The 144,179-nt window shown below is 41.0% G+C and overlaps 1 protein-coding gene across 2 annotated transcripts; it reads right to left on the bottom strand.

Annotated features, from left to right (window-relative positions):
• Window positions 1-28,429: 28,429 nt before the first annotated feature.
• LOC120058285 (contactin-associated protein-like 5) lies at window positions 28,430-110,044 on the bottom strand. 2 transcript variants are annotated; one of them, XM_039006835.1, is made up of 22 exons: window positions 109,904-110,044; window positions 100,996-101,143; window positions 93,754-93,957; window positions 81,309-81,493; window positions 80,936-81,076; window positions 79,609-79,876; window positions 69,142-69,285; window positions 58,401-58,575; window positions 55,777-55,883; window positions 52,909-53,028; window positions 52,188-52,388; window positions 48,367-48,523; window positions 47,998-48,125; window positions 47,621-47,791; window positions 45,567-45,785; window positions 44,433-44,672; window positions 40,965-41,189; window positions 37,327-37,460; window positions 37,033-37,120; window positions 34,589-34,786; window positions 28,931-29,005; window positions 28,430-28,765 (listed from the first exon to the last, which is right to left on the bottom strand). In XM_039006835.1, exons 1-22 carry the CDS (start codon window positions 110,027-110,029, stop codon window positions 28,512-28,514), a joined length of 3,708 nt encoding a protein of 1,235 aa, XP_038862763.1. In that variant the 5' UTR covers window positions 110,030-110,044; the 3' UTR covers window positions 28,430-28,511. The 2 variants fall into 2 exon arrangements, with proteins under 2 accessions (XP_038862763.1, XP_038862762.1); XM_039006834.1 differs by having other exon boundaries at window positions 80,933-81,076.
• Between the last annotated feature and the right edge of the window lie 34,135 nt (window positions 110,045-144,179).

A 144,179-nucleotide genomic window follows, 5' to 3' on the forward strand; every position in this document is an offset into this window, starting at 1 on the left:
TGGTACTGGTACTCAAGGGGTCCAGTCGTCCTACCGATTTATTCTGAAATGTTATCCTACAGGAATACATGATTAGAGCATTTTACTAGTTGTCTTGTAGTGACTACTACACATGGCAAGGAATGATTATTGTTGCCATTTGTTTTGGAGGTGGACAAGTCCACTGGACTTCCTTTACGACCAGTGTGGTACACCTCAGTAATATCTTAGATGTGTTCTAAGATAATCCCCGTCTAGGGGCCTGTCTGCTCCTCACTGTTCTCAAATGGGAGTTTACAACTAGATTTGATTTATGCTCTGGCGGCCTCGTACGGTGTTGTCCGTAGTCTCGACCCCCCCACCGGCCTCGATAAGGCTCATCATGGGTCTGGGCTACTATTCCCCCCCTTTGTGTCTCGGGACCCCCCCACCAGCATGTGGTGTTGGTATCCGAGGCGCAAACGAAAGGTTCGGACCCTATGTACGAGTTGTCAGTGGCCGCGTTATTATGAGAATGGCTGCAACCTTTCAACCAAATCTCCTGGTGTTTGTGCTTCAACACCCTCAGTGGCTGTCGAGGTCTGTCAGTCACCACCGCGTCCGCTTGTGGCAACCTCTTCAGTACCTGCGAACTGAGACGAGGATATCGGTCTGTGATATCGCAAAGTGTTTCACCAGTGGGAGTCATCGGGTCAGTTGCTGGACTGACGCCATTAGTGTCATTGTAAGGGTTGACAGTCCCCCACAAAGCGGAAGGTGTGTCATCGGAAGCAGAGTATACTCTGCGCATCAATGTTTTTCTTGCTGAGACGGCCGCAGTGCTTGCGGAAGTGTCCGAAGGGCAAGAGGAGTTCATCTCAACTACCGTATTGCATGACTGCAAGGAGGAGGGAAGTAGCTCATTCACAGAGACAGCTGGCTCGAAAACATGAAAATAATTGTCAATCAGATTGGCTGATGGAATGTGTTGAGATATCGTAATATCTCCTTGGATCGGATTCTGTGTTTTTTAAACGTATTTTTCCCAAGGGGTGCTTTCGACAGATACCCCTCGTGAATGACTGCGTTGCAGCTAGCGTTAGGGAAAGACAGTGTGGTCGGTGGAGAAGGCACGGTAGCCTGTGACCATACCTGGTTGGTTTTCCAATCCATCAATGGGAGTAACCGATCCATCAAGTCTGCTCCAAGTAGCAGGGGTACAGTTTCGAGGCTAGTGACATACACAGGGTGGACGAGCGATATGTCCTTGAAGTGTAGTTTCAGCATGACTCTCAATGTGAGAGGCGAGGTAGTCTGAGTGACCCCTCGAAGTGTAGTATCGCATCGTTCCACTTTTAACCAACGTTTAGTTGGCTTCAAAGCCCTTTTTAGATCATCAAACAATGTTTGAGAGATGAGTGATATTGTCGCACCCGAATCAATTAGCGCATGACAAGTTAAGCAGTCCTCCAGGACTGTTTCCAGGTATGGTCGTTTCGATTCGTGTTTAGTGGACATATTCCCCACAAAGTGGAGTGGTCTTTCGCAACAACGTGATGTGTCAATTCTGTTCAAGGTGGAAGCAGATTGACTTTTACGATTTTGAGTGGGCTTGGCTTTAACGAAGCGTTTGACCTTTTTCTTCGCAACCTTTGTATCAGAGTTTATAGACGAAGCCCGTGGGCTTGTTTCTTGGTCAATCGGGCCCTGGATAGGGTCTCGAGTGAAAGCAGGAGGGATTTGAATTTTAACGTCCTTGCTATGGGTGTTAATTCCTGCGGACCTGGAGTCCGGTAATTCCCTGTCTAGTCCTTGTGACTTATCTTTTACCCTTTTCTCAAATGTTTCTCGCTTTAGTTCTTCACCTAGTGGAACTTCTGGAGAACATTGGTCTACGTTTTGATCATACTTCAACCCTTTGTTACCCTTGTGCTCTGACACTTTGTGTGGGTTGGGTGCAGGAACGTAGTGAACAGGTCGATTGTAGCGGTAGTCGTTTTGATGGCGACGTGCTTTACAGTTATTTCGACCGCGGAGGTTATTGGAATCATGGTTTCGTGGTAGAAACTGTTGTTGTGCGTCATCTCTTAACGCTCCAATACCTGATAATGCACCCTCTGACTGGAGTGAGTGCTCCTGGTCAAACTTCAAAACCGAGTGGTCAGGGCTCTTGGCGTTGCGAGCTTTTGATGCCTCAAAAGCTGTGCTTGCAAGCTCTCTGAGTTGTAAGATAGGCAAGCCAATGTGGGCTGCAGTGCCCAAGTAGGTAATGAAGGTGGGATACATGTTCGACAGGAACATTTGTTTAAATGGTAACAGGTCTTCCATGCCTGTTTCAGTGAGTAGGCCAAAGTAAGCTGAACGAAGCCTATGATAGTAAGCTTGTGGGTGTTCATTTCGAGCTTGTTTGACCGTGTTAGCCAGTGAGCTATCGTGTTTGCGAGTTGCAGAACCACTGAATTCTAATTTCAAAGCTGTGGCAAGTTTAGCGTAGTCATTTAGCACGTGTTGCTCTTGTAGGCGAATGAACCTTGTCACGTGTCTATTCGACGTTCACTTCAACAGGTAAACCCTGTCAGAACCCGTAGCGTTCGGGTAGCCATCCAACGCGTCCTCTATGTCAGCTAGGAACGTCTCAGTATCGTTTGGCTGACCTGGAACGGGGTCAAAGGTGGGGAAATACTTGACGAGTTTGTCAAGGTATTCCGCGTCAAGCGGGCGGAGAGGGTGGGCTTTATCCTGTGGGGAAAGTGGGGCCAAAAGGCCAAGAGGAGAAGCCAAGCTTTGGCTTTGTTGGCCAAGAGGCGCCATATTACTCAGTGCCGAATGGCCAAACGGAGAAGACTGGGGGACACCTGACGGAGGCAATGTCTGAAACCTATCGTCTTCACTCCTTTGAGTACCGGGCTCCGGTTGCTTGGATGGATAGTCACGCTGTAGAGCGTGACCCTTCTGGACTTCCTCCAGATGGTACCTAAGGGTGGTATTCTGCTGCATTGCAGAGTCCACTTGAGCGCTTAGAGTACTGATTTTGGACACGTGAGTGTCACACTTGCTCCTTTCGGTCTCAAACTTATCTGTCATGGTTTGCAAATAGAGGTCTTGAGTACGGAGCTAGAGATTCAGTGATGAGATTTCTTCCGCTTGCTTAGAAATCAAGATTTCCATCTTCATCACCCGAGTTCTCTCATCATTCATTTGTTCAGCGACTTCAATGAGTTCTGCTGATTTGTCATCCAACTTCGTCATTGTGTTCATCAACTGATCGTCTTTGGTCTGCAGAATTTTGAGTAGAACCGTGTTACTCTAAGTAACGTTCAATAAAACTGCCTGCATGTTATCAAATTGCGCGCTCCTATTTGTAGATAACGCAACAGATTTATCTAGTTTGGAGTGGACCACCTCGTATTTAGTTTTGGCTAAATTGAGTTGTTCCTGGAGACAACGATTGTGTTGAAGAGTTTGTGCTCGTTCATCGTCATAAGTATTTGCAATTACTTTCAATTGTTCAGATTTCAAACGCAGTTCCTCGACTAGCAGAATGTTTTCATTTCCTGCTTTTGTCAATAGTTGCTCAGTTCTCTCCACCTGTACCCTAATGCTAGCCATGACTGGCACGTGCTTCAGCTGTGCACGGTGGTATTGAACCGATGCCACATTTTTATGGCGATACATCAGTGCAAAAGTGGGGAGAACCGTCACAAAGCCTGTGTTTGATTGTTGATTTTGGAGAGCGTTCGCAATTTCGGCTGTTTTTTCACTAATGGCATAATTAGGGTTGGTATCGCTGCTGAGGTCAGAGATCAATCCTTTTATGGGTGGAGGTTCACTACTTAGCGGAGGAGTGGTGATCACCTCCTTTGATAGCTTGCACATTATTAGAAAAGTTTAGAGGAAAAATGTTCCCTAAATTTATTCAAAATTTGGGTTTGGAATTAATTGGAAGCTGCAAAGACAAGTTTAATCTATTTATAGATGTTGACGAACTACCAGTACTGTACCAGTAATGTGGAAGTTGGACGTGAATGAATTTACAAAAGCAAATTGAATTAATTAATCAATGCCAATGATTAACTTCTTATGGCTGCAAGGGGCAGTATTGAGTAGCCAGTTAAATGGTGCCCATTTCAAACGGCCTCGTACTCAATTCTTGCTCGTACAATATGCATATTATTATTACTATTGGATAGAAAACACTCTCTAGTTTCTAAAACCGTTTGAATTATTTCTCTGAGTGAAACAGAACTCATTCTGCAGCACATTTCCTGACCAGGAAGTGGAATGTCAGAAATCGATGCTCTGTTCAACTTCCTGCCTATACATGGGCATGATACGTAAGAGTCTACGTACACTTCATACACCTTCCCCTGGTTGTCAAGAGGCGGTGAGAGAAGAAATTTCGTGTTTATCTTGGTCTGAGGTGGAATTAAAGCTCTTTGTATGACGTGACCGTCCATTTCCTGTTTCTGGAGCGCGCGAAAGGGGACATGGATTTGCCTTCTGTTTAGCTGTCGTTATGGACGACTAACATCTCCGGTTTAGATTATATTTGATACATGTGACCATATCATCGTAAAGTATGTTTTTTCAATATAGTTTAATCAGATTATTGACATTTTTTCGGGAGTTTTGCCGTGTTCCGTTCTCTGACTTTGTTGACGTTGGAGAGATCCGTGCCACTTGGCAAGTGCCCATGCTAAATGATGAGGGAAATTTGCCGTTCCAGATCTGGACAAAGGACACCTTGTCCAACATTCTGACGGAAGATCACCAAAAGTAAGAAACATTTTATGATGCTATTTCTAATATCTGTCGTGCATGTGAACTGGTCGTCGGCGCCCAAGTGTTTCTGGCTATTGTGGCTACGCTAATATAACGCTACATTTTGTAAAACATTTAATAAATCGGAAATATTGTCTGGAATCACAAGATGCCTGTCTTTCAATTGCTGTACACTATGTATTTTTCAGAAATGTTTTATGATGAGTAATTAGGTATTTGACGTTGGTGTCTGTAAATATTATGGCTGCTTTCGGTGCAATTTCTGATTGTAGCTGAAATGTAAACTATGATTTATACCTGAAATATGCACATTTTTCGAACAAAACATATGCTATACAATAAATATGTTATCAGACTGTCATCTGATGAAGTTGTTTCTTGGTTAGTGGCTATTTATATCTTTATTTGGTCGAATTTGTGATAGCTACTGATGGAGTAAAAAACTGGTGGAGTAAGAAAAGTGGTGTCTTTTGCTAACGTGGTTAGCTAATAGATTTACATATTGTGTCTTCCCTGTAAAACATTTTAAAAATCGGACATGTTGGCTTGATTCACAAGATGTGTACCTTTCATATACTGTATTGGACTTGTTAATGTGTTAAAGTTAAATATTTAAAAAATATATCTTTTGAATTTCGCGCCCTGCACTTTGAGCTGGCTGTTGTCATAAGTGTACCGACGTCGGGCTAGTAGCGTTTCAATCAGTTACGTCACTTGCTCTGAAACCTAGATGTAGTGTTGCCCCTTGCTCTGCAAGGGCCGCGGCTTTTGTGGAGCGATGGGTAACAACGCTTCGTGGGTGACTGTTGTTGATGTGTGCAGAGGGTCCCTGGTTCGCGCCCGTGTCGGGGCGAGGGGACGGTTTAAAGTTATACTGTTACATTGATGCTGTTGACCCGGATCACTGGTTGCTGCGGAAAAGGAGGAGGTTGAAAGGGGGGTGAGTGTAACGGATGTGAAATGGCTAGCTAGTTAGCGGGTACGCGCTAGTAGCATTTCAATCAGTTACGTCACTTGCTCTGAAACCTATTAGTAGTGTTACCCCTTGCTCTGCAAGGGCCGTGGCCTTTGTGGAGCGATGGGTAACGATGTTTCGTGGGTGTCAGTTGTTGATGTGTCCAGAGGGTCCCTGGTTCGCGCCCGTGTCGGGGCGAGGGGACGGTTTAAAGTTATACTGTTACATTGGTAACAGAGAACAGAGAAATAATTCAAACGGGTTTAGAAACTAGAGAGTGTTTTCTATCCAATAGTAATAATAATATGCATATTGTACGAGCAAGAATTGAGTACGAGGCCGTTTGAAATGGGCACCTTTTATCTGGCTACTCAATACTGCCCCTTGCAGCCCAAACAGGTTAACTGACCTCCAGGCGAACTTCAATGCCATACAACTCTCCTTCTGTGGCCTCCAACTGCTCTTAAATGCAAGTCAAACTAAATGCATGCTCTTCAACCGATCGCTGCCCACACCTGCCCGCTGTCTAGCATCACTACTCTGGACGGTTCTGACTTAGAATATGTGGACAACTACAAATACCTAGATGTCTGGTTAGACTGTAAACTCTCCTTCCAGACTCACATTATGCATCTCCTATCCAAAATTACATCTAGAATCGGCTTCCTTTTTCGCAACGAAGCATCCTTCACTCATGCCGCCAAACATACCCACATAAAACGGACTATCCTACCGATCCTTGACTTCGGCGATGTCATTTACAAAATAGCCTCCAACACTCTACTCAGCAAATTGGATGCAGTCTATCACAGTGCCATCCGTTTTGTCACCAAAGCCCCATATACTACCCACCACTGCGGCCTGTGTGCTCTCGTTGGCTGGCCCTCGCTTCATATTCGTCGCCAAACCCACTGGCTCCAGGTCATCTATAAGTCTTTGCTAGGTAAAGCCCCGCCTTATCTCAGCTCACTGGTCACCATAGCAGCACCCACCCGTAGCACGCTCTTCAGCAGGTACAGTATATCTCACTGGTCACCCCCAAAGCCAATTCCTCCTTTGGCCGCCTTTCCTTCCAGTTCTCTGCTGCCAATGACTGGAACGAACTGCAAAAATCCCTGAAGCTGGAGACTCATATCTCCCTCACTAGCTTTAAGCACCAGCTGTCAGAGCACCTCACAGATCACCTCACCTGTACATAGCCCCTCTTTAAATAGCCCATCCAACTACCTCATCCCCATACTGTTATTTATTTGATTATTTTGCTCCTTTGCACCCCAGTATCTCTACTTGCACACTCATCTTCTGCACATCTATCACTCCAGTGTTTAATTGCTATATTGTAATTATTTTGCCACTATGGCCTATTTATTGCCTTACCTCCCTTATCCTACCTCATTTGCACACAATGTATACAGACTTTTTCTATTGTATTTTTGACTACATGTTTGTTTATTCCATGTGTAACTCTGTTGTTTGTGTCGCACTGCTTTGCTTTATCTTGGCCAGGTCACAGTTGTAAATGAGAACTTGTTGCAACTAGCCTACCTGGTTAAATAAAGGTGAAATAATTTTTTTTTTTAAATACAATTCTGGCTGCAGAAATCATGACTGCAGTTGCCGTAGCCACTTGACTAACTAGCATGCAAGGGATAAGAACGTTGCCATCAAGCATGGCAATGGAACATACAGTACAGAACAAACAACTGGGTCGCGTCCTTAAATATAGGACTAACAGAACGAACGACTGGCTCGCGTCTCCAGGAACCAAATAATGAGAAAGTATGAATTAGATTTTTTCATAAAAATAAAAACAATTATACTGGTAAATGTGTGCTTAAGTATTGCTTTCTTTTGTAACTATGGTATAAGAGGGATACATGCCACCGTTCTGTACATTACTGTACCTTGGAAAAATGAACTCCGCTGTGTCGTCGATTATTGCCAAGATAATGTACAGAACTTAAGTGTTGATTCTTTACATATAATTTTGGTCTTTGATATGGATTGAAAGCCTGTATTGTGGGGCTTTAATATTTCATTTAGTAAAGCTGTCAAGATGTTTATGCATTTGAGCCTATCCAAAGACGATTCCGTTGAGCTGAGACATTTTTCTTAACTTTTTGAAAACATTGAAATAAATGCAATTAACTTGGGCCTAATGTAGTCTCAGGCTGGTCACTATATCACCCAGCAGTGGACGTAGACTCATGAGACTCAGTACTGGAGCGCGCTGCTTAGATCACTGTGTTACAGCATATCGCGATGCTCGATCACGCACTAAGAATACTGTTAATACACAGCCTTGTCGTTATTTATTATTTTGTTTTAAGCCTTCCCCAAACCATAGCCCTAACCTTAACCACTCGGAATTAATGCCTAAACTGTTACCCTTTGAGTTGTTTCTGTTTTAACCCTGAAACCATGCAGAAGTAACACATAAAAAATAGATATTTATCCATGGGCAGTGGGACAGATTTGAACACATTCCGCCTCTGGCATATGTGTGCTAAGGTCAGTGGCTATAACCGCTGGACCACACAGTCAGGCCCTGAGTAAATTAATAATTTATTTTGCATATTGCTTGTCTTTAACATACAGTACCAGTCAAACGTTTGGACACCTACTCATTGAATGGTTTTTCTTTATTTTTACATTGTAGAATAATAGTGAAGACACCAAAACTATGAAATAACACATATGGAATCATCTAGTAACCAAAAAAGTGTTAAACAAATCAAAACATATTTGAGATTTAAGATTCTTCAAAGTAGCCACCCTTTGCCTTGATGACAGCTTTGCACACTCTTGGCATTCTCACCTGTAATGCATTTCAATTAACAGGTGTGCCTTGTTAAAAGTTCATTTCTGGAATTTCTTTCTTTCTTAATGCGTTTGAGCCAATCAGTTGTGTTGTGACAAGGTAGAGGTGATATACAGAAAATATACCTATTTGGTAAAAGACCAAGTCCATATTATGTCCTTCGGTCTGATGAGTCCAAATTTGAGATTCTTGGTTCCAACTGCCGTGTCTTTGTGAGTTGCAGAGTATGTAAACAGATGATATCCGCATGTGTGGTTCCCACCGTGAAGCATGGAGGAGGAGGTGTGATGGTGTGGGGGTGCAAGGCACACTCAACCAGCATGGCTACCACAGAATTCTGCAGTGATATGCCATCCCATCTGGTTTGTGCTTAGTGGGACTATCATTTGTTTTCAATAGGACAATGACCCAACACATCTCCAGGCTGTGTAAGTGCTATTTGAACAAGAAGGAGAGTGATGGAGTGCTGCATTAGATGACCTGGCCTCCACAATCACCCAACCTCAACCCATTTAAGATGGTTTGGGATGAGTTGGTGCGCAGAGTGAAGGAAAAACTCCTTCAAGACTGTTGGAAAAGCATTCCAGGTGAAGCTGGTTGAGAGAATGCCAAGAGTGTGCAAAGCTGTTATCAAGGCAAAGGGTGGCTACTTTGAAGAAGCTTAAATATAAAATGTATTCACATTTTTTGGTTACTACATGATTCCATATGTGTTATTTCATAGTTTTGATGTCTTCACTGTTATTCTACAATGTAGAAAATAGTAAAAATAAAGAAAAACATGATTGAGTAGGTGTGTCCAAGCTGTTGACTGGTACTGTATAATTAAACAATTGATGTAAAAAAAGTTTTTTCCGTATTGAAAAATACATCTACCCCCTATTAATGTGTCTATGTGTTATAATCTACATACACTTTATATACAAAAGTATGTGCTGAAGTGCTGAAGCGCGTAGCAAGTAAAAATGATCTGTCCTCGGTTGCAACACTCACTACAGAGTTCCAAACTTCCTCTGGAAGAAACGTCAGCACAAGAACTGTTCGGAGCTCCATGAAATGGGTTTGCATGACCGAGCAGCCGCACACAAGCCTAAGATTACCATGCGCAATGCCAAGCGTCGGCTGGAGTGGTGTAAATCTCATCGCCATTGGACTCTGGAGCAGTGGAAATGCTTTCTCTGGAGTGATGAATCACCTTTCACCATCTGGCAGTCCGTCAGATGAATCTGGGTTTTGCGGATGCCAGGAGAACACTACCTGCCTCAATGCATAGTGCCAACTGTAAAGTTTGATGGAGGAGGAATAATGGTCTGGTGCTGTTTTTAATGATTCGGGCTAGGCCCCTTAGTTCCAGTGAAGGGAAATCTTAATGCTACAGCATACAATGACATTCTAGGCGATTCTGTGCTTCCAACTTTGTGGCAACATTTTGGGGAAGGCCCTTTCCTGTTTCAGCATGACAATGTCCCCGTGCCCAAAGCGAGGTCCATACAGAAATGGTTTGTTGAGATCGGTGTGGAAGAACCCTGACCTCAACCCTATCGAACACCTTTGGGATGAATTGGAACGCTGACTGCGAGCCAGGCCTAATCACCTAACATCAGTGCCCGACATCACGAATGCTCTTGTGGCTGAATGGAAGCAAGTCCCCGCAGAAATGTTCCACCATCTAGTGGAATGCCTTCCCAGAAGAGAGGAGGCTGTTAAAGCAGCAAAGGAGGGAACAACTCCATATTAATGCCCATGTTTTTGGAATGAGACGTTCAACGAGCAGGTATCCACATACTTTTGCTCATGTAGCATAAGAATTAACATGAGACACACTGTAGCCTCTACATAGCCTACATAAAGTACAATGTAGTTACGGTGTGCATTGTATACAAACACTGCCTCTAGCTTCCCCCCAGATTCTAAATATTTCTTCAGAAATTCACATTTTCCTGCTGCAGGATTATTTTACTCCTGCGATGAAAGGGGTCAAATTACCACAACGCTTTCCAGAGGTTATTTAATATAATATTACACTATGTGTACTACTGTACTTTAGTAAAGCTCTAGGTCCTTTTACTGTCCAAAACATTTGGTCTTTTTTTAAATCCAGCTCATCAACTGATGTTAAACTCAACCTTAATGTGATTCGAGTACAGATCCAGACAAACCCCATTTTAACCTTTTTCAACATATCAATTGCTTTCTCCCAGAACAGAGGTTGGCCAAACCTCATATTGACAGCGGTACAAATCAAAAAGAGCAAAGCAATCACATCATCACTCACTTTTATTATAATAATTTTGTTGGTGTCAAGTATGTCTATGATGAGCTTACAAGCAACAATCCAGAGTGAACAAAAAAAGGTAAAGAATGGTCTGAACAATGCTGATGGTAGTAACCCTCATGTGGCTCTGATGTTGGGGCTGGAGAAAGAACTGCTGCTTCCCTCCTTCCTCTTCATGTGCCTGCGCAGGTAGACAAGTGTGGCTCCCCATGACCCTGCCATCTTCACAATGAAACTTAGCAAATGTGCATTATGGATGTATTGAAATGCTCCACGGATGGGAGTGCACATGTTCATATCTCTATTGAGAGTGCCATTGTCACCAGAGCACTAATGGTTGAAATGAACCTCAGTCACAGGATGTCTGGATGTCTCTATCATGTAAGTATCAAACGCAAAACAAAGATCCAATCGGCTGTGAAGGCACAGTAGATAACGACGTTGATGTTCCTTCTCAACCAGATGAAGAGCGGTCTCTGGTTTGGGACAATCTTGGTGTAGTAGAACACACCGAGCCATAAACATGAGACATGCTCGACAATGTTGGGTACATTAAAGTGCAAGTGAGAGCATTATCGATTGTTGTGTTTGGTGGCAAGAAGCTGAAGCCTGAAGAACACACTTGATGCAGAAATGTTAATAACGTCAATAAATTACTGGTAGCTTATACATAGTGTGTGCAACTCTCTTTATTTTTAAGGAGGCAAAAAGCTGTCGTAGATGGACTAGAATGTTGCCATTTGAGGCAAGCCGTTGAATACCAAAATGTAATATTTGAGCATTAAAAGTGGATGTTTATAGCTCTTCTCTTGATCACAATGCAGACTTAGGGCAAAGAACGTGTTAAAAAATATACCAACAAATTAAACCAACCCCATTATTATTGTATGTACTATACTCATCGCAGATCTCTCTTGGAAGGTTCTGAAGTTGAGTAGAGAATATTTCCACTAATTTCTCCCCTGTTTAGTTCCTGGATTCAAGCAAACCGCAACGCACAGACAGGGTACTCCTACACTTGCCGAATCGGCTCATGCAGAAAGTACCTTTAAAAGTAATGTGCATTGCAATACCAGTGCATTGCGGTTTGTTTGAATCCCGGGCCTAAGCCTCCATCGACCAGGTGTAGTGCTTGCTAGCTAGTTTAGATGTTATGTAACCAACCTTCTGTATGTCATTTAGGTTTTGCTTTCTCCAGAAGATGTTGTTTGAGGTGCTTGTTTGCTATGTTGATTTGTCTTTAACAGACCATATCTAGCATGCGTGGTCCATGCAAATCATGTGCTGTTGAAAAAAAAAAACTTTTGCTTTGCCTCTTGGATTTACAGTATATTCAAGCAATCAAGCAATATGTATTAACAAAAGCTTAAGTATCACATATGCTGTTTTAAATGCATGCGGAATTAGAAATTATTGAAATACATTTTCAATCTTTCCATTCCAACCAAGTACTATTTTTTTACACATTATAACCAGACCCAACTAAAGACATTACATGAGTGGTGACCAACCTTTTCTGAGTCAAGATCACTTTTGCAGTCAAAAAGCAAGTCCAGATCTACCGTTCAGATTTTTGTTTAACCTCTACCGGATCGGTGTCCCTACACCAGGATGGCTGTTGCTCAATATGCGATAATGTGACTAGAATGACGTTGTAAACAACAGCCAATTCTGGGACATAGACATCAAATCCAATCAAATTGTATTAGTCACATGCGCAGAATACTTACTTAAAAGCCCCTAACCAACAATGCAGTTAAAAAAAATATGAATAAGAAATAAAAGGAACAAGTAATTAAAGAGCAGCAGTAAAATAACAATAGTGAGACTATATACAGGGGGTACCGGCACAGAGTCAATGTGCGGGGGCACCGGTTAGTCGAGGTAATTGAGATAATATGTACATGTAGGTAGAGTTATTAAAGTGACTATGCATAGATAATAACAGAGAGTAGCAGCAGCGTAAAAGAGGGGGTGGGGGGCAATGCAAATAGTCTGGGTAGCCATTTGGTTAGATGTTCAGGAGTCTTATGGCTTGGGGGTAGAAGCTGTTTAGAAGCCTCTTGGACCTAGACTTGGCGCTCCAGTACCGCTTGCCGTGCGGTAGCAGAGAGAACAGTTTATGACTAGGGTGGCTGGAGTCTTTGACAATGTCTTATATGGGCAAAAGACCTGCCCATCTAGATGTGTGAAGGTTAGTGTCTTGTCTGTAGGGAAGCTAATGATCCACCATGTATGACATTCTTGGGAGTGAGTAAACTTACATTCTTTGTTACCATAGCATTTTTGTATGTTCTCTATAGTTATGTACTTGAAAATTTATAAATTGACCAATTCGGCACATTTGGGCTAACTCCTAGCAAACTTGAAACAAAATGTTGTGTAGTGTTGTAATTCTTCACTGGATCAGTTTAACATGTTGCACACACATTGCTGTCATCTTGTGGACAACATCTAAATTACACCTAAAATCCTATCTGAATGTATGGCCTTTCTCTTGCATTTCAAAGTTGATGGAACAAAAAACTATAGAAATTGCATGTTTTTTTTGTTTGTATTATCTTTTACCAGATCTAATATGTTATATTCTCCTACATTCATTTCACATTTCCCCAAACTTCAAAGTATTTCCTTTCAAATCGTATCAAGCATATGCATATCCTTGCTTCAGGTCCTGAGCGACAGGCAGTTAGATTTGGGTATGTCATTTTAGGCAAAAATTTAAAAAAGGGTCTGATCCTTACTTCACTTAAAAAATGTAACATTGACCTAATAAAAACAGTTCTGTAGGAATGAGGTTTTGTCGTAAGCCTAATACATTATCACAGCATATTGGTTATATGCCTGCCAATATTACTCTTCTCAGACCATATCATATTTCAAAACTCAAGCTTTGATAACAAAATAGATCAGTTGGTGTAGTACTTGCAAGGCACAGCTGAGCATAAATTGAAATAATTAGCTTTTTTTTTTATCTTACTGGACTGATGGTACCTGCATCTGATGATCATGGTGGTTTCAGGACAACTGTGAACTCGGGAAAAAAACAAGGTAAAATCATGACGTCGGTGATCTTCAGGTCGGAACTCTTAAAACATGCCCGAGGTTCCGACTTTGAATTTCGAGATGGATGACCGTTCAAAACAGTCGGATCTCATTTTTTCCCACTTGTCTTGAAGTCAGAAGTCTGAGATTTCCAAGTTTCCAGTTGTTTTGAACACGCCATTACTCTCAGCGAAGGGAGGGAGAGAGCAGCATATAGTCCGCCTCTCACAGTCCCTGCTTTCTCCTTCCTTCCTGAGACTGACCAGAGGGGGGGGACACAGCCTTCCACCTGAGGGTGAAACTCGAGTCGCGCCGAGTTTTGTTCCTATGACCACAGAAACTTAAACATGAACTCACTCATAAAAACAGCAGCTCTTTGCTGTATTCTTTGACAGTCACTCTCTGGTCATGGTTTTATAAAAGTCATGAAATCTTACGTAGGCTAGTTTCAAACTTTGCTGTGGCCAGGGTCGTGGAAGCTATAGGCAAGGTGATTGGAGCTATCCAATTGGCCAGCGCAGTAGACGCACTCGATTTAGCCACAGAGCTCCCAGTCCCCCAGGTACGTGGAGTTTGTTTTTTCAGACAAATTAATGGTTCAAAATGGGAACACTTTGTCTACCCGGTGCAAAGGTCTTCTGAATCAATTCTGCCTACCGCCAACAGCGCAACACAAATAAAATGAGGGAGCGCAAGCCTTTATCGTTGGCTTTTCTACAGAAATATTTGGTGATCGACTAGGAATGCCTTGAAGATCCCGATCGACCTGTTGGCGACCACTGCCTTACATGATACATTATAACCAAACCAAACTAAAGACCTTATATTATACATCATGACCAAAACAAACTGAAGACTTTAAACATTATACACTCAACTCCTTATTTAAAATTTGGAAATGTTTCTCTCTACTCCAGCATTTTTGATTTGAGATCAAATGTTTCATTTGAGGCGACAGTACTGAATGTCACCTTTTATTTGAGTGTATTTTCAGACATACAGTATCTGCTTAACTGTTTAGAAATGAAAGCACTTAATGTAAACAAAGGCCGTCATTGTAAAATAAGAATTTGTTCTTCATTGACTTGTCTAGTTCAATAAAGGTAAAACATTTTTATCTAGTCCACCCATTCGAATAAGCTTTTTTCATAAAGATTTGGACAAATTCACTATAGTGTATTAAAGTAGTCAAAAATGTAGTATTTGGTTCTATATTCCTAGCACACAATGACTACATCAAGCTTCTATTCTACATTGTTTACTACTTTGTATGCAATCTATTGACTTAGCCATCAGTAACTGTTATGCATATCTTTTGCAAAAGGATCACAGTGTGTTGCTTATAAACTGATACCAGGCTGCAAAATAACATATATACCAACCTTTTTTTCAGAATGAAAATGAATTAATCCAATTAACAAGTTACAAATACCAGTACATGTAAATACAACCATTGTGTAAAATGTGAAAAGAATACAAGAACAATCAATTCTGATTTACTTAGATGTAGAAACCCAAGTGCCAGTGATGCTTTCTCAAAGAGAGCAGTAAACCTTTCCCTGAATACATACTGAGAGAACCCCAGACACATATAGTTACAGAAGCTAATGACAGGGGCAACTGTGTAAAGTACTAACCCATGTTTATTTAGTTGTTAGTTGAAGTCCAATTGAAATATGAAGATGAATGTTACTGTCCATATGCAGCTGAGTAGGTATAGAGCAGCCTGTACTGTGGATGTTACTGTGACCCTCAAGTGGCTCTGTAGCTGGGGCTGGGAGAAAGGGCTGCTGTTATCCGCCATCCTCTTCATGTTCTTTCGTACTGGAGGTGCTGCCGGAGGAAAACATGATTGAAACAGTGGTGAACCGACATTTAGGGCAGGTGGGTCTAGAAAATATATATACAGTACCAGTCAAAAGTTTGGACACACATACTCATTCAAGGATATTTCTTTATTTTTACATTGTAGAAAAATAGTGAAGACATCGAAACTATGAAATAACACATATGAAATCATGTAGTAACCAAACATGTGTAATATTTTAGATTCTTCAAAGTAGCCACCGTTTGCCTTGATGACAGCTTTGCACACTCTTGGCATTCTCTTAACCAGCTTAATGAGGAATGCTTTTCCAACAGTCTTGAAGGAGTTCCCACATATGCTGAGCACTTGTTGGCTGCTTTTCCTTCACTTTGCGGTCCAACACATCCCAAACCATCTCAACTGAGTTGAGGTCGGGTGATTGTGGAGACCAGGTCATCTGTTGCAGCACTCCATCACTCTCCTTCTTGGTCAAATAGCCCTTACACAGCCTGGAGGTGTTTTGGGTCATTATCTTGTTGAAAATCAAATGATAGTCCCACTAAGCACAAACCAGATAGGATGGCGTTTAACTGCAGAATCCTGTGGTAGCCATGCTGGTTGAGTGTGCCTTAAATTCTAAATAAAACACTGACAGTGTCACCAGCAAAGCACCCCCACACCTCCTCCTCCAGGCTTCATGGTGGGAACCACACATGCAGAGATCATCCGTTCACCTACTCTGTGTCTCATAAAGACACGACAGTTGGAACCAAAAATCTCAAATTTGGACTCATCAGACCAAGGACAGATTTCCACCGGTCTAATGTCCATTGCTCGTGTTTCTTGGCCCAAGCAAGTCTCTTCTTATTATTGGTGTCCTTTAGTAGTGGTTTCTTTGCAGCAATTTGACAATGAAGGCATGATTCACGCAGTCTCATCTGAACAGTTGATGTTGAGATATTTCTGTTACTTGAACTCTGTGAAGCATTTATTTGGGCTGCAATCTGATGTGCAGTTAACTCTAATGAACTTATCCTCTGCAGCAGAGGTAAGTCTGGGTCTTCCTTTCCTGTGGTCGTCCTCATGAGAGCCAGTTTCATCATAGCGCTAGAAGGTTATTGCGACTACACTTGAAGAAATGTTCAAAGTTCTTGAAATTTTCACAACACAACTGATTGGCTCAAATGCATTAAGAAGGAAAGAAATTCCACAAATTAACTTTTAACAAGGCACACCGGTTAATTGAAATGCATTCCAGGTGACTACCTCATGAAGCTGGTTGAGAGAATGCCAAGAGTGTGCAAAGCTGTCATCAAGGCAAAGGGTGGCTACTCTGAAGAATCTCAAATATGACATCTATTTTGATTTGTTTAACACTTTTTTTGGTTACTACATGATTCCATATGTGTTATTTCATAGTGTTGAGGTCTTCACTATTATTCTACAATATAGAAAATAATACAAAAAAAAATAAAAAATTGAATGAGTAGGTGTGTCCAAACTTTTGACTGGTACTGTAGCTTTCATTAAATATGGAATATATCACAAAAACAGAGATGTATTAGGATTCACATTTCAGACAGTTTCCCTTTAACATTAGAAAAGACGGACCTCGATATCCCCCTAGGCTACCTATGTCAATGACAAATCTTCTTGACGTTAACATTCTAACAGTCTAATAATTAATGTATTAGAATAGGCCTATGCCTATCGCAAAAATAATAATTTGGTTGTGTTTATGAAGATCTTAGGAGAAGAACATGTACCGTAATTGCTGGACTATTAAGCGCACCTGAATATAAGCCGTACCCACTGAATTTTTTACAAATATGTATTTTGTACATAAATAAACCGCACATGTCTATAAGCCGCAAGTGCCTACCGGTACATTGAAACAAATGAACTTTACACAGCCTTTAAACGAAACACAGCTTGTAACAAAAATAAATAGGCTTTTAAACGAAACACGGCTTGTAACAAAAATAAATAGGCTTTAACGAAACACAGCTTGTAACAAAAATAAAAAATAAATAGCAGTAAACAGTAGCCTACCAAGAAAGTCAAACTTCATTGAGGTGGCGATTGTTTTGGCTTTCAGTCGGATCTGCACAGTTCCAACGTCTTATCATCGACTCATTAAGGCCAAGCTCCCGTGCAGCAGCTCTATTTCCTTTTCCAACAGCCAGATCGATCGCCTTCAACTTGAAAGCTACATCATATGCATTTCTCCGTGTCTTTGCCATGATGAGGGTGACAAAATGACTACCGTAATCAGAATGATGGCAAGTTTGAGCGCGCTCGATTTACGTCACATTATGTGACGGTACTCAGTTTTTTGGCGGCATGAATCTTGTGAAAAAAAAAAAAAACATAAATTAGCCGCGTCATTGTATAAACCGCGAGGTTCATAGCGTGGGAAAAAAGTAGCGGCTTATAGTCCGGAAATTACAGTATTTAGTTTTGATGTCTTCACTATTATTCTATAATGTAGAAAATAGTAAAATAAAGAAAAACCCTTGAATGAGTAGGTGTGTCCAAACTTTTGACTGGTACAGTATATATATAGTTTTGTTTTTTGTTGTTGTTGCCTGTTTTGCATGTGGTGGTGGGGCAGACAGCAGAAAATACAGAGCGTAGGAATTGGTAATGTTCTCTAGTAGCACTGTGATTGGCTCAGTGTTCTGTCACTCATGGGGACACCACGTCACTGCAAAAACTACAGGGAGAGCTTGAAAATGCAAACCCCTTGGGTGCTGCCATTGATTTACATTAGAAGTGCCTATCCAAGAAGGCTCAAGGTCATAGGGCACAGAGAAAAGCACATAAAATCAGGCTATATCTACTGTAGCTTTGATTGGACTGATCATGTCAACATCATACTTCCAAAATCTTAGCTAGTAAGCAGTCATCATAATGACGAGTGATTTCGGCGCGCTGAGGAGATCTGGAACACTGCGTACACTCGTCTCCAGCGGACCGTGCGTCGGTACAAGGAACAGGCCGACCGCCATGGCAGTGAGGTGCCTGTTTTCTCTCCGGGCGACCAGGTCTGGCTCTCCACCCAGAACCTGCCCCTCCGCCTGCCCTGCTGGAAGCTGAGCTCGTGGTTTGTGGGGCCGTTTAAAGTCCTGAGAAGGGTTAATGAGGTAACGTACTGTTTGCAGCTCCCTGCTGATTACAACATTAACCCGACTTTTCATGAGTCTCTCCTCAGGCCAGTGGTGCCTGGTCCCCTCACTGAGGCTGGACCCAGTGACGCCCCTCCGCCTCCTCTGGACATCGAGGGAGGTCCGGCCTCCTCGGTGCGTGAAGTCCTGGATTCGAGGCGTCGGCCTCCAGTGTTTGTTTTGGGCTTCGTCCCCGTCATGTTCATGACATACTCTTTTTTGGGTAGAGAAATAAAACCCTCTATTTCGTATTCCTGTGCCTGTCTCCTATCATTATACAATGTGACAACTACAATGACTTGTGATAGCCAATGTCATTCCAAACTGGATTTTGCTAAGAGGGAAGGCCCATACCATACCCAGTGAGCATGGATCATACCCAGTGTGCATATATCATGCAAATAACATTGTTCCATTGCTGCGAAGATTTGGTTGTAGAAAATGTAGACATTGTACATATTTACTATTTCAATGATAGTACTAATTATATTTTCTTCACAATAATGTCATTGTATTTGTAACCAGATTTGTCTATGGAGACTTATGTCAAAATTAAGTGATTTGCAAAAAAAGATATACAATAAACATTCATAAAAGTACAGTCTCAGAGCTTCCAAATGGTATATCATACTGTAGTTTGAGGAAACATGCTGCTTTGAACGTTGATAAACTTGTTTATTGAGACAACTAGAAGAAAATGGTCTTTGAAAGATTGTTATGAGATTTTCACACTTGCTAGTGAGCTCTTCTTTGTTTAACCAGGTAGGCCAGTTGAGAACAAGTTCTCATTTACAACTGCGACCTGGCCAAGATAAAGCAAAGCAGTGCGACACAAACAACAACACAGAGTTACACATGGAATAAACAAACGTACGGTCAATAACACATGGCTTGCCAGGAAGGATCCTGTCTTTCTACAGTGCCTAGCAAATGTCTCCACACCCCTTTTCTTATTTTGCTGCCTTAAAATTAAATCCAAAAAGGGATTAAATTGGATTTGTTTCTTACTTATATGCACAACCTGCTCCACATTTTCAAAGTGAAAGAAACATGTGAAAGAAAAAACTAAGATGTCTTGATTACGTAAGTCTTCACACCCCAGAATTAATACTCGGTGGAAAGAATTTTGGCAGCAATTACAGCTGTGAATCATTTTGTAATAGGATTCTACCAACTCTGTACAACTCTTACGACAACATATATGGACCGTTCCACCAATTCGGTGCCTTTTGAGATGTGTAAATTGGTGAAAAAAACATTTGGCAGCCATAAAGAGCACATGTTCAACTTAATAAAAAACATGTTCCTATTTGAAGAGGTTAAATACTAAAATAACTATAGTATGTGCCTATTAAGTGCCAAATAAAGTAACAAGGTTGACCATAACAAGGTTGACGATTTAATTTTAAATCAGACTTATACCACAGCATTGTTGAATACTCATTTCTGATTGGCTAGAAGGGCATTCTAGAATGCACATTAAAACCATATAACAGGACATTTGGAAAAGATATCGGAACAGTTGGAAAATATATCAAGGTATCAAGATACCTTGCAATCATGACGCAATATGCGCCTACACATGCAGACCGTACTTGCTACAAAGTTACAGAAAGCTAAACCAACAACTACACAAACTGAAATTGGATACTTAGCTCGCTAGGTAGCATTGATTTGTTTTTGCAGAGCCATATTTTTTGGGGAGCATCTGATGACCTAATGTGTTAAGTGAACATGAATGTTTCCGGTCCCCTCCGCCGCTAAAGCTATCAAATCCTCCAACATGTTTCTAGTTTGACCAGCGGTTTTCAGCAATTTATATTTTTTTATTTGTTTGTCAAATTGGAAGGTTTGCTAGCAACAGTGTTGACGAGTGTCCTGACGAGAAGGCAAACTTTTCTAGCTATGCCAGAAAAAATCGGGCATTATCAGCTCATTGTTATGGATTTATCCAAAATAATGTCAATAGAAAACAGATACTTTGTGACTGTGTTAGCTGTAGCTACTGTAGCTAGCAAGGGATAAGAACATTGCCAGTGAGCATGGCAACGGAACATAAAGAACAAACGACTGGGTGAAGTCCATAGATTTCAAACTAATTGAACGAATGACTGGGTTGCATCTTTATCAACCAAAGATGAGCTATTATGTACTTGCTCAAATAAATGAAAATATGAAGGTTTTATTTTTTTCTACCAGTAAATGTGTGCTTAGTATTGTTTTCTTTTGCAACTGTGGTATAAGTGGGACAAAAGCTTAAACAAATGCAAAGCAATAGATTTTACTGTTATTCTGGCTGCAGAGGTTGTGACTGTTTAGCTGTAGCTAGTTGGCTAGCCAGCAGCAAGCAAGGGAAAATAATGTTACCAATGAGCATGGCAATGTAACATTAAGGGTGAACAACTGGGTCACGTCTGTAAATATCAAACTAATCAAACAAACGACTAGGTCGTGTCTCTAGCAACCAAAAGATGAGAAATCATGAATTTGCTTAAAAACTCACTCACTTTTGTACATCGCCTTGGTCCGTACAACTGACTATATTTTATCGCCCCAAAAACGTAATACTTCCAGATCAACTGTAATGTCAATACCATTGTAAAGCACTTTCTCCCCTTTCCAACAAAATCAATGACATGAGCTCCACTCTGCCCGTTTCTGCATAATTCAACAAGGCAATGAGCTCCGTCGGGTCTTTTTAAAAATGGCGGGTCGTGAAGCGAAACTAATGCGTCATAGTAAGAAAGACAGATGTCGTGTGGGAAAACTTATTTTTTTCACTCGATCTCTCCAACTTATCACCTTAGCGCCTCTAAAATGTAAATAAAACACGATAAAGAGTTTATATAATGTGTCATTACATACCTATTTGAAGGTTTGTGTCGAATTTGAATCGGGTTTTTAGGGCGGTGCTAAAGTGATCTTCAGAAGTAAAGAGCGGCTTTGAGAGTGATGATTGCTTGCAGTGATGACGCAAAAAATGACTAGGTATCCCCCCTTACCCCCGTCACTGTCCATTTCTTGTTTTTAAACGATGAGAGAAGTGCTACACCTGGTGGAGAGAGATTGTAAGACAGAAATAGTTGCTTTATGCGTGCTGTACGTTACGGCATGACACGTCACGATGTAACGGAGGGTCCGTTTTTTCAACTTTTCTCCAAGCTATTACCATGTCGATCAACGCTTGAATAGAAACGTAGTTCACACCCCAGATTTTGAAGTCAACACAGTCGCTACAGTCCCATTAGTTTTCTTTGCAGCCTCGTTTGAATGTCGCGGTTGCGCACATTTGTACGGAATGGGGTTAAATGTGTGGTTTCACACTATGCTTTACACTATGATTTGACTAGTAGATGTTCAGTGTTTCTTTTGAAAAAAATATTTGAAAAGAAATACACTGAGCATACAAAACATTAAGAACACCTGCACTTTTTCTTTTTCTTTTTTCTTAGGGGGTAGATCAGCTTTAATACTGCAGATAGAGTTTAGCTTCCATCAATTGAATTGTCTGCATCATTTCCAATCCCCCATATATTTAAAAAAATATATATATATACACTGTATGTAGATATATATTTTAAATACATTTTCCCTTATTATTTTCCCTAACCCTACCACCCCTCCCCTAACTGGAGTAAACTAATGGATAACAACACTTAGGCTTCTAATTACAGTTTATACATACTATATACATTTTACAGACACAATGTATTTTACAATAGTTATCTTTTGTTTGTTTTTAATCCCATCCTTCAGATACCATCAACCCCTCCCAATTATCCCTGAAAACCATCCAGTTTGATCTCCCTTTTTCCACACATTTTTAACTGTGCTGTTTCACAAAAGTTCTGAACCTAAATTCATTTTACAGTCACAGTATATTTTACATTAGTTATCGTGTTGTTTTTAATCCCACCCTTTAGCGTCACTCAATTTAGTGTATGTAAACTTCTGACACACTGGAATTGTGATACAGTGAATTATACATGAAATAATCTGCCTGTAAACAATTGTTGGAAAAATTACTTGTGTCATGCACAAGGTAGATGTCCTAACCAACTTGCCAAAAGTATAGTTTGTTAACAAGAAATTTGTGGAGTGTTTGAAAAACTAGTTTTAATGACTCCAACCTAAGTGTATGTAAACTTCCGACTTCAACTGTAGTTAAACTGGGTAAACACCTGCTTTTTCCATGGCATAGACTGACTTGGTGAATCCAGATGAAAGAAATTATCCCTTATTGATGTCACCAGTTAAATCCACTTCAATCCGTGTAGATTAAGGGGAGGAGACAGGTTAAAGAAGGATTTTTAAGCCTTGAGACAATTGAGACATGGATTGTGTATGTGTGCCATTCAGAGGGTGAATGGCCAAGACACAATATTTAAGTGCCTTTGAACAGGGTATGTAAGTAGGTGCCAGGCGCAAACGGTTTGTGTCAAGAACTGCAACACTGCTGGGTTTTTCAACAACTTGTGGAGTCCATGCTGAACGAATTGAGTCTGTTCTGAGGCCACCCTCTGAGGAAGATGTTCCTAATGTTTGGTATACTCAGTGCTGTTTCACCATATTAAAACAAGAGCTCAGTTCACAAAACATGGTTGACCTTATAAACTTAAAATTAATCATTCAATAATTAATAATACTCAGAAACGACTTTGTCAAAGCAGCTAAATACTGTAACTAGGGCTCTACAAGGATGGTGAAAACTTGGAGACATGTTGGGGTTTAGTGGGTTAAAATGTTCCTTGAAGTCACAGCGGAAATGTCAAAATGCAGAATGTTGGCACTTTAGCAAGTCTTTATTCATTTACAAAATCATATTTATTGAATTATCCATGTGCTTTATATTAAAGGTCACTTCATTGAATATAACAGGTTTTTAAAATTCAATATTGGTGCACAATTTCTAAATATCAATTCCTAATTTTGTGGCACTCCCCATACTGCCACCACAATACTTGAGAATACAGTTTATTTTTCAAACGACCGTATTGTGAAGTAGGAACTAGCTTTAAATGCCCTCGATCCTGTAACCAGTCACATTTATTTGCCTAACATTAAAAGAGTGCTTTGTGTACACCAGTGGCGGTCAGTGCCGTTTAAGATGAGGGAGGAAAAAAAATGTTTTCATGAGCATGGCCTTATTTCTATTACAGCATATTGGATGACTCTCATTCAAATTCCATTCACCCAGTTCAATGTGACAGCAATAGGTTCAGGTTACTACATGATACTCAAATTTGCCCTATACCCATCACGAGGTTGCTACAACCTAGACTATGAATGCACGTTTACAATATAGGTGCACACAGGTTGAGAGACAAATTTGAGGTGACAGACAGTGACACATGGACAGACAGTGACATTCAACACCGCCTTGCACACTCTTGCCTGCATCTAGCTGATATAGGGTGTAACCATTAGTCCAACTGTCACAAACTATAATTTCTATTGGACAAATTCTGGTTTGTTTATCCCCGTTTTGTTCCATTTGCTTCTGTTTAAGAAATGTTTTTCAACAAAATTGGTGGAATGAGTACACCCCTGATCATGCGTAAAAACAGTTCACTTTCATAGGAGCCACATTGTATTCCTTCTATGCGCTCTCCTCTCACCTTGTCCCTTTGCTTGTGGCCTTCAATACAACACATCAGCTGCATGTGACCAGGTGAAAAAACCTTTCCAAGCCAAACCACTACACACAGCCTACATCATTGTCACCATATTAGCTAAAGTAAAGTCATAGTCAGCTTAACTAATAGAACTAATGCGTTAGTAAACCCGCTACAATCATGCAGTAATGTTAGTGTACAGTCAGTAAGCAGTTACACCGGCGGGACCCAGTGGCAATAAATTAGTAATACCAAAAGCTTACCTTGACTTGGAAGAGTTCCAGTGTTCTGTTGGATAGTCAGAGCCAGCTAGCTAACATAGCATCCTCTGTTTGAGCAGGGTGTTTCAGTAGGCTAAACTAGCTAGCTGCATTTGCTAGCTAAGGAAGTGAAACTGAAAGTGAAAAAAATGATAATATCTCTCTCCCGATTTCTCTCTGGCTTCTCCTTCATTTTGGAAAAATTAATTTGTTCAAGACTGTTCAACTATTGTCTTTCTCTCTCTTTGAGTCAACTACTCACCTCATTTTATGCACTGCAGTGATAGCTACTGTAGCTGGTGCTTATGTATTCAGTACTAGATTAATTCTCTGATCCTTTGATTGGGTGGACAACATGTCATTTCATGCTGCAAGAGCTCTGATAGGTTGGAGGATGTCCTCCGGAAGTTGTCATAATTAATGTGTAAGTCTATGGAAGGGGGTGAGAACCATGAGCCTCCTAAGTTTTGTATTGAAGTTAATATACCCAGAGGAGGTTGGAAGCTAGCTGTCCTCCGGCTACACCATGGTACTACCCTACAGAGTACTATTGAGGCTACTGTAGACCTTCTCTGCAAAATTGTTTTAAACAATTGTTTGGTGACGTGATTATATTCAGTATTGTTTTCTTAATCAATTGTTTGGTGACGTGATTATATTCAGTATAGTTGTATCTAAAAAGGATAACTTTTTAAATGTTTTAGAATTTACATGTTTAGGAAATTCACTGAGGAGGATGGTTCTCCCCTTCCTCCTCTGAGGAGCCTTCACTGGTGTACACAGTATACTAATACAAAGTAGCTCCATGCTGGCTGTAAACAGAGTGAGAGAAGCTGAAGCACAGGGAGATACAGAGGGAGAACTGGTCCTGCATGGCTGAGTTGGTAGCGCATGGCACTTGAACCACCAGGGTTGGCGGGCCACCCATACTTAAAATGTATGCCCGCATAACTGTATTTCTGTTTGGATAAAAGTGTCTGCTAAATGGCATATATTATTATTAACTGATAAATCACAGTGTGTCCACAGGGATCCATGTCACCATATAAGTATTTTCTATAGATGCATATTACAGTGATCTAGAGTCTGCATCATGTATGTCACAGTAACCCTCATCTGGCTCTGCAGTGCTTGGGGCTGTGAGAAAGGCCTGCTGCGTTCTTCCATCTTATTCATGTGCCTTCACAGGAACACAAAGGTCCTTCCCCAGGACAATATCATGATGCCGAAACCCAGGAATAGATATACCAAGTGAATTGATGCTACAGTACACCGTGTTCTAGATATGAGGGGGAATCTCAAATAAAAACAAAAATTATGTTAAACACAGTGGTGGTAAAATAAATGTCTCCCCAAAGATCAGTAAACACAGCATTATCCATCTTTGAAAATACTCCCTTTCACTGAACACATATTTTACAACCGTACCTTGAGCAACCGTAATAGATCTGGAGCAATCCAGTTTGCATGCACGCAAAAGGGGTTTTCTCAGGTGGCTTTCCACTCATTTACGTTTTGAGAAGAAAACACACCTAGCAATATGCAAAGTATTTTAGCTGAACGTAAACTTCCTTGGGCTTGCCCATTGCCACACTACTAAAGCCACTCATGGAGACACCATGTTATCTTATGATTGACAGAACCATGGGTTAGACCAGGATATAATAGAAAAAGGGGAATATAAATGGGTACTCCACTATAATACATTTATGATGCAATTAATTAAATAAAATAGCAGGAATTCATTTTTTAATTGGACACTTAATTGGATGAATAAGAATATATTCCGGTGTTGTAAAATTTGACTAGACTGGTCAGGATAAAATACTGCAGAAAGCACAATTAATTTAGAGACAATACAATTTTACACCCATTAAAGTAATTAAATACTGTGGCTTTGTGATTGAATTAGTTCAGATTCCATTTTGCACATTTACCATAACAACATTTGTAGAAAGGAGGATGTAGTTTCACAGCGCATAATGAATGTTTCTACTATATCAGAATAGAAAAGGACCACCTCTTGGCTCTTACCATCCTTGGTCTATGAATGCTTCTACACACATGTAAAAACAACACAATCACACATAAAAAGAAAATAAGAAAGTTAAAGATTGAGATACAGGTTATGTAGCATAAAACTTCTCTGAAAGAGATGATTATTTTTCAAAAAGAATGTTTGGTTTTATTAAACATATATTCATAATATACCTGTACAATTATAGCCATACAAAATGGGCCCTCAAAATAACCACAATATCAACATGAGTACAAAAAGGATTTCAGAGTCTCAGAGGTTAACCATAACTTGCTGTCAAGGACACTTTAATATGAAAGAAAAAAAAATTCAGGCAATACTTCCGCCAATGTCATTATTTTGGTGATGGTGTGTTTATGAACTGTTGCTCATCAAAGATGTTTGCGTATACGATTTTCATTCTCATTCTCTGTTTTATTATTGATAAACTGTCAAACTGTGTTATTTTGCACTTAGTGCCGATTATCCATTCCCACTTAATTTTCAGAGAAAAATTACACTAAACTAAGCATCAATATCCAGCATTAAATACCAGTATATACTAATCACTTTATACTGTAGATCTAACACAGGGATACTGTTGACGTCAAGCATTAGCAATGAATTAAAACTTTTAATAAAAAATACAATATAAAATGGTAGCAAATGCGTGAACAGATCAAACATGTGACAGAACAAAATGTTTAATGAAGGAAAAAAATAAAACAATAAAAATACCCCCAAAAATCTAAAAAGCTTGGGTGAACAACTAAAGCTTTGTATATGGCAGCTCTTTGAAGACTCCTCTAACCCTTGGCCGGCAGCCACTTCTGTGGTATATGATGGTTTGGTTTTCTTGCTAGGGGACCGCTAGCAGATGTTCCAGTTAGCTGGGTTATTTTTACAATCCCTTTCTTGCAGCAATACAATCCAGCCCAGCATGTGTCTTAGAAACCTCAAGAACATTGTGGAGAAAGAAGAATTTTAAATCAAACTTTCAAATAATTATAATGTAGGAAACCGGTCCGGGGCACCTCATTCTTAAATGGCTTTATTTAAGGATATATTAAAATGGAGATTTAATTTTAATATCAGTTCTTTGTGGAATTCATTTAATCTGAATTAATCACTGCATTATCAAGATCAGTAAAACAATACTTATCTTACTCTGTGTTTTTCAATAGTATATTATCTAAGATGGCCTTTGCGTTTAGTCTTTTCAACCATTCCATTCTGTTGAACATCTAACCATTTTCGTAAGAATTTGAAATAGATTCATTGCATCTGTGCGTAGAATCTCTGCGTCAGAACATGAGATTTCTTCCCCACATGACAGTGGGAGAGTTTAATCTTGGCCATCTACATACATTGAGCCACCAAAACATTGACACTGTCCATGTTTTCCTCTATGTGGCTTTATACCATAATATTGCCTACACTTCCTATAACATTGCCTGCCTATTCTAACCCTTCCAGGCTTTGTATTTCTATCATTGGATAAATCCGTTGCACCATACCCATATGCTTCAATCTCTTATTGCACCCTTTTCCTGTCCCATCACCAGCATTCGTAAGCCGACCAATCAACATCTTTGCAGCTACAAGTCCTGTCCTACGAAATATCTAGACAGAAATGGGAAGACGTTCCCCACCAGGATATTCCCACAGTTCCCTAAAGGAGAATGAATTCTTCATTTCTACCGCAGAGGAGCGAGGAAAAAGTCTGGGTGTCTCCTCCCGTGCAGACAGCTGGACAAAACAGAATAAAGGTAAGCAGCGATGGCTAAAAGGCTTGGCTGGATGCTGTGGTCAGATGTAGTACTCCCTGTTGTCCCTGAGGGTGGCGCTGTCGTGGAGGTGGAGCTCTGTCCGGTAGGCTGATTCGGCCCGGTAGACCGGTTCGGCCTGGTAGGCTGCTTCTCTCCGGTAGGCTGTTTCCAGGTTGTGTCGGTGCTCCTTCTCCTTGATGCTGGCATCTCTCTGGGCTTGCCGGTGTTGGTAAAGGAAACGGGTCATCACCGCCACCACACACAGAGTGATGAAGACCACCGCTGTCACCACTCCTGTAGACGAGCAAGTGTTAGATATGACATCACAGGATAGGTTATCAAGGAGACAACCACAAAAACTAGAGTACGGTAAGAGAGCGAGAGAAAGGAAGAAAGAAAAATAGGCTAATTTCATATTAAAACAGGAACAATAAATAAAGACAAAATAGAGAAACAAACCTCCTATTACTGCTGAATCATGCCGGGTGTCATTGCCTTGCTGCTCCTTATCTTTGTTTGCTTTCGCAGCTTGATCTGGCAGAGAAGAAAAGAGAAGCCGGCTAATTAATTAACTTTCAGTAATGAGTGAATGAGCTGTGCAGCCAATGGATGTTCCTCAACAGCGTGTATGTGGCAGAAGATAACGTATTTTTGTAACTGTGTAAACAATGATAACATTGTCGACCTTGACGACCTTGTACCTAGCCGGTGGGGATTCCGGTGGGGTGCCCCCACCCAGGCAGTGGCAGTGCTGGCAACACTAGCTGCAGTAACCCATGGGGAGGGGGTCACACTCGGACATTCAGAGAGGGGGTATATTATTGTGGCCCTGGCGGCACAAAATCAAAGTCGGACTGCATGGAGATGCGTGGGGACATGGTCATGACGGGTGGCCGTATTGTGGGTGTTTCAGGAATAAGGTGTACATTTGACCTCCATTATCTAGGATGTGACAATGGTAAATAAATCTCTCAATTTTTGCTCATTTTTTGTGCGGTCTTGCAGGCCTTCTCATGCAGCTGCAACTGCAAGTGCATTTGTAAATCATGACCCATCTTGAGTTGGGCTCTGGGATGGTGCAATTGTTGAGAAAGTGAGCTTATGGTTGTGTGGGGGTAAGGGCTGAGTGTGTGTGGGTGTATGTGTGTATCCCACAACTGTTGCGAAGGAAGAAGTAAAAGATGTTAGGGACAATAGAGGATGATCCACAGATATATATAATACAAATCGAGGTGAGGGCAATGGAAATGCATATGGCAATTGATCTTCTTCAATTCGGTAAATGGCACTGTATGCTCTTTTCAAAGAATGGATCCCAGTCGGTTCAGGGCTATGGGATACAGGGGGTCGAGGGTGGTCTGCCGGGCATTGGGATGACAAGCCATCTCGAGATGAGGCCTTTTAGCGGGTGGAATAGTAGGGACCAATTGGAGGTTTACTTAGTAGAAATGCAAATATCATGGTACAACTATATAGACACTCAATCATTATGTTACTTTTTAATAGTACGTTTACAAAAATATATTCTGATTAAAAGAATGAAAGGTGTGTCTCATTATGGTAAGTGGTGAAATAAGTATAGCCAGTTACAATTGTAATGGCTTAGCAGATAATAAGAAAAGACGATCAGTATTTACCTGGCTAAAAGAGAAGGATTATAATATCTATTGTTTACAGGAAACCCATTCAACAGTTTTAGATGAAGTTTTGTGGAAAAAGAACTGGGGGGGCAAAATATATTTCTCCCATGGGCAAAGAAATTCAAAAGGGGTGATGGTTTTAATTAACAATAATTTTGATCCAAATGTGCAAATTGTCCAAACAGATCCTCAAGGTAGATGGATTATTTTAAATATGTTATTGGACAATAAACAAATATGGCTTGTTAACCTATACGGTCCGAATAATGATGATCCAAGCTTCTTTGAAAATATATATAAGAATTTATCAACTCTACAAGCAACACTAGACTCTATTATTATAGTGGGAGATTTTAATACGGTCTTAAATACCTCTATAGACCGGAAAGGAAATCACACTACAAACTATCACCCTCAGGCACTTAAGGAAATCATGAATGTCATGGATATATTGGAATTAGTGGATATATGGAGACTTAAATACCCTGATTTAGTGAGATATACATGGCGGAGGCTGAATCAAGCTAGTCGTCTTGACTACTTTCTTATACCATTCTCTCTGGCACCAAAAGTTAAAAAAGTGTTGATAGGGGACAGAATGCGGTCGGATCATCACATAATTGGCATATATATTTCTCTTACAGAATTTCCACGTGGGCGAGGATATTGGAAATTTAATCAAAGTCTACTAGATGATAAATTGTTTAGAACTAGGACAGAAGATTTTATAACTGACTTTTTCAGACATAACATAGGTACAGCAGATCCCCTTATTGTATGGGACACTTTTAAGTGTGCCTTTAGAGGCCATGCAATTCAGTACTCATCTATAAAACAAAGGGAATTTAGATCAAAAGAGTCCATATTAACAAAGGAAATTGAAGGACTAACAGTACAGTTAGATAGCAATAAAAACGGTACCATAGAGGCACAGAATAAGTTAGAGGAAAAACAAAAAGAAATGGAGGAACTTATTCAAGAAAGATCCAGTGTAATATATTATAAAAATAAAGCGAACTGGATGGAATATGGGGAAAAATGCACCAAATTCTTTTTCAATCTTCAATATAGAAATGCTACCAAAAAAAATGTATTAAAACTTGTTACAAATGATGGAGTCACGCATGATTCACCAAATGATATTTTGAAAGAGGAAGTAAAGTACTTTAAGAATATGTTTTCGTTTCAGGCTCCTCCATCTCCACTAACTGAAACTAATTGTATGGATTTTTTTCCTATTAATAATGTAAAATTAACATCTGTACAGAAAGACTCATGTGAAGGCCAAATTACAGAGGAGGAACTGCTTGATGCAATTGGGGCCTTTAAGGATGGGAAAACTCCAGGGCTGGATGGCATACCAGTGGAAGTATACAAAACTTTTTTTGATATACTCAAAGGGCCATTATTAGCTTGTTTTAACCACTCCTATATAAATGGTAGATTATCAGACACGCAACAAGAAGGTCTGATATCGTTATTACTGAAACAGGACCCAAGTGGTATATATAAAGATCCAGTCCAATTAAAAAATTGGAGACCTCTTACACTTCAGTGTTGTGATGCAAAAATCCTAGCAAAATGCTTGGCGCATAGAATAAAAAAAGTTTTGTCAGATATTATTCATCCTAATCAGACAGGTTTTTTACATGGACGATACATTGGAGATAATATAAGGCAAGTACTGGAAACAATAGAACACTATGAAATATCGGGGACACCAGGTCTGGTTTTCATAGCTGATTTTGAAAAGGCTTTTGATAAAGTACGACTGGAGTTTATATATAAATGCCTAGAATATTTCAATTTTGGGGAATCTCTTATAAAATGGGTTAAAATTATGTATAGTAACCCTAGGTGTAAAATAGTAAATAATGGCTACATCTCAGAAAATTTTAAACTATCTAGAGGAGTAAAACAAGGTTGTCCACTATCGGCATATCTATTTATTATTGCCATCGAAATGTTAGCTGTTAAAATTAGATCAAACATTAATATTAATGGATTAGAAATCCGTGGCTTAAAAACCAAGGTGTCATTATACGCTGATGATTCATGTTTTCTTTTAAAACCACAACTAGAATCGCTCCACGGCCTCATAGAGGATCTAGATACCTTTGCTATCCTCTCTGGATTAAAACCAAATTATGATAAATGTACCATATTACGTATTGGATCACTAAAAAATACACATTTTATATTGCCATGTAGTTTACCAATCAAATGGTCTGACGGAGATGTGGACATACTCGGTATAAAAATCCCAAAAGAAAGAAATGATCTCACTCCAATAAATTTTTATAGAAAGTTAGCAAAAATAGATAAGATCTTGCTACCATGGAAAGGAAAATACTTGTCTATTTGTGGAAAAATCACCCTGATTAACTCTTTAGTCATATCACAGTTTACCTATTTGCTTATGGTTTTGCCTACACCTAGTGACCTGCTTTTTAAATTATATGAACAAAAAATATTCCATTTTATTTGGAACGGCAAGCCAGATAAAATTAAAAGGGCCTATTTATATAACGAATATGAATTCGGAGGGCAGAAATTATTAAATATTAAAGCATTAGACCTCTCACTAAAGGCATCAGTCATACAAAAGTTATACTTAAATCCAAACTGGTTCTCTAGTAAATTGGTACGAATGTCTCATCCTATGTTCAAGAAGGGCCTTTTTCCCTTTATTCAGATTACACCTGCTCACTTTCGGTTGTTTGAAAAGGAAATAATCTCCAAAATATCCTTATTTTTTAAACAAACCTTAGAAAGTTGGTTGCAATTTCAGTTTAATCCACCTGAAAGGACGGAACAAATAGTACAACAAATATTGTGGTTAAATTCAAATATAGTAATTGATAAAAAAAACTGTATTTATCGAAGAAATGTTTAAAAAAGGTATAATTTTTGTGAATGATATCATAAATAGGACTGGTGGAGTTATGTCACACATGCAGCTAACACAGACATATGGAAATGTCTGCTCTACCCAAAATTACAACCAATTAATTGCAGCATTACCACAAAAATGGAAGAGGCAAGTAGAAGGGGAAAAAAGTAAGGAACTTGTATGTCGGCCCTGTATTAAAGAACATAAATGGTTAAAGAAAAGTGTGATAAATAAAAACATATACCAATTTCATTTAAGGACCAAAAAACTGACAGCTGTGCCATATAAATTGCAAAATAGTTGGGAAGAGATTTTCGATGTACCCATTCCATGGCACAAGGTTTATGAATTGATACGCAAAACAACGCCGGATTCAAAACTTCGAATTTTTCAATTTAAATTACTGTACAAAATTCTTGCAACTAATAGAATGTTATATATATGGGGTATACAATCTTCCCAGCTCTGCAGATTCTGTTGTGAGGAGGCAGAGTCATTAGATCATTTATTTTGGTATTGTCCATATGTAGCTCGTTTTTGGTCACAGGTCCAGGAATGGCTGAAGAATTGCAACATTTGCCTAGAACTAACGCTACAGATAGCAATACTGGGGGATTTGAAAAGCCATAGTCAATCAATCAATAATATAATAATTATTTTAGCAAAAATGTTTATTTTTAATTTACAATCTGTAGAAGCTATGAGAATAGGAAGGTTCAAATCTTTTGTGAAGCATCACAGCACAGTTGAAAAATATATGGCAAATAAAAATCCGAAATGGATGATGTTGGAAGATAGATGGGAAGGGTTGAGTGGAACTGAAGGGTGGGACTAATAACAAGATAAACAATGTAGGGCATACGGGATCTGTGAAATGTGTATAGGTGCGGAGCTTCTGTGAAATAGCGCAGTTACAAGTGGAAATAAAATTGGATGGACAACAGAAATAGAGGAAGGACTAAGAACAAACAAGAGAGAACTATTATAAAGTAGACTGTGTCTGTAAAATAGGTATAAGATGTATAAATTGAAGGTAAAAGCAGAAGTGTTTATTAGTTTACTCCAATTGGGGGAGCGGTGGTAGGGTTGCGGGGAATAATAATAAAGGTATATTCTTTAAAAAAGTATGTATGTCTATATAGGTATGTGTATGTATATATGTGTATATGTATGCATGCGTGTATGGATATATATATTTACCCCAAAAAATATGGGGGATTGGAAATGATGCAGACAATTACATTGGAAGCAACATTCTTTCCGCAATATTAAGCTGATCCACCCCTAAAAAAAATAAAAATAAATAAAAAATAAAAAAAAAAAAAAATGATAACAAAACTTCCATTAGGCTGTCAGGCATCAGCTCATTGTGGTGTTGATTCGTTCCTGATTTATCCCTAAAATGTAATAATGATGCTTTAAGCCAGGGACAAAACTGAACATCCACAGTTGATTCCACACACCTTCAAATGGCTTCCAGTATGAAAGCTGAAAAGCTGTGGCATAGTAAACAAACAAATATATTTGTTCGACCTGAGTTTTATCCAGTTAGCTAAGTGGAGACTGTGTTTTACAATAGCTTACCTGAGAGTGGGTGTGAGGTTGTTGAGTCAGCCAGCACCCCACAGTTAGACTCCACCAGATGACCCCGTACGCTGACCAATGAGCTGCCACGGTTTAGTAGTGCTGCCTTCAGTGGAGCCACGTGATTGAACTGGACTGATGAGAGGCAGCCAATGAAGCCCTTAGATCCTGCCTGCATCACCTCCTCATCAAAATTCTCTCCTCCTGTAATTCATAATTAACATTGAGCTGTTAAAGCAGTATAGTCTCTCACTGGAAAGAAAGTTATCCCACAAGAGAACAAGTTTATTGTGAGCTAAAACAAAACGTATATCAAATCAAATCCAATTTTATTTGTCACATGCGCTGAATACAACAGGAATACAACAGGGCTACTTACAAGCCCTTAACCAACAATGCTTTAAGAAGTTAATAAAAAATAAATAAAAAGTGTTAAGTAAAAAATAGATAATAAAAAAAAGAAAAATAATAACATATAATTAAACAGCAGCAGAACAATAACAAGCGAGGCTATATACAGGAGGTACCGGTACAGAGTCAATGTGCACCGGTTAGTTGAGGTAATTGAGGTAATATGTAGGTAGAGTTAAAGTGATTGCATAGATTATAAACAGAGAGTAGCAGCAGAGTAAAAGAGGGGTCTGGGTAGCCCTTTGATTAGCTGTTCAGGAGTCTTATGGCTTGGGGGTAGAAGCTGTTTAGAAGCCTTTTGGACCTAGACTTGGCGCTCTGGTACCACTTGCCGTGCGGTAGCATAGAGAACAGTCTATGACTAGAGTGACTGGAGTCTTTGACAATTTTTAGGGCCTTCCTCTGACACCGCCTGATATAGATGTCCTGGATGGCAGGAAGCTTGGCCCCAGTGATGTACTGGGCCGGACGCACTACCCCCATAGTTCTTGCGGTCGGAGGCCGAGCAGTTGCCATACCAGGCAGTGATGCAACCAGGTCTCTGACCTCCTCCCTATAGGCTGTCTCTTCGTTGTTGGTGATCAGGCCTACCACTGTTGTGTGGTCGGCAAACTTGATGATGGGGTTGGAGTCATGCTAGGTTATGCAGTCATGAGTGAACAGGGAGTACAGGAGGGGACTGAGCACGCACCCCTGAGGGGCCCCCTTGTTGAGGATCAGCGTGGCAGATGTGTTGTTCCCTACCCTTACCACCTGTGGACGGCCTGTCAGGAAGTCCAGGATCCAGTTGCAGAGGGAGATGTTTAGTCCCAGGGTCCTTAGCTTAGTGATGAGCTTTGAGGGCACTATGGTGTTGAACGCTGAGCTGTAGTCAATGAATAGCATTCTCACATAGGTGTTCCTTTTGTCCAGGTGGGAAAGGGCAGTGTTGAGTGCAATAGAGATTGCATCATCTGTGGATCTGTTGGGGTGGTATGCAAATTGGAGTGGGTCTAGGGTTTCTGGGATAATGGTGTTGATGTGAGCCATGACCAGCCATTCAATGCTCTTCATGGCTACAGACGTGAGTGTTATGGGTCGGTAGTTATTTAGGCAGGTTACCCTAGTGTTGTTGGGCACAGGGACTATGGTGGTCTGCTTGAAACATGTTGGTATTACAGACTCAGTCAGGGACAGGTTGATCAGCGCATGCTCGAAGTACACGTCCTGGAAATCCGTCTGACCCTGCGGCCATGTGAATGTTGACCTGTTTAAAGGTCTTACTCACATCGGCTACGGAGAGCGTGATCACACAGTCGTCCGGAACAGCTGGTGCTCTCATGCATGTTTCAGTGTTACTTGCCTCAAAGCGAGCAAAGAAGTAATTTAGCTTGTCTGGTAGGTTCGTGTCACTGGGCAGCTCGTGGCTGTGCTTGCCTTTGTAGTCTGTAATAGTTTGCAAGCCCTGGCACATCCGACGAGCGTCGGTGCCGGTGTGCTAGCAATTTGTGCTTTTATGATGTACAAATGAGTCATTGTGGAAGATATGTATGTAGAGCATATTTAATAGATCTTCATTTGTATGCTTTTGATTAGAGGAGTGAGTGAGTAGGATACAGCGAGAGAGAGAGTGAGTTGGCTTTCTGCTTAGTTCATTGTATACAACTTTTATTTGCTCTCTGTCAGAATCCTTTTAGTCCCCATTAATGAATCTTTATTCAGCCTATATTAGATTCAGCCTCCCCATCAATTCATCTTTATACAGCCTTTATTAGATTCAGCCTCCTTTGCCTCCTGAATTAAAGATAAAGGTTTCTATGGCAACAGCAGTGAGGGATATACAAATAATTATGCTACAACATTGATGGTAAAATCTTTAAATCTGCATGTCTGGTTTTACAAAAGCTATTCTGAGAACGGGTTTGAAAATGTGGAGAAATAGGTGTGAACAGCATCACATAAAGTCATGAAACAACACACGTGTGCGCGTGGTCCTCATTTCATTATTCAAAATAGCTCCATGCATGGCAGTATCATTTCATAGGCGGGCTTACCGATGACTTTGCCCAAAGTCAAGGATCTGATTAAGATCAACTCCGCATCAGATGACAGGGTGTACTTTCTGTGGATGTCCTGATCGATCTGGGGGAATGTGGAAAGCAATCAAGTAATAAAAACGAGGAATACAGGAAATACTGATTCATCTAAATGGCTGCAGATTGCTGTAGTCCAGCTAAATTGATTGGGAACTAAAGCACTTTCATAACAGTATACAATATTGGCCAGATGCTGCGAAGGAATTACACTGCACATGATCTACACCTCTTGTACATTTATCCATTGCTCACCTGTAGGTAGACATCTTTTCCCTGACGGTGGATTCTGATACGGTGGAGGCGTCCGTCTGCCAGGCTGCTGGGGCTGGGGCTGAACACATCTGGCTTCCTGTACACATGGAGACGATACCAGATCTGGAGACTCCCTGCAGAACACAACACAAACTGGGTGAAAACCATGCATTGAAAGATCTAAAACTCACAGTGCCTTCGGAAAGTATTCAGACTACTTGACATTTTGCACATTTTGTTCCGTTACAGCCTTATTCTAAAATCGATTAAATTACATTTAAAAAAATCAGCAATCTACGCACAATATGCCCATAATGAGAAAGCGAAAACAGTTTTTTTATTTTTTATTTTGCAAATGTATTATTTACGTAAGTATTCAGACCCTTTGCTATGAGACTCAAAATTGAACTCAGGTGCATCCTGTTTCCGTTGATCATCCATGAGGTGTTTCTACAACTTGGTTGGAGTCCACCTGTGGTAAATTCAGATGATTGGACATTATTTGGAAAGGCACACACCTGTCTATATAAGGTCCCAAGTTGACAGTGCATGTTAGAGCAAAAACCAAGCCATGAGGTCGAAGTAATTGTCCGTAGAGCTCCGAGACAGGATTGTGTTGAGGCACAGATCTGGGGAAGGGTGGCCTCCATCATTCTTTAATGGAAGAAGTTTGGAACCACCAAGGCTCTTCCTAGACCTGGCCGCTCGGCCAAACTGAGCAATCGGGGGAGAAGGGCCTTGGTCAGGGACCAAGAACTCGATGGTCACTCTGACAGAGTTCCAGAGTTCCTCTCTGGAGATGGGAGAAACTTCCAGAAGGACAACAATCTATGCAGCACTCCACCAATCAGGCCTTTATGGTGGAGTGGCCAGACGGAAGTCACTCCTCAGTAAAAGGCAAATGACAGCCTGCTAGGAGTTTTCCAAACGGCATCTAAAGACACTCAGACCATGAGAAACAAGATTCTCTGGTCTGATGAAACCGAGATTGAACTCTTTGGCCTGAATGCCAAGCGTCACGTCTGGAGGAAACCTGGTACCATCCCTACGGTGAAGCATGGTGGTGGTAGCATCATGCTGTGGGGATGTAATTTCAGCGGCAGGGACTGGGAGACTAGTCAGGATTGAGGCAAAGCTGAACGGAGCAATGTACAGAGAGATCCTTGATGAAAACCTGCTCTAGAGCACTCAGGACCTCAGACTGGGGCAAACTGCACCTTCCTACAGGACAACAACCCTAAGCACACAGCCAAGACAACACAGGAGTGGCTTTGGGACAAGTCTCTGAATAGTGTTCCAGTCACGTCTCTCTTTAGAGGCCAGCCAGAGCCCGGACTAGGACCCAATCGAACATCTCTGGAGAGACCTGAAAATAGCTGTGCAGCAAAGCTCCCCATCCAACCTGACAGAGCTTGAGAGGATCTGCAGAGAAGTATGGGAGAAACTCCTCAAATACAGGTTTGCCAAGCTTGTAGCATCATACCCAAGAAGACTGAATGCTGTAATCACTGCCAAAAGGTCTGAATACTTATGCAAATGTAATATTTCAGTTTTTTAAATATGTAATACATTCACAAACATTTATAAAAACCTATTTTGCTCTGTCATGGGGTATTGTGTGTAGATTGATGAGAATTATTATTTTTGTTTTAATACATTTTAGAATTAGGCTGTGATGTAACAAAATGTGGAAATTCAAGGGGTCTGAATACTTTCTGAAGGCACTGTACCTTGATACGTGGGACTATTGAACTTGTTTAAATCATGCATCGAAGTCAATGTGAGGACTATGCAAATATCTCTAATTATCATTCGGGCTAAAGTATGCACCAAAATGAAAACGTATTTTGAAATATCCATTCATTGCCCTTTTGGTGCTTTGGAAATGTTATTGCCTTTGTTTCTTTGAATTTGGCAATTTTCCATGAGCTGTGCCGATGAGATTTTCCCGAGAGTTGTTAATTCATTAAAACGCCAGAGGCTTGACAATAACCTTTAATTTAAATAGATAAACTTATCTCATGAGGATCACCTCACCTTAACCTATTCAATGCCTCATGCACATCTATCAATCTAAATTAGTTTGGAATGCCAAGAACCATATAAATGAAAATAGCATTATGACTGAATGAAAGAGGAGACAGGTTAAAGAAGGATTTTAAGCCTTGAGACAATTGAGACATGGATTGTGTATGTGTGCCATTCAGAGGGTGAATGGGGTAAGACAAAAGATTTAAGTGCCTTTGAACGGGGTATGGTAGTAGATGGCAGTCGCACCGCTTTGAGTGTGTCAAGAACTGTAACGCTGCTGGGTTTTTCACACTAAACAGTTTCCCGTGTGTATCTAGAATGGTCCACCACCCAAAGGACATCCAACCAACTTGACACAACTGTGGGAAGCATTGGAGTCAACATGGGCCAGCATCCCTGTGGAATACTTTCAAAACCTTATAGAGTCCATGCACTGACAAATTGAGGCTGTTCTGAGGGCAAAAGGGGGTGCAACTCAATATTAGGAAGGTGTTCCTAATGTTTTATACACTCCAGTGTGCTTCTCTATTGATGCCCCTCAACAAAAGAGTGATGAAATTAAGATCCTACATCTGTAGATGTATAAATAGCTATCCTCGAACAGCCTCAATGTTCCTCCCACACACACGACACTAGATCAGAGAGGCAGAGAGCTTTGCATTATCAAGTGAAGATGGGTCAATACTACAATTCCAGCTCAGTTCGGCGAATGGTTTTATGTTGTGTTTGAGAAACCCCTGACAGTGCCCGGGTGCCGGAGATTACCGTGGATGAAATGTCCTCCTGATCCTCCAATATTTACAAAGGCGTGACTCTTCCACATGCCCCGATGAACACAAACGAGCATAAAGGAGCAACGACTTAAAGAAAAACGGGTGTAACTCAACACGATGCTGGTGGGCTTTCTGTTCTACTTGGAAGGATGTCAGATTAGAGGTCTACGGTGCGTGATCTGGAGTGTCCATGGCTTCGTTATGGATGAGGCTGAATAGGCTTAGACGCATTGCTGAACCTGGAACTGTCAAGGTTCAATTCTTTTTTTATTCCTGCCCGTTATGTAATGGATGGAAATATTCTCACCATGACATATTACTTCTTCCATATTTGTGAAGGGACTATAATTCCATCATTCTATAAAAAAAGACAGATTGCATTTTTTTGTGTTGAAAGTTGTGCAAGGCAACTTGGTTCTTTCAGCCTTTTGCTGTGAGGTACAATGGGAGAAAACACTCCATATAATGAGATTAAATTCTGAATTTAGAGTTGCACTCTACTAGCTAATTGAGCCATTATAACCCCCTTTGCTAAAGCCTTGGTGGAGTGCCAACTTTTTCCAGAAATCTGGAAATATGTTCAAAGCATGGACAGGACACATTAGAAATGATTCAATTATTGTACGTACTACAGACCAGTGGAGGCTCCTGAGGGAAGGACGGCTTATAATAATGGCTGGACTGGAGTAAATGGAATGGTATCAAACACGTGTTAGATACCATTCCCTTCACTCCATTCTAGCCATTGCACTCCATTCCAGCCATTATTATAGCCCATCCTCCCCTCAGCAGCCTCCACTGTTACAAACAAATGAATGGTAGAGGTGTCCCTACCATTGAGTGCCAGGATTACTGCTATGTACTGCTGGCTGAAGGTGCTGACAGTGAGCAGCATGGCAGGGCTTTGTGTGGTCATGAAGCTGAAAGCCATGTTCTCTCTGGCCCTAGTGCTCTCTCTGTAAACTCTGGACGCCTGGGAGCTCCTGTTCTGCATCACAGAGAAAGGCTCCTGGAAGGTGTAGGTCACCGACGACTCTCTGTCAAATGACACAGACACCTCTGCATGGACACAGAGAGAGAGGACGGATCATTAGGGGAGTCATGCTATTATACACTGAATTTATTAGATCAATTGTTGATCACATTTTATAAGTTGTAGCTGCACTTAGCTGAACCTAATCACCAGTCAGAATTTAAAAAAATCACCAACACTCCTGACAAATACACGTTCTGTCAATGTCATCGGACGAAATAGAACGACATGCACCTCCTATAAGAAACAGAACACCCTTTGTTAAGGAAGTGTCTGCTCCATGATAATGGAGGCTTAGATTAGTGTGCATGTGAGAGCCGGATCCTCTCAGACAGACCAGAGACAGCAGAGCAGTCATCTCATCTTCTCCCTCTTTGATGTCTTTTTCAGATGGACTCCAATCTGCACTCTGAATGCCACTGATCTCAACACCTCCACTTTAAGAGCAAAGTGAACACCTCTCAAAACATTCTGTTCTTTTCTCTTCCCCCGTTCTCTTCAAAATTATTCATGGACAAAGACAGATATTGCAAAATTATAGCTTTGTCTAAGCACATTCTCAGCGAGTTTTATGTTTTCATAACTAAGTTTCATAACAAGTCATGACTTAGTGGAAAGAGAATGAAAAGCGCTCCACCCACACAAGAGCAGACGGTGGAAATAAAGAAGAATCTACAAAGACAGAACAGGGTTATGATAAGTCAATATTGCTTTCGTTCTTAAACATGATTGAAGGCAAGGATTGCTTAACTGGAAAGAGGCTCAGGAACAAGTATATCCAGTGCTTCAGAGAAAAACAAGCTATCTCAAAATATGCAAGAATCCCACACATGCGGTGGTCGCTACATCATGCTTTTTGCTTAAAACTGCTCTTTCTAGCCTCGTTTATACCTGTGGCTAACATGTCTGTGTTTACACAGGCAGCCGGATTCAGGTCTTTTTTTCACTAATTAGTATGTTGACCAATCACATCAGATGTTTTCTCATATTTTTTTCAGAGATGATCTGATTGCCAAAAGACCAATTAGTGAAAGAAATATCAGAATTGGGCTGCCTGTGTAAACGCATCCAATGTGTCCTTTGTCCTGATCTTATTTACTTTCTGATTGTGCCCACATTGTAACTGTTGCATCAACACATGGTAGTAAAATGTGTCTCTTATCCATCCACTGTCTCTGCATTGTGATCAGATATCCTGGTCCCTCCCTCTATGCTAATTACTTGACAGATATTCCTACAAAATAATATTTATTTATTTTAAGACACATATTGATGCCATAAGTCAATGGCATCAATATGTGTCAATGATTTTATAGAACGGGATGATGATTTAAATGGTTTCACTGTGGAGATCCGTCTACAAATGTAAAATATCCAGACAGAATGCATCTGACTACCTCGGTAGGTGTTGAGGAAGATCAGATCACAGTCAGATCTTTAATCATCTACACTTGTCAAAAAAATGTGGGCACAATCAGAATGTGGAAAAGATCAGGACAAAGGATGCATGTTAGAACCAAGTATTAACAGGGCTTCTGTTGTAAAGTATGACTGTTCAAAACCTGGCAAGGTAAAAAAAAGAGTTTCATTGTCATTGTAAATAAGAATTTGTTCTTAACTAACTTACCTAGTTAAGTAAATAAAAAAAGGTGGGAGTGTATTAGTTGTGAAGTTGTAAATACCAGTTAGATGCGTTCATGTGATTTGAACTCGTTGAGAAAAGCAAATCGGCTAATGGCCAACAAGCTGCATAAAGTACAGCTATCATGCTAACAAAAAATTATAGAGTTAAAAAACAAACAATAATAGATTGCTTTTTATAAATAATGTTTTGCTGTTGCATTTAACTGCCGGAAATGCTGTTCTATAGTCTGTTTCCTTAGTAGGTGACGTCAGAGGTCACCATGTGGGAGAAGTGGGTGCTCAGGATGATAGATGAGTTTCCCACTAGTAATTACCATTTGGAGGGCCGTTCAAGTGGATTTTTCCCAGTCGTATGTGGTAAATTCCCACTTAGTTAGGAACGCACCATGATACTGCCTCCCTGAGTGCCAGATGCGCAGTTGTGACTCTCATAAAGGGGGCATGTCTGTAGCACGGTACCTTTCCTACTCTGGGGTAATGTGATGGGCTGTCACTGTTAAGTAAGCGCAACACAGGGTGAATTGGCCAATTCATTGAAAACTTTGGCTTTGGCTTGTTTAAATAGCTGGGTTAGCTGACAACGTCACTAACACAATGGGGCAGAAGTCCGTGAGTTGTTGTGACTCTGGATGGCCAGATGGCTAGTAACAATGACAAGACTGCCATGTGGGGAATCGTGAGTGTCTAGTTTCAGCTAGTTTCATCTTGTTCTTAATACCATGTCTTGTTTGAGGTGTTTTGACTGATTTCATGTAAATGCTAATATGGTTAGCTAGCTAACCAACAAATGTAACGATGTATTTAAGAGACAACAAGTGCTCATTGTGCACATGTATTTATGTTTTCAATAAACATTGAAGACTAAATATTGTTTACATGTTGTCAAGAATCTAAGCCTGCGCATGTCTTGGTATTTGTTGCTAAACAACAAACCCGTCTATAGAGCGGGTATTAACTGTTTGCTGAAATGGGTGCTAGTGGGAAGGTCGTAACGTGGCTCGAGCACGTTCACGAGGTGCTGAAACCCCTCATTCTCAACCACCATGAATGGTCGCATATCCGTATCTATAAACCAAAGACTACAAAATATAAACACTCTTTTTTGGCCCGGTCAGAATCAGCTGGCAAGGAATGCTTGAGTGCAGAGGGGAGAAGATGTTGTCTTGTTTTTTCTTTGCGTTTCCGTCTTGCTCCGGCTGCATAGGCTATTCTCATTGAGTGTGGCGACATACTGTTAACGTTTAATCCACAACTCTCTGTCCATCATCGTTGTAATCTGCTGGGAAGCCAAAATGTTCCCAATTTGTAGATTTAAACGATGACGGAGGATCGGCCATCGAACCGTTCGGCATGAATATGTGTACTGTTACACCCCTAGCTGTACAGTACCAGTTGCATATGGATGTCATCACTCTATTGTATAATACATGCAGTGTGATGAGGACCTGGAGCATGTTCCAAGTACCAACTGTATTAGATAAATTATTAATAATTTCAAAGTTTAAGCCTATTCTTATGTCTTAATCATTGTGTTTTAAGTGTTTTTCCATTAAATAATTAATCATAGACAATCTCATGAGTGATGCCATTTACATCTAGTTTTTTGGGGGCATATCCTCACAGACCTTCCTTGCAGGAGGGTCCCCCGTAAGCAGACTGGGAACAGTCACAGACGTAGCCGCTGTTCTTCTCGATGCACCTCCCTCTGTTGTGGCAGAGACTGCTGGAGCCGCTGCAGTGGCCGGGGCATCCCGCACTTACGCCCGGGGTCATCTTAGCCCGCTCCTCCAGGTTAAAGGTCATGCCGTTTATATTCAGAGTTCTGATGCAGCCCATGAAGCCCCTCTGCCTGGCCGCTGTTCCCCCTGGAGGAGGGACCACAGGTTATAATGACTTGATATGGCTTTTACAGTGTTATAACACATTTACAATTAGTATATCATGCATAATATTCCATAGAGTACTATCTGCTGTTCCTCCTAGAGGTGAGACTGCAGGTTATAACTAGTTAATAATGCCTAATAGAATGCTATAACAGATGTATAACTACTCTATATACATAACAGTCCAGGAAACCCCTCTGCCTGGCTGCTGTTCTCCCTAGAGGAGGAGATGACACATTATATACATTATAAAACATTTCTAACTAGTCTTTATACATATGAAAGCACCCCACTGATTTACTGCAACCCTTGATTTAATTCCAGTAAGCATCTAAGACATCTCTGGAACTATTCATGTGTGAGAGGCCTCATTAAGACTAACTATATGCAAATATGGAAGAATATCTATAACGATGAAGTGTTGGGCTGACCTTTCAAGCCATTATGAGCAGAAGAAACTGTATAGCCCCCGAATGACAAATCAAGATTTATGGCCAAATAAAGGTTTAATCTCAGGAAAAGCTCATTGGGAATTTCTTATAGGGAACCCATTCATGTGTGTAATGCCTTGGCATAACCAGAAAGTTGCAGTGAAATAATGATAATGAATATGAAAAAGAATATCTAATAGCATTATAATTCATACCTTGACCTACTGTCAAATTTGAGGACACTGTAAATCCTGAGATAGCAACTGTACCGAGACAATACAGTATATCTCTGGTGGAACTTGAGGGGGAAAGGCCACAATTAAAGGCCTACCAACACACAGCTGGTTGTTGAGACTGAGACTGAGACTAAGAGCAGAACAGCCCTATCCACAAATAGCTGGCTGTTGAGACTGAGACTAAGGCTATGAGGACAAGCCAGTCCTACCCACAAACAGTTGGCTGTTGAGCCGGAGGCGGAGGTGTCCATCAGATGAAGCTTCCAGGAAGCGCAAGGGCAGCTGGTCCACCTGCAGAGAGGCCTCCTTCACATTGCGCTCTGCCCTCACATAGTGCCACTGCCTGTCATTCAGGGGCACATGGGACTTGACGGCAAGGACCACCCCCCCGTTTCCCACGTCAAAGGAGAACGTCACCACGGACGGAGCTGAGGGAGCAGAACAGGATGAGAATAGCTGACAGTCAGGTCACAGAGAACTCATTCTTCACATTTTGTACTTCCATTTTCCTGTCAACGGTTTCTCACATTTTCCCTTCAATAGAAGTATATCCGCACAATGAGTTCTGAGAATTTCCTTTCCCACCCCCTGCCACCTCTCCAACCCTCTTTTATGCTCTTTCTCTCTCCAGGCACATGGGTCATTTTCTGCATCTATTCAAAGCTAAGTTGACAGCTTGATGATATAGCGCTGCAATTGTGCTTTATAATACATCTTATAATTTGGATTACATTATGAAGTTTATATCTGGATGGACAGCTTGGACAGCTTTTTGAAGCACATGTCATCCTATATAACTACTGCTGTACACACCTTTTATATTAATATATTGTCCATAATGTCTATACACACCATTATATACGTAAAGTATATTTAAATTACAGACTCAGACATTGCTCAACCAGATATTTCTTAATTCCTTTATTATTTTGGGGGGGATTTGTGTGTATTGTTTTGTATTCTTAGGTATTACTGCACTGTTGGAGCTGGGAACATAAACATAAGCATTTCGCTGCACCTGCGATAACATCTGCAAAATATGTGTACGCGACCAATAAAATTGGATTAGATTTGTGATTTTATGTCACATGTAGTGCTCTCATGAAATTAAGTGCATATTATTTCTGAGCGTGTGTGTGTTTGTGCGTGCGTGCGTGTGTTTGTGCGTGCGTGTGTGTGTTTGTGCGTGCGTGCGTGTGTTTGTGCGTGCGTGTGTTTGTGCGTGCGTGCGTGTGTGTGTTTGTGCATGCGTGCGTGCGTGCGTTTGTGCGTGCGTGCGTGTGTTTGTGCGTGCGTGTGTGTGTTTGTGCGTGCGTGCGTGCGTGCGTTTGTGCGTGCGTGCGTGTGTTTGTGCGTGAGTGTGTGTGTTTGTGCGTGTGTTTGTGCGTGCGTGCGTGTGTTTGTGCGTGCGTGTGTTTGTGCGTGCGTGCGTGCGCGTGTGTGTTTGTGCGTGCGTGCGTTTGTGCGTGCGTGTGTTTGTGCGTGAGTGTGTGTGTTTGTGCGTGTGTGTGTTTGTGCGTGTGTTTGTGCGTGCGTGTGTTTGTGCGTGCGTGCGTTTGTGTGTTTGTGCGTGAGTGTGTGTGTTTGTGCGTGTGTTTGTGCGTGCGTGCGTGTGTTTGTGCGTGCGTGTGTTTGTGCGTGCGTGCGTGCGCGTGTGTGTTTGTGCGTGCGTGCGTTTGTGCGTGCGTGTGTTTGTGCGTGAGTGTGTGTGTTTGTGCGTGAGTGTGTGTGTTTGTGCGTGTGTGTGTTTGTGCGTGTGTTTGTGCGTGCGTGTGTTTGTGCGTGCGTGCGTTTGTGCGTGCGTGTGTTTGTGCGTGTGTTTGTGCGTGCGTGTGTTTGTGCGTGCGTGCGTGTGTTTGTGCGTGCGTGTGTTTGTGCGTGTGTTTGTGCGTGCGTGTGTTTGTGCGTGCGTGTGTTTGTGCGTGCGTGCGTGTGTTTGTGCGTGTGTTTGTGCGTGCGTGTGTTTGTGCGTGCGTTCGTGTGTTTGTGCGTGCGTGCGTGCGTGTGTTTGTGCGTGCGTTTGTGCGTGCGTGCGTGTGTTTGTGCGTGTGTGCGTGTGTTTGTGCGTGAGTGTGTGTGTTTGTGCGTGTGTTTGTGCGTGCGTGCGTGTGGTTGTGCGTGCGTGTGTTTGTGCGTGCGAGCGTGCGTGTGTTTGTGCGTGAGTGTGTGTGTTTGTGCGTGTGTTTGTGCGTGCGTGCGTGCGTGTGTTTGTGCGTGCGTGCGTGCGTGTGTTTGTGCGTGCGTGCATGGCCCACAAACTCACAGCTAAGCTCCACTCTGATGAAGTGCTTGAGGCCCAGGTTCTCCAGAAAGACTCCTGATGGGACGCTGGTCTTGAAGTAGAAGGAAATGTCAGCACTGAGCTCTGCCTGGAGGGTCGGGAAGTGCAGGTAGGATGACTCCTGGTAGAAGGACGCCGCATTCCACACAGACGCTAGAAAACAGGAAATAGACATTTCTTCTTAGAGGAAAGTCTTGACTCACATAAGAAAGATACAGAGATGAGGATGAATATCTTGGGACTGAGTGGAGCGTTTGAACATACTTAATATTTCATCAGCATTTGGTCTGGGAAAACAAGGATGTTTAAAGGGACCATCTGTAAGATAAAAATTTAACAAAACAGAAGAGTTCACCTACTGTCACCATAACAACGCAGTGGGCCGATTCTGTAGAGCGCCTCAGAGCCTGTTCTGTTGGTGTCTCCAATCACAATCTCACTCACTGGTAAGTGCTCTTTGTAGGAGAGGACTCCTGTGTCATTAGCCCTACAATACAGAGAGGAAAGCATGCTCTATGTGGAAGGAATCAAACAATGATGGAACCCTCGCCTCCCCTGTCATGACCCACTTAATCTCAATATTTGACACAAGGTAATATACTGAATACTGTACAAATGTGGAAATATAAGATGAGACAAGAAATAGAAGATATGCACACAGATTCATAGCTAAATCATTTTGATGGACAGGGCAGTAGATACACAGAGAGCTATATTTGCCTTGTTACCATGAGTCTGTGTCGGCATCACAGTTGCAGAAGTAGTTCATGTCCATGCAGTTTTCCTCCAGGCTGCAGGAACACTGCTGAACCCCCGGCAGGAAGCCTCCCCAGTAAGTCCGTCTCTCTCCACCCTGGTCCACCCACCAGGACAGGGGGCTGCCATCTGCACCAACCACAGTATTACAATTAGGTCCACATATAGAGTAGCATAATCTGTACAGCATCTGTTGGCATCCCATGGCATTGTGTCAATGAACCCTCAGTGATGCCAGTCAGACAGGCAGGGCTCATTTCCTGGAGCATCTGTAAGTGGCCCTGCTACAGCCATCCGTCAGACAATATGACTCTGCATTAGAGACACTCCAGGCCTGTAGGGAGCAGCCCCTTAGCTCTCAGACTGTACTCTTAAGACAGGAGAGTGGTGGGAGAGTGGGGACTGTATAATAGGAACATTACATTGAGAGTAATTTGATAAGTGTGGGCATGGGGGGTTTGTAATAGTGGTACTGGTCAAGTCACACTGACTGACATTGACAGTGTATGTTGTGGGATAACGGAATAAGGTATACAAAAGTATGTTATCCAATATTCTTCTGCCTTTGGTCATCATGTCAAATTGACATTGTTACTCAATTGAAACAAAGCAGAATAGACCACCGAATACAGAAATGGTTTAGGAATAACAAATTATATGGAAATAAGATGAGTATATACAGTTGAAGTCAGAAGTTTACATACGCCTTAGCCAAATACATTTAAACTCAGTTTTTCGCACAAAAGTACGTTAATCTCTAGACAGAACGCGTCTCCTTCCTGAGCGGTATGACGGCTGCGTGGTCCCATGGTGTTTATACTTGCATACTATTGTTTGTACAGATTAATGTGGTACCTTCAGGCGTTTAGAGATTGTTCCCAAGGATGAACCAGATTTGTGGAGGTCGACAATTGTTTTTCTGAGGTCTTGGGTGATTTCTTTTGATTTTCCCATGATGTCAAGCAAAGAGGCACTGAGTTTGAAGGTAAGCACTGAAATACTTCCACAGGTACATCTCCAATTGACTCAAATGATATACATTTGCCTATTAGAAGCTTCTAAAGCCATGACATAATTTTCTGGAATTGTCCAAGCTGTTTAAAGGCACAGTCAACTTAGAGTATGTAAACTTCTGACCCACTTGGAATTGTGATACAGTGAATTATAAGTGAAATAATCTGTCTGTAAACAATTGTTGGAAAAATGACTTGTGTCATGCACAAAGTACATGTGCTAACCGACTTGCCAAAACTATAGTTTGTTAACAAGAAATTTGTGGAGTGGTTGAAAAACGAGTTTTAATGACTCCAACCTAAGTGTATGTAAACTTCCGACTTCAACTGTACTATAATTTATGAGTTTGGAGTGGTGGTAATTCTACACCAGAGGATTTCCCCATATTCATGCATTGATGCTAAAATTATGTTTGATATAGAAGGTAGCAGGTAGCCAAGTGGTTAGAGCGTTGGGCCAGTAACCGGAAGGTTGCTGGATCGAATCCCTGAGCTGACAAGGAAAACATCTATAGTTCTCTCCCTGAGCCGTCATTGTACATAAGATTTTGTTCCTAACTGCATTGCATAGTTAAAGTTAAAAAAAATAATATATAGCCTGATTTTATATTTGCATCAAGATTCTTTCAAAAAAGTTCAACCATCATGATGAATCGCAATAAATCAGTTGTTTGCTTTCCATTAGTGTCAGATATAGTTTGAGGATATAATTATGGTTTTGGCGAGTCTGGGATAAGAGCTAGGTTAATAATTCAACAAAATGCAGGGCATACACTTCCATAGATCAGCTTAACGGAAGTGGTGTCCGTGTCTTGTTTTCCAGTTAAATCAAAGTAATCACGAGGAAATTGGTTTCCAAACGTGCTCAAACAAAGGGGGAGATCTGATTAAATCTATATTTCCGTATAGGGATATGAGCTACCGTCTCAAGGAGTTAGGAAGAACTTATTTATCAAGACCCTTCCAGAGAATAAATTACTTGGAATTTTCAATGACAGGAAAGACAAGGTGATGCTTTCATCTAGATAAATGGTGAGGGTAAATGTTTCCTGTTACTCAAATATGATGTTATGTAAGATCTTCCTGTCATTATCGTGAAAAGGTGAGCAATATAAAGTTTCCCTTTTTCATGCAGATGAAACATGTACATATGAAGTAGAAGTTATCATGTTATGATAATCCACTTTTTACAAATCCCTTCTTGTTTGCTTCGGTTCAACCTCTTTTAGTTTTACACATTATGCAGCTTATATTTAGCATATGGATCTATTTCTGTCTCTGGGAAATGAAGTGTAGGCCTGGCCATAATGATAACCTTTTTGTAAAGCTTCTTATGATGTAGCATGAAAAAAGCCATATTTTACACAGCAGAATAGAAAGTGCATCACTAGCTAGGTTTCCATCCAATTGGCGACAGATTTTCATGCAAATATTCTAGAATCTGCATTAAAAAAATATTAACATTTCCCACCAGAGCTATGTTTCCACTAAACAGACTTTTTGAGGATAAAAAACAGTGTGTGATGACGTAGTCAAGACGAAATGTACATTTTCGCTTAAGTTTTCATGTACTGAATAAAACCGAAGGTTCAATGCGTTTCCATTGCATTTTCAACTTTACCGACAGTTTTGTCACAAAAACTGTTGCATTAAATGGCAAATGTGCCTACTCTGGTCTTGGTACCTGCGCTCTAGCCAACAGCTCGCAGATACAGTGCGGGTAGGCTGTGAGGGTAGGCTAGTCTACATGATGAGATTATTATGGATAAGAGCGAGAGCAGTCAAGCATCGATCATCATGTCACCAGAATAAGACCTGCGATATTTATTGGAAAGCAGCATCAAGCTCATCACCGTGCACTTTCACCACCCTGTGAAGTTTATCATAACTTATTTTATCTGTAGCCTAATAAACTGAATGGTTTCCAGAGTCGTAGTGGTAGGACCACACACCATATAGTCGCGTGACTCCTAATTCACTTCGATATGATGGTTATTATATCAATATTTGTGCATTAAAGGCGTTTCCACCACCATTTCCTGCATTATACATTTTACCGACACAAAAAGATCCCAACACGTTGAATGAACAAATGATCTGTCTGCATTTATAAAATTACACCGAATCTTCCTGTTTCCATTATAGCTGTAATGATTTTTTTTTGTACTTTATGACTTTACTTGCATAAAAAACTGGATGGAAACATGGTTACAGTGGTAATATAAGGAGTAATATAAGGAGCATCTTTTGTTTGCAAGTCCAATTACAGTGAGCTGTGTTTTTAAATCTCTTCTTTTTAGACAACAACGGTTTCTGAAGCATTCAAGTAAACAATGAAAGCAATTATGTTTTGTTTCATATCTACTGGGCCTGAAAATAAAAGTATTTTCTTCCTTTAATGATCTTGTTGTTTGGGCATAATAAAGTTGTTTATTGTCTGCGGTGACATTGTATCCACCTCATAGAGATCTGACTCCATACATTTTTCATAAATGATTAACCTATAGTTGGGTTCTCCCCAAGCGATGAGAAAACTGAGGGAATAAAGGGGTCTCACTAGCTAGATGAATTCTTCAACTCCCCATGCGACGGCACACAAACAATGTTCAATAGAACTTATACAGCTGGGAATAGACAAACTCTACATGGACAAACAATGGGTATTAAATGGGTTGTGCTTCGGTTGCCTGCTAAGTGAAATGTGCTAAATATCTGTAACTGAACTGTTTTGAGGAGATAAAGTTCCAGTCATGTTGCAAGCCAATACTGGAAATGCTCACCCCAAGTGTTAAAGAGGCGGGACTTCCTGCAGCTGTATACTACTTCCTGTTGACACTGCTCTGACCCGGCCACGAGGGCCATCAGTTGTTCAGGTGAGGCGCTGTAGTTGAACTTCATAACGTAGGGATTTTGGAGAGTAGAACCCTGGACCCTGACTGGATCTGTGCTGTTGTGGGCCACCACTGTCCACACCTTGTCCTCTACACACACAATATGGAGCAAATAAACAGGTTTTAGTTTAGTTTATTTTGACACTTTTAAAAACAGATGTAAAAAGGCACATGCATAAATAGAATAATTGAGGATGAGGAGTGATTTGTATATGATGTATGATTATTCATGATCCAGTACCAAACTGGGAGGTATTTACATATCTGACAGTCCCCCTAATTACCAGTCTGTCTCTGTCAACCTCGCTAGAGTGCATTCTGATTTTACAGATATGAAACGGTCTAATGTGGCTGCTTCCCAAATAAAGGGATAAAGGGAAAAGAAAAATGCATTTAATCCAGAATGTACCTATCTTAAATAAAGCCCATGAAGATCAATGAAATAGACTGAGATTGATCTGAATTATCATAATATTGTTGGATTATGATCAATGGCAATCCGATCTAAAGTATAATTCTGGCTGAAAATCTAGATTAGTCTGACAACAAGATCATAAAGGCCATCAGTCTAAATGTCTATGTAGGGTTGAGGGCCAGGATGGCAGCTCACCTGTCATGTTGCAGTAGACCTGTGTCGCCCCCAGAGGTCCACTGCCATCTGGATCAATGGAGAAGTAGCCTGAGGAGCTGCCAGTCAGCCTGTAGGCCTCACATGATGCCTCATAGATGGCTACAGAGGAACACACATGGGAGTAGAGAATGAAAATACAATTTGAGTAGGGTAAATGTAATAAAATATACAGGCTGTTACAAAAAGAAAAATGCTTGCAGAAATAGAAATAGAAAACTTAACATGTTTAAATATTTGTATGAACATAACAAGATTCAACAACTGAGACATAAACTGAACAAGTTCCATAGACATGTGACTAACAGAAATGGAATAATGTGTCCCTGAACAAAGGGGGGGTCAAAATCAAAAGTAACAGTAACAGTCAGTATCTGGTGTGGCCACCAGATGCATTAAGTACTGCAGTGCATCTCCTCCTCATGGACTGCACCAGATTTGCCAGTTCTTGCTGTGAGATGTTACCCCACTCTTCTACCAAGGCACCTGCAAGTTCCCAGACATTTCTGGGGGGAATGGCCCTAGCCCTCACCCTCCGATCCAACAGGTCCCAGACGTGCTCAATGGGATTGAGATCCGGGCTCAATGGGATTGAGATCCGGGCTGTTCGCTGGCCATGGCAGAACGCTGACATTCCTGTCTTGCAGGAAATCACGCACAGAACGAGCAGTATGGCTGGTGGCATTGTCATACTGTAGGGTCATGTCAGGATGAGCCTGCAGGAAGGGTACCACATGAGGGAAGAGGATGTCTTCCATGTAACGCATAGCCTTGAGATTGCCTGCAATGACAACAAGCTCAGTCCGATGATGCTGTGACACACCGCCCCAGACCATGACGGACCCTCCACTTCCAAATCGATCCCGCTCCAGAGTACAGGCCTTGGTGTAACGCTCATTCCTTCGTCGATAAACACGATTCCGACCATCACCCAAGGTGAGACAAAACCGTGACTCATCAGTGAAGAGCACTTTTTACCAGACCTGTCTGGTCCAGCGACGTTGTTGCCAGTGATGTCTGGTGAGGACCTGCCTTACAACAGGCCTACAAGCCCTCAGTCCAGCCTCTCTCAGCCTATTGCGGACAGTCTGAGCACTGATGGAGGGAGAGTGCGTTCCTGGTGTAACTCGGGCAGTTGTTGTTGCCATCCTGTACCTGTCCCGCAGGTGTGATGTTCGGATGTACCGATCCTGTGCAGGTGTTGCTACACGTGGTCTGCCACTGCCAGGACAATCAGCTGTTCGTCCTGTCTCCCTGTAGCGCTGTCTTAGGCGTCTCACAGTATGGACATTGCAATTTATTGCCCTGGCCACATCTGCAGTCCTCATGCCTCCTTGTAGCATGCCTAAGGCACATTCACGCAGATTAGCAGGGACCCTGGGCATCTTTCTTTTCGTGATTTTCAGAGTCAGTAGAAAAGCCTCTTTAGTGTCCTAAGTTTTCATAACTGTGACCTTAATTGCCTTCCGTCTGTAAGCTGTTAGTGTCTTAACAACCGTTCCACAGGTGCATGTTCATTAACTGTTTATGGTTCATTGAACAAGCATGGGAAACAGTGTTTAAACCCTTTACAATGAAGATCTGTGAAGTTATTTGGATTTTTAGAAATTATCTTTGAAAGACAGGGTCCTGAAAAAGGGACGTTTATTTTTTTGCTGAGTAGTATACACTATATATACAAAAGTATGTGGACAACCCTTCAAATTAGTGGATTCGGCTATTTCAACCTCACTCGTTGCTGACAGGTGTAGAAAGTCGAGCACACAACCATGCAATCTCCATAGACATAGATTGGCAGTAGAATAGCCGTACTGAAGAGCCTAGTGACTTTGTTAGGATGCCAGCTTTCCAACAAGTCAGTTCTGCCCTGCTAGAGCTGCCCCAGTCAACTGTAAGTGGTGTTATTGTGAAGTGGAAACGTCTAGGAGCAACAACGGCTCAACCACGAAGTGGTAGACCTCACAAGCTCACAAAACGGGACCAAGGAGTGCTGAAGGGCGTAGCGGGTAAAAATATTCTGTCCTCGGTTGCAACACTCACTACCAAGTTCAAAGCTTCCTCTGGAAGTAACGTCAGCACAATAACTGTTCTTTGGGAGACAAGCCTAAGATCCCCATGCGCAATGCCAAGCGTCGGCCGGAATTGTGTAAAGCTCACGCCATTGGACTCTGGAGCAATTGAAACGCTTTCTCTGAAGTGACGAATCATGTTTCACCATCTGGCAGTCCGAGGGACGAATTTAGGTTTGGCGGATGCCAGGAGAACGCTACCAACCCCAATGCATAGTGCCAATTTTAAAGTTTGGTGGAGGAGGATTAATGGTCTGGGGCTGTTTTTCATAGTTCGGGATAGGCCCCTTAGTTCCAGTGAAGGGAAATCTTAACGCTACAGCATACAATGACATTCTAGATTATTCCGTGCTTCCAACTTTGTGGCAACAGTTTGGGGAAGGCCCTTTCCTGCCCTTTCCTGCTTGAGGTCAGTGCACAGAGCACTGACCTCAACTCATCGAACACCTTTGGGATGAATTGGAACGCAGACTGCGAGCCAGGCCTAATCGCCCAACATCAGTGCCCGACATCACTAATGCTCTTGTGGATGAATAGAAGCAAGTCCCCGCAGCAATGTTCCAACATCTAGTGGAAAGCCTTCCCAGAGGAATGGAGGCTGTTATAGCAGCAAAGGGGGGACCAACTCCATATTAATGCCCATGATTTTGGAATTAGATGTTTTGACAAGCAGGTGTCCACATACTTTTGGTCATCTAGTCTATTTACACAATAAAACACAATGGGTACAGAGGTCAGCCCAGTCATGTCCCATACAGCCGGAGAGCAGGCAGGGACTCACAGTTGTGGCATGTGGCTCCAGTGTATCCTGTTCCAGAGCAGTCACAGTAGAAGGTGTTCCAGGACTGGGAACACTGCCCTCCATGTTCACAGAAGTTGGGCAGACATCTGGAGAGACAGGGAAGATCAGACAGTGGGAAGGAATCCAAGTAACCTGGTACTAGAAAGGCAAAGTCATGGAGACAGCAATGCTAAAACAATGGGGTTGTTCCTACTCTCTGACTGAACTGAACTAGCTGGAGATAATGGTTTTGATGACAGTGTTTTGATATTTGTGACATCTTCTTATTAACAACAAAATGACTAAGACTTAAAAAATGTATTATTCCTGACACAGTCTAATTTCACAGGGAGCGGTTTAAAGATGAGCATCTGCATACAAAACTCTCCAGTGACAATAGATTTAGCAAACAGAATATTGAGTTTAGATTTTCATAACAATTTTGTTCTTGTTGATTTTTGTGTGGGGCTCAAATTCAAGTAAAGCAGGTGTTTGTGCCGGCAGTTGTTTGTAAACATGCATAGCTATGGCAGGTGCAAGCAACCCAACCCCACTCTCCTCACCCCTCTCCCTCTCTACCATGACATTTCTGCAAATCGTCTGAGGTCTCTGTAAATGTTAACAATATGCAGAAAAAGTACCAGTGAAACTGGCTATGGAAAGACACTGATTAATAGTGCCTTCCTCATGCCTCTGTACCTTCTAAAATTACCTGCCTTTTAAGCTTGCATATATTAGTTAATTCCGCTTCAATTGTGAAACCTGTCCCAGGGGAGCTCTGGTTTAGTGGGGGTTGTACATACAACACAGCTATTACAATACCCATTTACCTATTTAGCACTACAAAAGGAGTCAACTGTTCTCCGAATAATGTTCAGGTGATGGTTTAATTATTGCTGTGCTATTTTTATTCATGCACACAGAAAAGGCTTTCGTGGACCATAAAATTATGCTGCTCAACTTGCAGAACTGTTCCTCCGCAATAAACCGGACAATAAAGTTTTAGTGGTCGGAGTGAATGGCAAGGAAAGCTCTTCAACAAAAGGTACTATAATCTCTCCGAGTTTTTTTGTGTTATGTAATTAGTTCCCTCGCTGACAAAGAAATGAATTGCTTTTCTTTAAAGTATGTCACAAGCCAAAGTGCTGAGTTAGGTTGGGCATGTCCCTTAATGGCTTTATTGAACATTCCTAGGAACCCATGGCCCCCACCTCCACGGTGGCATGCGGAGGCCGCGGTCTTCCAGTCAACCTGCGCTGGCTGTTAGGGGACTGCCACCCTGAGCCTGGCAGGGTCCTGGAGGATGACAGCTGCTCATACATGTTTTAAAGCTGGAGAATTGGTGATGGAGAGAGACAGAGGGAGGCCTAGCTTTGCTATGTTATACTATTAATATACAGGCAGTGTTGAGCAGGGGGAAGGATAAATCAACACTGTTTCTAAAAAGGTAAGACGATAGAAAGAACAACTCCCAGGGTATGTCGTAATCTTGTTTGATTGCAGTGATTTGTCCGTTACAGTGGAGGTTACGCAATTATAAGTAGGTTGTCATTATATTGAAAAGGTTGAAGATGGAAGCCTTTTTTTATTATGTTGATTATTGGAACACCACAAGCATAAACACAGTGCTTAATCCTCACCACAGGAACGAAATACAAAGTAATTCAGAAATGGGTGCTGTTTAAATCACCAGTTCTCCAAAAACACTCCATGTTGCAGATCCTGAAATAGTGTATAGTCTAATTACAGTATAGCTCTGCATGTAGACATCTGATTATTCATATTGTGCTTTGACTAATGTATTGGGCGCTGGTTCTATATATAAAAATAGCAAAACAATGTTCAAGATTTTAACACTAAGAAACAAGTTCCCTCTTTTGAGCTTTGCCACATAATTATTTTTGCTTACTGTTTCTCATGTTGGGTTCCCAATTAAAATATGTTCGGTGAGGTGTCATAACATGAGACATTTTGCTCCCGACACTTTTGGAAACACTAAAGAAAAATAAGCTCCTCTCCTCATCATCAGTTCTCAGGGGATCTTGTCTCTTAGGTTAACTGGCTCCTGGGTTTCATGGCATCCCAGTAAAAATTGTACAGTAAACTTTCAGTCTGGCAATCAGTCAATCGGCATTCTGACTCCAGTCACAGTTAATTAGAGACACAGTCGAAAGCAGAGTCCCAATCAGCTGCTTTTTCCATTGGGCAACATAGGAACCTACCACGTTTCTATAATTACTCTACCCTCCTCAGTAATTACTGTAGACCCTGTAAAGGCTGCTGACTTCAAAAGTCCCCTGCCTTAGAACGTGTGTTAATGTTCATTTGCTCACACTTCAGCTGTGAGAAAAGGATTTCACAAGCTTCAGGTCCAAAATAAACTACAATGTTTTATACCAGCGCCATAAAATCAAATGAGGAGACAGCAATTATGTGCTTGCACAATCCAAACAGAGTTGCTAGAACATACTATATCAAACAAGGTCTGACAATAATCAAGTGTTAAGTTTTGTGTTAGTTGCATAAGCAAAAAACAAAAGTCCCGTGCATATGCTTTGAGTTGAAGGTTGTCACCTTGGCACATCATTTCAAAATTCTAATATTGTATACAGCAATTGTGATACCTGTCATGGATGCCACATGTGTCAAACTGCAGCTCCTTGTACTTTCCCAGCCGTCCTTGTTGCACCCGGTTCAGGTCCATGGGCTGGCTGTTGATGGAGATGAGACGCATGCAACCCTGGAATGCCAATGTGGGGTTCTCACAGCCTGGGTCAGCTGGGGACAAGGAGGGACAGCCTAATGGAACACACAGCAGAAGGATGTTTACGTAACAAAACATCTGCCAAACCAGCTTCTACTGTAATAATGCAAAGTATTCAGACCCCTTGACTTTTCCCACATTTTGTTACGTTACAGCCTTAAAACGGATTAAATAAATAAAATCTACAAAAAATACCCTATAACCTATAAAACAAAAATACCTTCTTTTAAAAGTTACGAGCTTATGCCGCGACCGTTAGTGGTAGATGGTGGCATTCTGTCATCACAAGGGAGAGTTAGAACGCGGAACTATTGGTAGTCTAAACTGTGGCACAAATTTACTATCTTTTCGTAAATGAATGGAAGTGTTTTCAGTCTGAGAGTCTCTCTTCTCTGGCACTAGAGTCCTGCATCAGGCAACAACAACAAAAAAACTGTTGGTGGTCCTGGAGTTAAGAGAGAACTTGGGTAAATACAATTGGGGAATTTCATTTGACATGTGGACTGACGATTTTCGAAAAATAGGCACGGTGGGCTTTTGGTTTTTCTCCCTCTAAAAACATAAATAAATCGTTCAAAATAACAAACTGGCTTTATTTACAAATTAGTAAGAATGTCTCACCCCATGTTCAAGTGTGGCCTTTTCCCCTTTATTCAGATTACAACCGCTCTCTTTCGGTTATTTGAAAACGAAATAATCTCCAAAATATCGTTATTTTTTAAACAAGCCTTAGAAGGTTGGTTGCAATTTCAGTTTAATCCACCAGAAAAGACAGAACAAATAATACAACAAATACTGTGGTTAAACTCAAATATACTATTTGATAATAAAAAAACGTTATCAATTGGAACCTTTATCAAGTGGAAGGGGGAAAAAGTAAGGAACACGTCTGTCGGCCCTGCATTAAAGAACAAAATTGGTTAAAGAAAATTGTGATAAATAAAAATATATACCGGTTTCATTTCAGAACCAAAAAATTGACAGCTGTGCCATATAGATTGCAAAATAGTTGGGAAGAGATTTTAGATGTACCGATTCCATGGCACATGGTTTATGAATTGACACGCAATTTTCCGTTAGTTATAACCTACTGCAGGCCACCTCTGGGTTTGACCTTCTGAATTAATGATTATATTGAAGATAGAAGCCCCCTCTTAATGAGTTCTGAGAGATGATCTGTTATCCAACAATTATTATTATTATTATTATTACTGAATGACAGAGCTGGTCTTGATAAATCAATCAGATTTTTATTTGGAAATGTTAGGATTATGATTGTAAAATTAATCTGATTGTGATTGTAAAATGAATCAGCTGATGCATTGGTCCAGGGCCAGGAGGTATTGGTGGAGAGTCACGTCATTGGCGGAGAGTCAGGCGGCATTGGTGGAGAGTCAGGCGGAGAATAACGAGTTGAAGAGGGCAAGGAACGAGATGGAGTCACAATCTATGCCAGGCACGCCTGTGAGCTCTGGAACTCCACCTCCTGTTTGTGGACTCTTCAAACAATGTGCCATTGATGAAAATACCTGTCTATTTGTGAAAAAAATCAGCCTTATTAACTCTTTAGTCATATCACAGTTCACATATTTACTTATGGTTTTGACTACACCTAGCAACCTGTTTAAATTATATGAGCAAAAAAGATTCCATTTAAGATCCTATTGTCTCACCCCATGTTCAAGATTGGCCTTTTTACCTTTATTCAGTTACAACCGCTCACTTTCGCGTATTTGAAATTTGAAAACAAAATCATCTCAAAAATATCGCTGATCTATCGGTAGTCTAAACTGTTGCACAAATTGAATATCTGTTCGTAAATGAATGGAGGTGTTTTCATTCTGTTAGTCTTTAATAAATACATGTTTTGACGGTTTTGACCAAGTTAATCTGCTCATGTTGTGTGTGTTCAATAATTTGTGACATTGTGGTTCCAATAAAGAATGTAAACAAAATAAATCCTATTCATATTGAATAATCAGATGCGTGTTGCACTTTAAACATTTGGATAATAAAGCATATTTAAATTGGTTGATTTTAATACTTCTGACAGCCAAAATTCTAACTCCACCCATAACTTTTTGGACATTTAAACATTCCCAGAAGGCATGGATTATTATAATCTACTTGCAGGCCTAAAACCTATGGGTGCAAACAACGTTTCCATGATGGGCTATTAGCAGGACAACAGACTCTTCAACCTTTACAAAAGGATAGCTTGGCTAGGTGTGAAAAAAAATCCCCCCAACTTGAAATCTATTAAGTATTCTAAAGTTTTACATTTCTATCTCCAAACCTCATGCAACCGCAAAATGTCAGATAAAGCATATACTGTACAGTACTACTTCATCAACATCTTTATGCTTTCGTTAATAAAAAGAATGATAAACTATTTCAAAATGCAGACGTTAATTTCAACTATCAGCAGGACTATAGACTCTTGCCGAGTTTAGGGACTTTAAATATATTAACGGATCCGTATCGATTTACTATGGGAATAAATATCACTGAATTACATAACATGGGGACTGGTCTTGATAAATCAATCCGATTTTTATTTGGAAATGTTTGGATTATTTTGCTCTTCATTATCACAATATTAAAAACTTTCAAATGCATTCATGAATTAAACCGCTTTAGCCGACATGTTGCGGTTCATCTGATGAAGGTGCACATGGGCCTATTTATATCATGAATATGAATTTGGAGGACAGAAATTATTAAATATTAAAGCATTAGACCTCTCACTAAAGGCGTCAGTCATACAAAAGTTATACTTAAATCCAAACTGGTTTTCTAGCAGATTAGTAAGAATGTCTCACCCCATGTTCAAGAATGGCCTTTTTACCTTTATTCAGATTACAGCTGTCACTTTCGGTTATTTGAAAATGAAATAATACAATAAATATTGTAGTTAAACTCAAATATAACAATTGATTAAAAAAAAACATTATTTTTCAATAAAATGTTTAAAAAGGGTTAAATCTTTGGAAATTATATCATAAATAGGACTGGTAGAGTTATGTCACACATGCAGCTAACACGGAAATGTCTGCTCTACCCAAAATTACAACCAACTAATTGCAGCATTACTGCAAAAATGGAAGCGGAAGGTGGAAAAAGTAAGGAACTTGTCTATCGGCCCTGGAGGTATTTTGAAAACAATAACAAATTATTGTTTTTCACAAGGGCTATTAGTAGGACACAATGTGGTCACAAAAACACCTTTCTGACATAGGGTCCTGCATAACTCTTGATGATGTCATTGAATGTCTCGCCAGCTTTGATCCATACCTGGGGCTGCAGCACGCAAAGTTCTGTTTGTCAGACAAATTATTGTGACAAAACTACAGAACAGTACAAAACAAGAGAACACACATGGTTAATGTTCAGATTTTTTAAAAATATATACTGTACATACAGTTGAAGTCAGAAGATTACATGCACGTTAGCCAAATACATTTAAACTCAGTTTTTCACAATTCCTGACATTTAATCCTAGTAAAAATTCCCTGCCTGTCACACCCTGACCATAGTTTGTTTTGTATGTTTCTTTGTTTTGTTTGGTCAGGGTGTGATGTGGGTGGGCATTCTATGTTGTATGTCTAGGTTGTCTGTTTCTATGTGTTTGGCTTAGTATGGTTCTCAATTAGAGGCAGGTGTCAGTCGTTGTCTCTGATTGGGAGACATATTTAGGTAGCCTGTTTTTCCTTTGGGTTTTGTGGGTGGTTGTATCCTGTGTTAGTGTTTTCACCATACGGGACTGTTTCGGGTTGTTTGTTTTTTATTTTTGTTATTTCGTTAAGTGTTCTGTTTGATTTATTAAATTATCATTATGGACACTTACCACGCTGCATATTGGTCCGATCCTTGCTACTCCTCCTCAGACGAAGAGGACGAAACCCGTTACACTGCCTTAGGTCAGTTAGGATCACCACTTTATTTTAAGAATGTGAAATGTCAGAATAGTAAAGATAATTATTTATTTCAGCTTTTATTTCATCACATTCCCAGTGGGTCAGAAGTTCACATACACTCAATTAGTATTCGGTAGCATTGCCTTTAAATTATTTAACTTGGGTCAAACGTTTCAGGTAGCCTTCCACAAGCTTCCCACAATAAATTGGGTGAATTTTGGCCCATTCCTCCTGACAGAGCTGGTGTAACTGCGAGAGGTTTGTAGGCCTCCTTGCTCGCACACGCTTTTTCAGTTCTGCCCACACATTTTCTATAGGATTGAGGTCAGGGCTTTGTGATGGCCACTCCAATACCTTGACTTTTTGCCACAACTTTGGAAGTATGCTTGGGGTCATTGTCCATTTGGAAGACCCATTTGCGACCAAGCTTTAACTTCCTGACTGATGTCTTGAGATGTTGCTTCAACATATCCACATAATTTACCTTCCTCATGAAGCCATCTATTTTGTGAAGTGCACCAGCCCCTCCTGCAGCAAAGCACCCCCAAAACATGATGCTGCCACCCCCGTGCTTCACGGTTGGGATGGTGTTCTTCGGCTTGCAAGCCTCCCCCTTTTTCCTCCTCAAACATAACATAATAGTTCTATATTTGTTTCATCAGACCAAAGGACAATTCGCCAAAAAGTACGATCTTTGTCCCCATGTGCAGTTGCAAACCATAGTCTGGCGTTTTATGGCAGTTTTGGAGCAGTGGCTTCTTCCTTGCTGAGCGGACTCTCAGGTTATGTCGATATAGGACTTGTTTTACTGTGGATATAGATACTTTTGTACCTGTTTCCTCCAGCATCTTCACAAGGTCTTTTGCTGTTGCTCTGGGATTGATTTGCACTTTTCGCACCAAAGTACGTTCATCTCTAGGAGACAGAATGCGTCTCCTTCCTGAGCGGTATCACGGCTGCGTGGTCCCATGGTGTTTATACTTGCGTACTATTGTTTGTACAGATGAACATGGTACCGTCAGGCGTTTGGAAATTGCTCCCAAGGATGAACCAGACTTGTGAAGGTCTACAATTTGTTTTCTGAAGTCTTGGCTGATTGTCTTTGATTCTTCCATGATGTCAAGCAAAGAGGCACTGAGTTTGAAGGTAGGCCTTGAAATACATCCACAGGTACACCTCCAATTGACTCAAATGATGTCAATTAGCCTATCAGAAGCTTCTAAAGCCATGACATAATTTTCTGGAATTTTCCAAGCTGTTTAAAGGCACAGTCAACTTAGAGTATGTTAACTTCTGGCCCACTGGAATTGTGATACAGTGAATTATAAGTGAAATAATCTGTCTGTAAACAACTGTTTGATAAATTGCTTGTGTCATGCACAAAGTAGATGTCCTAACCGACTTGCCAAAACTATAGTTTGTTAACAAGACATTTGTGAAGTGGTTGAAAAACTAGTTTTAATGACTCCAACCTAAGTGAATGTAAACTTCCAACTTCAACTGTATATAAAACGTGTAACAGAGCCTTTCCATAAGTCCACTCAAGTTTCTTCAACTGTCTTCTGACTGTGATTAGAGCGATGTTGATGTTGTGCTGTGATGCCAGCAGATTCCAGATTGCCTTTGCCGATCACTCATCATCTTCAACCATCAGTTAGTTGATGGCTTGAATAGTCTTGTTGGAAATGGAATACAATGTAAAAATGTGTAACATACAGTAAAGACCAGCAGTCAATTTATTTAAGCATTCTTTTTATCATTATTAGGCCAACTTTACAGTATTGTAGCCTACTGTACCTGTTCCCTTTCCTGGGATTTCGCGTTCGGTGTAACACAGGCGAATAGCACTGTCCGTGACCATATTCCCCAAGTCTAACAGTATTTTACCGACATGTTTAATTATTCAAGGCTCCTTTCTCTTCTCTGTGCTGGAGTTATTTTAAGAATACAAAAGAAGCCATGCACCCTTGATGGGCTATCAGCAGGACAATAGACTATTACCGGGTCCACCAAATGCATTGTTTTCTAACCACATCTGGATGGATCCATAACGAATACTATGGGAATAAATATCACTTAATGACAGAAATATTGGAATAAAGTAGGCTAATGAAGGCAACAAATAGTTGCTTACTGGAACACCCAAAGTCATCCAATTGTTATAATAGGTTTTGGCGGAGAATGACGCGTTGAAGAGGGCGAGGAATGAAATGGAGTCACAATCCATGCCAGGCACACCTGTGAGCTCTGGAATTCCACCTCTGACAGGCAGAGTCAACATATGTGGCGGGTTCGTCAGGTCGTCGGTTCACTCTGACATTTCCAGTTCTCTTCTGACAACAAAACTTGAGGAACTGTTCACCAGGCACAGCAAGGTCCGTCCGGACTGTTATGCTGTTCTGCTATTCCAAGGATGTGTAACCGAAGAGAGATAACACGAGTTGACACAGAATACCAACTGGGATGGATAACAAGGCAAATGTGGCTTACCAGTGAACCTCCGGGTGTTCATCATTAATACTGACTTTCAGAAGTTTCTGTCCATGACTGATGCAACCCGAAAAAGCATTAAAGACAGAGTTAATGAGTACTTCAGGTCATAGAGAAAGTCTGGAAGTGGCCTGCTCTCCCTTATGTAAGGAATTAGGCACATTACCATGTTTACTATGTAATGTAGGGTATGTTTACTTGTCAGACTGCACAGTAGCTTAATAAACATATGCATTTTGAAATAGTAAAAAAATTAAATAGAATACAATAACGTATTTCTATCACGGTAGATGCTGTGTTTTTGGTTGATGGCCAATATTAAAAACAGTCAAATGCATTTGTGAATTCAATCGCTTTATTGTTGAATTATTTAAGACTCCTTTCTCTTCTCTGTGCTGGAGTTCACTTAAGAATAAAGTAGGCTAATGAAGGCAACAAATTGTTGCTTACTGAAACCCAAAGTCATCCAATCGTTATAATAGGATTTGAAGCAATAGCCTACTTGAATGTGGTCAACTATTTCAGCACTGTTTCGCACTGCTCTGAGACAAGCAAGACTACTTAATAAAACCGTTGAAAAAAAATCTAATAAAATAAAATATTTGTAGCACTATAGATGCTGCGGTCAGTCAGAGTTGAGTCCTATTGTAAAGTGTAGCCCAAAGGCCAAAATGGGCAAACTTGCAATGTATTTGATGCTTAAGTACTCTAAAACCAGATTTGCCCCAACAAAAAAATGCATCAACCCCTACAAATATATTAATTTATTATTAACCCTGCATTATAATTGTAGAAAAGCCCCTTAGATATTAATTTAGAATCCTCTAAATTGAATTAGATCTACTACTGTACAAGGACATTTTATTGATTTGCCAGTATTGTCATTTAGAGATTCCGGTAAACTCTTTGATGTTTCCTTTTATGTGTCCTACCAATTATTATTGGATTATTCACCATGGCAACCAACAAAATGTATTTCTTAGTTAGGTTGGCTTTTGTGGAGATCAGACTGTTTTCATTTGATATGTGCGTTTTTGACCAAATGTAAGTCAGAACAAATACTTATTTCACTTTTATAATATTCCTGTTGCTATTGTTAGATGTAAACACAATAAATGCGTATGTAGAGGGGTAACTTTATTCACCAGTTCTCTTACCATTTTGTACGATTGTGTGATTAGCCTACCAGTTGGTGTAACTGTAATGTTAATTCTCTTGAGAGGAATTATGGTGTGTTATTTTTGCCTATTCTCATTGTCCTGTTGGTTTTGTCAGACTGCACAGTAGCCTAATAAACATATGCATTTTGAAATAGTTGTATGTTTTAAATCGAATTCAAACCACGGTAGATGCTGTGTTTTTGGTTGATGCCCAAAATTAAAAAGAGTCAAAAGCATTTGTGAATTCAATCGCTTTATTGTTGAATTATCTAAGGCTCCTTTCTCTTCTCTGTGCTGGAGTTCTTTCAAGAATAAAGTAGGCTAATGAAGGCAACAAATTGTTGCTTCCTGAAACTCTCAAAGTCATCAAATTGTTATAATAGGATTTGAAGCAATAGCCTACCCGCGTGTGGTAAACTATTTCAGCACAGTTTCACGCTGCTCTGAGAAAAGCATGGGGACTGGTCTTGATAAATCAATGAGACTTTATTTTCACTGAATCTCCATTTGGGTATTGTTTAGCCTACAATTATGGTGTGGAAATGTTAGGATTATTTTGCTCTTCACTTTGCGGAAGCCTGTCACGACTTCCGCCGAAGTCGGCTCCTCTCCTTGTTCGGGCGGCGTTCGGCGGTCGACGTCACCGGCTTTCTAGCCATCGCCGCTCCATTTTTCATTTATCCATTTGTTTCGTCTTGTTCGCTGCACACCTGGTTTTCATTCCCCAATCACACTACATGTATTTATTCCTCTGTTCCCCCTCATGTCTTTGTGTGAGATTGTTTTGTGTCTATTTTGACGCTCTATACTGGTATGCATTTATTTCCGTGTTTTATTTCACGAGGTATGTTTATTTGTTTGTACATATTATTGTGACTGTTTGCAAGTTTCCACTTTTGCCAATTGGCTGGAGGTTTCGACGCAGTGGCGTCCGTCTGTTGGTTTCTCCTGCCTAAATAAAGTGTGCGCCTGTTCACAACTCTCTGCTCTCCTGCACCTGACTCCGCTCCCAGTACGCACATCATTGACAGCGCCATATTTTACTAACGAAAACTCTGAGGGTTTAGTTTTTAGTTTTTTGGGGAATAGAAACACCATAATATTAATCAAATTAATTAAGTTACATTTCTTAAAATCAATCCCATATACTATGATCTTACAAAAAAGGTTTTAAATTCTCTCGTACAGCCAATATTGAAAACAGTCAAATGCTTCTCAAAGATGCCCTCTGGTGGTCAAACTAGCACTAACTAGCATTAATGGCAACAATGGCTGACACATAACGTGCCATAGAATTCTGCGGCAGCCCGCAAGCTGTGCTGCAGTATGACGCAACTTCTAAAGGAAGATTCAGTGTAAATTACATTTATTGGACATGATTTAGAAAGGCACACACCTGTCTATATAAGGTCCCACAGTTGACAGTGCATGTCAGAGCAAAAACCAAGCCATGAGGTCGAAGGAATTGTCCATGGAGATACGAGACAGGATTGTGTTGAGGCACAGATCTGGAGAAGGGTACCAAAACATTTCTGCAGCATTGAAAGTCCCCAAGAACACAGTGGCCTCCATCATTCTTACATGGAAGAAGTTTGGAACCACCAACACTCTTCCTAGAGCTGTCCACCCAGCCAAACTGAGCAATTGGGGGAGAGGGGCCTTGGTCAGGGAGGTGACCAAGAATGCGATGGTCCCTCTGACAGAGCTCTACAGTTCCTCTGTGGAGATGGGAGAACCTTCCAGAAGGACAACTATCTCTGCAGCATTACACCAATCAGACCTTTACGGTAGAGTAGCAAGACGGAAGTCACTACTCAGGAAAAGGCACATGACAGCCCACTTAGGAATTCTCTGGTCTGATGAAACCAAGATTAAACTATTTGGCCTGAATGCCAAGCTTCACGTCTGGAGGAAACCTGGACCCATCCCTACGGAGAAGCATGGTGATTGCAGCATCATGCTGTGGGGAAGTTTTTCAGTGACAGGGACTGGGAGATTAGTCTGGATCGAGGCAAAGATAATCCGAGCAAATTACAGAGAGACCCTTGATGAAAACCTGTTCACCTTCCAACAGGACAATGACCCTAAGCACACAGCCAAGATAACACAGGAGTGGCTTTGGGACAAGTCTCTGTATGTCCTTGAGTTGCCCAGCCCGAACCTGCACTTGAACCCGATTGAATATCTATGGAAAGACCTGAAAATAGCTGTGCAGCAACGCTCCCCATCCAACCTCACAGAGCTTGAGAGGATCTGCAAAGAAGAATGGGAGAAACTCCCCAAATACAGGTGTGCCAAGCTTGTAGCGTCATTCCCAAGAAGACTCGATGCTTTAATCGCTGCCAATGGTGCTTTAACAAAGTACTGAGTAAAGGGTCTGAATACTTATGTAAATGTGACATTTCATTTTTTTTTTTTAAATAAATTAGCAAAAAAAATCTAAAAACGTGTTTTTGCTTTGTCATTATTGGGTATTGTGTGTAGATTGATGAGAATAAGGCTGTAACGTAACAAAATGTGGAAAAAGTCAAGGGGTCTGAATACTTTCCGAAGGCACTGTATGTTGTATGCTAAGAGTGCTGAACTGACTTACTGACTGGAGACATGCAAGCAGAAAATACAACATTTGTGATTTAGTGACAATCATGTACAGTTGTTAAACCTCTGTTATGGCAGAGAGAGAAGTCGCCCCAAAAAAGGAGAGCAGAGTTAAACCTGCCAAGACATGCCATTATATAAGTTGAAGCCTTTTAAAAGCAGCTTAGTAAAACGCCAGCTATCAGAAGATTTGAGATGTACAGTAAATGGCAAGTTTTGGGAAGCTAAAGTTTGTACAGGGATGTATTAAGTACATTTCTGCTTACAAGCCAATGTAAATTAAGAGCCACTAAGGCACTTGAGTGACGATGCCAAAGAGTGAGGCTTCTTAGGTATTACAGTCCCCAGTTTAATCAAGTCATTGCCTTTCTACTGTAAATACTAGAACATATATTCAAACCTAACGAAGTATTGGTCATATTATCTGTCCTCTTACCTCCAAAGTAGAGGTTGTCTCCTGCGTCCATGTGGTCCGCCAGCTCGATGGTTGAGGACGGCTCGTTGTCCAGAGTCATGGTGACCTGGAGACTTCGGGAGCTGAGACTCACGGAGTGCCACAGTCCATCATTCACTCTGTGACCTGTGGAGACAGCAGGGTGAAGGTTCTGGGTGATTTGGAGACTTTAAAATACACTATCAATCTCTGCACATCACTGTTATTTTACCATAGCAACTACACTGTTCTAAAAACAATTTACGAAAAAAACGGACAGTTTTATATTTAGATATACAATCTGTTTGTCTGCAACAAACCTCTGCATTCACTCGGTTGCTCTCGCAGCTGTTGACTTTATGGATCTCCCTCCACACACACATTTCATATAGTTTCCCTTACATTATCAAATGAACAAAGGATCACCCACAACCCCCATCTGTTGTGTTTGTAGTTCCATTCTGAGAAGGAACCAATGGTAAACCTCACTGGTATAATCTTTGGTTTTTGATTTAATTAAGCTCAGGCCTTTACAGTGAAGGGCATCCAAGCTCTGTGTGTGTCTGCTCTGTCTACAATCCCCTCTGTGCTTGCCATCTGCTCGCAGGGTTGCAGGCTAGGAGAATTACAATGGAATGTAATTAAATGTGCTAGATTTCAGGCAGTAAATTGTTTGAAACAAACAAAAAAGCACACCTGGTTCAAACATTGACTATGAAAAGCCTCCAACATGCAACAGATGGAGGACAACCTCGGATTGTTACTGATAACATCTTGATTATGTTGCAGTGAGTGAGATCAGTCTCAAATGAGCACACGGAGACGGGTCAAACATAACTCTGTCTGACTGCTATGTCTTGCTAAGCATGTAAAAATGACTAAATCCAATAATATGGAATCCCACCTCCATGCATATTTCATCTCCCCATTGTTAAAAAATGGACAAAACCAAATGCTTATCTTTTTGTGTGACAGACCTGGGTTCAAATACTATTTAAGGCATTTCAATTACTTTTCAATACATTTCAAAACAAGTATTCAGATAACCTTGATTTGAAAAACAGACATTTTTCTCAATACATTGCAATCAATGGAAAAAGACAAGTGTCACAAGGTTGATGTTTATGTCAATACATTGCATTCAATGGCAAAAAGATGAGTGTCACAGGGTGGATGTTTATGACATACATTGCATTCAATGGGAAAAGATGAGTGTCACAGGGTTGACGTGTATGTCAGAACATTGCAGACAATGTGGAACAATTAGTGACAGTGATGACGCTTATGTCAATAGGAAAATATTAGTGTCACAGGGTTGAAGCTTATGTCAATACATTGCAGTCAATGGGAAAAGATGAGTGTCACAGGGTTGATTCCTAAGTGAATACATTCCACTCAATGGGGGAAGATTAACATCACAACATGGAAGCATAGAGAAAGGCATCAGACATGAACCATCCTCTCTCTCTGCCTCCTTCCCTCTCTCTCTCTCTCCTATCTCTTTCCACCCTCTCTCCTTCACCCTCTCCCTCTTTCTCCCTCCTTCTTTCACTACACTGAAGTCCACAAGCGAAGGGAAAAGGTGAGAGGAGGAGAGCATGTAGATGCAAGAAGGAATTATACATTGAGCAAGTGATCATGCTGTTGTATGTGGCTGCTATGAACTGTGTTTGCGTGTGATCAGCGGTGTATTCATTCCGCCGATTCTAGGGCTGTCCCTGACTAAAACAAATGTTGGTCAACCGGGAGTCGTCTGTTTTTGGTCAAAAACTATTGGTCAAAAAAATGATTATGTGTATTTTTCCATATATAGACCCACCCTATGTTTGAATAGAATTAACTATATGATGTTACTTGAGCATGTCTAATGCTTTAAGCACTGCGATTTAAAAATGAAGACACAAATTACTAGAGGGAGCCAGAGATCAATTCAGAGAGATCAATTCCACCAGAAGACAAAAACCTGTTCCTGATCCTACTGCTTCTGCTGCATGCTGCTGCTGGCCTTATGCTCCTGAAGTTGCCAGTAATAAACAACATTTTACATTTGGAGTGGCAAGTTATCATACCATTTCTATTGATCTGCGTGCCAGTTATGATTTTCATACTCACATTTTCATTTCATGTGTCATGTGGTTATTCAAAATTATATATAAATGAAAATGATACAAATATAAAAGTAACTTCTATTGCCATTGCCAATATGTAAAAAATAGCCTACATAAAGCCATCATATAAAAACATTGCAGCCTGCAGGTAGAAGATATCCTGATAAAAATGAATATCCTATAAATCACATTGGATATGCATGGCCTGTCTGCAAGGAACTTGAAACATTGTATCAGCTATTAACTTGGTCCGCCAAAAGCTCCTGCTAGCAAACTTGCAACATTGTATAAAATATTCTGGGCCCTCAGACTTTCAGGTGCCAGTGAGCTCCCGGACAGACAGACACAGCTGTAGGCTATTTGCCCAAGGGATAAAAAGTAATCAGGTAGGCCTTTTTTATGACGTTTCACCGGATCAGAGCATTACATTTTTTTCCCCTTTCATGCTGAGTAGTTATTGAAAGGGAGAGAGCTGGAAAGATTTTTCAAATAAGCTAGGTTGAGGAACTATTCTCATTCTCAATGGATGTAAAAACAGACTTGTTTACTTGCTGTTTGAGGCGAAGAAAAATGGTGAGTTACGACAATCTGAAATAGTATCAGATCCCCAAATGGGCACATTTATAAGCCTACATTTGCGCGCAGGCCAGGTAGCCTAGGCCTACTTCTATGTGTAAACAGGTGCGTGTTCTTACTCAAGACTGACAGGAACACTCCAAACAAAAGACAATTAATACTTGTAAATGGAATGAAATAAACCAAAACCTTTTTCTCACAAGTGTAGCCTAGGTTGTGCGCTCCGCAAATAATGTGTCCACTCCTACGAACACAACGGTAAGACTGTAATAATATATTGAATGTATTAACAGAAATTACCGTAACCAAACAAACATACAAACAAACATAGTCCTCTCAGACAGGCCTGAATCCAACAGGTGTCTCGTGTGCCATATTGTCACGGAACTCTAGTTCTTCCTCCTCCTCGGACGAGGAGAGGAGAGAGGGATCGGAAGACCAATTTGCAGCGAGGTAGGATGACATAATAATCTTTATTAACAAGACGAACTAAACACACGAAGAACACTTGATAATTTTACAAAACAACAAAACGAAGTAGACAGACCTGAACGAGAGAACTTACATAAAACATGAAGAACGCACGAACAGGAACAGACTACATATACTAACGACAACGAAACAGTCCCGTGTGGTGCGAACATACACTGACACGGAAGACAACCACCCACGACAAACAATGTGAAACAACCTCCCTATGTATGTCTCTCAATCAGAGGAAAACGAAAACACCTGCCTCTGATTGAGAGCCATACAAGGTCAATTAACCCTGACACTAAACAAGGAACAAACACAGAGAATGCCCACCCAGCTCACGTCCTGACCAACAAAACAAAGCTATACAAAAGGAAAACAAGGTCAGGAACGTGACACATATGTATATATTTTTTTATATATTTGCAACTGCTTCACTAAAAGAATCTTGGTCGACCAACAGCCTATCGACCAAACAATCGACTAAATTGGGTCAGCCCTAGCAGATTCTGTTGAAAAATGTTTCTTAAAACTTCTTAGGGATCAAATCCCGTTAACGGGATCGATTTGACAACATCCAGTGAAATGGCAGAGCGCCAAATTCAAATTGAATTACTATAAATATTAAACTTTCATGAAATCACACGTAATACACCAAATTAAAGCTACACTTGTTGTTAATCCAGCCAACATGTCAGATTTCAAAAAGGCTTTACGGCGAAAGCAAACCATGCGATTATCTGAGGATAGCACCCCACCAAACAAACACATGACATTCATATTTCAACCCGCCGGGCGCAACACAAAACTCAGAAATAACGATATAATTCATGCCTTACCTTTGAAGATCTTCTTTTGTTGGCACTCCAAAATGTTCCATAAACATCACAAATGGTCCTTTTGTTCAATAAATTCCGTCGTTATATATCCAAAATGTCAATTTATTTGGCGCGTTTGATCCAGAAAAACACCGGTTCCAACTCGCGCAACATGACTACAAAATATCTAGTTAGTTACCTGTAAACTTGTTCCAAACATTTCAAATAACTTTCCTAATACAACTTTAGGTATTTGTTTACGTAAATAATCGATAAAATTTAAGACTGGAAAACTGTGTTCAATACCGGACGAAAACAAAGTGGAGCGTGCTTTCAGGTCGCGCGCCTCTAACAAACAGTACACTTCACTTGACCCTCGTTCTGAACTGCCCTACTTCTTCATTTCTCAAAGGAAAAATATCAACCAATTTCTAAAGACTGTTGACATCTAGTGGAAGCGATAGGAACTGCAAGCAAGTGCCTTATAAATCCAGATCCCCATAGAAAACACATTGAAAAGAGAGTGACCTCATAAAAAATTATCCTGGATGGTTTGTCCTCAGGGTTTCGCCTGCCAAATAAGTTCTGTTATACACAGACATCATTCAAACAGTTTTAGAAACTTCAGTGTTTTCTATCCAAATCTACTAATAATATGCATATCCTAGCTTCTGGGCCTGAGTAGCAGGCAGTTTACTTTGGGCACGCCTTTCATCCGGATGTGAAAATATCGCCCCCTAGCCTTAAGAAGTTTTAAGTGGAAGCAAAAGGAACAAAACGTGGATAAACATATCTGAATTTGTACAATAGAAACTATAGTTTCAAACTGTTGGACTAATGATTACACCCTAGATCAGCAAGATGCAGGCGAGAGTGTGCAAGGCGGTATTGAATGTATCACTGTCTATCACTTTGATTACTCTCATTTTTCTCTTTACCTGTGCACCTATGTTGTAAACTTTCATTCATAGGCTAGGTTGTAGCAACTTCATGGTGGATTTAGGGAAAACGTAAGTATCATGTAGTAGCCAATGTTACACTGAGCTGGGTGGAATATGAATGAGAGTCATCCAATATGCTGTAATAGAAATTAGGCTGTGCTCATAAAAAAAAATATTGCCCTCCCTGATCTTAAACGGCACCGACCGCCACTGCGGTTAGGATAGGGTAAGGGTTGAGCTGGGAGTGGACATGAAGCTAGGGTTAGGGTTAAGGCCTAGAGTTAATGTAACCTCGAGTTAATGTGCTTTTGAGTGACATCGGGAGAACGGTTGAGACTAGAAACAACATTTTTTTAACAGACGCTCCCGATGAACGCAAGCCTACATATGACCATGTGCAATTAATTATTCACAGTGAAAACTTGGTCCACAGTGAACAAGGCTTTTCTTTCAAAGAAAAGCATTACCTACAGCCCCCACATAACTATGACGGCCCATTGACTGCGATTGAGCTAGCTAAATATCTGAGGCTCGCATCCGACCCTAACCCGCTAATATAGAAAATGTGCTGTAGGCTACAGTCAGAGACGACATAACAATTATTTTGACAAGGGGATACCTGTATTTGATATTTGGTATTTGATAGTCAACTTGTCTATAATTAGATACATGCAGCTTCTCATCTGTCATTATATGTTGCCCTAGAATACTGAAATAAACCTTTGCTCACCAGAATAATGTCATAAATTGATAGAATAAATGCTTCAATCAAGTTGACATCGGTAAAGTTTTCTCTGCTTCGTTTGCAGAGCAAAGCCGTTTAAGGACAGGGGAGAAAATGTAATAACACAAAACAAATTGAAATATATTCTGTGTAAAATTTCAAAATGATATCAGTTTGACCAGTTGTAAGAAATTATAAAGCTGTAAAAAGTTACACACCATGTTTCTGATAAGATTTCAGGTTGGCTTGGGTGCACATTTTATGTGGTTGAAATACTATCAGCTTTTATGAAGCTGATAAAGATAGCACCTCTACAGATGGTCCTTAACTGGACATTTGCATTCTCTCAAGATGGTGAAATGAATAAATCATATTTCTTCACTCCAGTTCCCAGGTCAAAATGTACAGTTGAAGTGGGGAATTTGCATACACCTCAGCCAAATACATTGAAACTCAGTTTTTCACAATTCCTGACATTTAATCCTAGTAAAAAATCCCTGTCTTAGGTCAGTGAGGATCACCACTTTGTTTTAAGAATGTGAAATGTCAGAATAATAGTAGAGAGAATGATTTATTTCAACTTGTATTTCTTTCATCACATTCCCAGTGGGTCAGAAGTTTACATACACTCAATTAGTTTTTGGGTCTAACATTGGGGTCTAACTGGGGTCTAACATTTCGGGTAGCCTTCCACAAGCTTCCCAGAATAAGTTGTGTGAATTTTGGCCCATTTCTCCTGACAGAGCTAGTGTAACTGAGTCAGGTTTGTAGGCCTCCTTGCTCGCACACGCTTTTTCAGTTCTGCCCATACATTTTCTATAGGATTGAGGTCAGGGCTTTGTGCTGGCCACACCAATACCTTGACTTTGTTGTCCTTAAGCCATTTTGCCACAACTTTGGAAGTATGCTTGGGGTCATTGTCCATTTGGATGACATTTGCGACCAAGCTTTAACTTCCTGACAGATGTCTTCAGATGTTGCTTCAATACATCCACATAATTTTCCTGCCTCATGATGCCATCTATTTGTAAAGTGCACCAGTCCCTCCCGCAGCACCCCCACACCATGATGCTGCCACCCCCGTGCTTCACGGTTGGGATGGTGTTCTTCGGCTTGCAAGCTTCACCCTTTTTCCTCCAAAAAACCATAACGATGGTCATTATGGCCATTATGGCCATTTTTGTTTCATCAGACCAGTGGACATTTCTCCAAAAAGTACAATCTTTGTCCCCATGTGCAGTTGCAAACTGTAGTCTGTCTTTTTTATGGCGGTTTTGGAGCAGTGGCTTCTTCCTTGCTGAGCGGCCTTTCAGGTTACGTCGATATAGGACTCGTTTTACTGTGGATATAGATACTTTTGTACCTGTTTCCTCCAGCATCTTCACAAGGTCTTTTGCTGTTGTTCTGGGATTGACTTACACTTTTCACACCAAAGTACGTTCATCTCTAGGAGACAGAATGCATCTCCTTCCTGAGCAGTATGATGGCTGCATGGTTCCATGGTGTTTATACTTGCGTACTATTGTTTGTACAGATGAATGTGGTACCTTCAGGGGTTGGAAATTGCTCCTAAGGATGAACCAGACTTGTGGAGGTCTACCATTTTTTCTGAGGTATTGGCTGATTTCTTTTGATTTTCCCATGATGTCAACCAAAGAGGCACTGAGTTTGAAGGTAGGCCTTGAAATACATCCACAGGAACACCTCCAATTGACTCAAATTATGTCAATTAGCCTATCAGAAGCTTCTAAAGCCATGACATAATTTTCTGGAATTTTCCAAGCTGTTTAAAGGCACAGTCAACTTAGTGTATGTAAACTTCTAACCCACTGGAATTGTGATACAGTGAATTATAAGTGAAATAATCTGTCTGTAAACAATTGTGGGAAAAATTACTTGTGTCATGCACAAAGTAGATGTCCTAACCAACTTGCAAAAACTACAGTTTGTTAACAAGACACTTGTGGAGTGATTGAAAAACGAGTTTTAATAACTCCGACTTCAACTGTACATTTGATATATAATTTTACTGCAAGAAAAAATATGAATTCTGCAGGAGTTCATATTAAGGCTATGGGAGAGGATATAGACCTACAGTCAGTCTCCAGATTTTAGTTTCCATTTAACCCATCTGAACAGTAGGCTACAGTTCCATTGACGTGCCATAGACATATTCGAAGTCCCCGTCTTGTGACTGTCAAATGTGTATAGCATGCTACACAATCATCACACATAACTGCAACCATATTCTTTTACCACTTCCCAAACTCTCCATTTCGCAGCTTTATTCTTATTGAATTAAACTCCGACATTGTCCTTTTTGCCTCAGTGGATCGACTAACTTTTTTCACCAGTTCCCAAAAGCATTTGGCGATTGGCGTGTAGGCTATTTGGCACGCATACGGTTAGGCCCTAAAGCTTAGGCTTACGCAATATTGCCAGATATACAACAAAATAATGATAGAAAAACCTCAATGTAGCCTACAGATACACCCATCCTTTAGCCATAAAATATTTAATTACCCTAACCTCGCTCGCCCTTCGGATATACAGTGCCTTTGGGAAGTATTCAGAGCTCTTGACTTTTTCCACACTTTGTTAGGTTACAGCCTTATTCTAAAATTGTTTTTATCTCCTCATCAACCTACACACAATTTCCCATAATGATGAAGCAAAAACATGTTTAGACATTTTTACTAATTTATATTTAAAAAAAATTAAATATTACATTTCAGAACTATTCAGACCCTTTACTAAGTATTTTGTTGAAGCACCTTTGGCAGTGATTACAGCCTTGAGTCTTCTTGGGTATGACACTACAAACTTGGCACACCTGTATTTGGGGCATTTTTCCTATTCTTCTCTGCAGATCCTCTCAAGCTCTGTCATGTTGGTTAGGAAGCGCTGCTACACAGCTATTTTCAGGTCTCTCCAGAGATGTTCAAACGGGTTCAAGTCCGGGATCTGACTGGGCCACTCAAAGATATTCAGAGACTTGTCCCAAAGCCACTCCTGTGTTGTCTTGGCTGTGTGCTTAGGGTCATTGTCCTGTTGGAAGGTGAACCTTCGCCCCAGTCTCAGGTCCTGAGAGCTGTGGAGCAGGTTGTCATCAAGGATCTCTCTGTACTGTGCTCCATTCATCTTTCCCTCGATCTTGACTAGTCTCCCAGTCCCTGTCGCTGAAAAACATCCCCACACTATGATGCTGCCACCACCAAGCTTCACCGTAGGGATGGTGCCAGGTTTCCTCCAGACATGACGCTTGGCATTCAGGCCAATCTTGGTTACATCAGATGAGATAATCGTGTTTCTCATGGTCTGAGAGTCCTTTAAGTGCCTTTTGGCAAACTCCAAGCGGGCTGTCATGTGCCTTTTACTGAGTAGTGGCTTTCATCTGTCCACTACCAGACATGCCTGATTGGTGGAATGCTGCAGATATGGTTGTCCTTCTGGAAGGTTCTCCTGTCTCCACAGAGGAACTCTAGAGCTCTGTCAGAGTGACCATCAGGTTCTTGGTCACCTCCCTGACCAAGGCCCTTCTCCCCCGATTGCTCAGTTTGGCCGGGCGGCCACCTCTAGGAAAAGTCTTGGTGGTTCCAAACTTCTTCCATTGAAGAATGATGGAGGCCACTGTGTTCTTGGGGACCTTCAATGCTGCAGAGATGTTTTGGTACCCTTCCCAAGATCTGTGCCTCAACACAATCCTGTCTCTGAGCTCAACAGACAATTCCTTCAACCGTATGGCTTGCTTTTTGCTCTGACATGCACTGTCAACTGTGGGACCTTTATATAGACAGGTGTGTGCCTTTCCAAATCATGTCCAATCAATTGAATTTACCACAGGTGGATTATAATCAATTTGTAGAAACATCTCACAGATAATCAATGGAAACAGGATGCACCTGAGCTCAATTTTGAGTCTCATAGCAAAGGGTCTGAATACTTACGTAAATAAGGTATCTGTTTTTTATTTTTAATACATTTGCAAACATTTCTAAAAACCTGTTTTTCGCTTTGTCTTCATGGGGTATTGTGTGTAGATTGCTGAGGGATTTATTTAATTTAATACATTTTCGAATAAGGGTGTAACGTAACAAAATTTGGAAAAAGTTAAGGGGTCTGAATACTTTCCGAAGACACTAACTGTGGGGACATCGGGCTATGAGTCAACCTGCACATCACTACCCTGTAACACTCACATTTTACCATTGATGGCAATGTATTGTGAAAAACGTCAGCTACTGTGACATTTTACCTTTTGCAAAAAACGTGACAGGATTACATTTTCCTACCATATCATGTATACAAGAAGTTGAATATTGCAATGAATTTGGAAATACACTTGGTAAGTATTTGAAAATAGTCAAATACACTGACTCAAATACATTACGTTGCATTAACTCAGGTATTTGACAATTGTATTTTAAATAAGTATTTTTTTTAAAAAATACATTCAAATACAATTTGGTCGACTATTTGGTACTTGTTTTGGGCTGTGTATTTGAAAATAATTAAATACACAGAAAAAAGCATTAAAATACGTAATACTCAAAAACACATGTATTTGAACACAGGTCTGGTTTGTGAACTCAGAACTGAATGGATTCTCTCCTCTTATAAGCTTTACTCATAATCTTTACTATCTCTATCAGACTATCTGTGTGTAAAACCACAAACATACTCTGCAGTAATATAATGGGTTTCTCATTGTCTGCCTGCTTCACTAGAAAACAATAGCCTTTTATAATCTGAGTCCCCATAGGCAGAACCACTGATTCCAGCCCATAGTGTGGGTCAGTTAGGCTAGAGGCTGTTGGCCTGGCCCTCACCGGTGGAGACCTCTTCTTTCTGCTGGGCTGACGTGTGGTGGGTCAGGCGCAGCCGGCTGTTGCTTATCTGCAGCTCCAGTCTCTGGGGCTCCAGGGACAGCTGGGTGGAGAGCAGTAGCCCGTCTGGGTTCCATGTTCTGAACTGGAAACGCACCGTGAAGCCTCCTGAAGCAGACGGCGTGGCCGGGAGCAACAGGAAGCTGCTGCTGGAGCTCAGGAATGTGGTGGACACCAGCTGGGGCTGCGAGCACGAGAAGGTCACGTTGCCCTGGTGACACACATGGAACACAGTCTTACAGTCACCTTGCCCCGATCAAGATCAACTTTCAACATTTAGGGGTTAATTAAAAATCCTTACTAGCCCCCTTCTAGAAAGAGAGAAAGAAAATGGCGGGTATAGTACGAGACCAAAAAAAGGAGAGAGAACAATAGAGAGAACAGTGGAATGAGATAAAATCAACTCTGTAGGGAGCTAGGTTACATGCCACTGCCAACCCCACTATGACTCCTAGGGACAGGAAGAGCCAGTACAGAGGACATGAGTTCCTGTACACAGGAAAAGGTCAGAGCAGTGTGGGGATGAACACATCATCGATCCTGGTGACATGGAGTGGCAGCGACATGGAGCACGTTAACTAAACCTTCCACAGGGACTCTTCCATCAAATCAACCAAACTTGATTTCAGTATCCTTCTATTTCAATAGGCTGACACTAACTCACACCGAGTTATTGATAACTTATTTATGCTAATGCTATTTCAGTGTTAGCGGATTTGTTGTTAGAGGTTGGGTGACACCCGTTGTGTGTCACACCTCTTGTGTTTGGGGCTGTAATACCACTGAGACAGAGGTTTTCTCAAGGTTAATATCCATTAAGATGTATCATTTAGGGGCTGCACAAGGCCCTGACATCTCCGAGAGGACTACCTTAAATAATGCAATTTACCTCGGGCTACAGGAGGTAATAATACCTCTATATTGAATGGATCACTGAATACAGCTCCTGCTCCAACTCATCACTGAGCCCTGATCTCTTTCCAAAATAAGAGTAAGAGAAGAAAATAGAAGACTATTCTCTCAGCTCTAAGTGGTTCTTGCCATGCACCCTGTATTCCCATGGATACCTATCCGTAGTCTGTAATTTGTTATGCAACAACTGTTATGGTTCACTAGTTCTCTAAGGTTAGGTGTTGTTAACCTCCACTTCTAACACAATGGAGCATTATCACTTACATAAGTTAATATATTGGTAATTCAGCGCAAAATAAATGTGGCCTTGGCCTACAGTTTATGCATTAAAAATGAGTAGCTGAAAAGCTTTTACCACACTGTAGATCTGAGGCTTGCGTCGCTTGGCTAGGTCAATGATGTTGATCCCGTTGTAGTAGAGGTTCTCGATGCAACCATGGAAGTTCTTCCTCAGGAAGGTGCCAGGCTTACCTGGTAGTGGGATGCCCCCGAAGCTGAGCTTTGATGAGGAAAGAAGGTGAAATATATAAAGAAATAGAAGAAAAGTCCTACGAAAGTATAGTGTCAGGTGTCAGGTTGAAACGAGATGTCAGGTTCTAATGAGATAGACCAAGTATTATTCTTAATCTCACCCTGGTATTGGGTTAATGTGTTTTTCTGACTGGATGCTGGTGGTGTAATCTACTCAGACCTACTGTAAGGAAATATTATGGATGTTTGGATAGACACACCTCATAGTCCACCTCCAGAGAGTCTCCTTCCCCCTTGGTCCTGAAGTGTTGCGTGTGGGTGTCCACGGTGAGGTTGACCTGCTTGTTGAAGCGCTCGATGAGAACAGAGTGCCAGTGCTGGTCATCCAGAAGACTGCCCAGAGTGACCGCAACACGACCACTGCTGAACCGCAACCGGGTGTCATCTGAAGACAAAAAAACAAATTGAAAATAGAAGCATGGCCTTTTTAGGATTTAGGACTGGTCGGACACCACAGAGTGTGCGAACAGAGGCAGCTGTTGTCTGTGTGTCTTGTGCTTTTTCTCCGAGTTGTAAAAGCAAGCAGACCAGAAACTGGCTACTCTTTATTTGACTGATGTTGCTGGCAAGATAACTGCTGTTTGACTCAACAGAAAAAATATATATTTATTCCCCCAGTGCTGAGTTAGTAGTGTAACTGACATGTAATGTTAGCCAATGCATTACATGTTTCATCCCCTCTCGATGAAAGTGCTGTCTGAAGTGAACTAACTAGCTAGCTAGCTATTAGCTACCAAAGCCAGTTCAGCTCTCGGGTCTAGCTACAGTATCTGTCAGGTAGCAGTATTTAACAGTTCTTGTGTGTATGGGAATGTTTTGTAGCCTTTGTTTCAATCTTGAGTTGATGGGTAGGTTAAGGTCTGGGATCTGGGAATAATGGTCATTTCAATTATTGAACCATTGACTCTATTCTTGGATAATATAATGTATAAATGTACAGCAAGGTACATCTTTGTCATGCGTCATCTGAGCAGGATCAGGCAACCAGGGAAGAGCAGTCTGTGATGGCGTGGAGGTGAACTTTTGCAGATGCAATACTTTGTCTGTGCAGCAAACACTGGACAAGCCAGAAGCTTCAAAGATTTAAACAATTTTAAGACAATCTGACAAACCTCTAAAGATGAGTTCCAAACTGTATTAAGGGCTGATAGAGACCACATAAGTTACTGTAGTTTAATACCATCCATAGAACGTACTATATACCAGTGAACATGAATATAATGTACACAGAAATGTAATTCCACTGCTGGAGGTGTAAAACACAAAAGGGGGCATATTTGCTTTTGTTACGCCCTTGTGAAGCCTGGATGAATTCTGGCGAGGAGTATGTGCTTTTATCTCAGCATGTCTACAGATTCTCCCTTCTCCCTGTTTTTGTTTGCTTGGAAATGTTGATACTGAAGACTGTTATCAGAATAAACTATTTAACCTAGCATTTATAGCGACTAAGAAATGCATTGCCATTAATTGGAAGGTTGATTATCATTCCACAAAGTTACAATGGATGGCAGAAATGTCAAGTTATATATCACTCGATTTGATTTATTACATGATTAAAGGTATTCATGTGCAACTTTCATAAGGTCTGGATGCCTTATATGGAATAATGTATGACAAAAGGAATCTGTATTGAAAACATGCCCACGTCAGGGGAGATCAATATTTAAGAAATCCCTAGCTGTTGGGCTGCTCAGTCCTGGCCCTGGGAGTCTGCCATACTGTTGGTTGTCACTCTGGCCTTAGACAAACACACCTGAAACCAATAATGAATGTTTCACTAAAATCCTAAAGCTGAGCGGGGTGTGTTGGATTTGGGCGCTGCAGGGCAGTGGACCCCTAGGGACAGGATGGGGCAATTCAGCTATATTGTGCAAGTAAAAATAGCTCTACAGTACTATTAGGCCTGTGATATGAATTACAGTGTCCTCCATATTTATTGGACAGTGAATAATTTTTTCTTCTTTTGGCTCCATACTCCAAAAGTTTGGATTTGAAATCAAACAATGACTATGAAGTTAAAGTGCAAACGGTCAGCTTTAATTTGTGGGTATTTTCATACATAGAACGTAAAAAATGGGCTTCCATAAAGTTGTTCAACAATCTTGAGCAGATGGCCAGGATATGGATTACATCTGACTACTTTCTACTTGGCCTATAAACCGTCAAACCAGAGACAGGTGTGTTGTTGGTAAGTAGCTCAATTTGGTTTATAGCTATGTCATTACTTGACAGGCTATTCTGCAATGAAACTAGGCTATTATGCTGTGATGTAACTAGCTAAATAAATAGCCTCTACCTGACGTGTAATGTAAGAGGAAGATTTGCATAGGTAACGTTGCACTTTTAGACAGGTCTGAAGAATGGCGTTGAAAAGTATAGAGGCTGTTTTATGGGCTCCTGACCAATTCTGCTATTATGTGTGTTTTTTTGTACATAATGTTTCCGCCGTTTCCTATGACGAAAAGAGCGTCTGGACATCAGAACAGCGATCTCTACTCTCAATTTGAATGAAGATCTCTACTTCAAAGGGTTGGCGGCGCAGGACATACTGATCACTCCGGACCAGGCCCTAATACCGAACAATCGGAAGAGAAAGAGACAGCAATGTAGAGGCCGACATGCGGGCACCCTGATGAAACTACCCTCTCTTCTATTGGCAAATGTACAATCACTGGAGAACAAACTGGACGAGCTCCGTTCGAGACTACCCTATCAATGGGACCTGAAGAACTGTATTATCCTATGTTTCTCTATGTATCGGCAGGACAGAAGGGCAGTGTCGGGTAAGCTCAAGGGGGGTGGTGGTGTGTGTCTCTTTGTTAACAACAGCTTGTGCGCAATCTTTAATAGTAAGGAATGAAGTCTCTTCGTTCCGTTCCCCTAATAGAATATCTCATGATAAGCTGTAAACCATACTATTTAACAAGAGTTTTCATCTATATTTTTCGTAGCTTTCTATTACCAGTCTATCTACGACCACAAACCGATGATGGCACTAAAAACCATCAAACAGACAAAGCGACAATACAGAACTATGATCGAATCCTACTACACCGGCTCTGACACTCGATGCTGGATGTGGCAGGGCTTAAAAACTATCACGGATTACGAAGGGAAACCCAGGCGTGAGCTGCCCAGTGACGCGAGCCTACCAAACGAGCAAATACCTTCTATGCTCGCTTCGAGGCAAGCAACATTGAACCATGCGCGAGAGCACCAGCTGTTCTGGATGACTGTCTGATCACACTCTCCGTAACCGATGTGAACAAGACCTTTAACAATAGAAACGCTAAAAAAGTAATTTTGACTGCTCTTTTTTTATTATTATTACTCTGCCATTTTCTTGTTGTCATGCTCCCCTCTGTCCTTGACTTTTCCTAAATAAGTCTATAAACACACTTTTGATGTTAGAATCTTAATATCACCAACATAACTTGAGTTATAACCAGTTTAAGGAGGGTCATTTTTAAAAAATGGTTTCCCCCTTTGGTCCCTCCTTCTCCCAAGGGCCTGCTCCGCTCCTTCTTCCGACAGTTGAAAGTGCAGTGCCCAGCTGATAACCACCCCAATAATTGCATTGAAACTGAACTTAAACTATACCTAAACTATTTTCACACATATAGCAACAGATTAAGTCAATTTATTTTTTAATTTTCTTATTTCACCTTTATTTAACCAGGTAGGCCAGTTGAGAACAAGTTCTCATTTACAACTGCGACCTGGCCAAGAGAGCAAAGCAGTGCAACACAAACAACCCAGAGTTACACATTGGATAAACAAACGTACAGTCAATAACACAACAGAAAAGTCTATATACAGTGTGTGCAAATGTAGTAAGATTAGGGAGGTAAGGCAATAAATAGCCCATAGTGGCGAAATAATTACAATATAGCAAATAAACACGAGTGATGGATGTGCAGAAGATGAATGTGCAAGTAGATATACTGGGGAGCAAAGGAGAAAAAAAAAAAACAATATGAGGATGAGGTAGTTGGATGGGCTATTTACAGATGGGCTAAGCACAGGTGCAATGATCGGTAAGCTGCTCTGACAGCTGATGTTTAAAGTCAGTGAGGGAGATATAAGTCTCCAGTTTCAGTGATTTTTGCAATTCGTTCCAGTCATTGGCAGCAGAGAACTGGAAGGAAAGGCGGCCAAATGAGGAGTTGGCTTTGGGGGTGACCAGTGACGGTGCCGGGTTGGTCCCTCTGGGGGTCGAGGCAGCAGGCAGGGCACTCTGGTGTCACCCCAGGTGAAAAGGCACCATTCTCACCCACAGCCCTCTGTTGCACACATGTTTTTGTTTGTTACTTTTTCTGAGTTTTCCCCGCATAAGGCGCTCGTCGATTCAGGTGTGGCTGGGAATTTTATAGACAGATCATTTGACCATAGTTTAGGGATCCCCATCGTTCCAGTGGCTATGCCCTTCCCAGTTCACACCCTAGACAGTCGACCATTAGGGTCAGGGTTGATTAGGGAGGCCACCGCTCCTCTGGGCATGGTGACGCAGGGGGGACACAAGGAGAGAATCAGTCTCTTCCTCATTGACTCCTACGTTTCCCGTGGTGCTAGGCCTACCCTGGTTAACTTGTCTTGACCCCACTGTTTCATGGCAACGGAGGGCTCTTACGGGGTGGTCGCGAGAGTGCTCGGGGAGGTGTTTAGGGGTTTCCGTGGGAGCTACTATGGTGGAAAGTCCAGACCAGGTCTCCACCGTGCGCATTCCCCCCGAATATGCCGATTTGGCTCTCGCCTTCTCCAAAAAGAAGGCGACTCAATTACCACCCCATCGACGGGGAGATTGTGCGATAAATCTCCTGGTAGACGCCGCACTTCCCAGGAGTCACGTGTATCCCGTCACAGGCGGCGACGGAAACATATGTCTCCGAATCCCTGCGTCAGGGGTACATTCGGTCCTCCACTTCAACCGCCTCCTCAAGTTTATTTTTTGTGAAGAAGGAGGGAGGTCTGCGCCCGTGTATTGACTATCGAGGCCTCAATCAGATCACTGTGAGGTACAGTTACTCGCTACCTCTGATCGCCACAGCGATTGAGTCAATGCACTGGGCGTGCTTCTTCACCAAACTAGATCTCAGGGGCGCGTACAACCTGGTGCGTATCCGGGAGGGAGACGAGTGGAAGACGGCGTTCAGTACTACCTCAGGGCATTATAAGTACCTCGTCATGCCGTGCGGGTTGATGAATGCTTCATCAGTCTTCCAAGCCTTTGTAGACGAGATTTTCAGGGACCTGCACGGGCAGGGTGTAGTGGTGTATATTGATGACATTCTGATATACTCCGCTACACGCACCGAGCATGTGTCCCTGGTACGCAGGGTGCTTGGTTGACTGTTGGAGCATGACCTGTACGTCAAGGCTGAGAAATGCCTGTTCTTCCAACAGTCCGTCTCCTTCCTAGGGTTCCGCATTTCCACCTCAGGGGTGGAGACGGAGAGTGACCGCATCTCAGCCGTGCATAATTGGTTGATTCCCACCACGGTAAAGGAGGTGCGGCGGTTTCTAGGGTTTGCCAATTACTACCGGAGGTTTATCCGGGGTTTTGGTCAGGTAGCGGCTCCCATTACCTCACTGCTGAAGGGGGGACCGGTACATTTGCAGTGGTCGGCTGAGGCGGCCAGGGCTTTTGGTCACCTGAGGGCTCTGTTTACCTCGGCTCCCGTGCAGGCCCATCCGGATCCCTCTTTGGCATTCATAGTGGAGGTGGACGCGTCCGAGGCTGCGATAGGAGCCGTACTCTCGCAGCACTCGGGTACGCCACCGAAGCTCCGCCCCTGTGCTTTCTTCTCGAGGAAGCTCAGCCCGGCGGAGCGAAACTATGACGTGGGGGACCGGGAGCTGTTGGCTGTCATCAAGGCTTTGAAGGCGTGGAGACATTGGCTTGAGGGGGCTAAACACCCTTTTCTCATCTGGACTGACCACCGCAATCTGGAGTACATCGGGGGGCGAGGAGACTGAACCCTCGCCAGGCAAGGTGGGCCATGTTTTTCACCCGTTTTGTTTTCACCCTTTCTTACAGACCAGGTTCCCAGAACGTGAAGGCAGACGCACTGTCCCGGCTGTATGACACAGAGGAGCGGCCCATGGATCCCACCCCCATACTCCCGGCCTCCTGCCTGGTGGCGCCGGTAGTGTGGGAGCTGGACGCGGACATTGAGCAGGCATTGCGTGCAGAGCCTCGGTGTGCGCCCAGTGTACGGCTTCTAGGCACCTGCCCAGAGGTAAGCTACACCCCTTACCCATTCCACAACGGCCATGGTCACACCTGTCGATCGATTTCCTGACCGATCTCCCCCATCACAGGGAAACACCACAATCCTGGTTGTTATGGATCAAGTCCTGCCGTCTCCTTCCTCTGCCTGGTCTCCCTACAGCCCTACAGACTGCGGAGGCCTTGTTTTCTCACGTCTTCCGGCACTACGGGGTGCCTGAGGATATAGTGTCTGATCGGGGTCCCCAGTTCACGTCGAGGGTCTGGAGGGCGTTTATGGAACGTTTGGGGGTCTCGATCAGCCTTACCTTGGGTTTCCACCCCGAGATCACGGGCAGGTGGAGAGAGTTAACCAGGATGTGTGTAGGTTTTTGAGGCCTTATTGCCAGGACCGGCCGGGGGAGTGGGCGGCGTTCGTGCCCTGGGCAGAGATGGCCCAGAACTCGCTCCGCCACTCCTCCACTAACCTCTCCCACTTCCAGTGCGTACTGGGGTACTAGCTGGTTCTGGCGCCGTGGCATCATTGTCAGATCGAGGCTCCTGCGGTGTACGACTGGTTCAGGTGCGCGGAGGAGACATGGGACGCCGCTCATGTTCACCTTAAGCGGGCCGTGCTGCGCCAGAAAACCAGCGCAGACGTCACCGCAGTGAGGCCCCGGTGCGAACCGGGTCTGGCTCTCGACCCGAAACCTGCCCCTATGCCTGCCCTGCCGGAAGCTGGGGCCGCGGTTTGTGGGGCCATTTAAAGTCCTGAGGAGACTGAACGAGGTTAGTTACAGGTTACAACTTCCCCCGATTACCGTATTAACTTCTCTAGGATAGGGCGCAGCATTTTCACGTTTGGATGAAAAGCATACCCAAATTCAACTGCCAGCTACTCATCCCCAGAAGATAAGATACGCATATTAGTAGTAGATTTGGATAGAAAACACTATGAAGTTTCTAAAACTGTTTGAATCATGTCTGTGAGTATAACAGAACTTATTTAGCAGGCGAAACCCAGAGGACAAACCATTCAGATTTTCTTTTTGAGGTCACTCTCTTTTCAATGGGTTTTCATTGGGAATCCAGATTTCTAATTGACCTTCTTGCAGTTCCTACCACTTCCACTGGATGTCAACACTCTTTAGAAATTGGTTGAGGTTTTTTCCTTTGTGTAATGAAGAAGTACGGCCATCTTGAACGAGGGTAACTTGAAGTGTACTGTTAGATAGAGGCACATGACCAGAAAGCTAGCTACAGTTTGTTTTAATCCTGTATTGAACACAGATCATCCCATCTTCAATTTTATCGATTATTTACGTAAAGAAATACCTAAAGTTGTATTACAAAAGTAGTTTGAAATGTTTTGGCAAAGTTTACAGGTCACTTTTGAGATATTTTGTAGTCACGTTGCACAAGTTGGAACCGGTGTTTTTCTGGATCAAACACGCCAAATAAATGGACATTTTGGATATTTATCGACGGAATTAATCGAACAAAAGGACCATTTGTGATGTTTATGGGACATATTGGAGTGCCAAACAACAGAAGCTCATCAAAGGTAAGGCATGAATTATATTTTTATTTCTGCGTTTTGTGTCGCGCCTGCAGGGTTGAAATATGCTTCTCTCTCTTTGTTTACTATGGTGCTATCCTCAGATAAGAGCACTGTTTTTTTCGCCGAAAAGCCTATTTGAAATCTGACACATTGGCTGGATTCTCAACAAGTGTAGCTTTAATTTGGTGTATTGCATGTGTGATTTCATGAAAGTTTCATTTTTATAGTAATTTATTTGAATTTGGCGCTCTGCATTTTTACTGTCTTTTGGCCAAGTGGGACGTTAGCGTCCCACATATCCCAGAGAAGTTATTAACTCCTCGTTCCATGTGTCTCTCCTCAGGCCGGTGGTGGCTGGCCCGCTCCAGGAGTCTGAGGTGCGGGAGGTTCCTCCGCCCCCTCTGGACATCGAGGGGGCCCCGGCGTATTCCGTCCACTCCATACTGGATTCGAGGCGTCGGGCGAGGGGCCTTCAGTACCTCCTGGAGTGGGATGTTTTGTTATTCTGGATGCCGTTGGTTTTGATAATTAAACTGCTCTGGTTATTACCCAGTTCTGCTCTCCTGCGTCTGACTTCCCTGCCACCAGTTACGCACCCCTTACATCTGTAAACAATTGTTGGAAAAATGACTTGTGTCATGCACAAAGTAGATGTCCTAACCGACTTGCCAAAACGATATTTTGTTAACGAGAAATTTGTGGAGTGGTTGAAAAACAAGTTTTAATGACTCCAACCTAAGTGTATGTAGACTTCTGACTTCAACTGTATTTACATTATGAAGCTTACCGTAGTTCCCCAGGACAGTTGAGCCAGTGTATTTGTAAATAGCACAATGGGAGAAAGCGGGAGCAGCTGAGTCCAGCTGTGTATTGACAGGGGTCATGTTTTATATTGAAAGTCAACTTATTTTTTTTTTGCTTCAATAGAGTGATCAGGGACATGCAGCTATAGTTTTCCTTCACAGAAAATCCATTAGTTCAACACATTTGGCAGCTTCGTTTTCATCAGATGACAACAGAAGTGTAACGCTGTTTGGCTGGTAGTCACACAGGTAAATGACCTTACAATGAAAAAGCAAGGTATTTTTTGCAAAAATTATGCATGGCCACCATATTTCTCATGTTTATCATAGAAAGAATGTAGCCAGCTACAGTCAATTTTGCATTTTACCAGAGAAAAGTAGGCAAAAAAAGTAGAAGATTATCTACACATCAGTCAGAGCCAGGTCTGCTGATAGAATGCCTGTTATTGAATTATCATCTGAGTTGAGAAGTGCAACTGAAGGACGAAATGTGTCTGATGCCATGCAGAAATTACAATAAGAAGCTATTTACATCTGTGTTTACAAAATGCAGCAAGTATTTATTATGCGTTTAAAAAAAAAATCCTATGTGAAAAACGCAGAATTCTGTATTAATCCGACCCCTACATTTAATTTGCTAGTTAATCTAAGTAAGTTGCTGAATTAATAAAGTGACAGGGCATATTGTGTTAGCTTTCTGCCATGTTTGAGAAGTCAAAGCCCTTTGGATTAGTTATGTGTACAGCTGCCAATGCTATCTTGAATTCCTTGCGTATTTTTTCCTCTCCGTTCTTGGCCCATCTTCTCCTCTCCCCTCTTCTCCGAGCAGGGTCCATCTTCAGCTCTCCCCTCTTCTCTAAGCAGAGAAGGCAGGCCTGTCGCCCTAATGACTCCACACAGATTTAGCGTGTAGCCTACACATGCTGCTCCAGAGCCAGAACTGTTCTTTCAGACAAGCATGCCCATAACATGGGAGTTGTAGCGATGAGACAAGATAGTAATTACTAGCGATTGGATACCACGAAAATTGGGGAGAAAAGGGGGTAAAATTTATTTAAAAAAATTAAAAAAAGCATACCCATAACATGATGGAGCCACCACTATGCTTGAAAATATGGAGAGTGGTACTCAGTAATGTGTTGTATTAGATTTGACACAAACATAACACGTTGTATTCAGGACAAAAAGTACAGGCTTTATTCTGTACAGGCTTCCTTCTTTTCACTATGTCAATGAGATTAGTATTGTGGAGTAACTACAATCTTGATGATCCATCCTCAGTTTTCCCCTCTCACAGCCATTAAACTCTGCAACTGTTTTAAAGTCACAATTGGCTTCATGGTGAAATCTCTGAGAGGTTTCCTTCCTCTCAGGCAACTGAGTTAGGAAGGATGCCTGTATCTTTGTAGCAACTTGGTGTATTGATACACCATTCAAATTGTAATGAATAACTTCACCATGCTCAAAGGGATATTCAATGTCTGCTTTTACATGTTTTACCCATTTACCAGTAGGTGCCCTTCTTTGTGAGCCATTGGAAACCTCCCTGGTCTTTGTGGTTGTATATGTGTTTGAAATTCACTGGTCAACTTATAGATAATTGTATATGTGGATACAGAGATGAGGCAGTCATTCAAAAATCATGTTAAACACTATTATTGCACACTGAGTGAGTTCGTGCAACTTATTATGTGACTTGTTAAGCAAATATCTACTCCTGAACTTATTTATGCTTGCCATAACAAAGGGGTTGAATACTGATTGATTCAAGACTTTTCAGCTTTTCACTTTTAATTAATTTGTAAAAATGTCTTAAAACATAATTCCACTTTGACATTATGGGGTATTTTGTATAGGCCAGTGACCAAAAATCTAAACGTAATCAATTTTGAATTCAGGCTGTAACACAACAAAATGTCAAGAGGAGTGAATACTTTCGGAAAGAACCTAAGGAAAGACCCAAAGGGAGTGCCAGAAATAGGGGAGGTAATAAGTGAGGTAATGGAGTCCAGGTGTGTCTGATGATGACTTGCAGGTGCACGTAATGATGGATACCAGGACCGGTAGATAGTATACCGGCATCACCAAACGCCGGAGGGGAGGAGTGGGAGTAGAGGTGACACTGCTACCGCATGGCAAGTCTGGAACCAACAGGACCTTGAACAGCTACCCCCAAGCAATGACTGCTAAATAGTTAGTTAAATTGTTCACCAAATAGCTACCCGAACTATCTGCATTAAACCTTTTTCACTAACCTTTTTTACTCATCACATACCCTGATGCTACTGTTTGCTATTTGTTACTTTATTCCTAGTTATATGTACAGTTGAAGTCGGAACATTACATAGACCTTAGCCAAATTGTCTGTCTAAAAACAATTATCATGTGCTTTCACCCATGGAATTAGCTGTCAGGGGGTCAAAGGTTAAGGGGGTAGGATGACCTGAAATATTCTGCTTTTACAAAATGTGATGCTGTTTTCAAATGAAACACAATACCTTGCTCTTGTTAAAGCTTTTAGAATTGATTTGTTTCACAATTCCTGATATTTAATCCTAGTAAAAATTCCCTGTTTTAGGTCAGTTAGGATCACCACTTTATTTTAAGAATGTGAAATGTCAGAATAATAGTAGAGTGATTTATTTCAGCTTTTATTTCTTTCATCACATTCCCAGTGGGTCAGAAGTTTACATACACTCAATTAGTATTTGGTAGCATTGCCTTTAAATTGTTTAACTTGGGTCAAACGTTTCGGGTAGCCTTCCACAAGCTTCCCACAATAAGTTGTGTGAATTTTGGCCCATTCCTCCTGACAGAGCTGGTGTAACTGAGTCAGGTTTGTAGGCCTCCTTGGCTTTGTGATGGCCACTCCAAAACCTTGACTTTGTTGTCCTTAAGCCATTTTGCCACAACTTTGGAAGTATGCTTGGGGTCATTGTCCATTTGGAAGACCCATTTGCGACCAAGCTTTAACTTCCTGACTGATGTCTTGAGATGTTGCTTCAATATATGCACATCATTTTTCTTCCTCATGATGCCATCTATTTTGTGAAGTGCACCAGTCCCTCCTGCAGCAAAGCACCCCCACAACATGATGCTGCCACCCCTGTGCTTCACAGTTGGGATGGTGTTCTTCGGCTTGCAAGCCTCACCCTTCTTCCTCCAAACAGTTCTATTTTTGTTTCATCAGACCAAAGGACATCCCCAAAAAGTACGATCTTTGTCCCCATGTGCAGTTGCAAACCATAGTCTGGCTTTTTTATGGCGATTTTGGAGCAATGGCTTCTTCCTTGCTGAGCGGCCTTTCAGGTTATGTCGATATAGGACTTGTTTTACTGTGGATATAGATACTTTTGTACCTGTTTCCTCCAGCATCTTCACAAGGTCCTTTGCTGTTGTTCTGGGATTGATTTGCAGTTTTCACACCAAAGTACGTTCATTTCTAGGAGACAGAACGCGTCTCCTTCCTGAGCGGTATGATGGCTGCATGGTCCCATGGTGTTTATACTTGCGTACTATTGGTTGTATAGATGAATGTGGTACCTTCAGGCATTTTGAAATTTCTCCCAAGGATGAACCAGACTTGTGGAGGTCTACAACTTTTTTCTGAGGTCTTGGCTGATTTCTTTTGATTTTCCCATGATTTTCCCATGATGTCAACCAAATTTGCATTCAGTGATGGCAGCAAGCTTTTCTTAATGAGCATTGATGAAAATGAGGCCAAATCAGGAAGTGCAGTTGTCCTTTAAGAATGATCTTTCCCTGCTCAACTGCTCACAATGTGGATCCTTAACAGTCCGAGTCCAGCTAGTAAATGGAGCTCAGGTGCAGTGGTAATTGGAAGGGGAGTAGAATACAAACATCCAGTTACCCTTTCCAGACTGCTTCCCAGACTCCTTTTAAGGTTCAAAGGACTCCTCCATCCTTACCCAGAGTGCCTTGTGTCCTGTTACCCATGATCCCTAATCTCTGACCTCTAACCCCTGACCTATGTGAGCAAGTTTGAGGTGCAGGGCCAGCAACTTACCCAGGTTGAGGTAGAGAGCCAGCCTGCCCCGGTGTGACAAACTCACCCAGGTTGAGGTAGAGGGCCAGCCTGCCCCGGTGCAGCTCCAGAGTGATGTAGTCGCCCCTCTGACCCTCTCCGTGGAGCAGCACCCCCTCAGCCTGGCGGCTCTTGAATCGCAGCGAGATCACATCCTTCACCGTGCTCATGGACTTCTGGTTAAACCGGTAGAGCAGGGAGCTTCTGCCATCAAAGTCTGCCACGTACGATTCTAGATGAGGATTGAAAGAAGATCAAAGAATCATTGCTTTTTAGAAAATGTCCTCAGTTATGGCACTCTGTGTCAGGTCTGAGCTGTAAGTTTTCTGTTGCCAGTACTTTTGAGAGGAATTGAAGTGGCAAGTTACATTTCTTTTTACAGAATTGACTTTTCACCACAAATTCTGATTGGAAGTATATGTCAAACTTTTTCTATTTATTCTGAGGTACTTTTATCACAACTCTCTAGCTCTGTCTAATACATTATCTAACACTGCGCCTCTGCTCCATGCTCAGTTCATGTGGATGGGCCTGAACTGAAGATATACTGTATTGAGGTTCAGCAGCAGGAGAAATGTTGAATTCCTGTTTTTAAAGCCTGAATACATTATATTCTCTGATGGGATTCAGTTTCTGTAAGCAAAGCTGTCTGAATAAATAATGCAATCTCTAACATGCACCTGCTATTCCAACACAGAACTGAGGGAGGGTGATGTGCCTAGAGAAACAAGGGAATCAGCAATGAGTAGGAGAAAACTTGATGTGTTTGGGCAAGCTGTTCAAATAACGTTTACATTACATTGTATCAAAGACATGACTTTGCTATCATGTATTTAAAGAATGTTTAACACATTCGTAAACACACAAACACAATTCTAGAATCCCCCTACCTCTTAGAATTGTTTACTCAATCGAATAAGTAAAAATAATAACAAAAATCTATGTTTATTGGTCACGTATACAGATTTGCAGATGTTGTCTCAGGTGCAGCGAAATGCTTGCGTTTCAAGCTCCAAAAGTGCAGTAATACCTAGCAATAAAAAACAAGACACACATAATCCAAAAAGTAAAGAATGAAGAAATTTGTCCGGAATATAAATATATATATACAGTACCAGTCAGAAATTTGGACACACCTACTCATTCCAGGGTTTTTCTTAATGTTTTACTATTTTCAACATTGTAGAATAATAGTGAAGATATCAAAACTATGAAATAACACATAGGGAATCATGTAGTAACCAACAAAGTGTTAAACAAATCAAAATATGTTTTACATTTGGGATTCTTCAAAGTAGCCACCCTTTGCCTTGATGACAGCTTTGCACACTCTTGGCATTCTCTCAACCAGCTTCACCTGGAATGCTTTTCCAACAGTCTTGAAGGAGTTCCCACATATGTTGAGCACTTTTTGGCTGCTTTTCCTTCACTCTGTGCACCAACTCATCCCAAACCATTTCAAATGGGTTGAGGTCAGGTGATTGTGGAGGCCAGGTCATCTGATGCAGCACTCCATCATTCTCCTTCTTGATCAAATAGCCCTTACACAGCCTGGAGGTCTGTTGCGTTATTGTCCTGTTGAAAAACAAATGATAGTCCCACTAAGTGCAAACCAGATGGGATCGCTGCAGAATGCTGTGGTACCCATGCTGGTTAAGTGTGCCTTGAATTTTAAATAAATCACAGACAGTATCACCAGCAAAGCACACCCACACCATCACGCTAGAGGAACCCCTTGCCAACAGCCAATGAAATAGCAGGGCGCCAAATACAAATCAACAGAAATCTCATAAATCAAATTTCTCAAACATACAAGTATTAGGCACCATTTTAAAGATAAAATTCTCGTTAATCCAGCCACAGTGTCTGATTTCAAAAATGCTTTACAGCGAAAGCTCCACAAACGATTATGTTAGGTCACCACCAAGTCACAGAAAAACCCAGCCATTTTTCCCGCCAAAGAGAGGAGTCACAAAAAGCACAAATAGAGATAAAATTAATCACTAACCTTTGATGATCTTCATCAGATGACACTCATAGGACTTCATGTTACACAATACATGTATGTTTTGTTCGATAAAGTGCATATTTATATCCAAAAATCTTATTTTACATTGGTGTGTTATGTTCAGTAGTTCAAAAACATGCTATGATTTTACAGAGAGCCACATGAATTCACAGAAATACTCATTATAAATGTTGATGAAAATTCAAGTGTTATGCATGGAACTTTAGATACACTTCTCCTTAATGCAACTGCTGTGTCAGATTTTTTTTAAACTTCACGGAAAAAGCATAATCTGAGAACGGCGCTCAGAGCCCAAACCAGCCAGAGAAATATCCGCCATGTTGGGTAGTCAACATTATTCATATTATTCATATATAAATATTCACTTACCTTTGACGATCTTTATCAGAATGCACTCCCAGGAATCGCAGTTCCACAATAAATGCTTGTTTTGTTCGATAATGTCAATTTTTGTCAATTTATGTTCCAATAGCTTCTTTTGTTAGGGCGTTTGGTAAACAAATCCAAAAGCGCGATCTGGTCCATTCGGACGAAACGTTCAAAAAGTTATATTACAGGTCGAAGAAACTTGTCAAACTAAGTACAGAATCATTCTTTAGGATGTTTTTATCATAAAAGTTCAATAATGTTCCAACCGGAGAATTCCATTGTCTGTAGAGAAGCAATGGAACGAGAGCTAACTCTCAAGTGAAAGCGCATGACTTGAGAACGAGGCTGTAGGCAGACCCCTTAGTCAAACAGCTTCCATCTGGCCCCCCTTCACATGAGAAGCCTGAAACCACGTTCTAAAGACGACTGACATCTAGTGGAAGCCTTAGGAAGTGAAAATTAACCCATATCCCACTGTTTATTCGATAGGGGTGAGTTCAAAAACTACAAATCTCAGATTTCCCACTTCCTGTTTGGATTTTTTTCCTCAGGTTTTTGCCTGCCATATGAGTTCTGTTATACTCACAGACATCATTCAAACAGTTTTAGAAACGTCAGAGTGTTTTCTATCCAATACTAATAATAATATGCATATATTAGCATCTGGGACTGAGTAGGAGGCAGTTCACTCTGGGCACGCTATTCATCCAAAAGTGAAAATGCTGCCCTCTATCCCAAACAAGTTAAGTGTGCCTTAAATTCTAAATAAATCACAGACAATGTCATCAGCAAAGCACCCCCACACCATCACACCTCCTCCTCCATGCTTCACGGTGGGTACCACACATGCGAAGATCATCCGTTCACCAACTCCGAGTCTCACAAAGACACGGCGGTTGGAACCAAAAATCTCAAATTTGGACTCATCAGACCAAAGGACAGATTTTCATCGGGCTAACATCCATTGCTCGTGTTTCTTGGCCCATCAAAATGTCTTCTTCTTATTGGTGTCCTTTAGTAGTGGTTTCTTTACAGAAATTCGACTATGAAGGCCTTATTCACGCAGTCTCCTCTGAACAGCTGTTGTTGAGATGTGTCCGTTACCTGAACTCTGTGAATCGTTTATTTAGGCTGCAATTTTTGAGGCTGGTAACTCTAATGAACTTATCCTCTGCGGCAGAGGTAACTCTGGGTGTTCCTTTCCTGTGGCAGTCCTCATGAGAGACAGTTTCATTATAGCACCAATGATGGACTGTCGTTTCTCTTTGCTTATTTGAGCTGTTCTTGCCATAATATCTTAGTATTTTACCAAATAGGGCTATCTTCTGTATACCACCCCTACCTTGTCACAACACAACTGATTGGCTCAAACGCATTAAGAAAGAAAAAAATTCTACAAATTAACTTCTAACAAGGCACACCTTTTAATTGAAATGCATTGCATGAAGCTGGTTGAGAGAATGCCAAGAGTGTGCAAAGCTGTCATCAAGGCAAAGGGTGGCTACTTTGAAGAATCTCAAATATCAATCAATCAATTTTATTTTATATAGCCCTTCGTACATCAGCTAATATCTCGAAGTGCTGTACAGAAACCCAGCCTAAAACCCCAAACAGCTAGTAATGCAGGTGTAGAAGCACGGTGGCTAGGAAAAACTCCCTAGAAAGGCCAAAACCTAGGAAGAAACCTAGAGAGGAACCAGGCTATGAGGGGTGGCCAGTCCTCTTCTATATATTTTGATTTGTCTAACACTTTTTTGGTTACTACATGATTCCATATGTGTAATTTCAAAGTTTTGAAGTCTTCACTACTATTCTAAAATGTAGAAAATAGTAATAATAAATAAAAACCCTGGAATGAGTAGGTATGTCCAAACTTTTGACTGGTACAGTATATATTTATTCATTGCATTGGGAAAGTATTCAGACCCCTTACCTTTTTCCACATTTTGTTATGTTACAGCCTCATACTAGAATGGATTAAAAAAATCCTCATCAATCTACACACAATACCCCATAGAAATAAAATCAATACCTTATTTACGTAAGTATTCAGACCCTTTGCTATGAGACTCAAAATTTAACTCAGGTGCATCCTGTTTCCATTGATCATTCTTGAGATGTTTCTAAAACTTGATTGGAGTCCACCTGTGGTAAATTCAATTCAATTGATCATTTAAAAAGGCACACATCTGTCTATATAAGGTCCCACATTTGACAGTGCATGTCAGAGCAAATACCAAGCCATGAAGTCGAAGGAATTGTCCGTAGAGCTCTGATACAGGATTGTGTCGAGGCACAGATCTTCTTTTTTTTACAGCAGTGGCTTTCTTCCTCAGGGCCTGGACAGCTTGATATCATCGATGGAAAAATGAATTCCCAAGTTTATCAAGCCATTTTGCAGGAGAAAGTAAGGCTATCTGTCTGCTAATTGAAGCTCAACAGATGTTGGGTGATGCAACAGGACAACAACCCAAAACACAGAAGTAAATCAACGATAGAATGGCTTCAACAGAAGACAATATGCCTTCTGGAGTGGCCCAGTCCTAACCTGAACCCGATTGAGACCCGACTGATCCGCAACTACAGAAAACATTTGGTTGAGGTTATTGCTGCCAAAGGAGGGTCAACCAGTTATTAAGTCCAAGGGTTGACAAACTTTTTCTACCCTGCACTGTGAATGTTTACACGGTGTGTTCAATAAAGACATGAAAACGTATAATTGTTTGTGTGTTATTAGTTTAAGCAGACTGTGTTTGTCTAATGTTGTGACTTAGATGAAGATCAGATACAATTTTATGACCAATTTATGCAGAAGTCCAGGCAATTCCAAAGGGTTCACAAACTTTTTCTTGCCACTGTATTATCGATGTCTACATCGCGCATTGATGTGAATCACACTGTTGCTCTCTCATTTAGCTATTTGCGCCTTACGTGGTTGTTGTGGATGGCTGTTCACAAATCTAAATGTGTATTTGAACCCAATAATGGTTGAATTCAAGAAGTTTAAACTGCCTATCAATCATTGTTTTTGAAACCAGTGGACAGCCAGTGAAAAATGCATTTTTGCAACAGCTGCATAGCGCGGATTCCAGCCTAAAAGTCAGGCTTTTATTGCTCAATCTAATTCATGCTGATAAAAAACAAAAAAATCCAGAGGCCTAATGGACACATGCTCAAACTCGCACACTTTTATTAGACTTAAAGGGGCAATCTGTAGTTGCTACATCAAGTTTTGAACTGTAAATATATAATTTAATCGTATTATTATATGTAGTAGAAAGCGATGGGTTAGAAGAAGTCCACATAACCAACCCATGAAGTAAAATGTAACATCCATATATGGCCAGCTATGTAAACTTTAACAATGATTTATCCTGCAATAGATGTCATTAAATTGGTAACATACATTTTTGTCTTCTTCTAATGCCTCTTAACTGAATGTAATCAGATTACGTTACTGAGTTTATGTAATCCAAAAGTTATGTTACTGTTTACAATTTTGGACATGTAACTCGTAACTGTAACAGATTACATTTAGAAAGTAACCTACCCAACCCTGTCAATTACAATAAGGCATTATGGCAATTATGGGAAATATTCAGAACAAAAGTAAGAATTGTTCACGTGATTAGCTGTGAAAGTAAGTTAAATCGTTTTTACCCTTTATAGATCTGAAGTCTGAGGGTCTAGTGAATGAAAAACAAAATGAGATGGAGAGACATGGGCGTGACTCAGTCTACAGGCAAAGGACGGCCCTTCAGATGACATTAACAAGATGTGCAATAAGTGTGTGAACATTAAGAAATGAAATCTGCATTCTAATGTTGAAATATTTCTTCTGTTGGTGTAATTAAAGTAGACATGCTATGTTTGAATTATGCTAATTTGGGCAGTACCGACCACAGTCATTGATTGTGCCCGGATCCTATGCATGTCTGTAAATAATTTTAGAGGATGTATAAAAGTCAGACCTTCCTATCAGCAAGATTTCCATAATGATTATGATGAGCCCAATACAGATTCCAAGGACTTACCTATAAGTGCAACTTTGTCATCTATGACATGTTCAATGGTAATGCGTGGCTCCAAGATTTTTCTCTTCCCCTCTGTATTTGCTCGTTGTTAGAGCACTCCGGAGTTTCATTTTAACATTGAGGTGCATGTCACGCAGCATTTATTAGCAGAGCACACATTCATCCAACATTAATACAGGGATCATGCTGTGGAACAGTTCGGCATTATGAAAGTGCTCACTCAGGGTTAATTGTAACTGTCTTTCACAGAGCAGTAATTCACTGGCTGATCCAGTTAATGCTGCTTCAGAAAGTGTGTGAGAGGCATCCCAGTTACTCCCCTTTATTTATTTAGCATTACCCAGGCAGAGACTGGCTCTCAACTGGCACGCCTGGCTGGCTGTCACTGTCTGCCTCTATTAACTGGTGAGGACTGTGTTCCGTCAGTATTTGCTTTGATCTTGTATGAAGGAAGGCATGCCAGAAGGAAATGTCTCTTCAGTTAGCAGATACTGTATATCTTATTAAATAGTGGGCAAAAATGTACAGGATGGTTACAATGACATTACTGGCTAGCATAATGCTATTTTCTCATGGATTCCCCCGTCAACATGGGGATACAATCAGCCCCATGATAGATGACAAGCCCCAATGACAAGTGTTAGAGTCTGGACAGGTCTGAACATGCTCTTGTTAGAGCAATGTCCAATGCAGTCCAGGAGTCCCACAGAGTGAATAACCAAATGGGTTGGAATCACAGTTGCCAGAACATTATGATATTAGCTCAATGTGTATGGAGTTATTGTGAAATTAGCTGAACACGTTTGTTTTCTGTAAGGTTGGTGGTCTGGTCACTCACTGTAGGCACAGCCGTACACCTCCACTCTGAGTCCCACCCAGCCACTGGGGTTCCAGTCCAGCGGGACGAAGCGCAGGAAGCGGCTTCTGATAGAGTGGGACAACTTGTGGTGGACGACACCATCAGCGTTCACGTTCCCCACAAACTTCTGGAGACACACAGAGAGGAAGGAGAACAGGCAGAAGGGTTACATAAGATGCATTAAGTGTCTTTCATCATTCATGCAGCGTCACTACATTAACCTGAAACGAACCTTGAGAGGTGGAAAAGTAAAATGCAAATTTAATGAAGATACTCATCATATTTATCATCTTAATCACATCATCGACTCTACTGTGTAAGCCATGACTGAACATTCATCCATTCTCAAAGGAAACATTGAGGGCAACACAAATGGACAAACTCTCTTTGTTCTCCATCCATTGTACAGATGGTAGTTCTCAACTGTACAATAAATGTTTTGTTACATATTTTGTTAACAAGTCCCAGTACATATCAACACCTTCCACGCACGTGTCATAGTGTCTTTAGACACATAGGCCTACACCCACACGCACACAGTATGCAAAATATCATGGTCACTAGATACGGACTAAGGACACCCATACAGTGAATTCATAATCATGCAGATTCTGTCCTGCATGTTGCGATGTTGTACTGTGGCTTCTGTGCACACTGTTTTACTTAATGAAAACACTTTGATACCACAATATGAATAACAACATGGCAAAAGCTATTTACAATTCAATTTGCATGAAGTCATTAGTATTCTGTTTGAATTAGAATGGCCTGGAACATATACTATACCCTGCATGGTGCAATTTCATCATAGTTTTCCTTTTTCTGTTTTCCAAGTGTCAGCTTTCATAATATTGGATTCCCCCCCCCCCCTTTCATTAGGATTTATATAGCAGGATTTGTTTATTTATATATATTTTCAAGGCACTTCCCCCCCCAAAATGTTTTTCCCCTAATGACTATAATATACAAATGCAATACTATATTGCCATCTAATTTCTTGATATTAAAATCTCTCCTATATGTCCAGGATATCTTAGCATTTCATAATCATCTCATCAATAGCATACAAGAAAATGCCTTACCTAGAACGTAGATAATAATTCAATAGAATAGATCTATCAGCGTTATCTAGTGTGGTTTGGGTCAATGATACTCTTCATTAAATCCTTAAATCAACAGTATAGGCATGCAATACTGATCGGTCATTTTCTCTTTGTAACATTTCTGTCTCTTGAAAATGAAGTAAGGGAATCAGCACTAAAATGACTTATAATGAATGATTCAATCATACTGTCAAGCCCAAAGGTTTGTGTTGAACTGGGTAAGACCCAGAGACAGTATCTGCATGTCTCCCTGTTGGCTGCAAGAATCATGGTTAAACTCTATTCAGTTAGAGAAAGTGAGTTGAGTGAGTAGTGAGTGAGTGAGTACACATACAGGCCCTCGAAGGTAATACAAATCGTCATGAGCGGCATCTCTTTCTCTCAAATTAGTCATATACAGCAGACCTAAGACACATTTTTTGTTTGGTGTTTGGAGCGAAATGGATGAGTACATTTATTGATTTATTTCTACTTGGTGTGTGTGACCTTGGAAACACATGTACAACAAGTGATTCAGCAGGGACAGTGACCTTAAGCTTTGCAGCTTGCTTTACAAAAGTCCCAGCAGTCATCTTGCGTCATATCAGGAACATCAGTCTCCCGCAAGAGTGATCTATTTTAAAGCGCAATGGAAACTAAACCCTGTCCCAGAACAACCCTTGTTATTCCAGATCTGAAAAAATGGCGACAACACATCCGCCCAATTACCGTGCAGATGTGAACCAGAGTCTTTGGCTGGAACCCTGAGGGGACAGAATATCTCCCATTGGACCACAGGGGTTTAGGTTTGTCACTGTCCACATAAACAGCTACTAACCCCACAGTGACTTCATTATTTCTATTCCTGTATCGACTCTTGAACCAACGGCCTCCCTCCCATTCATTAGGACTCTTTACTCTTCCTCTACTGTGATGAGGTCCCTAACGTCATGCACGTCAGCACATGAATGCACACTAGCTCTAGGGTAAAATATTCACTCCCCTGCTATACGAGAATTTAGGATAACAAAATTCTAAAACAATATATTGTAACAACATAGGCAAATGGCATGTCTCCTCGTGTCTTGTAGACATTTGAAAGGATATGAAAGCTCTCTGAGGATAGTTTCTACTATTTTGAAGCATTGTTCACTCGATGCAAAACAAACATACAAACAGTACATGAAGATGTATTGAGTTTTAGAAAAGAATGCCCCAGTGTTTCTTTTAGCTACTGTACAAGCTTTAACGTATCTTCCTTCCCCTTGCAGAAAGATGCTTTATATGGTCCCTTGAGCCGGGCGGACTTAGCTATGTGTCAAACACAAAGAGCACCTGAGTGCCATGGTTACCGGGCTTACAGGGGAGGCAAAGGCAGCCAAGTTCTCCCAGGGGGTTACGCCAAGCGCTTCTTCATTCCACTGTCTCTGATGCTCTGCTACACTTGCACATAGGCAAACATCAGAGACAATCTATTATTTACTCTGTTCAATGAGGAAGAAAACACAGAATAGCACCTGGGACAGAAACTTTGAGAAAAGATGAGTTCATTATTCATCACAGTACATGTTGCATCGCTTCTGTCTGAGGCATCAGAAACTGAAGATAAACATTTAACAAAAACATACTTGTAAATACTGATATATGATTAGCCATTCTCTGATATGGAATAAATATGAGTTAATAATCACAGATGTTGTGATCTGATGAGATGTTGGTATACTTTGTTTAAGTTAGTAAATATCTATTTATCTGAAAGGATGCTGTCTCCCATATTGATATCTACGGAATCAAGCTCTTGCTATCCTCAGAACCGCCATTGAAACAATATTGACTCATAACAACAATGGAGACAGAAAACACATTGACGCATTAACCAAACATGTACTACTGCTACTCAAGAAAAGCATATTTCTTAGGATCTAAGGAAAAACTGATGAAGCTCCTTAAAAGAAATTACAATTTCCTGACGTCATCATTTGAAAATTAGAAAACTAGTAAAATGCAGGGAAGTAACTAGCCTGGCTGACTCACGTGGTACACAGCAAGGGAGAGATGTGACACACTAGTCTGGACAGGAGTCCGTTGTAAATGGAGTATTCGTGCAGAAATGTGCTGTTGTTTGATTGGTTCTCTCTCAAAATATATATCTCCTGGGGGGTTGAGACCTCATGTTGTTTGGATTTGAAAATCAAACAGTTGTATTGTAAAGGGGCGGAGCTGGAGGGCTGTGGTTGTGTGGTTGTACATGCGGGTGTTTGAGTCAGAAAGACACAGAGGAGAACCAATCAGTAAAAAAGCCCAGACCCCATTATCGATTGGATCGTGCCTACAACATCACGCAGCCTTCCCAGACTCTGAAGTCAGAAAGACTTTTAGTTTGTTGTTAGCTAAACTAGAAAGCTACTACATTGCAGAGACTATGGACCATAATCATTGCTAATTCTGCTGCTGACAAATATTCTGCATGTGTGAAATGGGACCAACTAATTCCTGTTTGAGGACAACTAATGGGCCAGTATGTGACATTATGGGTCTAGTTAAAGTACCAGATAGGGAGCAATATCATCATGTCTACTTCTTCACAAATACTTGCCAGATGTTGATATGGGGTGCGTTTGTAAATTCATTCTGGCTACTCCAATTTGAGTATGCCAGAGCGCAGAACAATTGATTAATTTATGAACTCGGCAAAAAACAGAATTAAATGGTCGCCAGCAGCACAGTTACAGTCACTAACCCTCTTGATAACATGAAAACAGTCTAACCAGCTCTGCTAGGGCAAGTAAAATGATCAGAGTTAGGTGTTCTCTCATTTGTTTCTGGAAGTAGCTAGCAAGCTAGCCAACTTTAGCCAGTTTTTGGTGCTTGACTGCCATTGTGAGGTCAGAAGGCTCGGAACAACCCTAATACTTGGCCAGAGCCTCCAGTGCGCTCTGAACGCTCCAGAGCGAAACACTTTGAATTTACGAACGGCCCAGAGCGCACTCTGACACACTGGAGGCAATTTATGAACACATCCTTGGACAAACAGCTGCAGACGGAATTCCCACCTCAACTGCACTAAGTAACAGAAAATTCTGTTTCATTTTCTGGATTTTTTATGCACTAGAAAAAAAGACAATACATTTACGATGTAGTGCAAAAACAAATTAATAAATCATTACCAAAACCAAAAAAGGGATTTTTTTTAAATATTCATGGTCATATTTTTCTAAAATGTATAAACGTTTGTGTACGTTGTCATTCAAATATAATCCAAGCTAACCGTTAACCTCTGTTTATTGGAAGTTAACTTTCACTCATCATCATCATCACCAATCTTTGTTTAATATTAAGCTATGTGTTAAACAAGTGAGATATCAAACCATGGAGATAAATGTGTCTTCTTCTCGCCAACTACTCAGCATCAGTTTGGAGCTTCCGATCCCCTCGACAATCCCAACGAACCTTCCATCAATTAGACCCGGAGAAGATCTACACTGACCATCAGACCATGCTCTTGCACCCAATCTTCACATGGTAATAGACTCCATATTGATTGGCCTGTGGGCTGCTCAAGCCTCTCTGTAATGGAAGACTTGAGAGCTGGATATTAGAAATGAACCGAAAGTATGGAGAGCACATGATCTGATGTATCTGGTCATGTGGTCAATCAGGGGTAATGAGAGCCTGGGAGCAGCATTCGGCACTAATGGGAGGTCTGTTAATCTGTTTATCGGTCACACTTTGAATGTTTAATGAAGCCTCCATAAGCCCTTTATAATGCCTACATAATTGCATGACAAATAATGTATGCAAATGTCCTTATGTGACCCTTTTCGCAAGGTTCAAAACATACATGAGACATAAAATGTAAGGTAAAAGATGGCTTCAAGAAGCAAAGGCTTTAACAAAGCACAACCTGTTTATATCGTCGGCTCCGTTTTCTCCACATTTGTATGCAGAAAGGCCAATGTTGTAGCTGCTCTGGCCTTTCACAGACTTTGATCTTGGAAACCTGGTGAAAATTACCAGCAGCATGTCAATGAATACCATTTTCTAAAAAAGGTGCCCCTGTCAATTAAAAAAATAAATAATATGCTTCTGAAAAGTGCTGTGCTCCTACATCAAAAGAATCACTGAAACACTTCATGGAAAATGAAGAGTGGGTTGAACCTGGGAAACCTTTTCAGCACAATGGTTTGAATGAGTGACATCCGCTGCTTCTTTATCAAGGGCAAAGTCTCTCGGAGAATAGAAGCACAAACCTAATGAGATTTGCTAGTGGCATAAAGGTTCAATGAAAAATACATGTTCATTCTTATGGTTATCAGCACCTTTTAGAACATTATGGTGTGCAACATAATTAATGTTGTGTTAACCCTTTCATACATGCCCTGTAGGCGGAATTAGCCTATGACCTCTGCTATAAGGTTATCATTTATCATCTCAAATGTCAAATACATAACCATCAAACAATTACGATGTAACTTGCGTGGCAGAATTGTAGTTCATTTCGTGAGAAATATTTCATTTTCAACTGCTATATAATGGTTAACCAAAAATAACCATCATTACCTTGATCTATTTTTTTAATTTGTTAATCTGTCAGAAAAATATGATGCTCTCTCAAAGTTATAGCTTTTCTTTTTATTAACAAGGCTGTTGACATTTATTTTGGCAATTTCCATTCCTTTCTTTGAATGGCAATACTTTCATGACAGACAAAGTACATGCATTTATGTCAAGCAAAGTACCACTGAGTATAGACTATGCCCTTGAAAACTATTATTGAGATGACAACCTATGAGGCATGAAAGCGTCTAAAATGCATGTCTTTGGGGAAGACATGCGATGACAGTAATAACTGTGTAGGAACAAGCACTCAGAAAGCCACTGCACTCAGCACTTTCCACTACGAGGAATCAAGGTTCACCTGCCGTTAAGTGACAAAGGCTAGGAGATGAAGAGAGATGAGGGTGTGGAGAGATATGTGTCAATGTCAGCTCTATAAGAGCCCTAAGCTGGCTTGTCAGCACAAGCACAGTTATGGCCACTACTCTGAATCTAATGGATCCTACACCTCTCACACCAACAACAATACTGCAAGGTTTATGACTGCTTGGTTTCGAGTGACACCAACTAATAGAGAGGTCACTGAAATTGCCGTGGCACCCATCTGCAACGCCTCTATGATATAGGAGTGTCATTGGTCTATAGCTGGACCTACCCTATATGACTGCTACATGAGCAGCAGCTGAGCTCAGTCATACTGTACCAGAAGAAGAAAAGGTGTTCTGTCATCCATGTGTTTCTGAGCGTGTGAGTGATGAAAAGTTCACACCTCCAGGTCGAGATGCTGCATCCATTTTGACGAGGCCAAAAAAATGGACATGATAAGTCAATCAATCTTTTCTCCTGTAATGTGACTTTGCATTGGCCATACAGGTGCATGTTTTTCCTCTCCTCTCTGCTCACACATTGAATCTGAGAGGAAAAAATAGAGCCAAGTGCAATATTTATAAATCATCAGTGGACATGAATAACAATTCTTATTCCACACTCTGGAAGTGTGTGATAGAGGAACATGTGTGTATGTTTGTCCATGGGGTATAGTTGCCTGATGAGTACGTGCATCTGCAAAAGCCCTCCTTTGTTAGGATTTCAAATCCAAGTTGGGATTTCCAAACCACAGGAACAAAAAACAGTAAGACTCAAAAAATCTTGATCAACTGTTACTCTGTCCCTCATGGGAATGCTAAAATGAAGTAAAGACTTGAAAGAGCGGATTAAAACTCCCTGGTATCTGGCAGAGTGAAGATAGAGAGAGCTCAGACACTGAGTCATATGTTTCTTATCCAAGAGTCTTATTTAGCAGTGTCACTCTTCCATAGACTTTTTGTCATTCTTTCATACTTTTAGTCTGACTCAAATCCACTTCAGCAAACCCAAACATTGCAGTCAGCATGTAGTGCTTCTGAGTTGACAGATAGGTGGCAAACTAGCTAGCTACAGTGGGGCAAAAAAGTATTTAGTCAGCCACCAATTGTGCAAGTTCTCCCACTTAAAAAGATGAGAGAGGCCTGTAATTTTCATCATAGGTACACTTCAACTATGACAGACAAAATGAGAAAAAAAATCCAGAAAATCACATTGTAGGATTTTTTATGAATTTATTTGCAAATTATGGTGGAAAATAAGTATTTGGTCACCTACAAACAAGCAAGATTTCTGGCTCTCACAGACCTGTAACTTCTTCTTTAAGAGGCTCCTCTGTCCTCCACTCGTTACCTGTATTAATGGCACCTGTTTGAACTTGTTATCAGTATAAAAGACACCTGTCCACAACCTCAAACAGTCACACTCCAAACTCCACTATGGCCAAGACCAAAGAGCTGTCAAAGGACACCAGAAACAAAATTGTAGACCTGCACCAGGCTGGGAAGACTGAATCTGCAATAGGTAAGCAGCTTGGTTTGAAGAAATCAACTGTGGGAGCAATTATTAGGAAATGGAAGACATACAAGACCACTGATAATCTCCCTCGATCTGGGGCTCCACGCAAGATCTCACCCCGTGGGGTCAAAATGATCACAAGAACGGTGAGCAAAAATCCCAGAACCACACGGGGGGACCTAGTGAATGACCTGCAGAGAGCTGGGACCAAAGTAACAAAGCCTACCATCAGTAACACACTACGCCGCCATGGACTCAAATCCTGCAGTGCCAGACGTGTCCCCCTGCTTAAGCCAGCACATGTCCAGGCCCGTCTGAAGTTTGCTAGAGAGCATTTGGATGATCCAGAAGAAGATTGGGAGAATGTCATATGGTCAGATGAAACCAAAATATAACTTTTTGGTAAAAACTCAACTCGTCGTGTTTGGAGGACAAAGAATGCTGAGTTGCATCCAAAGAACACCATACCTACTGTGAAGCATGGGGGTGGAAACATCATGCTTTGGGGCTGTTTTTCTGCAAAGGGACCAGGACGACTGATCCGTGTAAAGGAAAGAATGAATGGGGCCATGTATCGTGAGATTTTGAGTGAAAACCTCCTTCCATCAGCAAGGGCATTGAAGATGAAACGTGACTGGGTCTTTCAGTATGACAATGATCCCAAACACACCGCCCGGGCAACGAAGGAGTGGCTTCGTAAGAAGCATTTCAAGGTCCTGGAGTGGCCTAGCCAGTCTCCAGATCTCAACCCCATAGAAAATCTTTGGAGGGAGTTGAAAGTCCGTGTTGCCCAGCAACAGCCCCAAAACATCACTGCTCTAGAGGATATCTGCATGGAGGAATGGGCCAAAATACCAGCAACAGTGTGTGAAAACCTTGTGAAGACTTACAGAAAATGTTTGACCTCTGTCATTGCCAACAAAGGGTATATAACAAAGTATTGAGATAAACTTTTGTTATTGACCAAATACTTATTTTCCACCATCATTTGCAAATAAATTCATTAAAAATCCTACAATGTGATTTTCTGGATTTATTTTTCTCATTTTGTCTGTCATAGTTGAAGTGTACCTATGATGGAAATTACAGGCCTCTCTCATCTTTTTAAGTGGGAGAACTTGCACAATTGGTGGCTGACTAAATACTTTTTTGCCCCACTGTATGTATCTTCCCAAGGATGTCTGACATTACTGTCAGATACAGCTTTATTTGACGCCTCTTCCAGGCGTTGTCATGGGGAATGATAACGACAGTTATAGAACAGAAGCTCTCACATATTATTGAACACAGCCTGCAAAAATGTTTAAAGGATTCAAATAGAGAACAGAGCCTTTCATGGTACAGAAATCATTAGCGAGGAGACTCACCCCAACCCCATCCTCCTGTCGGTATTGCTTCCAGGTTAGGCCAGTGTCACTGAACAGCAGCAGGTAGCCGCTGACCCAGTCTGAGCTGCCGTAGCGCCCCTGTGTGGCGACGGCCGTCACCTCCATCCTGTCCCTGAGGTCCAGCTGCAGCCACGGCTGGCTGTCTGTCACCTGGGGAGACCAGCCTCCCGCTCCTGAGACCAGAGAAAGAAAAAACATTTCAGGACAGGAAGGTGCAAAGAGTGACCTAGCATGGCTAGGTGTGACACAGCATGAGTAGATAGACAGACAGACACACACACAAACCCAAACAGATAGGTAGTCCAGACAGCTATCTCCAGTGAGAAAGATTATTTTCCTTAAAGCTCCAGCCAGAGATAAAATAGAGTGTGTGGGAGAGAGTGGGATTGTATTTGGTCACTGGTCACTGTTGCAGTTATTATGTCTGTAGGGCTGTGAGTCAGACAGAAATAATAGAGAATTTTTCAGATTTGGCATTTGGGTTAACTCATACAGACTCACTGGCTGTACTCTACTATATGTGTTCATGAGCACCGCACGATTGTCTAAACCCTGTCTAAAAGCAGTTTAATGTAGCATTATTGGAGGTGATTCAGACAGTGGTAAAAGGCTATCTCTTATTTATCAGTTTTGGTAGTGCCTTTGCACCCTTAGACTAGTCAGTCCTTTGAGCCGGATCGGAAACAATTTGAATCAAGGGTTTTTCTTTCTTGTCTTTGTAGTAGTGAACCATTAACGGCTTCAATAATGTAGTTGTCCCTTAGAAAAATAACATGAAACAAAAGCAACTAACTTTGATTCTGGTCTGGTATTCAGCATTCTATTACACATAGCCGTTACTCTAAAATATGGACACAGTCTTGATAACCCTTAGCCTGTGGACCTAGTCTCCCAGAGAAACTAACAGAGAAACAGACATGCTAGCAGAGATGGATTAATAGCCTATCCTCCGACTGCATTGAGATTCTGATACAGTAGTATGTTTTTCCCAAAGCCTGAAATGACATACAGTGTAGAAAGTATATTAATCTGACTTTAAGCTATGTATTTCCAGTATACAGTCGTGGCCAAAAGTTTTGAGAATGACACAAATATTAATTTCCACAAAGTTTGCTGCTTCAGTGTCTTTAGATATTTTTGTCAGATGTTACTATGGAATACTGAAGTATAATTACAAGCATTTCATAAGTGTCAAAGGCTTTAATTGACAATTACATGAAGTTGATGAATATTTGCAGTGTTGACACCTCTGCAATCTGCCCTGGCATGCTGTCAATTAACTTCTGGGCCACATCCTGACTGATGGCAGCCCATTCTTGCATAATCAATGCTCGGAGTTTGTCAGAATTTGTGGGTTTTTGTTTGTCCACCCGCCTCTTGAGGATTGACCACAAGTTCTCAATGGGATTAAGGTCTGGGGAGTTTCCTGGCCATGGACCCAAAATATCGATGTTTTGTTCCCCGAGCCACTTAGTTATCACTTTTGCCTTATGGCAAGGTGCTCCATCATGCTGGAAAAGGCATTGCTCGTCACCAAACTGTTCCTGGATGGTTGGGAGGAATTGCTCTCGGAGGATGTGTTGGTACCATTCTTTATTCATGGCTGTGTTCTTAGGCAAAATTGTGAGTGAGCCCACTCCCTTGGCTGAGAAGCAACCCCACACATGAATGGTCTAAGGATGCTTTAGTGTTGGCATGACACAGGACTGATGGTAGCGCTCACCTTGTCTTCTCCGGACAAGCTTTTTTCCAGATGCCCCAAACAATTGGAAAGGGGATTCATGAGAGAAAATTACTTTACCCCAGTCCTCAGCAGTCCAATCCCTGTACCTTTTGCAGAATATCAGTCTGTCCCTGATGTTTTTCCTGGAGAGAAGTGACTTCTTTGCTGCCCTTCTTGACACCAGGCTATCATCCAAAAGTCTTCGCCTCATTGTGCGTGCAGATGCACTCACACCTGCCTGCTGCCATTCCTGAGCAAGCTCTGTACTGGTGGTGCCCCGATCCCGCAGCTGAATCAACTTTAGGAGACGGTCCTGGCGCTTGCTGGACTTTCTTGGGCGCCCTGAAGCCTTCTTCACAACAATTGAACCGCTCTCCTTGAAGTTCTTGATGATCCGATAAATGGTTTATTTAGGTGCAATCTTACTGGCAGCAATATCCTTGCCTGTGAAGCCCTTTTTGTGCAAAGCAATGATGACGGCACGTGTTTCCTTGCAGGTAACCATGGTTGACAGAGGAAGAACAATGATTCCAAGCACCACCCTCCTTTTGAAGCTTCCAGTCTGTTATTCGAACTCAAATCAGCATGACAGAGTGATCTCCAGCCTGTCCTCGTCAACACGAGAGAATCACTGACATGATGTCAGCTGGTCCTTTTGTGACAGGGCTGAAATGCAGTGGAAATGTTTTTGGGGTATTCATTTGCATGGCAAAGAGGGACTTTGCAATTAATTGCAATTCATCTGATCACTCTTTATAACATTCTGAGGTATATGCAAATTGCCATCATACAAACTGAGGCAACAGAACATTTTAATTTGTGTCATTCTCAAAACTTTTGGCCACGACTGTACAGTATGAGAAGCTTGTCAAAGTGTGAGGTGAGTAGTATATCTTGTCATTATGTGTGTGTGTGTGAGAGAGAGAAAGAGACATTGTGTGTGTGTGTGTGTGTGTGTGTGTGTGTGTGTGTGTGTGTGTGTGTGTGTGTGTGTGTGTGTGTGTGTGTGTGTGTGTGTGTGTTAAACTACTTAAACATTGGGAGCATTAATAGCTGTATGTTGCAGTGACTTTTGTGTTGTTTATAGTGAAAATGCTATTAAAACATTCTGATGTAGCCTAAACAAATCTGACAATCAAAGCAAAGTATACATGTTACTCAATTAACTGCTTTTTTTCTTTAGGGACAAATTGGAGCAAATTCAACAACAAAAAATGAACTAATGCCATTAACTTGATTCATTATGTTAATCGTTTGAGTAGTCCTAATTGTAATGTATGTTATGTTCCTTAAAGATGTGTTTAAGCCCCACAGCTACTCAGCTATCAAGAAGAAGAAACAGGTCAGCTCAGGCAGAGATTCATTACTCAGCTGCTGTGGGCTGGGACACAACACCATGGGAGCAGATGAGTTCTGAATATCAAACCAGAGTCTCAGCCACAGAGGAAGCATCGTTTACGGAGCCCCCTCCCCAGAGAGAAGGACCATTCAGGTTCTTACAGACTCACAAAGGGAGGTCGGCTGTGGCTAAAAATAACCTGGGGTACAGTCAGTGTTTGATGGACAGGGTGTGAAAAATATATGTGTATATATATACAGTATGTTTCCCTGGAAGGCCTCTGGTTGTTATATATGTATAAGTACTGTATGTTAAAGGCCAAACAGCATTTTTTAAGTCAGGCAAATCCAACAACTCTGTTGTTACCACATTGACTACTTGCCAGACTGAGGAGTATGGAGTGTCTGGGACAATTAGGTTGGCCTTTGGAGTTCATCAATACTTTGACAAGTTCTCATTTACGTGAGTGAAAGCCATTGATGTTTAGTGATCAAATGCAGATGGCGGACTCTAAAGGAAACAGCTGGCAATTAACTGCTCACAACCATATAATTAAATGACAAGCAATTGTTGTTTACAATCCATCTATCAAATCAATTACAGCTATACACAGATCATGTGTTTATTACGCTACATGTGGAAATGAAATGTTAAAGCAACATGCTCTGCACAGGATGTTCATGGGAAGTTGACTCGGCGTCAAGAGGTTATTACTGATGGATATGTACTTATACACAGCGTTGAGCATGGCCTTAATCCTTACTCACCATCTCTTCTGTTGAGCTTGGAGAAGTGTGGAACGTTACTGATGGAGGACTGCGAGGATCTCTGAAATGAGGCCTGGGGCAGATTTGATACCAAAGGGCCATCACAGTTATCTAAAGAGATCAAAACCAGAGCAATCAGGTTAGCGTGATAATACAGTAGCCTTGATACACTTCTGAAAACTGCAGCAAATATGCTTTCAACATACATTTTGTAACATTGAATGATCCTGTTTCCTGTGATCTCCTTGAGCATGTCTTATACTGTCTCTAGTGAATGATTGATAACATTCAAGTGAGGTTCACTGCCTCCAATGTATGACAAATGACAGTGTATTGTATATGCAGACAAATGTGACAACCAACTCATTAAATTCTGATTGCATTAGACACAAAAGATGGGAAAGACAAATGGTTCTGAGAAAGGTTATGCCTAATGCTTCATTTCAAAGTCATGCACACGCTGATGAAATATGAGTTCTTGTAACCTTTTCTCTTCATTTAACAAAGCTCTGCTGTTCTATGTTGACTGTGAGATGTAACTAATTACATGCGTCATAATCAGTCAAATATTTGCCATGTGATGGAGCACTACAGTGAAAGTTAATTTACCCATTGTTGCTAGACAACCCATTGTTGCTATAATCTTTGAGAGGAGAATGATGGGAAATAACAGTATTCTCATTAGAAAGGAACAGTCAGTCATATGTGTCATATATCATATTGGATAATACATGGTTTCTAACATGTTGAAGCTAGCTCCCTTCACCTAGGACTGTGCACCATTTTGTTTAGGTTTGTCTTTAGAGGATTTGGATGCTTTGAGGATTGGTTATGCAGAAAGTAACAGAGCCCCTTCAAATGACCAACAACATACCGCCTAGAAAGTGTTTGACGTGATCTGTCCTGGTTCAAAGGGGATACAAGTCTCTTTAATCTCTCATTGTTTGGACAGAGTCATTTTCAGTTCAGAGGAAATCAACAAGCAATCGCCTCCTTGTTCACATAAAAGACCACAAGCGCTTTTTCTTATTTTGTCCGCTTGCTGCTTGCCCTTCCTCCAGCAATTGACACATTAATTTATCTGTTTAGAATAATGTCAAGAAAACCCAAGAGACAATCCATTATTGTTCCTGTTTTCAATTGTGGCTTCTATTGAAGCATCTGCGCTGAATTTGATTGTGTCGCTGCAGGGCTTTTATCTCGCATACCGAGCAAATATCACTCAGTTCTCTCTTCACACATTCTTCTTTTCCCTCCATTCTTATCTCTATCTCTCAGACTTTCTCTCTTTCCTTGAGGCCAATTAGTATTCCGAGGTTTCATTACATCACTGATTCAGTAGTACCTCATTGACCTGCTGAGACCTGCTGCTTTCTATTGCACCTTATTGGCCTTCACCATGGGTACGCCGAGAGCGGTTTGTTTACAGACGAGTGAATGCCAGCATGCGATTCAGCTCCACAGAGAAGCGTGGTATACAGTATATCTATAATACATCATCTCCTTTTCATAGTATTGTATTCTCTCTGGCTCTCTTTTCTTGTTCCCACTCCCTCTTCTATTTCCTAATTTTCCCCCCTTTCTTACTCCTCTTCTCTCCTCTCTGCACACTTGCCTGCCCCCAGCTCTACTGTCTATCTCTCTTTCTCATTAGAGCATATTTCCTCTCATCTCCTCTCCTCTGTGATTGCTGGGGACAGCTTTTTCCCTCGTCATCTGGATGAGGCTTTGCCCTCAGACTGCAGTCTGGGACCTGTCACTGACCCCCTCCTCCCCTCCCTCTACCTCCTCCCCCTCCCTCCCTCCTTCACTCCTCCCCTCCCCCGCTGTCAGCCAAGCCATATCCCATGCCATGAGGCATCTGCAGGTGAGCTGAGCAGGCTCCAACATCAACCAAGGCAGTGACATGCTTTTTGGGGGGGCTCACCCTTGCCACACCCCCATATGCATGATTACTGATTTATTTGACCTGTAATAGCATGGGACAGGAAGTACTCTGAGCAAAACTCAATGTTCTTCCCAGGTGACCATTCATGGGATCGCCTATAGCTGTACTAGCAGTATGGTTAAACACAGAGGAAGAGCCCCTAACCATGTCTGATACACTCCATAGAGGCCAACAGTTTAAGTTGCCAAGCAGTAGCTAAGCTGATTATTCAGCTAATTAACCTTTTCACAGGTCTGCTCAATGAGCCCCACATCAAAAATGATGGCTCCAGGTTTTATGAATTGATTTCCAACATCATCATGAGAGAGAAAGAGAGGTGAGGGTTACAGCAGGAAGAAACACATGATGAAAGCATGGAGAAAGGGTGCAGGGTGGAGAGGGGCCCAGGAGTGTGTGGAGGCCCTCTTGTTATCGCTCAGTGTGCTGCATTTCCACTAAACATCAGAGCTAAGATACTTCAGAGACTGATAGGGTTTTAAGCCTCAAAGTAGGCTTTACATTCAGTTATAAAACAAGAAGAAGAAATGCTGGAAGATGTGGTTGTGGAGTAAGTACTATGCTGTGGGGCTGTAGTGGCCAGAGAATTATATGATACCCAATGGTAATCTCTCAATGAGGGCTCTAAGTACCTAAAGAAATGGAGAGCAAGGAGGCTCCAATCTGCTCAGAGACATACAGGGTACAGTAGAATCACTGGGATATATCCCCAAGCCTCACCCTCCACGATTTGGAGAAAAACATTCAGAACTTCACACCGACCACACATATTTTGTGGTGTTACTTTCTGTGCTAAAATACAAAAAAAAAAAAAGATGAGGTGAGAATGAGGTAGGTGTCCCTCGCCTTCTCTGTCTTTCTCTCTTTCCAGTTCTCTTTGTTGAAAGACCTCAAGCAGTTTGCCTACCATGTCCTCACACACACTCTTATAAAAAAAGGGTTCCAAAAGGTTTCTTCGGCTGTCCCCATAGGATTTTTTTCTTGAGAGTATGGTTAAGGGGCCGGAACATAATAAAACAAATTGACCACAAGAAGCCTAAACGGATATAATATTTGACTAAAACATAATAATTTCAAACCTTGATTATATTTGGGAGCATTGTTAAGCGTAGGGTGCCGTCTTTCGGATGGGACGTTAAAACGGGTGTCCTAACTCTCTGTGGTCATTCAAAATCCCACTTATTGTAAGAGTAGGGATGTTCACCCCGGTGTCATGGCTAAATTCCCAACCTGGCCACATTCCATCATGGCCACCTAATCATCCTCCTTTCCTAATTGGCATATACCACTCCTCATCTCACCAACTGATAGCTGATGTGTGGTGAGAGTTCTTGCACAAAAATGGTTGCTGTGCATCACTGAGGTGGGTGCTACACATTGATGGTGGATAAGGTGAGTTTCCTCCTACTATGTAAAACACTTTGAGCACCCCAGTTGGTAGAAAAATGTTATATGAATCCAATCAATTATGCGTGGGAATATTTGGGAACAGATTTCCCAAATGAAAATCACTTGGAGCTGATTTCCTGGTCTTTTTACAGTCTTTTATTTCCAACAATGAAAATTCAACAACAGAAAAATATATTTGTTTTATTATTAGTTTTTGCTCAGAAAACCACCAGTGGGCCAAATTCGACACACGGGCCGCCAGTTGGGGAACCCTGCCATAGGAGAACCCCTTTTTGGTTCCAGTTATAACCTTTTTTGGTTCCAGATCAAACCCTTTTGGGTTCTATGAAGAACCCTCTGTGGAAAGGGTTCTACATGGAACAAAAAAGAGTTTGTCAAAGGGTTCTCCTATTGGGATAGCCGATGAACCCTTTTAGGTTCTTGATGGTGCCTTTTTTCTAAGAGTGCACCGTCCTTGGTGGCGGTCACATCTGCAATAAGTCTTAAGGTTGGCGTCAACAGTATTGGACTACACAGTCTTTGAAAGTAAGGAGGGCCTTGAGTGCAATTCAATAGACTCCTCTTATCGATCTGCATATTGCACTGTTGTAATACCTTGTTTATATAAGCACTTTCTCTTTCTCTCTCACGCTGTCTCTCGTGCACTGTGATAATAAAAGTGAGTAATTGTTTCCACTTCCGAGATGTCAGGTTTAGTCATGCAAAGTAATTAAAACAGGACCACCTGCTTTGTGTTTGGCATATGCCAAACTGCATTACATTGATCAGCTTTTTAATTTATGCATTACCTCCCATACATTGTCAAAAAACAAGTTTTAAACTAAATCAATTCTCACAATATTGTACCTAACATGCAAATGATTTGGATGTTTATTCCATTTAAATGAACAATCTAAACAACTCTTGAAACTGGTATATTACACTGTTGGGTCCCGGGCAATAGTTGCTCGTCCATCGTGTTGTTGCACGGTATGCCAAAACTTCGATACTTTTTCTATACAAAAAAATATTTGGCACTAAACTTTTTGTTACGTTCGGTACTTCTGTCAAATGTGTCTCACGTGATTGAGAGGATCAAGTCTGTCTATCAGCGCAGCCCCTTTACAGTGCGAAGAGCAAAGTGCATGCTCCACTTACTCATTCATTGCTAGAGCTGTCGGGGCTGCATTGGTTGATCCCCACTCATGATGCACAAAGGTTAACACACTTGAATACTGCAACATGGCATGCAGAAATGTTGAAACTGTTCATTACTGTTCACAAAACAGTAATAAACAGACAAGACTGGTAGCTTCCAGCTTTACTTGTAGGCTACATTTCCTTGCTAGCTTACACCTGAAGCAACATCAATTCAATACCCTAGTACATGTTTGTAATAGTATGCAAACCATAACGCCAAATATGCTGATTTCAAAGCTAATTGTCACCAAAAACTTTATTAATTCACTTCGTCTCCTGTGCCACCAAAAACGAATTTACTTCTTTGTCTCCTCCTGAATGACATTACTTTCTTAAAGAGACAACGCACACTTTTCTAAAACAAAAGACTGCTTCTTCTATGCAATGTTGTTGATTAGTACAATAAAATAATACAGTTGAAGTCTGAAGTTTACATACACCTTAGTCAAATACATTTAAACTCAGTTTTTCACAATTCCTGACATTTAATCAGAGTAAAAATACCCTTTCTTAGGTCAGTTAGGATCACCACTTTATTTTAAGAATGTGAAATGTCAGAATAATAGTAGAGAGAATTATTTATTTCAGCTTTAAATTATTTCATCACATTCCCAGTGGGTCAGACGTTTACATACACTCAAGTAGTATTCGGTAGCATTGCCTTTAAATCGTTTACCTTGGGTCAACTGTTTCGGGAAGCCTTCTACAAGCTTCCCACAATAAGCTGGGTGAATTTTGGCCCATTCCTCCTGACAGAGCTGGTGTAACTGAGTCAGGTTTGTAGGCCTCCTTGCTAGCACACACTTTTTCAGTTCTGCCCACATATTTTCTATGGGATTGAGGTCAGGGCTTTGTGATGGCCACTCTGATACCTTGACTTTGTTGCCCTTAAGCCATTTTGCCACAACTTTGGAAGTATGCTTGGGTTCATTGTCCATTTGGAAGACTCATCTGCGACCAAGCTTTAACTTCCTGACTGATGTCTTGAGCTGTTGCTTCAATATATCCACATAATTTTCCTGCCTCATGATACCATCTATTTTGTGAAGTGCACCAGTCCCTCCTGCAGTAAAGCACCCCCACAACATGATGCTGCCACCCCCGTGCTTCACAGTTGGGATGGTGTTCTTCGGCTTGCAAGCCTCCCCCTTTTTCCTCCAAACATAACGATAGTCATTATGGCCTAACAGTTCTATTTTTGTTTCACCAAACCAGAGAACATTTCTCCAAAAAGTATGATCTTTGTCACCATGTGCAGTTGCAAACCGTAGTCTGGCTTTTTTATGGCGGTTTTGGAGCAGTGGCTTCTCCCTTGCTGAGCGGCCTTTCAGGTTATGCCGATATAGGACTCGTTTTACTGTAGATATAGATACTTTTGTACCTGTTTCCTCCAGCATCTTCACAAGGTCCTTTGCTGTTGTTCTGGGATTGATTTGCACTTCACACCAAAGTACGTTCATCTCTAGGACACAGAACGCATCTCCTTCCTGAGCGGTATGACAGCTGCGTGGTCCCATGATGTTTATACTTGCATACTATTGTTTGTACAAATGAACATAGTACCTTCAGGCATTTGGAAATTGCTCCCAAGGTTGAACCAGACTTGTGGAGGTCTACATTTTTTTCTGAGGTCTTGGCTGATTTATTTTGATTTTCCCATGATGACAAGCAAAGAGGCACTGAGTTTGAAGGTAGTCCTTGAAATACATCCACAGGTACACCTCCAATTGACTCAAATTATGTAAATTAGCCTAACAGAAGCTTCTAATGCCATGAAATCTTTTCTGGAATCTTCCAAGCTGTTTAAAGGCACAGTCAACTTCGTGTATGTAGACTTCTGACCCACTGGAATTGTGATACAGTGATTTATAAGTGAAATAATCTGTCTGTAAACAATTGTTGGAAAAATGACTTATGTCATGCACAAAGTTTTGGAAATTTGTGGAGTGGTTGAAAAACTTGTTTTAATGACTACAACCTAAGTGTATGTAAACTTCCGACTTCAACTGTATGTTTTGCAGTTTCCAATAAAACAAGTCCTAAATGGAAGGGATTGTTTCATCTGTTGACCAATGAAATCAGCTAAAACCAGCTCAATAACACAATGCATGCACACACTATTGAATAATATGCATTCACCTGTATTGTGAATAGACCTAGGCTACATCTTGAGTCGCCCAGATTAACAATAGAGATTTACCTTTCAAATAAATGTTTACCATTATGTTGTTTTGTTGTCACATTTGTAGTTAGATTGTTAAAAAACAAAGTCAAATTGATTGTATGATTGTCTTATTGATTTCTTCATGCATACAAAAAAAAGATGCCCAGCGATTGAACAGAGCAGTAGCTGAGTTTATGTCTGGAGCAAGTGCCATTCTGTAACTTTGGCTTAAACGCCTCATTTTCTGTTGTTGTGGTATCGTTTTGGAATCGAGTATTGTGATGGTATCGTGTATCGTGATACTAAACCTAGTAGTGGTATCGAAGTCAAAATTCGGAAATAGTGACAACACTAGTCTATCGTCACTTGTGTGGGATCCATGAGAAATGCTTGGGTTGCAGAAGAGGATATACAACCATATTCTCAACCGTGACCTTCAATGCTGTGCAGTCCACAAATGTGACTGCAGCCATGTCTATCCAATGTAATATTGTACAGTACTTCAGGGGAGCATAAACACACATACTGTAGATGGGTTAGCTGACAACGTCACAAAAGTGATGTAGGCGCTTCCATGGAGCAGAGGTCACCGTGTTGTTGTGATTGCTAGCAAGAATGACAAGAAACTGCCATGTGGGCAATCGTAAGTGGCTCGTTTCATCTTGTACTTGATACCATGTCTTATTTTGAGGTGTTTTGACTGATTTCATGTCAATGTCCCAAATATGCCAAAGATGCGCTATCTAGCTAAGCAACAACTGTAATGTTGTATTTGAGAGACAACAAGTGCTCATTGTGCAAATGCAGTCACATTTTCAATAAACATTGGAGTTGAAAGATAGCTCACAATCTACAATCTAAGCCAACCCTGTCAGTTTTGCCCCCATAGTTGTGCACGGGTCAGTTTTGTTGCTAAACAACCAACATGTCTATACAACATAAAATTGGGTTTCTAGAGCAATATTAACAGAGGTCAAGGTCATTTCCATGGCAACAGCTTTTAGGGCATAAATGTCCCAAATATCTGTTGTGCACTTCTCCTCTTCACCTTGACAGGTCATGTATAGGATATTTGAGGATTGGATTGGCATGTGAATATTGTAGTTATCAAAAACATTCCACAACTTGGAATATAACCGTTAGTTATAAAACACCATCCATGTCAGTGTGTGAGACTGCCTGTGGACTCTAAAGACTTGGGGCAAGCTGCACAGCATGGCTTTGCAGGCTCTGACACACTGTGGATCATCAGCTATCTTTAAAATTAGGCCTATTCTGTTACTGGCAGCCAGGCACTTCTCTCTCAAGGTCTCAGACCCTTTTGAACAAAGGTTGTGGGGAGGGAGAAAACAAACAGGGATTCAGTGATCCATTGCTTTTTCAGAAGAAACAACTAAACTGCTTCAGAATATACAGTATTCTTTAGAATCTTTCTTCTGAGTTGTGTAATACTCAATACCTTGTTTTACTTTCAGTTCTCTGTCTTAGCATATTACTATTGTATCATAGATGAAAGGCAGATATAGCTAGTGACGTTAACTACTGCAAGGTTTGACGTTTCTTGACCTTTCTGGGGAATTTGCATGTAATTGCAAACACATTTCCACTAAGCTCTCAGCAGCTCACAGCGGCAGCTACCTCTGCATCTACGACTCTCACAGGAGTCAATGGCCTTGAGAGGGGGGGAAAAATGATAAAAGGAATAGAATATCAATATTTACTCAAGGGAATTCTTAGTCATCCCAGCCCACTGCTGATGCAGGTCATGAAACCCATTTTCATTTTAATATAGTCAAATGTTTCCTTTCACACATTAGTTTCTATAGCAAAGCTCCACAAAACACCCACAGATGGTTACATTTGCAACAATTACTTTTCTGATTAATAACATCTCCTTGACCCTTAGGTGGCTTTGATATCATTGCCAAAAAGCATTGTTATATCCTCCTGTCTGCACAGATTTAAGACAAAGGAAAACGAATGCTGCTGCTACCACACAGTTCAACCAAGGTGCATGACTTGGAGATACAAAGAGATTTTAAATAATAAATCAATAATATTTTGCTGAACTTCCACTGTCCTTCAGGAGTAGCTGAATATCTCCAGCATGTATTTTTTTTTTTTTTATAAAAAATATGCGACTGAATACACATTTTCTAGTACACGGTGGGCTATAAGCAAATACATTTACATTTAAGTCATTTAGCAGACGCGCTTACCCAGAGCGACTTACAAGTACATACATTCATACTTTTTTTGTACTGGCCCCCCGTGGGAAACGAACCCACAACCCTGGCGTTGCAAGCGCCATGCTCTACCAACTGAGCCACACGGGGCCCAAATACAAGGCAACTAGGTAACGTTACAGTAGTTTGTGGATTCATGGATAACAACATCTAACCTTTTAAATCAATGAGTGGTTATATGAAATCAAACTATTTTCTACACCCATTAAATCCTGAGATTGATTTTCTCCGCTGGTTCTACAAATCACCCACCGGCTTTGATTAGCCTATTACCTGCTTTCTGAGGCCTGAAAATCATCTAGAGATTAACACCTGAAGCAGGGCCTGATTAAAAGTGCTCATTAAAAGTGAAATAAAACTCAAATTACCATGGCGATTAGATAACGACAATATCGGCCAAAGATAAACCTGATAACATGACATTCATTGTATCATTCAGTCAGATTGTTGCGTGCACGTTAAGTGAATCATAAATCCAAATTGAGTTGAGTTATAGACGGAACCGGTGGCATCCTGCACGAACAGTTGTCGTGTTCCCCTAATCCATCAGTGTGAGATTAGATCACTTCCACCAGGCAAAAGGACATTAAGAGTCCAGTGATCTGAACGTGTCGGACACATCTCCACTGATCCAGCTCTGCCTGCCAGGCCCCAATAAGAGCAGTGAGTGGGGTGGAGCTCATTCACTTAGCTAGCTACTGCACCACAACTCTCCTTTGTTGTTTCCACTGAGCAGTGTGGCTTCTGGAGCATCACCATGTGGCTGCTAAAGAGGATCCCAGGACATAAAAAGAACTGGCAACAGCTTGATTACAATGATCACTGTACTCTCTCCATCAGTGACTCATTCATCGATTTCTCTCTTGTTTTAGATGCTGTCTCCATGTTGGAGCTCTCCTCCTGGAAACATCTGCATTGGCTAATGACCACTCATCTCGTAGACAACAATGTCATGTTAAAAACAGACAGCATTAAGTCTGTTTGCATACTTTGGCCCACTGGATCTCATCTGACCTGATTTGGCGGCACTCAGATCACTCGCCAGCAGATGCCTCTGATGTGGATCAAGCCATTTTTTAAGACCCAGATACAGTCGGGCAGTGAGATATCTGCCAATGTACATTACGCACATCACTACAGCAAGTGCCAATGTGCTCTGAAGGGATTTTGATGTTGACGCTCTCCTCTTTATTCTGTGGTATGCTGCAGGCTACCGTGCATGTTGGCTGTTTGCTTTCTCTCCCTGCCTATCTCACTCTCTGCCCCTCCATCTCCCTCTGCTACTCTCTGAGCTGAGATGCATGCCATAGCTCTGCAGGGTTTACATCTTCACATCAACATCATGTAAGAGGATCAAGGTTTAGTGATTTAGGATCAGGAGTACATCATATTTTACTTTAAATAGATAAGTACTTGTTTTTCTCACCAGTCAAGTTCCAAGTAAACAACCTGATTTGGGACGGCACATACAGTTCATCTACAGTATGGACGCCTGTTCCGTCAGATTACCTAACTTACATCTTTGGTAACACTACCTTACTTATTAAACAACTGAAATAAGGTACATTTTCTATTGCACTTCCACAACAAAAACAGCTGTTTATAACATGTTGTTAGTATAATTACATTTTTACTACATAGGTATTATAGTAACTTAACAAGTCGCTTGTGCAGTGTCAACAATACAATCCCCGTCATCACTACAGCACAACATGTGTCCAAGCACATGGTTAAACACTCTATCCCGCCCCTGTGGCTTAAGTCGTTAGGCAGGACTAGAAGAGAGCCCCAACTGCAGCAGTGACTCAGCTCAAACGGTCGGTGGTCGCATAATTACATTTCCCTGCAGTCAGCACATTGAGGCTGATGGAGGAAGGCTGGAGCATTGTACTGTAATAGAAGGTTTTAGGCAGCAGCGCTGGACTGGACAGCACTGGGATGTGCTATTCTCGTCTGCGTGTTAGACCTGAACAAAAGGGCTGGTATTAATTCAAATCCAAAATGACCACCCCTTCTCTGAATAAAGGCTAATGAAGGGATTCGCCTGTTGGATTTTAGTCAGAAAGGGATTTGTTGAGTTGACACAATACTAAAAGTAAACAGATGAAATGGGTTGATACCTGAAGGGGAATTTGATGGATTATTTAGGAATTGCCAACTTCAGATGTAAGCAGTCTACTTCTCCACCTGAGATGTGAGCTTACAGTAGTTACATACTCAAATCAAGTGCTTCTTCTGTCTGAATCCATGACAAGTTCTGGCGCAGTCAAACAAATCCCTGAAGACATAATCCCAAATCCAGTCTGTTTGCGTGGAGAGGACTGTCTGAACTATAGTATACATATTCCTGAGGGCAAGACATGGTTTCATATGAACTCACCAGTAATGAACCAAACACAGACTGAAGGGCATAGAGGCTGCTGGTAGTTTGTGAGCTGAATACTAAATATATATACAGTCAGCAACAACTACAGTACGTGAATCATTGAGATACACAAGCATAACATTACAAACACCTTCCTTATATTGAGTTGTACCCACTTTTGCTCTCAGAACTGCTTCAATTCGTCGGAGCATGGACTCTACAAGGTGTCGAAAGCGTTCCACAGGGATGCTGGCCCATGCTTCCCACAGTTGTGTCAAGTTGGCTGGATATCCTTTGGGTGGTAGACCGTTCTTGATATACACGGGAAACTGTTCAGCGTGAAAAACCCAGTAGCGTTGCAGTTCTTGACACACTCAAACCGGTCTGCCTGGCACATACTACCATACCCTATTCAAAGGCACTTAAATCTTTTGTCTTGCCCATTCACCCTCTGAATGGTGCCAATGACATCGACGTCAATTAAGGCAGCCCCGTGCACCTCTCTGATTCATAGGGGTTGGATTAAATGCAGAAGGCACATTTTGGTTGAATGCATTCAGTTGTGCAACTGACTTGGTATCCCCCTTTCCCTTTCTCACATACACAATCCACGTCTCAATTGTCTCAAGGCTTAAACATCCTGTCTCCTCCCCTTCATCTACACTGATTGAAGTGGATTTAAGAAGTGACATCAATAAGGAATCATAACTTTCACCTGGATTCACCTGGTGAGTCTATGTCATGGAATGAGTTCCTAATGTTTTGTGCACAGTGTATCTTCTGCAGTTGAATCCTGTCCCCTCCCTAACAATATGTATTTATAACCACGTTACATAAGATTGGTAACATGGAGAGAAACTAGTTGTGTTTCTATCACTAGAGCTCTCAAAATCATATTCCAGCTCCAGCATATTTGTTCCACTGGGATATTCCAGGTGGTATAAAATGTACATACTGGGACATTAGAAAAGGGCCACAGTCTCATATATACAGATGACTAACAATGATATGCCAACTAAACTGGGTTTAATACTAGTAGGCCTAAATTCAACCAGGAGAAAAGTACTAAGTACTTTTAGAGGCTGAAGTAAATATTGTTTATGACCTATTTTTTAACCAGTGGTGCCAATTTTTGCCTTTGGCTCCAACTTCTTTGTTTGTCCTGATGACGGCTTTGATCTCCTCCTGATATCATGGGCCCATTTGTCTGTTTGACAGTGCTTATCAACAGATCTCTCAACTCTCTTTGCTCATTAGCAAGCTTCTTAGACACCAAACAAACATTGCCCTACAATGAAACCAGACTAATTTACGGTAACAAATTGCCCTATTTTCACAAGATAGCTAAGGTTCTTTCTCTAGTTAGTCAGATGTCCAAACTGTTATTTCTTTCTTCCACAGACTATATGCCAACGTTTTCTTGGGTTTTGATACTAAATGTTAACATCAGTTCACCCAAACTCAGACCTGCCTCAGATATCCACGAGGAGTTGACAGGATGGGAGAACGAATATCACAAAATATCACAGAAGTTATATTTTTACAATTCAATTTAGCAAACCTTCTCAACCATAGCCAATGACTCCAGGGTGGTAATTCCAATCATATTTGACACTCCAGGTGATCCTGCCTCACCTCAACTGAATAGCCCCAGTGCTGGGGAAAAATATGGATCCTAGTTGGTCCCAAGTGACCCCACACATTAGCCCTCACTGGAAGTCAGCAACCAGGGGTTATTGGCTGATTAGCCCCACTGAATACTAGACTGAAGGAGGACTCCCATTCAAATAGAATCATGTATCCCAGCAGCCCCAGATGGTGGGTCTGACACTACAGCACTCTCTGTTTCCTGTAAAAATGTCTGCCAGCACACTCACATGTGAATACACTGGAATAATATCACAGATATTGTCACGATCGTCGAAATAACATTCGGACCGAGGCGCAGCGTGATATGGGTTCCACATCTTTATATTCGTGAAATGCACAAAACAATTTAAAAAAGGCAAACGATACGTGAAGCTATGGAGTGCTCACAGGCAACTACACAGAAACAAGATCCCACAAAACCCAGTGGGGAAATGGTTGCCTAAATATGATCCCCAATCAGAGACAACGATAAACAGCTGCCTCTGATTGGGAACCATACCAGGCCAACATAGAAATAAAACAACCTAGATTACCCACCCTAGTCACACCCCGACCTAACCAAAATAGAGAATAAAAAGGCTCTCTATGGTCAGGGCGTGACAGATATTGGAATACATGGTGCTAATATCTTGTGGCGACCCCAAAATCTAAATAGGTATACTGTAAATCATGTATAGAATGTACACTATATGAAGCTGTAAAAGCCCACAGAAAATCCAGTGTTTCTATGTCAAACGGTTTGTTACATTTCAGACTTCTGTGATGTACACTACCGTTCAAAGGATTGGGGTCACTTAGAAATGTCCTTGTTTTGAAAGAAAAGCACATCTTTTGTCCATTAAAATAACATAAAATTGATCAGAAATACAGTGTAGACATTGTTAATGTTGTAAATGACTATCTGTAGCTGAAAACTGCAGATTTTTAATGGAATATCTACATAGGCATACAGAGGCCCATTATCAGCAACCATCACTCCTGTGTTCCAATGGCATGTTGTGTTAGCTAATCCAAGTTTATCATTTTAAAAGGCCAATTCATCATTAGAAAACCCTTTTGCAATTATGTTAGCACAGCTGAAAATTGTTGTCATGGTTAAAAAAGCAACAAAACTGGCCTTTGTTAGACTAGTTGAGTATCTGGAGCATCAGCATTTGTGGGTTCGATTACAGGCTCAAAATGGCCAGAAACAAAGAACTTTACTTTATAAATGTTTTAGCATTTATAAAGCAGTGGCATAGCACGCAACCCCACGTAATACCTTACACCCCAGTATGGTACAGAAACGGTATGATGGTATGGAAATCTGGATACAGCCCAGCCCTACTTTATGGTACTTGATTAAGACTCCCGAATTAAAGATCAAAGGATACAGAAGGAGCATCTGGGACCGCCTGGCCAGTTGGGATTACACCACCGCTGCACCACCGCTGCACCACCGCTGCAGTGTCATCTTGACTGCGAAACTGTCCCCAAATATGTTCAAACAAAAATGGATTAATGGATCAAATATAAACTCTTACTATTTTGGGGAGTTACAAAGTCCAAAAACAGAATTTTTACTTTGTGGTTAGTTACTGTATGCCATTTTAAAGCAAATGAATAGACTAATATTTACAGCTAATGTATAGGACTCAATAGATGGAGAGTGGTGTTCCATCAGTGTAGGAGTGATTAGATTGTAAATGCAAAAACCTCCACTAGCGCCACATTTGTCAAATAGATAGTGTGTGTATGTTTGTGTCTGCACAAGTTGGCTGCACAGTGTGTGTGAGTGTGAGCACACTCAGAAGTGGTGTAACTGAGACCCCATTATAGCTAAATTGAACTGTAATGCTGTAGTATTAATTAATTTGGGCACCCTCAAAAAGAGAGAAACTTATCTCATGCGTGGTGATTACAGTCAATGCATGCAAATTGCTCAAGTTGATGCAAGTGGATAATTTATTTTCAGGCTGCCATAATTTGTAGCGATTCATCATTTGACGTTATCACATGAAACACCAGCTGAATGAGAAAACACAACCGTGGGGTGAGATGCCCTCAGCTGACCAGAGCTGGCCTACAGCGTCATCTTCCACACATTGGAAGACGAAAAAGGCTTGTCATATATGGGTACTAATTTAACTAGAAACAGCTCATCTCCCCAACTCACTCTCTGTGTAGTACTCAGACTGTGGCAACTTGAAGACACAGCTATTTAATAACAAGAAAACTAGTATTAACAAAACTATACTAATTAGCTCATAGCAATGAACATGTAAATGCTCTTTTGTGAGTGCGGGTCGTTAGGTTACAGACAAATTTAGTTTAGTCTTAAAACTTCATCAAGTGTGATAAGTCAGAACAGAACAGCAATAACAGTCTGCCCTGCAGACCTATTGAAAAGAAAGCACAATTTACTTGAATTGTCATCTGACACAATATAAAACCATAATCCAAAGCCTAGGGTAATACAAAGTGGACCAGGCACCAGCAAAAACTTATCAAAGAAAAGAGAACTCTAATTTGATCATGAGCTCTGTGAGAGGAAGAAAAAGCTTTTCTCTCTGCCTCTCTTTGCTTTGGTACTCAATTCACCCGGAACAGCTGCAATAAGTCAAACTCAAGAAAATGAATAGCCACGTTCTCATTAATACAAAAAGCAATGAATTCGAACAGTGGGGGCTGAACCATTCAAACAGAATAAGTCTGGTAGAGGAAGACATGAACTCTAGTCAGTGAGAATGAGGCAGTTACGGCTGTGGGTTTATCCAGAACAGTTGTGTTTGTAATGGATTTAGATAGAAACCCCTTTAGGATAAAGCCAGCTCTATTTTCCCTGTGCCAACTGTATCACTGTCCTGTTCTTTGTGTCTTGCCAACGCAAACATTTTAATGCCCCCCGAGGCATATCATAATCTGCATTATCTGTGATCCTAGCAGAGGGCTAGCCATGGTGAGGCAGACGATCATGATCCTGATGATGATAACGGTTTATCACAATGTCTTCTTCAGCACCAGGTCAACAGCTGATTATCATTTTGGAAATATAGCACATCAGCTGATAGGAATGTCCCCATCGTAATTAAACAACACCACAACAACATCCCTCTGCATAATTTATAGTGACATTTTGTCCTACTCCTAACTCCCTGATCACTTAATGGATCCTCATCTGTCTTGGAGATCTGGAGAAGGGGAGAAGGGGAGAAGGGGAGAAGGGGAGAAGGGGTGAGTGATAGGGCATTTTAGAGGGCAATTCAGAACACGGCTATCTCTCAAAGTTGTTTCATACATCTCTAGAGTGACCAATCACTCACTAATTTAAATTACCCCTATAGAAACACCTGGAATAAATTAGCATGGGGTAAAGAGAGAATTACGGCCACATACCACTGCTATTGTATTTGTCTTCCCTCGCAAGGTCATTCATACTGTAACTTCCCCCGCTGTGTGTGGTGATATGGTCTATCTACGATAAGAGGTATTCATTTACATTTTAGAGGGTTTCAAAGGTTGGCAGGCTCGCTATGTCTGACAGTCTTTGTGTGTCCACATGCACACGCTTATGTGCATGGCTGTAGGTGTGTGCATGTTTAGGTGTGTGTGCATGTGTAGGTGTGTGTGTGTAGGTGTGTGTGTGTGTGTGTAGGTGTGTGTCTAATGTGCTCTTGTATAAATCCCTTTGACTTTGTGTGGGTTGTCAAGACCCATTTCCCCATGGTATTGACAGGATCTGGAGCAATATGCTGGAGCCAGACCCTAGGGAAGTATGTCATAAGTTCTACTATCAGTATGAGTTTTTGAAATGGAAACTCCCCCCGCTGTTCCTTGCCCAAGGCAACCTTCACAACCGTACTCTCCCAGCAGGGTGACTCCATTTAAAACACCTAACATGTTTGACCTCATAATAAAATTGAGGTAAAGACTCTATTACACTAATGGTTTGGTCAAAATTCCACAATCCCCCACAGAGAGTGGGGATGTATTGGAAAATGTGAAATTAGCCACTGCTTTCACGAATATAGTGACATATTACATATACTGTTTTAACCTTTTGAGTGCTCACTTACAGTATAATATCAGAATAAAATCCTCTCCTGGTTTTAACTCTTTAGCTATACTTTGTAATAGCCTACACCATTTGCAATCAGACAGTACAAGTTGTAGCATAAAGAAGTTCATACGAGAGGATTGTTTACTCTATTGCTAGTGTGGCAGCCCTAAACAAGATTGGCCCAATATTAATATTGGCCTAGTCAACCCAACACAGCTTATGTTGAGCCTCTATTAATCCCATTACACACAATTATAAACTTGCTTCTATCACAGCTACTGTAGGAGAGACACTTCCCTCTCTCAATTTCAATTCAATTCAGTTCAAATGGCTTTATTGGCATGGGAAACATATGTTTACAATGCCAAAGCAAGTGAAATGTGAAATAAACAATCAGAAATTAACAGTAAACATTACACTCACTAAAGTTTCAAAAGAATAGAGACATTTCAAATGTTATATTATGGCTGTCTACAGTGTTGTTACAATCTGCAAATAGTTGAAGTACAAAATGGAATATAAATAAACATAAGGTAAATATAGGTTGTATTTACAATGGTGTTTGTTCTTCACTGGTTAACCTCTTCTTGAGGCAACAGGTCACAAATCTCTTTCTCTCTGCGAGGAGTGCATGAGGACATGCTCCTCTGAGAGGATGTGGCTGCCATTATCTCTGTCACCAGACACAGGGGCTACACAAACCACCCATGATGGATATCTGGCTTCTCCTTTTGTTCCTCAAAGGTAAATAGGAGAACAGTCATTTGCTTGTCCTCTAGGAGAATCTAGATGTTTTATCTCTGAGCAGCTTGTCAATCCTGATCACGGAGTGAATTTGATATGAATGCAGAATGTTCGTTCAGACTTGTGTTTTGATTCACCCCGTATAGACTAAGCAAAACTATAATACATGTCTATTTATGTCCATTGTGCATACCTGTTTTGTTCACGTTTTTTTTTACTTGACCAAACATTACAAGAACTGGATGCACCGAAACATTTTGGATGGCTAAGCTAAACAATATTTGTTTTGAACTGCGGCATGACATTCTTGCTAAAAGACCCAACCAATTATGTACATCAGCAAATCGGTCAGGTTTTGCACATGTTTACTACCATCTGAAATCCCACATGTGCAAGAGCGGCTATCAACATTGTTTTTATAGATTAGCCAAAAAGGGTGTTTGAAAAGTAAGAATTTACCTCTCGAGGAGATTGGATTAGTTCATAGACATTGGATGAAATAATTCACAGATGAAGAGGAGGATGGAAAATAAATCTCCAAAACACATGAATGGTAGCAGTGGACCAAATGGTGGTATGTGTGTGTGCCGTTGTAAAGTTTGCAGGTGCTTTTCAACCGTACCGTGTTGAATGATTCATTGTGAACGAAGGGTAGCACTTCATAATAACGCAGCGTAATAAAACATTTATAATGGATTAGTAAATAGTTGATTTATTACTTATTAATCATTACTCCAATTATAAGATGTTTAATATAGGTCCTTACAAACCATTTAATAATCAATATGATATATATATATATATGTATATATACACAGTCAAAAGGGCTGCAATTTCTTCCTTTCCTTTCCAGTGGCTGTTCTCAAATCAAATCAAATTGTATTGGTCACATACACTTGGTTAGCAGATGTTAATGTGAGTGCAGTGAAATACTTGTGCTTCTAGTTCCAGCAGCGCAGTAATATCTAACAAATAATCTAACAATTCCCAACAACTACCTAATACACACAAATCTAAAACGTAGTCTAAAAATTCCCCAACAACTACCTAATACACACAAATCTAAAACGTAGTCTAAAAATTCCCCAACAACTACCTAATACACACAAATCTAATGGGGTGAATGAGAATATGTGCATATAAATATATGAGCGATGGCCGAGCGGCATAGGCAAGGTGCAGTAGATGGATTAAAATACAGTATATACATGTGATATGAGTAAGATATGTAAACATTATTAAAGTGGCATTATTTAAAGTGGCATTGTTTAAAGTGACTCGTGATCCATTTATTAGTGTCCAGTGATTGGGTCTCAATACAGGTGATATGAGTAATGTAAGATATGTAGAAATTATTAAAGTGACATTATTTAGAGTGAAATTGAGAGCCAGTTTCATCATAGCGCTTGATGGTTGCAACTGCACTTGAAGAAACTTTAAAATGTTCCTTATTGACTGACCTTCAAGTCTTAAAGTAATGATGGACTGTCATTTCTCTTTGCTTATTTGAGCTGTTCTTGCCATAATATAGACTTGGTATTTTACCAAATAGGGTTATCTTCTATATATCACCACTAACCTTGTCACAACACAACTGATTGGCACAAACGCATTAAGAATGGAAAGAAATTCCAGAAATGAACTTTTAACAAGGCACACTTTTATGTTTACTACATGATTCCATATGTGTTATTTCATAGTTTTGATGTCTTCACTATTATTCTACAATGTAGAAAATCGTAAAAATAAAGAAAAACCCTGGAATGAGTAGGTGTGTCCAAACTTTTGACTGGTACTGTATATATATATATTTTTTTTAATGTTTATATATTTTCATTAATTATTTTCCCCTAACACTACCACCACTCCCCTAACTGGAGTAAACTAATGGACAACAACACTTAGGATTCTACTTCCAGCTTATACATACTATACAGACATTTTACAATAGTTATCTTTTGTTTGTTTTTAGTCCCATCCTTCAACTTCACTCAAACCCTCCCATCGATCTCTGAACACCATCATGTTTTGATTTCTATTTGCCATTTATTTTTCAGCTGTGCTCTGATGTTTCACAAAAGTACAGATCCTTTCTATTTTCATAGTTTCTACAGATTGTAATCTTAAAGATAAACATTTTTGCTAGATGTATTATTACATTATTGATCGATTGACTATGACTTTTTAAATCGCCCAGCAGTGCTATTTGCAGAGTTAGCTCCACGTAAATGTTGAAATTCATTAGCCATACAAGCTACATATGGACAGCACCAAAACAATTGATCTCATGATTATGTTTCTTCATAGCAAAATCTGCAGAGCTGGGATGATTGTATCACCCATATAAACTCAGCAAAAAAAAGTCCTCTCACTGTCAACTGCGTTTATTTTCAGCAGACTTAACATGTGTAAATATTTCTATGAACATAACAAGATTCAACAACTGAGACATAAACTGAACAAGTTTCACGGACATGTGACTAACAGAAATGGAATAATGTGTCCCTGAACAAAGGGGGGGTCAACATCCAAAGTAACAGTCAGTATCTGGTGTGGCCACAGGCTGCATTAAGTACTGCAGTGCATCTCCTCCTCATGGACTGCACCAGATTTGCCAATTCTTGCTGTGAGATGTTACCCCACTCTTCCACCAAGGCACCTGCAAGTTCCCGGACATTTCTGGGGGGAATAGCCCTAGCCCTCACCCTCCGATCCAACAGGTCCCAGACGTGCTCAATGGGATTGAGATCCGGGCTCTTCGCTGGCCATGGCAGAACACTGACATTCCTGTCTTGCAGGAAATCACGCACAGAACGAACAGTATGGCTGGTGGCATTGTCATGCTGCAGGGTCATGTCAGGATGAGCCTGCAGGAAGGATACCACATGAGGGAGGAGGATGTCTTCCCTGTAACGCAAAGCGTTGAGATTGCCTGCAATGACAACAAGCTCAGTCCGATGATGCTGTGACACACCGCCCCAGACCATGTCGGACCCTCCACCTCCAAATCGTGAGGTGAGGACCTGCCTTACAACAGGCCTACAAGCCCTCAGTCCAGCGCTCTTAGCCTATTGTGGACAGTCTGAGCTCTGATGGAGGGATTGTGCGTTTCTGGTGTAACTCGGGCAGTTGTTGTTGCCATCCTGTACCTGTCCTGCAGGTGTAATGTTCGGATGTACCGATCATGTGCAGGTGTTGTTTCACGTGGTCTGCCACTGCGAGGACGATCAGCTGTCCGTTCTGTCTCCCTGTAGCGCTGTCTTAGTCGTCTCACAGTACGGACATTGCAATTTATTGCACTGGCCACATCCACAGTCCTCATGCCTCCTTGCAGCATGCCTAAGGCACGTTCACGCAGATGAGCAGGGACCCTGGGCATCTTTCTTTTCGTGTTTCTCAGAGTCAGTAGAAAGGCCTCTTTAGTGTCCTAAGTTTTCATTACTGTGACCTTAATTGCCTAGCGTCTGCAAGCTGTTAGTGTCTTAACGACCGTTCCACAGGTGCATGTTCATTAATTGTTTATGGTTCATTGAATAGACATGGGAAACAGTGATTAAACCCTTTACAATGAAGGTCTGTGAAGTTATTTGGATTTTTACAAATTATCTTTGAAAGACAGGGTCCTGAAAAAGTTTATATGTAACATTCTATTGGTTGCATAAATGTTGTATAATAGTTTAAATTGAAAAACTCAAAGTTTTGAATCCAGCATAGTTTTTTTCTCTCGTTTTTCTCTTTAAACATAGTGAGATAGTTCAGTGAAACAATGTATTCACATATTAGACTCTACGGAGTGACTGCTGCAATTCACACTTAGGTTTTGGTAGAAATGTAACACTTATTTTACTCAGCATAGAGTCTGTCTGAAGTTACACATCTCACTATTACAACAGTGTGACTGTTTTGGAATAAAATGTTCAATATATTTTCATCCTCCATATTGTGTGCCTATTATTTAACGATTGGTATGTTCTAGGGCCCATTTTGAGACCTTAATGAGCATCAAGTAGCGCTGGAATTTTCTACCAATGGCATGTCTATCTTTTTGTGAGAAATTACATTTATAATGTACAAAGTAGAAATAGCTCATCAAAAGGGGACCATATAAATAGCCCACACTATATGAAGCCACGCAAAAAAATTAACTAACTAAACCTCTTTTGAGTAATCATATAAATTGTTTTTAAGTACTTTACAAGTTGTTTATACATGTGTGAATAACTAGGTTACTAACATTTACAAATGTGTGAGTAATGATTGATAAATAATGAATAAATAATTTACTAATCCATTATGAATGTTATATTACGTTGAGTTATTATAAAGCACTACCAAAAGGAGTGCTTTGTTTGTAAAGCACAATTTGTATGTCCTTTTGATGTTTGTTATAACTTTGTATTACTTATTTACAAACAAAATATATAAACTAATAGTAAACCATGAATTGCTTGAACAAAAGGAACGTTCTAACGTTTGATGTTTCATGCTTCAGGTCAATGCACACTGTTGACTCAAGTCCATATCCTTTGAATAAATGCAGGATGAGATGATGAGCAGCTATCACAACTGATGGATGAGGTCATTGAACTGTTAGGCCATGAAATGAAACGAGCCACACACATATGCACAGCACCAGTACTCATGCATGCAACCAGTTACAGTTACACACACACACACACACACACACACACACACACACACACACACACACACACACACACACACACACACACACACACACACACACACACACACACACACATACATACACACACACACACACACACACACACACACACCACACACACACACACACACACACACACACAGGAAAGGGTAAACCGCCAAGTGAGTTTGCTATCTTTAGTCCTCTTTAATCATCCGTTAGACACCATGTCAAGATAAAATACTGTAAAAATCATTGACCGAAACATTGATATGCATTTTAATGTCAGATCAACCACTCTTCTATGCATCCTGTGCTGAGTACATTTATTTCCTCGAGTTGAAATTGAAGCTTTAAAAATAGGGGGAGGGATGGGGAAAATGAACCATGATGATCAGAGCACTGTCTGGGAGGACCATTGAACAGAAGCCTCAGTTGATGAGACTCTGATCCAAATAGAGAAGAGCAGCAGGCTGTTCAAACTGTGAGGCACAAACACACTGTAGTGTTTCCCCCTGCTTTCTCTCTCTCGGCCAGGCTGCCTGCCAGGTTGCCTTCCAGCACCAGGTAGAGCTACGGCAACACAATGCCTGTCCGACGGGAGACATTGAGCTGCCACCAACCACATTAATACATTACTGTAGGTGAAAAAAGGGTACCAAGTCACAGACTAAATGGGTCCCAGGCACTAACATTAGCAGCAAAGCCCCCAATGCACCGTTTTTGTGTCAACCTTAAACAAGGTTGCATACAGTAATGCCATTTCGACAACTCCCTGTTTGAAACAAGGTTTCAAAGAATTATACGAACAGTAAATGGATTCCGAACTACAGTGCTACCAAATCAATATCAGAGACTAATTGCTAATTCTATTGTGTTTATTTAAGTTTGAAAAAAGCTTTGACTTATGAATGTATATTATTTCTACTGATTACTGAACCTTTTATGCTGATAATCATGGGTGACATCTGGCATCTACTGTTCAGATGAGGAACCATGTCATATTTTTCTTAGCTTTGAGAATATAGTGTTCAGAACTGTCTCATTCCACTTCAAAATGAACAGTTATATTCTCTGATCGAAGAGCTTCCTGCACCTAAGTAGAATAATTCTGACCTCTAGTGACAGTGCAGACATGGTAACACAGATTGTAGCCTAAGCATTTTCACTTGAGAATGTCATTCCTCTTAGTAAGTTTGATGACCATAGTAGGATGTGCTTCTCTAGCAGCATAGGCCTCTAGTCGAATAGGGTTCACATAGGTAGTAGGTATAATGCACATGAATTGTGTTTGAGTGTGGTCTCTGAAAGAAACAGTAGCCTATAGCAATTAAATCAAATAAAAACAGCTCATCCAATTGGGCAAAACACTGGTTGAATCAACGTTGTTTCCATATAATTGTAATGAAATTACGCTGAACAAACGTGTAATAGAAGTTGAATTGACGTCTGTGCCCAGTGGGATGTAACCCTACACAGCTCTAGGTTTTCGCAAGGACTTCACAAATACCGAGATAGGAAAGTGATGTCGAAAACTTAATTTCGAATTTTGCTCCTACTGTTAATTCAGAACACTGCAATGTGAGAAAGATGGATCTATGCGACACATGTTTACTCAAGTGACATGTGCTAAAACGTGTCTCCCAAGTACAGGAAGTGTGTTGATTGATCTGAGTATTACAAACAATCGATTAGATCCGTTTACATCCATTGCAATTGTAGAGACAAAGACAGGTTTTGCAAAACCGATCTGTAGTTTATCTGACTGAGTTGAGGTTATCATTTGTTGGGGACGCAAGAGGTGGCATGTATGGAACTCCATGCTCCAATTTCTGCTGATTTAAGATTGCGAGAGAAAAAAATGCCATACAAACTTAGAAAACAGAACCAACAATCTCGATACAATGTATGTTGTATTATTATCAAGTTACTTACAGTGACTGGCCGCCAGCGCAGCACTGACAACGCCAAGCACCATGAGAATAAAGGCGATGGCCAGAGATGACATTTCCACCTTGCTTGCCACAGATATCCAGGCTTCTGTATATCCTCAGTGAAAAAACCTCCGATGACTCGTACTTCCGAGCAGTGTGTTATAATTCCAGCTGCTTCGACTTCACCTATTCACTGCAGAACCATCACGAGGCAGGTCTGCTAGCGCGCGCACAACACCCTCTACTCTGCTGCTGCTCCCAAATCTCCGTCACATCGGTGCGTCTCTCTCTCTCTCTTTCTCTCTCTCTCTCTTTCGCCCTCACACAAAAACGCCTTTAATCATTTCGAGTTTATTTTTGGACATTCTGCACGATTAAGCAATGGTATAGCAATATTGACATATTTTGCATTAGTTATGGAAGTTTTTGAAGGTTATATGGCTTATTTAAGAGAAATGGGCACTGGGGAGGGCTTCGATGGATGCTATCGTGAGCTCCAGTCGCGCTCTCAACTGCCGCTCACACTATTTCAGCATCACAGCAATAGACAGATCCGCATGCTGCATTCTTCACAAAGCACAGCCAGCAGTCAAAACAATACCAAGCTGCTAGCAGGCCTGGCTCAAATGAATACTTCATATATACCTCTCTCAACTTGTTTGGCTTAATTTTGCAGTTTCTCTAAGTTTCCCTTCAGATATTGTGCCACAGGCTGTATGTTTTAGATGTTGAGGCTACATAGACTACAGAGACGGTACAAAGAAACACACGCGTTTTTTCTTCGTCTCTTTATTTGCTTCTGCCCACAGGCGGTAACCGAGCCGTGGATAACCTCCAGTCTCGCTGTGATTACCGTCTATTTCGACTTCTACTGTCTCTATTATTTTATCTAAAAACACATTTCCATTTCGGATGATAATTGACAAATATATGGGGATCCTTGGGCAACGAATATTCACGTCAGGAAGGGTAGGTAGGGTGACATTAGCTCGATCGTTGTAATTTATTTCATGGTAACACATTGTGAAAAAAATACCTTCAACACAACAGGGCTTTTCACACGCAGACCTAAACTGTCGATGCAAATTGTTCAGCTATGCATCAATATTGTTGAAAATCCCACCTTACATCTATCTATCTACTGTATACGCACTACACATTACCTGCTATATTATCACAGTTTAGATCGTATTGGCCACCTATTGGACTTAGAAGACATTCCTCTCTATTGTATTGATTGTTATGGTGCATTATTGTATTATTATTGTATTATATTATCCTGTGAATCATGGAAAAATCATGGAAAACAGCCATTTCAGAGTAATTTACTTCACATAACCGTCCACCTGCTCTCGTCTGCCTTCTTTTTGACATCACCCTGAATACTCTGGCAGAATTCACCATTAGCATAAGCGCATGCAACATTCATTTATCTAACACCTCTATTCCTCAATGCATAACCCTGGGGTTCTTGTCAGGTGTCAAGATATGAGGCCTACACTAAAGTGCTATTAAATTACAGGGCCATATTTGTCACCTTTTTAAGGTCTACAAATATGGTACCGGGTTCAACACCATTTCCACTTGACAAGAGCCCCATGAAAAATGTATACTTTCTTTTAAGATCTCCAAGGTAGCGGCAAATTGAATATTGAATGAGAAAGAGTAAAAAGTACATGCATCCAAGAAGCCCTAAAATCACCACATGTGTAGGTCCATTCTACCACACAGTCAGGCATCAGTGTTCCGTCAATTCTTTGCTGATCTGAAAACAAAATGGCTTGTCTCAAGGAGTTAAAAGATTACTTTTATTTTAGATTGACTTATTGATTTATTGGGTGGTTGATTGACTAATTGTGATTTGTTGGTTGATCATTGACTAATGGATAGAGAAACCTAGGTTGATGTTGAAGAGCTGTGTAGAACTAATGACAGTGACTCATCTCACTATGCCGGTAATGGTTATTAGTGAATGACTGTTCTACTGCAAAGGAAATTGAAAAACCTAATACTGAATATAATGAATATAGTAATCAGAGAGATGGCTACGGACTTAATTTAATTTGATTTTCACAATAGTCACACATTAATAAACCCATTCATCATTTGTGCCCTGCACTGGTTTGAAGCAATGGGTGTTGTTGGAGGTGTCGAGGGGCTCCATCTGCCCTGTCTTGCTGATGTCTCTGTACCCACTGGGAACAGCTGCTCCCCCACCTGTCCTACACCGCTCCCTTCTACCTCACTTTACCGCTTTGCTGCAGATCACCTGAGTCTGGTATAATCAATGCAGAATCAGGACTAGACTAGCCGATAAGTCCTACATGTTCTTGACACACTGTATTAGTGTGGTGATATTTATAGAACATATCTCCTTGTGTTGCGTCAAGTGTGGAAAGGAGTGTTGATGATTGTCCACTGAACAATGAAGGTGTGAGCTTTGATGCCATACAGATGTAGGATCTTAATTTGATCAATCTTTTGTGGCTGAGAATTTTCCTGCAAGGCAGGAAATGCAAACGTGTTGTGTATTTGAGTTTTAAAAACACTTCTATAGTTTGTAATTGCCACTTTGAAATGTCAGACTGGATTTGCCCTAACGAAAAATGTATCAACCCCTACAAAAAGGTGCATTAATTACAATCCACATAATAATTCACATTTCCTGCTGCTGCAGGATTATTTTCCTGCTGTAGAAAACTATCTCCATTAAGATCATACACCTGTAAGTATTGATGACCATATTTGATAGCTATAGGAATAGCCACGTATTGACAGTATTGTTTGTACATGTATTATAGCTAAATAGAAGTCCACTGAATTGTATAATTTACTAGCTTTCATTAGCAGCCTGTTTAAACAGTCTGTGTCTAAATGCACCTAAATGCTACTCCTCCATTGATTAGAGTACACCATAATGGATATTGGCACTTTCAGTGGTTACAAGGTAGAGCATTACGAGCAGCATTAGGAGTGCAGTACATTAGCAAAGACAGAGTCCTTTTCATTAAAGATGTTTTGTAGAACTGTTCTAACTTGAGATGTTAAAGTACAAAGATGCTAGCTTTAAATATTCTATCTGCCATAAATCTACACTGAACAAAAATATAAATGCAACATTCTACAGTTCATTAAGAGTTACAATTCATATAAGGAAATCTGTCAATTGAAATAAATTCATTAGGCCCTAATCTATGGATTTCACATGACTGGGAACACAAATATCTGTTGGTCACAGATACCTTAAACAAAATTTGCCTCACAATGGGAGTCGGGATCTCGTCAAGGTATCGCTGTGCATTCAAATTGCCATCAATAAAATGCAATTGTGTTTGTTGTACGTAGCTTATACCTGCCCATACCATAACCCCACCGCCACCATGGGGAACTGTTCACAACGTTGACATCAGCAAACCGTTGGCTCACACAACCGCCGTACTGCCAAATTCTTAAAAATGACAATGGAGGCAGCTTTTGGTAGAGAAATTACATTTCAATTCTCGGGCAACTGCTCAGGTGGACATTCCTGCAGTCAGCAGGCCAATTGCATGCTCCCTCAAAACTTGAGACGTCTGTGGCATTGTGTTGTGTAACAAAACTGCACATTTTAGAGTGGCCTTTTATTGTCCCCAGCACAAGGTGCACCTGTGTAATGATCATGCTGTTTAATCAGCTTCTTGATATGCCACATATGTCAGGTGGATGGTTTATCTTGACAAAGAAGAAATGCTCACTAACAGGGATGTAAACAGATTTGTGCACAAAATTAGAGCGAAATAAGCCATTTGATGCATATGGAACATATCTGAGGTCTTTTATGTCAGCTCATGAAACATGGGAACAACACTTTACATGTTGCGTTTATATTTTTGTTTAGTGGTAAGTCAAGGTTTCTAACTCAGGTGGAGAAAGTGTTCAAGTTTAGTGATTTCACAAAGGGCAAGTTTGTTCATTTTATTAGCTTGAAAATATCATGTTACGGCACTAGTCAATAGAGAAGGTCGTTGACCGTTAAAGTTTGCTCAGTAACCTTAAGCTTCCCAGATGCTCCACCTAAATTGTTGGCAAGGTGTAATGTTAAACTGCACTAATGGACCCACTTGAGGAAATCTGCAGATAATGAAAATGTGGATAAGTAGATTGAGCTCCTAAATTTTTTATGAGAGGAAGATATAAAGAGAAAAATGCAGATGAAACAAAACAGAACTGCTGAAATATTATTCCTGATCAATAATTGAACATTTATTGTTGTATATTAATGGATTTTCCTCTTATTTCATCTACTACATTCTCCATAGTGTATTGTTTTACCCAGAGAGAAATGCCAGCCTCAACATTTGAATTCTGGAGTAAAAACAATTGATTTATGGATTGATGATCTCCCAAGCTACATACTGTGGCTAGTATCATGGCTGTGGTATTCATTCAGATAATGTATGTAACCTTTATTTAACTAGGCAAGTCAGTTAAGAACAAATTATTATTTACAATGACAGCCTACACAGGCCAAACCCGGACGACGCTGGGCCAATTGTGCGCCGCCCTATGGGACTCCCAATCACGGCCGGTTGTGATACAGCCTGGATTCAAACCAGGGTGTCTGTAGTGACACCTCTATCACTGAGATGCAGTGCCTTTGACCACTGCGCCACTTGGGAGTCCAATTGAGTGGTAAGATCAGCAATAGTGATGGTAAACAATCGCATCAAGTGCCTGCTTGTTGGAGGAAGGATCAGGAAGAAACACAAAACCAATAAATCTTAGAAGGCAAAGTGGAATGACATAACTGGTTATCAGCCAAAATCACTTTGGGCCCCTGTCTGTATCTCTATCATGGATTTTCCTTCCAGAGGCAAGATACTATAACCAGCAGCAACAGATGCTTGAAATAGACATTTGCCTTAAACCGCTATGTAGACTTGTGTAAAATCATTGGCATAATCAGGCGAATACCTTCACCTGACAAAAAAACAGAAATGTCCTTCTGGGACTCACAGATCACCTAGATCTCTGACACCTCCCTGATTGCTGCATTCTCAGGTTGTCCTCTCCGCCACATTACTCTTCTGTGGACATCCTCAGATGCAGCCACTGTGGAGAATTTAATTTGGGAAACTGAGAGGCTGCCTATAGTTTCACTCATATGGATGATGGATGAGACTGAGATCTCAGATGCAAAGAACTCGCACATTTAGGGCTGAGTGATTCTGATGAGGATGCCCTGGAGCATTTCTCAATCACCACAGGCCTCTGTCTTTAATAAAAAAACTCAAGCAGTGCTTTTTAAAGAATGCTGCCATAAGGAGCCACCAACCCTTTGGCCACAGTGCTACTCATTTCTGTGTCCCAAATGCTCTATCAGTTGTCTGTGTTTAATTTGTTGTCAGCTCGGTGTTCCTTTCCTTTGATCTCAATTACATTTACCCGGACACAGAAAATAAACAAATATGGAGGAGAGATCTGAGTCACAGAGTTCTTAAAATGTCATATTAGCTGCTGTGATACAATAACCGTTCATTTCTCACCATTAGATGTATTTGCAATGATATGAAGGTAATATGAGCTTTCTGCTTTTGTATTACCTAGAGACGGAGGGCAGATTTTTCTTTTAATCATGGCTGCATTAGCCTTTTCATATTAGCTCTGGTCCTCTCCCTCAGCTGAAGTAATATTGTTACAAAGGCAATAAGTGACAGGGCTCACGGTGGGCGTGCGTTTCCATGGCACTGGATTTGACAAGCCAACCTTCCCAGCAACCCAGACACAGAGAATAGAACTGACAGCCTTATCAGATCAGAGTGAAATTGGGAACGTCCTGACTTTGACATTGATATCATTACGCAGATTGATCCACTTACAACTAAATGTTGTTGCTCAAAAACAATAGTATTTTGTCATATATATAGTCTCTTAATTATACTCATTTAGTGTACTGTACTATCATGTATATAAAATGATTGTCAGGATAACAAATTAAAAAACATTCCTCTAGTATACTTGTTTGTTCATGGTGGGAAGATGGAGGAGTTGGCAGATAGATATACTGTAGTCTACATATGACATTGTCATATTCTTAAGCCACAA

This window comes from Salvelinus namaycush, chromosome 13 (genome assembly GCF_016432855.1).
Source record: "Salvelinus namaycush isolate Seneca chromosome 13, SaNama_1.0, whole genome shotgun sequence".
NCBI lineage: Eukaryota > Metazoa > Chordata > Actinopteri > Salmoniformes > Salmonidae > Salvelinus > Salvelinus namaycush.

Bases quoted from the DNA above. Each gene is read 5' to 3' on its own strand.
- LOC120058285 (XM_039006834.1), bottom strand. From the start codon at position 110,029: ATGGAGGTGACGGCCGTCGCCACACAGGGGCGCTACGGCAGCTCAGAC. The intron at 81,077-81,308 runs GTGTGTCTATCC...TCCTCATCAAAG, and splicing joins CTCTGGAGGTGGACTATGAG to CTCAGCTTCGGGGGCATCCC. The intron at 37,461-40,964 runs GTAGGGACACCT...TGTGTTCTGCAG, and splicing joins AGTAATCCTGGCACTCAATG to GGAGTCTCCAGATCTGGTAT.